Genomic DNA, 127,872 nt, shown 5'->3' with positions numbered 1-127,872 from the left:
CTGCTTACAATGTTCCTCTATTCAGTTGCCTCTACACATTTGATAGAGCAGACCCTGTAGAATGTTGCCACATTAAGCCAGGTCTAGTTTTAGAAGTGTTTCAAAAACCCTAATATTGTTCTAACCAATGAAAATCAGGACTGTCATGCACTCTAAGACAATATATTTTGCTATGACTGTTACCCCGTGACCTTTCCTGCACAGCACATTTTATTTTCATGACTTGAGCACAACTGATGCTTCCTATTCAAGCTGTCACATCCATGTAGAAGGAGGAAGGAGAGCTAGTTATCATGCACCTAGCTGCTTATGCACAGAACCCAGACTGTGACCAGAAGATAGATCCCGAATGTAGGATCCAGCCCTTAAGGCTGGTACATTAGAACATGCTGACTGACAAAGATATTCATCTGTATTAGGTATGCAAACTTCTTCATGGTGTTCTATGGATATGTGCTCGCCCTTTATTTCAGGCAGGTAAAGGTGTAAAGAGCATCTTTTGGCAAGGCAGGGAAGGTGTAGATAGGGACCATCTTATGATAAATCAATAAAGATTATTTCTTATATCACTTACTCCCCACCATATGACAAAAGCATGTCCTTTGCACAGCCGAAATACTGGCAACTTCCATTAAATGAGCTCACTTCTGGCCACATGCTAGTGAACAACTGCCTTTAGCCCACGTGTCTATGGGCACCTGCCCAGCCACATGAGAGGACACGTTCCCATCTTCGCACACATTGAGAGAGCAGACACATTCAGTCGAGTCACGGATGGACTTCTGACCACGTGAGGGAGAAATGATGGGTCCCTCGGGAAAGTAGCAGAGAACGCCAGCTGAGAGCTGCTCTGCCACCTTGGATCTGGCCCTCTGGTTCAAGGTTCTTCACACATACTTCACTGAAAGGACCTTTTCCTAAAATAGGTGGAAAAAACTGAGTTTCTCACTCTGTTGTTGATTGCCTCTGCTGTGTTCCCCATCCAGCTACCCTTCAGAAGAAACATTGTGGGAACAATAGATGAGCATCCACTTTTGCTTTTTCTCATAATTCACAGAGATTCAATTGTTAGGCAATTAAAAATGCCCTGTATTTTAGTTCACCTTTGTTTCCGGTTCTTTTTCCACTAAGTGTCATCATACTTTTCCTCCAAATCTAATAGTAACTTAGTTTAGAAAGTTCCAGCACAGAGTTTATAACAACTTATCTGCAAAACATGAACACCAGAAAGTTGTCCTCAGGTTTTTTTTACTGATATTACTCATCCCAAGATAAGAGCACCAGAAGAAAGGTTTTAAATGCTTTTGGATAATCAAATTATAAAGTAGGAAACACATCTGAGTTTTAAACCAAACTCATCATATATTACTAGTCATCTCTGAAAGGGAAGTCATAAGACAAGAAGCATGGTAAAGATACAAATGTATTTTCAGCAGCATTTCATTGTATTTTATATTGCAAAATTAGCCCCCCAAATTTTATCAGAAACCACTATTGCTTACCTTATCCTAGTAAAGGAAAGCAAAGAACAACATCCAGGGAGAACACTTCTTCCATGGCTTATGGCTTTTAGAAATTACCTGCCAAGTGTGTAATTTTAAAGTGATTGTCTTCCATTAGGGCTACAATAAACAGCATGGTGGAAAATTCAATCTGATTAGCTTTTCTAATGAGCTGCAGGAGGTTGCGGAGGCCAGATCAGAAGAATCTTAAACATTTCATCACTGATTACAAACCTGCCTCTGAATTAATCAGATAATGAAGTGCATGTATTTAATGAACCTAAGGCTGATCAACAAATTATCAGTGATCCTTGTAGATTTTGGCAGGCTAAACTCTTTTTTTCTAAGATTTCCTAAAGGACTCAAGTTACAAAAAGCATGTACATTAGATATAGGTTTTACTGCAATGACCACTAGATTTAAACTTTATAATTTACACAATTATTTAATTTACTTACAACCTGTTAGAATTCCTGCTGGGTCTCCAGGAGGGCTCTTGTTATCACAGATGAAATTTCATTGAGACAGTAATTAAAAAGAAGTAATTAAAAAGATGAGTTAAATCCTGAGAACTCTTAAGTACAATCTCACTGGAAAAAGATGGAGTTCTAACTCTGCAAATGAGAGCACAACAGGTTTTAGACATTGCATGTGTACTGACTCCAAATTTTCCAAAACCAGCTGTCCCTTTAGGTAGGACTACTTAATGCGGCTAGCATTGCAGCTGCACCCAGACTGACATCCTGGTGTCTGCTCTGCATTCTTCTCCCCTCCAACCATTTATTTTCCCTCCAGATTTAATTCATTTGTTACAGTTTAATTATATATTTCCATTTTACAAGAGAAAAACTGGCCATAGTACCCTAAAATAGTTTTACCTAGCTAGGCAAGAGGACCTAACAAGGGAGAAATAAATGCTGTTGGTGTACAATGCTGTGTTTATGGTTCAGCAACCTCAGCACTCCCTGCGAGGATAACACCTTTGCTGCAGCTAATCAGCCTGATACACATTTCCTGTAAGACAGGGAATGAGAGCTAGGTTTGAAACATAAGGAGAAATGGCTTCACTTGCTGCTTCGTCTGAGTTTTGGAATACTCTGCTCTTGGGATTTCATTTTCTGCTTAGTCACCAACTTAATACTCACTGAAAGATCAAAGCCATTACCGTTAAAATCTAATATACTGCTCTTGGCTAGTGCCAGAATCAGGGTATGGACTAGATAGACCTTTGCTCTGATCCAGTATGGCAGGTCTTATGTTCTTATTATGACTTAAAATTTACTTTCCCCAAAGGGATGTGCCTGTAGAAGTCCATCTGTCAAGTGATTCATGAGAAGTGGACATAAAAGAGAACCGAATATGACTAACTGAATACATTAAAAAATTTAAACAAGTATTCCTGGCAAATGAATACTTGAAAGATCTTACATAAAAACCCTGAGTAAGAGCTTGAATTTGTCACCTCACTAGTATCTGTTTTGCATTTCAGATGGTTGCACCTTTGATGAAACATTTTTTTTAACATTATGTATTGCCTTTTCTTTTACAGACATATGTGGCTTTTCCTTTCTATCTCAGTTGTTTTGGATTAAAGAAGAAGACGCAATTACAGCAGTATCAAAGAAAAAGACAGAAGCAATCGCATGGATCAAATTATTCTCTCATTGAAATCCATGGGCCTGTTACTTGCAAGTTCAGTCAGACCAGGATTCATCCTGGTTGCTTGGAAGAGTGGCAAATTTGTTTTAATCCTTGCGCGTAACTCATCTGTGCCCAATATGATTTATTCTGCAATGTTAGGTGTTTGGTATTTGTATGAATAGCTTTTAATAAAGATATCTGTGGAAATCAAAGATACTCTGAATATAAATGCCAAACCTCTTTTGGAAAGTAAGTTTTGTAGGCAATTTTATTTTTATTTCAGTTACCGACTTCAAATGTTTGGAGTCACTGTGAAAGTAAAGCTGATAGCCTGTTTTTTGAAAGTATTTTCTACTACAACATTTGTTACTGAGGAATGAGAATAAGCTCAGTTTATGGCTATAACCATTTCATATATTATTCCCAACCTCAGTGTGTATGCTTTCAAGTAGCAGCATGCATGTGTTGTAAATATGGTATCTTTACAATTCCAATAGGATATAACCAGAATAGATCAGCCAAGGCAACAGATATGTGACTGTACCTAGAGATGGAAAGGCCTAACACTGACACTCTTCCAAGATAATCTCATTTTTCTTTCAACTGCAGGCAAAGCATTGCTTACTGTGGCTTTGAGGGTGACATGTGTCTCTTTAAAATGTCTTTTTCTAAGCACAATTTGGAACATAAACTGTCTCATTGCTTTGGAATTTTCATGACAGGCTTCATTTATAATGTTAGAAAACAGGAAGCTGGAGCATCAGCAGCTTTTTGAAACCCCTAAGAAAACAGGAATTCCACTGGGTGCCATCTTAAGTGAAATGGGAAGATGACAACATCTAAAAATACACAAAGATGAAAATTGCGTGAAGTACTTCACGTCCCGCTCTCTGCTGGTGTTGCTCAGCTCTTCTGGATATCAAGCGCTAAATATATGTAAATAGGAAATAAATTTAATTAATTAATAATTAAAAAAACCCCAAATCAATAAACCTGGGAGTCAAAAAGTAAAAATGAGTTAAGCTGTATTATTCATTGTAGATTGAGAGTTTTGATATTTGTATGCCAAATAGAAACTAACCCAAAATCTTTCTCACTTGAATTCAGACACTTTGGAATTGTGTCTTGCTAGGCTGACCTACCTGTTCTCCTGCATCTGCTTACAGGAAATCTGTAATGGATGTGAAACAACTTAGAGAGCCTCACAATTAATTGGGTGTTACTCAAGGTAAAATACTTAAATAAAGATTTTTGGTTGATGATATCTATTCCCAGAACCTATGAATTTCCCAAGTATTTTTAATGTTGAAACTATGACTAGCATTTATAACTGTTGTATCTGATGCCATTTATTCTCATTCTAGATTACTTGATTAACCCACTTCTAGTTATTTTGGGGTAGTCCGTGCTGGCTGAGGCCACTTTCAGGAAGCCTATTAATAAGCCACCATGACCACACCAGATTCAGGAGGTAAAGTTATACACAAAAATAGGAGAACATGTTTATTTTTTGCAAACCATAGAAATGATTGTGTCTAAATTCAGGCTTAAGAAGGCATTTGGGGTTTGTTTATTTGTTTTTGTTTTTTTCCTCTTTCTTGAGAGGAAAAGCAATGGCAGCTATATGCATTTAAACCTCCGTCTCACTGAGGTTTTCCTTTAATTTCAGTGGCCTAGGTTCAGTCCTTGAACTTCAGTCTTCCCAAGAGTACAATTTAAATAACTATTTTAATACAAAACAAGCAGCAAAATTTCTGCAGATCCCTCTGTATTTCTTCTACACATCCCATCTTGTGAATCACAAGTTCCACCTTTGTCAGGGTATTCAGCAAAGATTGCTGGAAATGTAGGGCTGGATGGATCCTCAAGAGGCCAATGAACAGAGCTCTCTTTAAGCCATGATCAGTGGTGATTCCTGACGCACAAGAGGGGGGTTTCCATATCCCACCTACCCATACAAGCAGACACAGAAACAGAATGGGAGAAATCGGGGAATAAAAATAACAGTTAGCTCAGACCTGGCAAATGACTGCTTGATTTAGTCTAAAAATTTTTACTCTCTGGGATTCCACATCCTCTCTTGACAGACTGTTCCAGTGCTTAACTACCCATATAGTCAGAAATAAAGCTCCACGATTTAACCTAATATCCCTTGCTACAAATTAAGCCAACTACCTCTTGTTCTACTTCAGTGAACCTAAAAAACAATTGACTGACTTCTTAAAATACAAAAAAACCCTCACTGTTTACACATTTGGAGACTTGTAGCTTCCCTCATCTCTTTTCCAAACCTAACAAAGACAGTTCTTTTAACTTGTCCTCCCAGGTCATGTTTTCTAAACCTCTTATCATTTGCTCTCCTTCCCCAGTTTTGCTCTTTTCAAACTGCAGACTCCCAGATGAGGTACAGCAATCTAGCCAAAGTCTCACAAGTGCTAAGCTGAGCAGAGCACTTACCCTCTATTTCCATATGTGCCTTTTTGTACACGTATTCAGTCTGCGATAGATTACAACCCTTTGTGCCATCCAGCTACCTGTCCACTAGATACTTGTGCATTTATCTCATGGAGAACCAAAGTACTGCTGCAAGTCGCCAGGAAGAAAAAGCTTTCTTGATTTTAAAGTTATTTAAATGGCTGAGAGGTAGCAAATCTCCATGTGTCCCAACCCTGTGCAGGCTCCATGTCATTCCAGGTGTGTGCCATGGTAAGTGTAAGAAGGCAGTCCAAAAAGTGTGTTTACTAGAGCATTGTGGTTGGTCAAACAAAGTTCTTGGCAGGCCACATAAGCTCATGGGTCAGCTATTATGCAGTTCTCTTTTATGTCTTGTCTTTTATGTATGAAATTCTTGGAAAACTGTTCAATAACAAAACTTATACTGCTCTTCTCCGTGGTATTCCAATGTCTGAACATCTACAGACTGAAAATCTAGGTGCATACGTTTGTTTATAGATGCTTGAAAATTTGCACATTTGCTATTGAAACTCACCACCAGTAATTCCAGTCCATTTAACAAATCTAGTTAATTTAGATTCCACATAATCTAGTATTTCCACATGGCTCCCAAATTCCTGTGCCTTAAGGTCCTCCAGGGCATGTAGTAAAAATTGCATGGGAAGTCTGTAAATGATGCAGATAGATATTGCATTTATCTGTAAGGGTAAACCTTTAAATGCTAGAACACTAATGGATCAATATCTATTCTTTATATGAAGTGGACAATGCAAGTAGGTTTATAAAGTCGTTTTTCTTTGTAATTTTCTCCATTTTGACAGAACTCTGTAAGAAACAACATTGTAAATAGTGGTTTCTGATAGGAGAAAACCTGATAACCTGAAGGTTTAAGATGTTCAGTAACATGAATAACTTTCAGAATATTTAATGAAATATTTTTAAATGTCCACGTGCTTTTTTTAAGTTGTGATGCCATTTTTTTTTTGCAAGAAAATGAGAGGTTTGCATTTTCAAATAGACAGCAGCTATATTAGGTCAGAACAATGCAACATAAGGCCAACTCCAACAGTCTTGACTCAATTCTTACGCAGTCAAAGCTCCCATTGATCTCGGAATGAATGTAAACTGGGTAATGACTTTGGGACATGGCTTACAGATGGTGCTTCATCCAGAGGCTTCAAACACAAGCACACTTGTTAAGGCTATTATAGAATGAGTCTTTCTGTGTGAATTTCCTTCAGGATGGTTCCAACCATGTCCCTTATAAAATTAGTGGAAATCTTCCTACCGTCTTCAGATAAAGCATTTGGGGGCATTTAATGGAAATTCACAAGCAAAAACCAATGCTACACAAGTGGTTAGCACTTGGGTGAGGCTTCAGATGGAGAAAGAAGAAACACATATGCTCTTTGGACAATGTAAGAACAGTTTATAATAATAATAAATGCATAGAGGGGGCCAAACTCACTGCTGTTATCAGCTCCTCTGACTCCATTGATTTAAATGAATTTCTATCCTTTCACTCCAACCTGACTAAGTCTCCTGGCCAAATTCTTTTGAAAGCTTCTAGAATATCTAGTCACACGACTCAGGACTTGCCAGATTAACTGCTTGTACAAATTTGAGTGACCCAGCTGCCAGCCGTTCACTAATCACTCGGGCCTGCTGGAACGCAGGGACCGCTGGCTGCTTTTCCAGGCATGCAGAACAGTGACGGTTGCAAGGCAAATCCACTTTAGCTGAGCAAAGTGACTCGTATGCCATTTTTGGAATATATAGCTCTATAAATCTCAGTGTGGCCTTTTGAACTGTATATTACTATAGAACTGTGGGAAACCCCTTTTGGGAGAGAAGTGGCACAGTTGATATTTATCACTACAAAGTCTATTGCAACACACTGTCTCTTTCCTTTGAAATAAAAGCTTTTGAATTACAGATGATCAAATATATTCACACCCCAAGCGAAACCAGAATATTTCTGGCTTTTTGCCAGTATCGGCTTGGGTGTGAAATATTTGACATTTTGCATTAATTTTTTACAGTAATAAAAGCAGTTTCTCAGCTGAAATCTCCTTTGCCATCTAGCAAGAGCAACTGGGCTTGCAGCTAGTTTGGACACATACAAGTGAATCTGTAGGTCCCATGGCCGGAGAGGACTGCAGTCCTGGGCATGGTGCTTCACGAGTGCTTAGAGACGCCACCCTGCCCACCACACACACAACTCGACAGATTAGCAACAAGCAATATAACAGCAGGAGATGACAATGTTAGTTCTCTAAAATAACAAAGAAATGAAGTGCCAATCTGTTAATAGATCAGGGAGACAATATGTTTAAAAGACAATAAAAAGCATTCTAAGAGCAAAATAAATAGCCACGCTACCCATGCTGGATACTTGGGATATCTTTTAATAAAGGTAATTACATTAAACTATGCATGCGACCAGTGAAACAAGACTGCTATATTGCCTGTGTGCAATGTGGCTGAGTTAGCACTGACAAGGGCATCTTACCTCAGCATTTCCGAAATCTCTAGCTCTGCAACCTGAATGTTGCATTAACTTATCTTTTTCTTTCCTGTATTGACATTTCTCTCCTTTGGGGAAGGAGGCACAAAATTTTAACAAACTGAGAAAGAGGATGTTAACCTTATAAGAGGGATCAGTCGCTCAGTGAGTTCTGAGCTCATCTCTTGACACCCTCAGTCACTTCAGTATTGCTGCTCACTTGGCTCTTCCTTTCAGTTCAACAGTGCTAAAAAGGGTAAGTATTCCGTAAGTATTCCTCTCTTCCAGGAAACTAGGAGCCACCCCATTAAACCCTGCTCATGCACAGGATGGGCAACAGAGGTGGGCGAACCAGTGAGGACCCTCAGAGCAGAGGCTGGCACATTTCAGACTGTTCAGCTGTCCGGTGCCTACGAGCCCCGGGCTGGGACTAGATCACAGCCTGGGCACTCCCCAGGAGACAGCAGCTTTCTCTTTCTCGGTAGGAGCTGCGAGTGCTGCTTCCAGTGTCTTGGCCAAATTGTCTTAGTGGTAATGGTTAATTTCAAGATCTTCAGATGCTCTTTCTTAACAGGGGAAAATAAACGGTTTTGGCCTCTTTACATAGGAAAAAATTGCATCATGAGACCAGGTCCTTCAAGCTCTCCAAATGATGGGAGCTTTCCTTATAATATAAAGGAGGAATAAAGATCTATCTTCCTGCTACAGTATAGTCCCTTCTAGCATTAGATTCATTTCCAAGTAGAGATCTGTTCCTGGGAACGTCACGTGACAGAAATTATTCTCCTACTTGTGAGTCTTCAGTTCCAAAAGTGAACATTTTTAGGTATGAGGTTTACACTCTCACTCTGTGCTCAGTTGAAGACTGCCACCTTGGGCCTGATTTACAAAGATGTCAAGGCATGATGCAGACAGGAATCCAAGATCCTTACGTTATTTAAGCCTCTAAACCCCTGATTTGAGCAGGAATTTTGTGCTTAAACTGCTTAGAAGTTTTTTAATCCTTTCTGGATAGCTATCCTCTTCTGTGAGCACTTAAACACCATTGTGAACTAGGACTGGTTTCAAGATATTCAGATGCTCTCTTTCTTGAAAGGGGAAAATAACTGGTTTTGGCCTCTTTACACAGGAAAAAATTGCATCATGACACCAAGCCCTCCAAGCTCTCCAAATCATGAGAGCTTCCCTTATGTTCAGGGGACACTGCGAACAGCAGGACTGCAGTCTGCAAAAGTTTTGCCTTTGGAAGCTACCAAACAGCCACCTAATTCTGTTTTACAAATATATTTCTGCCCCTATACCTTAAAAGCGTTTAATTATATGTGAATTGATCTACATAGGCATCTGCTGGCCAGCAGACTTTCCTGCTCATTTATGATGTTAAGGGTTGGGATGCGTGACCCAGTGGGCAGGAAATTAGGCACACAAAAAAAGTTTCCCTCTTTCTGCCTCATGTAGAAGCAGGATAAAGAAAACATGGTGAGGGGGATGGGGAGGGAGCAGGAGAGAGCGAGAGAAAGAACAATTACAGTTGTTCCAGTTCTCCGTCACAGCTTTTACCAGCTGCCACTTCCAACGACCTACGTCTTGCGCAGGCCGAGGATGCGATGGGAGATCTCCGGCCAGCGCGTGAACACCCAAGCACATGCAACGCACAAATGAGAACAAAAGGCCCTATGAAGCCTGTACACACTCCCCACTGCCTGAAATGCTGAAAGCCGCTTTTTAGGAGACAATTTACAGAAAAATAAAAAAGTTTACAAACTGCTTTACGAGACAGTTAAATGGTTCTTGAGGGGGGGTCTTTATAATTGAATTATAAGAATAAAAGAAATCTGAGGAGCAGGCAGAGGCCTTAAGGCCCAACATGCTTGACCTCATTTGGTTTAATTGCACTGCTGGCTCTCTCACTATAACCTTCACTTGGAGAACAGTCTCTGGAAATCATTTAAACTCCTTGCTTCAGTTGCCTTTGTTAGTGATTTAGTCAATAATGTTATTACCTCTTTGGTAAGATAGCTTTGAGTGCCCGAGTCTTTAATTAAAAGCCTCTTAGGTTTGAATCTTTTAGCAATATGAACATATCTATCCAAGATCTTTATCAGAACTTTCTATAAATTTTATAACTTCCTCCTAGTCATCTCAAAGATGCTTCTTTCCACTGCGAATAAAGCCACTTCCCTTTACATTGTCAATCTGTCACGTGCGTGGTGCGGACCTGATGGCAAGCAGAGGTCTGCAGACTTTCTTAAGCAACAGTGCAGTGCCAGTGGGCCGGCAGCCAGGACTGCACACATCATTCGGCAGGGAGATCGAAGAAGTGTCTGCAGTCAGGGCCAAACAGGGCCAACGGAGGTACTGCACACTGTTGAACCAGGGTTTGGTCCTAACAGTGGCACCTCTTCCTTTAATACTATACCCTATGGCTAACAGAAGGCAGATTTTGCCTTCTTGCGTGCCGCTAGTGGTTATAGCAACTCTTGTGCCACAATCCTCAAGTCTTTTCTCTTTCATCATTAAATTTTGAGAAAGCCCTTCTTGGAAGTCTTCAAACTGACTTTGTATATTTGCTCCCCCATTAGCTTCTTTATTTTTAATGTTGAGGCTATTTCTTTTTAAATGGGCTCCTGTTTTTCAAGAAGGGCAACTGCTTTAACCTGGCATTTCTGTTCAGCCAGAGGTCCCCCAAAATCACAAATTCATTTTCAACTCCAAGCAATCTGAAGCGAATGCTTGCAAAGTTGGAAGCAGTCATTACCCCTCTGAACACGACTTTAGTTTTCAGATTACTGGGAGGAGAGCAAGGAACAGTAATGAAATAGGCACCACTAAAGCACTAAAACTTCTGGTAACCTGATTCCATCAGGGCTCAGTCTTGCTACGACAGGGCTGTGCTGCAGAACAGCAGAGGATGGTGGCCTCCCTGGGAGCGTCTTTTGCAAAAACTGCGTCCGAACCTGCCCTGTGCTCTGAATCCTTGTGCAATCCTTGTGCTCCCTAAGCAGATCTGCTCACCCCCAGCTGTAAGGATGGAAAGTTAGGCATAGATATCAGCAGTGTTAAATGGGTCCACCTGGACAGTCTAAAATAAGGCTGCCACAGAAGCTGAAGTCATGGGAGAGCATATTGGGAAACGGCACTTGTTCCACCCGTCCAGCGAGTGCCTGCAGCCTCCGCTGGCGCAGGGCCCACCCGGGCAGTCGCCAGAGGGGCTCACACCAGCTGCAGCGCTCAGCACCGGGCGCTCGGGCTCCTCGCTGCTTCCAGTGAAACTTCCCGTGCAGGTTTGCCAGGGCTGGAGGAAGGCTCCCCGCACCTTCCTCCCAAGAGCGCATTTAGGAATCTGCTTCCTACCATCAAAAGGGCAGCCACATCTCCCATACAGAAGCACCTGAGCATTTCTGCCAGCTGTAACACTGTCCTCTAGCCCCAGGCTAAGTCACAACCTTTCTGCCTCAGTTTCCCCTTCTGCAAAATTAGGGTAATTGTGCTGGACACCTCAGGGGTGGGGGTTCAGGGAGTTTAATGAGCTCTTTGTAAAGTGCTTTGAATATGAATACTGCTATGGATAGTAAGTGCTAACTATCAATTATTAAGTGGGAGTCAGGTTTCAGGAGCTTTATAACAGGGAAAGGTTAAGCAAGTGTAATAGCAGAAGACATGTAATGAAGCCCAGTACTGCCCTGTAGCACTGGCTATGAAAAGCTAATATCCACAGTAAAAATTCCAGCTCTGTGGCCTATGCAGAGTATTTTGCTCTGCTGCTATAATGATGACACTTAGAATTAGACCGACATAACCTAGAGAGCTCTGGGGACTCATCATCTCTGAGATTTCACTTAATTATTGGCAAACTCTGTCATTTAGTATCCCGAGCAGGCTGCGCTATGTATAACCAACACATCTAATTTGATTTCATCTTGAATTGCTCCTATGAGTGGTCTTGAATGGAACCGCATCTGGTATCTTGGCAACGTCTCTTCTTCTCTTGGAGAGAGCTGTCCTTGAATCTATAAAATGGATCTCTTACGGCAGTGAGGGGGGGTGCGTGCGTGCATGTGTTTCGGGGGATAAACCCTTTGAGAGCGCACAAAGGGAGGCTTTGCTTACGTGCACAGTTCGTGTGTTTAGGCTTTTAATAATTTTTTCCAGGTAAATTATATCCATGAATCTTTGTGTAAATGTTTTTTAAACTAGGGCAGTGGATTTAAGAAGCACTCAGGCTACTTCATCTTTAATTAGAGCTTTCAAGAAGGAATTGGTTGCTGGTCTGTATGGACAAAACATTATTGCTTTCCCCTCTTTGTCGTATACAATTAGAGTGGAGGGTGGGGGGATCAAGTGTGCATTTCAAGGAGAAAAAAATAGTCAGCATAAAAATACATCAGAAACTGATTTTTTTGTTTGTGTAACCTGATAAGGTTCAGAATTTTAGCATGGAGGTGCAAGGACCACTCAGCTTCTCACAAACTCAGGATTTCTCTGTCCACTTTGCTCTTCCATCCTGCAGCTGGCTTGTGGGGAAGGAAACTCACCCCAACTCCCCTTGCATGTACAACGTAGAAGTGGGAGACAACTCGCATCTCATTACCTTCTTCGGTGTTTTGGATCCTGTATTTTACATGGTGATAAGACCAGGTAAATTAATAAGAGAGTGATTCCAAAGAAAAGATGTGCCTTCCACTGCTGTTATTCTACATGGGAGAAATGTGCAAATAGAGCATTACATTTATATATGTGACATTATTTCAGGAACTTCTCTAGTTTCTATTGCTCCTTGATAAAATGTCGTTTCCTGAATTAGAGGAACTTCACCTACCAATTAAAACTTGTCCTCCCTTTTCGCTCTAATAGACTTAAATCACTGTAGTTATTCCAGACAGTGCAGTATCCTACTAGTCAATAGGAATTAATCCTGCAAAGCTGAAAGCACAAGGATTCTTTTTTCTATTTGTTTCCAGAGATGGAGGATTTTATCACATGTATAATGTAAACAGCAATGGAGAGTCCACTCCCTTTGCATCATAAATTGCACATACTTCCGAGTCACATTTTAGAAGAAGTATTGCTCTTTCAGCTCTGAAAAACAGAGAGGGACATCAGGGAAGCTCAGGAAGCAAATCAAATTACAACTTGGGTTTATTTTATGATTTATAGTTCAGAAACTATATGACTTTTTTTTCAGTCTTCTCTTGGTCATTTCCAGACTAACAAATGAAAATTTTAGTGAGACTTAAATATAGACTAGAATCATGAACATTATCAACTATTTGATCATTTGATTAACTACTTGCCTATCTGACAAACCAATACTCACAGAACTTTTTTTCCACAGGAGGGGCCAGTCTTTCTCTATTCAAAAAGAAAGCTGTGGTCTCTCTTGCGTGACAGATCTTTTACCAAATCTAGGATGGCACAAGCTGCCTATGTACAACAGATACCATCCGTTTACCTCTTTACCCTTCGTTCTCAATTCTCTTAAGCAGACTGAAATCACAGTAACACATGCATTTGCGAATAGACTGTTTCTGAGTGGTCTGTGTACATTCATTCTAATAAAATGCTCAGTACTTCCTGGATGTACAGGATACGAATCAGTTAATGTGAAGAAGATGACCACATAGCATCATCATTACAAAACCGTATTAGCATTCTGCTGCCTGCGGAGCAGCTGTGGCAGTGTGTTACCCTGCACATTTCAACAGACTGAGCCAAAGAGAGGTAGATGGATGCAATCCTCTGCCCAGGCACACAGGAGCTAATTATCCAAAGGTGTTATCTTTGATTAGTATTTTCTTCTGCAATGATATCACTGACTTACAGGGCTTCTTTCGGACTGTTTCTCCCAATAACAGTCTGCTCTGAAGTAGAGAACAGTAATTCCTGTTTGTTATTTGCACTGTAGGTTTGGTTGTATGGAAGAACTTTGTGTGATCTTCCAAATAAGCTGAGAAAATAAAAATGAAATCAATATCATGATATTTCAGATCATTAATAAGGGAAGTAATGTTTGGAATCAGAATGGAGATGGCAAGGTTGCTGGGAGAGCTCTAAGGAACCTGCGGGAGTGCGGTCCCTGCAGTCAGAGTGCTACGTGGAGTGTGGTGCTTCCAGTTCACGCGTCGATTCTACTACATTTCAGTGAAGTTGGACTAGCTAGTAAAGAAAATGTTCACAAGCATCTATGAAAGCGAGCAAAGGGACTTGTACCTGTTCTAAAGTATAAGTGGATCTGGCTCTAAATTTTTTGAAAATTTTTGTTCAATGGGGGCCTTTCTTCAATTTAAAGAATAAAATACAATTTTTTGGGTGCTTTTAAATTTAAACCAGTGTGGTGACACTGTGCAATGGAACATGTGTTTTTTAAAAAGCCAAGACAGTCCTTTGATTAAAAAGACTGATGACTGCCAGACCAGACAGTCATCTCTCGAGGCCTCTTCCAGATTTAAAGTTCTATGATTTGACATTGGTCTGGAAAAGTCTCTGCTTTTGTATCCATTTAGTTGCATTGTCTTCAGCTTACACAATGCAGTGGAGTCATAGAGAAGCCAAGAATCAAAGGGATTAGTGATCAAGTCTGTGCAGAAATCAGATTTCTTGTTTCCAACCGTATAACCAAGCAGTATGGCCTCCTTAAGGTCTACTGAGTTGTCAGATCTATTGCACAGAAAGACACTTTCTCTACAGACCTTGGCATCTGATCTTTCCTGTCAAATGTAGAATTCACAAACAATTGTTCTTATGAATTTAAAAGTCCTTCAACCTCCTTCCTCCTTCCTGGCTCTCTCATACTTCCATCTCTTCACATATCAGTAGCATCACTCGCACATCTTCCCAGGCCTCATGAGGAAGGTGTCTGTTGCTGCTCTGTTCTCCAGCTCAGTGTTCCCATCACTTATTTCAAAAAGGCTTTTGGAGTCCCAGAAGGAGTGAACACATGGGCAGAGGTGGGGAGAACTGGAGACAGGTTTCACTTGCGAGAAGAGAGAATGGATGGGAAGAGGAGACCCAGGCTGGGCTGGCTTCATGATAAAATGGAGCACGAACTGAAGTTTGTGAAAACCCTCGTGGGAGGATTTAGCTTAAAATTACCAGCAAAGGCCAAGAACATTTCAGACTCCCTTCTCCCCTGCCATTCGCAGGTGTAACCCACCAGGGCGCACGACACACTCAAGGCCATGACATTGCTGAACTTCCTTCCCTGTTTAAATCAAACCTGCAGTGACTCCCTCAGTATTTGGCTTCCTAAAAAAACCGAGGGCTATACAGTCACGTCATCTACTTGTTCCTAGTTCCCAGTAATGTTTGAACTGGATGACCAGTTTCAAGGAAAACTGTTTCAAAGCTATTAAGCTCCCACATGTTTCATGAAAGTGAGTGTCTGCACAGAACATGAAAGCTTTTGGCATAAAAAACTCCTCTGCCTCATAACAAAGAAGATCTGGAAGAGGACGTGTGGTCCCCCATCCTGCTCTGAGTTAGATTGAAATTTATCTACATTTTCCTCAGTGGATGGTTTTTGAGCCTGAGCTTGTTCTTGAAAATCTGTAGCAAGGGGATTCCTCAACATCCCCTGATAAACCAGGAGTTGCCACATGAGACTTTGCCTTCCTCCCCACACAGCTGGCTCATCTTTTGGTATGAAAAGCTTCAGTTTTAGAGAAAGAAAAATAAAGAAACTTAAAAGAAGAGAGGAAAAGGGAAATGTTCCTGAGTAACAACATTGGATATGCTCTCTGTATCCTGAGGTAGCTCAGCTTCAAAACACAGCAGCTGTTTACAGAGGCAGTCACCTTCAAAATTTAAAAGTATATGGAGAAACCAAGCCCAACAGTCCCGTAAGGACAGATCAAAACACAGCAGTGCTGGATGCTGCCAATTTGTTGCTGACAGTACTTTGTATCACAACCATCAGTTGGGAACACGGGATGGAAAACACAGTCCTAATACCTACTTATCTCCAGTAGCCTCCGCTCCTTGTGTCATTTCATTTTTGGTATAAATCTACTTTCCATGCCATATCCTTTTGTGAGAGGCAGGGACCTGGGGCTAAATGTATATATATATCACGGAGACACATCCTTTAGCCTTGAATCTGAGCGAGGAAGGATTACTCCATTTTGAAGTGCCGTGAGATAAGAGCACACAGCCAAATGTCATCTCCATTAACAGCTCGACGAAAAGCGTAACGGTGCGCGCGGCACAAAGGCACTTGGGCCTGCAGCACAGCCACCTCCCTGGCACTTGCAGTGCAGAAGACCAGAGCTCTGAAGAAGCTCAGCCTGCTGCTAATCCGTTCGCTTGCTCGGAGCCCTGGGCTAGCCCCCTGCTCCGTTAGTGAACCCAGTAGAGGGCACTCCTAAACAAGCACCAGGACACGTCCTCTGCCGCTGGGGCAAAGCCACCTCCAGACTGTGCTCTTGCTGTTTGCAATTTAAAGATTGGCCTGCTCATTTTCTATTCATGCAGTGACATTCAACAAGAAAGGAAACCCTGGCAGAAGATGAGCTTTCTGGAGGAAAAAAGCAGAGATATTCACCAGCACGGTTGCTCCCCCAGTGTGTGCTTGGTTTGCCAGAAAATGATAGTTTTCTGTGTCCTCCAGCTCATGGCTGTGGCTCCTACTGCAGTATTCCCACCAGGCTTGCTGCCAGTGCCTGAGAGCTATGGATTGTATGTCAGTATTTATTAAAAAGAAAGAGTATGTGGAGGGGTAAAAAATCTTGTTTTAATGGATAGAGAGAGAGCACATGAGGAATTCACAGTTTTTGCTTGCCTTTGTGTTTCTGGGCAAAATAGTCATTTACAGGTTGGTGTTCACCTCTCACTGCCATCCTGCCAGACCAGCTCATGCTGCCCCTTCACCTGTACCACAGGGCAGAGGAGGTGTACGGATCTACCAGTCCTCCCAGGAAGCCCTGAGCAGGGCTGCTCATGGTCTTCGGATTGCACTGCCCATCGTCGGGGAACGTGTGCATCGTGACTGCAAGCTCCATGGGCCAGGGAGGCCTCCTAAATAATTAAGAAATCCTCAGGGATTTAGTTCTGGCTTTCCCCTTTCAAAGCTCTCCTTTTCTCCACTTTCAGCATCATATGTTATTTCCTCTGCTGTGAATACTGGATCTCCCACCTTTCCAGGAAAGTTATTTCAGGATTTTGCCAAGCACGCCATGGATGGGACAGAGATTGGGACAGAGAGGAAGAGAGATACATCCACACTTTCTTCCCAGCACCTAATATGACTCTGCAGCGTGCCAGCTCACAATAAATCTTCCTGCTGCTTGCTAATACGATAACTGCCTCTCCACATGCAAACATTACAACGAGGATGTAAGAGAGACTTTGTTAAACATTTTGGGAAATAGAGTGCCATTTAGAAGTTAACGCTAAAGAATCCAGGAGGTGCGAGCAGGCAGATGGGTGTGGGAAGGCGGGTGGGGGGCAAGCACTTACTTCTGAACTCAGTTTGAGTAAGATCGAGGCCCGGCCCCATGTGTAGGATTGTGCTGTGGGATGGGGAAGCCGCATGCGATCTACATTCTGCCCTGACGATTTTATGCCTGCAACAAGCACCAAAAACCTTCTCTTCCTCTCACCCACAGGAGAGAAGTGACAGGAATAAAACAAACCCCGAATGGCTCTGGGGAAATAAAGGTACTAAAAAGCAGCTCTACATATGCTCCATTGGCTTCAGATTCCAGTCACAACCACCACTTTCTGTCGATGGGTTTGGTTCTCATTTGAGTGACAGCAATGTCTATCGGATCAGTAGCTCAGATTATGGCCCAGCATCACTGCGCAAAGGCTTGTCCATCTTTGCTGGGTGTTTAAGTTCTCAGGTTTTGAATTCTTGCCTGTGGCTCAAGGAAATAAACCTGATTTAGTGGCTTTTTTAAAATTATTGCTTGTAGGAGACACAGGCAGATTGCAGACAAGGGGCTGGTTCCTGCTCCTGTTGAAGGCACAGAGTTGAGGCACCAGGGTTCATTCCTGACTCCGTTGTAGGTTTCAGGGACAAAGAATGAAGTAAGAGCCAGCTGTAGGGCCAAAAGCGAGCACTGACTTGCTATCAGACCTTCGTGATTACCTCTGAGGGGAGAAACACAGCTTGTAAAAAAACTATAAGAGGATAACTGCACCTTCTCCTTCATGAAAATGAGCAAATTCCAGAGTGTTTCTTCCTCTGCCTGCTATGCGATTTGCTTCACGTGCTGTCTCACACAATAGCCTCCAGGGATTCTTAGGAAAAAAATTTAGCTGCCTCACCTTCTATGCCCAACTCTTGCCTTCCTGCAAGAAAATTATTTGCTGCTTTCCTAACAAACCAGCTTTAGTTGTCACTGTAGTTAAGGTTATGTCAACACTTCTATTATAAACTCCTCTTGTCAGGAATTTACAAGTCGGCTGTAAAAATTCCCTTTGCACTTAATTTTGGCATAGATGGCAGAAACCCCAGGAGCACATTAAAAAAAAACCCACAACATTTATTCATTAGATTTTAACACATTCCAAGAAATGAAAATTTCAATGTTAATGCAGACACATAAGACAACAACCTAAACCAATGGCTCCAGTCAGCGTGTGAATCCTCTGCTGAAATAAGTCACCTTGGAATGCCCTGCACTCCCGTGTTGCAAATTTGGGAACATCACACGGAGGGCCACAACAGAAATAAGAACAAAAGTCTCCTGAAAAAAATCTTATCTATTCATAGTGCAGTAATTAAATTGCAAACTGTCCTGTTTATTGAGGGACACATCCTGTCTCTCATACTGAGAAGCTGAGTTTAATGTATGAAGGTTTCAGAGGAGTTGAGGAAGGATTATTTTCCTCTGTCTAAAATATTTCTCTCACCTTCATGCTCATCTGAGACCCTCCTAATCACCAGCACATTTAGCTTTTCTGGTGCATTATTGCCATTTATTTTCATTTCAGAAACAGAACAGCGATACACAGAGAGGTTAAATGATTTGCCCAAGGTCAGAGAGGACATGCCTCTGAACTGGGAACGGAGTCACATCCATGACTGGGATCCAGCCTACTAGAGTCACCATCCTCTCATGGCTTGCTAAGAGGTAACAGCAATTTATGGACCTTAATCTAGCTCTGAGCATGCAATTTCTTCTCTCTTCCCTGGGCTACCGCTTGGCAAGATTTAATAGTTACTAGCATCACCCTGTCCCTCCACTTCCAGCCTTGCTTTCTGAGGGCTCCTGAAGGATCTGAGGATCCCGAAAAGGGCTGGGTTTGGCTGTGGGGAAGTAGAAGGAGCTCTTGTATGGGCTCACCAAACCTTTGTGTATGGGAAGTTTGCTTACCGGCTGAAATGGAGACAGGCGAGGGTTTGCTGGGGACGCAGAGGTGAGTGCTTTTGCTTTCGTCCAGTCCCATATTGAAACTGAGGGGTACGTGGCACTAAGCTAAACTCTGTGTGTCTTGAGGGAAAAAGGGGGGACAGCTGGGAGAAGGAAAAATAAGATAGAGAAAAGACATAAGTATTGTCAAATCGGTCTCTGGTTCATTCAAATGCTACAGGAAATCAACAACCAAAAGCAAGTAAAAATAATTCAGTCAGAACGAATGCTGCTTCAGTGAGACCACATTTTTAAAAGTACGATTCCAGCTTGGCAAACTCTTCCACATATTTAATGCATGCAAATAACTACACCCATGCATATGACTTACCTCTGCAAAGTTATGCCCGTGTTTGCAGCATTGCAAGCCACATTTTAAACAAAGACTCAGTTCCATAACTTTTACCTTCCTTTACCAGCACTGACAGTAACACTGCTTACTTTAGAGACAGCTTGTGGACAAGGTGGACAAGTAGTAACCCTGAGACAATCCAGGTCCAGTCTTGAACATATGATGGTGTAAGTCTGGAAGGAAAACTGCTGAATTCTGTGTAACAGAATCAGGCCCAAGAAGCGCAAAAGGAATTTACAAAGCAAGATTTTCTGTAATATGGTCCATTGGCTTTTGATAATAAAAAACACATTGTAAATGGCCAAGAAATTAAAAGGCAGCTGTAGCCCATGTGTATTAACTATTTTTTTCAAAGACATTTCCTCTGGATTTTTGTTACCTTCCTTAATACATGTTTCCAGCCAGCAGAGATGTTATGCTCTGTGGGTGAAATATAATATGCATTTTTAAAACATTTATAAATATGTATTCACCCTATGGACTCACATGGCACTGTAGGAGCTGTGTTCTGGTCTGCCTTCAAATGAAGGCAGTCTTTAAAAAATAATTACAAATATACTAAGGTGTATGTTCAACACAATGCACGGGGATTTAGCCACATAAATTTCATTAGCACTAATGAGAGGTGCGCAGCTAAAGCCCTGCATATCAAGACATCATGCATAAAGAAAAGCCTGTCTAATGATGTATTTACTTATTAAACCAGAACAGCTCTGAAGGGCATGCATGTTTATCTATTTTTATTTATTCCTTTTCAAATGAAATGAAATGCACACATGCACACACACACACACATCTATACACTATAGAACTGGAAAATTTTAAATTTGGATATATTTATATATTGAAAAATCCATTTAAATGATTCTTCAGCTATTATTATATTTTGCAACTGGCAAGATTAAAATGTCCCTTGAGGAGGCAAACCAGAAACATGCAAATAATTTGACTATGTGGCATGTCACTTCTGTGCTAGAATAAACAGGTGTGATAATAAAGGCGTTGGTGGTATGTTTTGGTAGAGTTGAGACTGTGACACACAGTACTCAGAGCTGGGAAATTCACAGTTCACCTACCTCATTTTCTCAGCTCTCACTTTCTCTTTCGTCTTTATAAAACTTCTTTCCTTTTCTCAGGAGTGGGGCAAGCAGAGGGCAGAGAGTCTCTGCTAAGGGAAAGCCTTGTTTTTAGTGCACACACGTGGGTCACAAACTGGAGACTTTTTCCATCGCAGTTTTGTTAATGTCTGGACACCAAGAACACATTTTTCTTTTAGTTGTACTAGCTAAAGCAATTGCTTCCTTTCTTCTCCAGATTACAAGCGATTCCTTTGCCGCGCAGCTACCCCACGCGCTCGCTGCCAAGTTCAGGGTCCGAAGACGTTGCTCCGATGTATCATTCGAACACTTCGATGCCATCTACTAGATCATTGTGTTACGGGGCCAAGTTAGGGCCAGCAGGGCAAAGGCAATTTATAACCCACATAGTGACATCAATCGAACCTAGCAACCTCCCTAGCAACACGGCCAGAGCGTGCGATGTGGCCCCAGCGCTCCGATGATATGAAGATAGTGGCATTGTTAGGGTGGGAGGTTGCCACTTTGGCCTAGCAACAAACAGCAGCCTGACCTTGGGAGCTATTGAAAGCCGAGAAGCCAAGCAGAACAGAGGGAGAACCACCAAATGAAAGCCCACGGGCTCCTGCCTGTTCCTTTTATGTAACCTAAACAAATTCTTCAGCGAAAAATATGGCTATACTTCCAGACACGCTGCATGCAAATATATTCAGCATCGCTTTTCCGCATGGCTGGTTAAGGGCTGTACCGCTTGTACGTCGCGGCTGGGAAATCAGAAAATCTGGGCGCAGGGAAAGACGAATACAGAAGTCATTGCAGGCAGTTGCGAGTGGTGACAAACAGGTTGCACGCTGCTGTTAAAGTGCACCGATACGTGGGGCTCACACCCGGAGGCACTGCTCACGGGGAGCAGGGGCTACACGCACCACCGGGGTCTGGGCTCACTCAGGAAATCCTGTTGTAGCCGGCTTATATGCAGCATTTTGTCACCAAAAATAACGAAATGGATCTAAACCACATTCCCCCTCCCTTCCCTTTCTTCCCGTTATGCATCCAGCTGTGCCCCAGTGCACGCCGTGGTGCCAGGCCTCCTCCCCAGGCCGCCGCGGCAGCGCTTCCCTGCCGCACACCCGCCAGGCGCGCGGCATCCCCTGCACACGCTCTGCCGCTGTGAGGAGTTGGACCCGACCTGCTCGATGTTTGCACTTTCCAACCATGAGCCTATATTTTGCTGTTTGCAACCGAATGCCACTTACAGTACCTTGACAGTTCCAGTGCTTCAACGGCCCCTGAGAAAGAAACAAATGGGAAGTACGGAAAACGTGATGGATTTGATCCCGGACAGGTGGCGCTGGATCAGCGTGCTGTGCAGGAGGTTACCTGATGCCGAGCTTCCAGCCTCCGTTCAGTTTTGCTTAACAAAATACGTAATGATATTAGCCCAGAAGTTCCTATGTGCATAATAACCCATTTCAGTTCAAAACTATCCTGTACAGTGACCAGTGGGGACAATTCACCTCCCCCTCCCCGTTTGCTGGCTTTAAGCTACCAGCTGGCCGGGGCAGAGAAGCTCAAATTGCAGCTGCCTTCACCCTGTTTAGCATTCAAGATAAACAGACGACTTTGGTTTGCAGCAACAAAATATTGTATTGGAACTATTATATTTTCAAAAAAGGAATTTCTTCTGTTAAACAAAACATGTCTGTACATATGTGTGGTTTTCTGTGTGTCTGGGTATAGACATATACACACATATGTATTTATATATAATTATGTATATTAGAAAGGGGATTTTTAAGGCTTTTAATACCTTTCATTTTGTGACTTGCGTCCGCTTTATATAACACTTCGTATCACTTTCAGTTTATAACTGCTCTTGAGAGAGCAGCCACAAGCCACAAATAGTCAATTGTATAGTGGCAGCAGACTTCAACAAAGGGCCTGATAGAGCTGAACTGGAAGCGGCAAGTCTATACTGCAGCCGCTCCTGCAGCAACCACAGCCGTAATTTTGGTAACACAGAGTCAGCGGCAATTTACCTAATAAACCCGTAGTGCAAGTTTCATCAGAGTATATGGCATCTGTCCATTAGATCCATTTCTATTTTCAGCTGAGACCATGGCAGATTCAAAGACATTGCATAAATTACATGAAAGTTTGGTCTTTTGCACGTTTCTTAAATTACAAGCTTTATGTGCATTGAAAAACGGTGAGGATTGGGAGAAATCTCTCATGTTTTAGTGCCACTTTATACATTCCATACTTTTTCAAGGTATTTTCAGCTGGATTTTTTGGACTCTTTGAATTTCCTCTAACAGCCCTTGTTGGAGATGTGCGTGCCTGAACGGTAAAGGAGAGGGGCGCAGTGGTAAATGGAGCAGCACGCCTACCTCCCCAGCCATGCAGACCTGCTGGGATTCCCAAAGACAGAGGGAAAACACTGAGAGGTCAGTCCTCCAAATGGCTTCACGGCCACGCTCGCCCGTCCCCTCCGCTGCTGTCCCCGCACCGCTGGCTCCTCAGGGGGCGAATGCACGAGCGGGAAGGATGGGAGGAAAGAGGGAAAATGGACAAATTCTTACAGACTGACTATATGACCTTCTCCATGTATTTCCTGCTAAGTTTCTTGGTAAATAATGATAATCTTCCTCTAGCCCTAGCACTGGCCTTCCTGACCATAGCTTTTCCCCCTGGCATCTAGGGCAGGCGAGCAAGAACAGTCCCACATAAGTAAATGAGCTCTTTCTCCCCCTTCTCCATCTCATTTCCTTCCTTCTTTTCAAATACGCTTCCTGAAGGAGGGAAGAGAGTCATGTGTGGAAGTTACTCCTCCATGGAAGGTTGCCAGACAACAAATGGTCACTCTTGGCCACGTGTCTTTTCCTTGGCACGCTAATCTGTCAATCTGTGGAACATAACGTGTGACGTAAACTAGCAAAAAATAACTGAGAAGCAGCTCATTTCCTCCTCCTTCCTCATCACACGGCACCTCCTCACAAAACCCCTGTCACAGGGCGATGTGTGCTCTCATTAGTCCCCGCCACGGCATTCGGAAGTGCCAGATCCAGCTCTGGCTGTTCTCTGCCCTGTCGCTGCAATTTCAGCCCAGAGCAGAAGAGCGCAGGGTAATGAGTAACCCAGGGGAGATTCAGTGGGACCCAGACACCAGGAAAATGACTGGATGCCGCTGCTTAAAAAATTCAGTGTAGTTCATCATTTTCCTAGTTCTGAAACTGAGTAATTGAGGCAAAGACCAGAATCAGTCACAGCTACTTAGAGCAGGAGATAAAAGACTCTTCCATGAACATTTCAAGAACCAGGCAATACGTCTAGATGACAGATGGTACGACTACACTGCATGGATTTGTGTATGTGTGTAAATTTCGCATTCTTATTAACCACGGATTTTAAAAATAAAATTGGTGTTTAAAAATAAACACACCTTATTCAATGCTTAAAATTCCTGTCCTTTACTCCAGAGATCCTGCGTGACCAGCACTGAGGCTGGGCCACTCTGACCTAGAGAAACGACTCCGATGCTTCGGAGAAGACGCAAACACACTCGCTCTGCTAAAAGCGGGCACAAATCTGAACATCAGTGAGCTGGCCGGGGTGCAGGGGGATTACAGAAAACTTGGGATGTTTGGAGCTAGGTGCTGTCCAACCTGCTAAAGGGATCTGCGATCCAGTTTACTTAAAGTCTGTCTGTATTCTGGCATAAATGGAGGTATCTCTTTGGTGTAAATCACAGTAAACTCCATACACAAATGCTTGGGAAAACGGAAAAGTGCAAACGTGTTCATCTTTCCTCAGGGGGAAAAAGAAGAGTCCCTGTCTTCAGGACCTTCTGCAGCTTTGGGAACTTGAAGGCAGCGGCAGACAAGGATCCCCGTGCCGGGGGCCCAGGCCGAGTCCAGCCCGCGGGGCCAGCTGCACGCCGTGGCCGAGCCACACGGTGTCAGGAGCCCGCTGCTCCGCGGCACAGCGCCGGGCTGGCGGCCCAGTCGGCAAGCTCCTCCGGCGGGCTCGAGGGCTGCCGTGCGCCTCCCTGGGCGACCCTGCCTTCTCCCCCGCCCCTCCGTTTCTTGGTGAAAAGGTGCGAGCAAGAAAATGAAGAATTCTCTCCCTTTTGATAGCTTTTCCCAAGTCCCTGTTTTACTGCTTGCTAACTCCCCAGCCATATATCTGCACGCAGGCTTCCTCTGTTACATCTCACTTTATCTGGTTAATTGTGTTTGTATTCTCCATAGGGGTCTTGGCAGTTACAGCGTACTACAAGGTCCTTGATTCACCTCCCTGTTTTCAGAAACGTGCTTTACAGTTCCCCCATGTAAAATTGAAAACTAGTCATATGTGAGAAAACAGCAGTTTGCTAGAACGCTCAAGATAAAAGGGTAAATAAGACCTTACACGGAACCGTGCCTAGGCTTGCACCCCAAAGCACTGTGTTATACCGTTAACATAAAGGGATTTTTATGCCATGCATTTCATACTTGCTGTACACACTCTTCCAGTGAATGCCCTAATCATCAGACACTAACCTGTGTGCTACATACAAATCCTGCAGGAACCTGCTTGCAGAAGAAACCCTTTTCCTGGGCTTTGAGTGCATCCATGAGCTGGTTTTGTACTTCCGGCAGACAGGCCACAGCTGCGTGTGACTCCAGAGCAGCAGTAAGCGCCCTGCTCACACGGTTCAGCTCCAGCAGGTGTATTAGGGCATACCAGATTGCAGAGAAGCTGCACCTTAACTGCAGTTTCTTAAAAACATTTCTTCAAATCCAGTCTGGTCCATAGTCAACATTTGACTATTGACAGAGCACTGTCCAAAGGCGAGCGAGTGGCTCCCATTTTGCTGTTTCTATCAGACCAAAATGGTGGCCCAAGGAACCTGCTTCATCCCTCTCCTTCACACACAGACATACAGCTACTTACTTGCCTCTACTTGCAGAAGGGAACTCTTTTATGGAGAGGTCATTTTTTCCAAGTGCAAAACTGTTGGAAGCAAAGGATTTGCGTGGCCAAGATCTGCAGTGTACAAACTGATCTGGGAACCTCAGGGCTGGTTCTTTACTTCATTGTTATTTTCCGCTCTTGCTTTGCCTGCAAGCTCTTCTGAATCACTAACAGTTGTGATCACTCTCTGTGCACAGGTGTAAACGGCAACACAAGCCATTTACATGCAAGGGAGAGTCAGTTCCTTCTTCAAGAGAGAAAGTCTGGAGAGAGGAAGACTTTCCCTTGGTGGAGGAGGAGTGGGTTAGAGATCATTTAAGCAAACTTGACACCCACAAATCCATGGGCCCTGATGGGATGCACCCACGAGTGCTGAGGGAGCTGGCGGACATTATTGCTAAGCCACTCTCCATCATCTTTGAAAGGTCATGGAGAACAGGAGAGGTGCCCGAGGACTGGAAGAAAGCCAATGTCACCCCAGTCTTCAAAAAGGGCAAGAAGGAGGACCCAGGGAACTACAGGCCAGTCAGCCTCACCTCCATCCCTGGAAAGGTGATGGAGCAGCTCATCCTGGAAGCCATCTCCACGCATGTGGAGGAAAAGAAGGTGATCAGGAGTAGTCAGCATGGCTTCACCAAGGGGAAATCATGCCTAACCAATCTGATAGCCTTCTATGATGGAATGACTGGCTGGGTAGATGAGGGGAGAGCAGTGGATGTTGTCTACCTAGACTTCAGCAAGGCTTTTGACACTGTCTCCCATAGCATCCTCATAGACAAGCTCAGGAAGTGTGGGTTAGATGAGTGGCCAGTGAGGTGGATTGAGAACTGGCTGAATGGCAGAGCTCAGAGAGTTGTGATCAGTGGCACAGAGTCTAGTTGGAGGCCTGTAGCTAGCGGTGTCCCCCAGGGGTCAGTACTGGGTCCAGTCTTGTTCAACTTCTTCATCAATGACCTGGATGAAGGCACAGAGTGCACACTCAGCAAGTTTGCTGACGATACCAAACTGGGAGGAGTGGCTGATACGCCAGAGGGCTGTGCTGCCATTCAGAGAGACTTGGACAGGCTGGAGAGGTGGGCAGAGAGGAACCTCATGAAGTTCAACAAAGGCAAGAGCAGGGTCCTGCACCTGGGGAGGAATAACCCCAGTCACCAGTACAGGTTGGGGGTTGACCTGCTGGAAAGCAGCTCTGCGGAGAAGGACCTGGGAGTGCTGGTGGACACCAAGTTAAGCATGAGGCAGCAACGTGCCCTTGTGGCCAAGAAGGCCAATGGTATCCTGGGGTGCATCAGGAAGAGTGTTGCCAGCAGGTCGAGGGAGGTGATTCTCCCCCTCTACTCAGCCCTGGTGAGGCCACATCTGGAGTACTGTGTCCAGTTCTGGGCTCCCCAGTACAAGAGGGATGTGGCACTACTGGAGCAAGTCCAGCGAAGGGCCACAAAGATGATTAGGGGACTGGAGCATCTGTCTTATGAGGAAAGGCTGAGAGAGCTGGGCCTGTTTAGCCTGGAGAAGAGAAGGCTGAGAGGAGATCTTATCAACGTGTACAAATATCTGAAGGGAGGGTGTCGAGAGGATGGGGCCAGACTCTTTTCAGTGGTGCCGAGCGACAGGACGCGAGGCAATGGGCACAAACTGAAACACAGACACTTCCATGTGAACATGAGGAAAAACTTTTTCACTGTGAGGGTGACAGAGCACTGGAACAGGTTGCCCAGAGAGGTGGTGGAGTCTCCTTCTCCAGAGATATTCAAAACGCGCCTGGATGCAATCCTGTGCAATGTGCTCTAGGTGACCCTGCTGAGCAGGGGGGTTGGACTGGATGATCTCCAGAGGTCCCTTCCAACCTCAGTGATTCTGTGATTTGCTCTATTTTTTCTTCTTCTACATTGGAAACCATATCTCTCTATTTGGAAAGTGCTGCAAAAGCTCAATCATTTTAGAAAATTTCCATCTTTAAGATACTTTCTAGTATATGTTACATCTGATTTCCCAAATGGTTGCACCACGTTACCCTAGCATACTTCCAGTGACTTCAGTGAGACCTGCTAACCTATATTAGCTGAGAGCACTGCTCTTGTCAGGAAAGGATGAATCAGGGCCACTGAGAGCCAAGCAGCTCTGCATAAAACCAAATGTGCTCAGGAACTCAATTGCTGCATATTTTCATCTTTCATAAAAACAGTTGTTCTGCCCAGGAATCTGTGCAGCAGCACATTGACCGTTCCTTCAACATTATATCACACTTGTGTCATACAGACACTTCCTTTTGGGTTACTTCTTCCACGTGCTGGAAAAAGAACAACTAGAAAACAAGGTAATTGTCTGTTACCATTGTTAAAATATGAAAAAAAACATTTTCTGAGTATCTTGACTGCAAAGATCAGACATGCATTGGAAGGCAGGCCCAGCAGGGACTCCATCCTGTTCGTGATCTTTTCTTGCTTCTGTATCCAAATCTCTGAGCTCTGGATACTGGACAGATGCAATGAAACCTCTCTTTTGAGATTAAGTGACATCTGCACAGCCAGGTCTTGGCTGTCATGCTAAGATTCAATAAAATAAGAAGACACTAGAGCAGAACGAAAAGTATTAACATTGTTAGGGTGATAGCTCATTTGCCAGAGTAACATCAGGAAATACAGTGCACAGACTTGCTTGTCTCACTCCAGTTTCAAGCAAATTCATTGCCATGGATCTCGAGGTAGTATGCTTACATGGATATTAGATATCTGGAATGCAAAGCAGTGCTATTGGCATAGAGGATATTTTCACTTACTGGTTCAGATTTGGGCTTGGTAGTGACTAGAAATCTTCATTCCACAGATTCTGAGTAGCTGTGCGAACCGACATGAAAGCTATCAAGTTTATGTTCACATCAGAAGAAACACAAGCATAGACAATATAGTGTCTTTCTGGCAGTATCAGCAGGGGGAATAAAGATTAAGCAGGTAAAAAGGCTGAAACGCTGTCCCGGTGGCTGCCACTGGCAGGATTCAACTGCCAGAATTGATTTCTCCAGTATCATGATTCCTGCTGCACAGAAACTGTCCTGTCCTGCCTCCTAGGTGCTTGTCCTCTTTGCCAGGGCTGAGGCTCGTCAGTGGAGCAGCACGGGATGCTTACATTGCCCCTGCGCATGTGGCACCTTCTAACTAGAAAATTTCTGTTTTCACCTCTGTCAAAGTAGCAACCTAAGCCAACTATGATAATTCAAGATATTTACCAAATTCTGAGCTTCTTTGCAACAGTTCTTAGCCTGCATTTCATATCGTAATCAAATTATCATATTTTAATGAGGGACTAGAATATTCAGATCTTCTTCTTGTGTCTTCTATACTGTTGCAAATTCAGGGAACATCAGGGAAGCAAGACTACAGCCCTCTGTCTCTTTTAGGGATGGTACACACTTGCTTAATGTGCAGTTTGACCGTGTTTTCTCATAGCCACTTCATCTGTGTGGTCGCTATGTAGACCACACAACTGAAAATTTGATGGCATTGATTTCATCTTTGTGGCACCAGACTGGGGAGGAAAATACTTATGTATTTGGCATTTTAGAGTTAGCATATATCAGGAAATTATAGCACTTCCTTTTTTTCTTAACAGCGCATTTCCCAGAACTATATGGAGAAGAGCTGCTAGATACTAACTGATACTCTCTTTCTAGATCTCTTGTATTTTACAAACAATTATAAGATAATAAAAATAATACAAACAAGAGCTTGTAGATAAAATTCTGGGACATAATCTAACGGAATTTGTTTTCTGTTATAAATGACATATTTGGTTCTGTAAACCCTGACTCCCAGTTCATCTGGTCTACAGTTTATATTGAGATAAATTTTAGTTTCTTACAACAGAAACTGCTTGGAGTTTTGTAAATTTGCAGTCAGTTATTGAGCCAAGGAAGAAAGATTAAGTCTTAATAATCCTAACAATTAACTAGATTCCTCTATTTCTACTAAGACCTTCCTTCCACTGAGCCAAGTCCGTAGCGCACTGAGCGGCACACCTCGGGCACTGTATTGCCCTGTTATCAGGACTGTCTTGTGCTTGCAGAGCTCCTAAAAAGCACAGTGAGACCTCATGTGTTCTGTGGATGAAAATCAAAACTAAATCCAGCTGGCCAGCTTTGCCTACCCAAGCTATATGAGTACAGTCAACTAAAATTGCTTACATGGTGAAAACGGAAGGAAGGGAAACTGAACTCCAGCTGGAAGTAAAATTTTTGGTGACTAGCAACTACATGATGTTATCTTGTCTGAACTGAAAACTGCAGGCTGACTGTTTGCAGGGCTGCACAGTTTTAATGTGGAGAAGAAAAGCAGATAAAAAATGACATTCATTTCAGTTGAGTTTACTTCTATGCATTCATTTATTGTCCAGTATAAGAAAAGGGAAAGAAACAGCAGATTTGGGCAGCCGAATGAATCTTCCCTATAAGTATTTGCAATTTTTTTTCAAGAAAAATATTCTCATTGCCCAGTAATACCTTGCTATCATTTTCAGTATATATGGCATTAAATGTTTGACTAAGTGAATATTGACACTAGGTAGAATGATTTAGCACTTTTATTTTTTCCTCCTGGGAAAGTTTTTTGCAAAACCAGCAGACTCAGGCTGAGTACTAGCATGATGGATCTTTTTAGAAATAAATGTTAAAAGAACCTATGTTCTGTAAGTTCAACCCTTTCACAGGGAAACAAGGACAGCAATGTGTTAGGACGGCTGCATAGCGTAGTGTGGTTTTGTGCCTCACGTTGGCGGAAAAAACAAGTTGACGGCAGCACAATTTGTAAACCAATTACCGTTTCTGGAATTGATAGTCTCACGCTGCTAACCGGGGGTCTAGCGGAATCAGGTGTTTGACTGAGGCAACGACCAAGCAAGGACAGACAGTAAATTAAGTGCTATCCTGAACAGCAATGAAAATATTACATTTCTTCCTCTAAATTAACAACACTGAAGTTTTTTATTTAAACTTCAAAGGCTTACACAGAGGCCAAAGCAGTGTGTCGCTCTGTGGTCAGTTTACATAAAAGAGCAACAATGCGAGATCGAAGAGAAAACAAAAAGCCACAGAATCTGATCTTACATCGAAAGGACCACAAACTCTGCGAGCATTTGCCACTGAGTCATGTGACGGACCGTACCCTGCCTGTAGACTGTGGATTATCATCGAAACTATTTGGACACACACACATGACCCTACAAAAATGCACACTAGCAAAAATATCCTTTTTCTCAAGCCAAAAAGGAAACAAAACTTTTCATAGAAAGAAACCAAAACCTTGCTCTAGTGCTAGTGATTGGATTAGGTAATGACTAATTAGATGAGGTCATCACTTTCTATGTCATATATATGCAGTATTTATGGAGAATTTGCTCATTCTAATTAACAAAGTAGAAATAGTTTCTTGACAAACTTCATTTTCCTGAAACTAAGAGCCTTGAATTTGTTCCACTTTTGATCTTTCTTCGGTGGCTATGTTTGCTTTACATTAAAATAACTTCTAACATTCCCATTAAGGATAATCCCTCCAGCAGCCACAGTATGACATTTCTATATTAATCTTTTAAGCATTTTAGAAAAGCAAGGTTTCATGTTTTAATAATCACAGTGTTTTTCTCCAAGGAGTTGTAAAAATTTATGGGGCCTTTCTATCCTATTTGACTTCTACATCTTTAGAGTTTGGTGCTAATGGCCCATTCAGCCTGCTTACTCTTTGACTCCCTTTTTATTTCTTTTTCATCTTCTTACAAAAGAAAAATTGCTTCCGTGCCTTATGCTGCTGCAGATGCTATCAAGTGGTAAGTAATTTCAACTCAACTAGCTAAAAAAACCCCAAACAGTTTACCCTAATCTCAGAATCACTTGGGGGTCTCCACTGTAGACATGTGAATATAAACCCTTTAATTCTTAATTAAGAACAAAATATAGCCACTTATTTAAAGCAGCAAAACACCACCACCAACATACATACATGCATTTTTAATAGGGTACCTGCCTGTTTAAAAAAATTACCTTTTCTCTTCTTCAATATTTTATCCCATTATTCCTTTTTTAGCAGAAAAATAGAAGCAATAGATGAACTTTACATATGTATTATAGTTTTAAGAAGGCCACAAAAGCGGTCACCAAGTGGAAGCATTCTTGTCCCCTACTAGCTATATTTTGTTAGATGCAAAGCCAGTCAAACCATTCCAACTAATACAAATCCAGCCATGCAATCACAGCAGCAAAACAAGCAAATTCCTTGTTTTATCACCTAGACCTCTGTTATCTCTCCCAGTAACATGTTCTGAGAGCCAACAAATCTTGGCTTTTTTGGGCAAAGTAATTTCCAAAATGGAGAGAAAACAAAACACCTTCTTTAAGTCAAGATTGCCTCTGTTGATTTCCACTGCTGAAATCCCTGCAGAAGAAGAGATAGAGTCTGAATTAGGCAAGTCTCAAAGCATCTGTGGTTACAGAGAACAAAACCAATATACTCTGTTCCAATACGAGTGAAAGACATTTAGTGGAATCTATTTCTTGCGAGATGCTCCACTCGAGAAATGGGGTGACGTGACTTGCACAAACAGCATTAGTATCAGGCAAAGTGCATTCAACTGGACCTCCAGCTGCGGACGATGTGCCTCCGAGAGAGGCGCTGCAGCTTCCTGCCCGGGGCGGCTGGCCGAGGAGAAGCAGCCTGGGTCACAGCTTCTGCCTGGATGTCTCAGAGCAGCAAGCACCTGCCTGTGAACGGGGGCAGCAGAAACAAGTCTGAGGCACCTGCCTGTGTGATGTGAGTCTCCTTCTTCTTTGTGTTTCTCACAATCAGCTCTCTTTGCTTCCGTTTCATGTGGACTGAGTCCCAGACAGCTCCCCAAGCCACAGGCAAGGAATGATACCCAGCTGTACTGCGGTTATGGTTTGAGAATACTGAGGATGGCACATAAACAGACAGAGACAGGGTCTTACTGAAGCTACCAGAAATCAAGTCTCACTTAACTGCCCTGCAGAGAACCAAGAGGCTCAAAAGACAGAGTTTTGCAGCATCCTATATAGCTGCAAAACTATAATAAGCTGCTTCTTGCTACAGTCCACTGAGGCTCTGTAAAGAGATTGGGACAGAGAGAATAAAGAACAGACTGGTTAACAACACTTTGGAGTAAGTTTGATCATTAAGGAGACAGGAGTTTCAGGGGCCGGAAACATTCACCAAGGAAACTGCAGCAGCTAGAGAGGAGTGGGAAAATGTAGTTTCTGTTGCATATTCAGGACTGTAATCAAAGAGATAAGTGCCAAGAAGATCTGCAGCATCTAGAAATTGTCAGGATTGTCTTGCTGTAGCTCCCTCAGTGATCTTATCCTGAGACGAGTGTTTCACAAGAGATGGAATGATAGCTAGAGTGCACATAGAGGAAGAGACAAGGAATATAAGCAAGCCTTTTTTTGCACCAGAAGATTCTACACCCTACTTAAAAAGAGACCCTGTCAATCACCGCCACCAGAGCCAGACCTGCCCCATGCCTCCACCGGCCAGCAGGCAGGTGGGTCTTCACTGCAGCCGCTGTGATTTACTGCAGGCACATAAAGGCTGCGTAACACGAGTGCCTCCTGTATGATTTATAGAGGCGTGGGTTGTTCATCAGAGCAGAGGAGTGGGATGCACAAATGCCTGTGCTCTAACCAGTTTCTGACACGCACTGCTGTGGCTCACGGCATGGCGCTTTGTTTCTCAGCCTCTGGGCAAGTTCTCAGTTCCTGAAGCAAATCCTGAGCGTCCTTAGATGTGCTGTTAAAGGTTCCAAGAGAAGAGGCAGAGCTTGCAGAAGTGGCCAGCTATTCCTCCCCAGCTCTTCTTCCTTCTGTATATCCAACTCTCCTCTCATTCAGCCCCTAAGAGAGAGCGCTGCTGAGTCACTTGATTTGCAAGAAGGTGCAATGATTTTCTTGAGGAGCCATCCTTCGTCTCGTGCCTCTGGGAGCACAAATGCAGCGTATCTTTTGTGCTGGATGAAAAGGGCACAGTTGTTGTTCAGCTGCTTCAAAACCACATACTTCTTTTGGTCCCTCACTACTCCAGAATTTTGCTTTGGCCCTTGTTTGCCTGAGCACTTGGAAGGAAGATTTGAGCCAGTTTCTCTATTTGTACAATTATGAGTGTAATATTTACTGTTCTGTATCCTTCTCTAGTTAATACTTGTAAAGCCACTGAAAAATGTAATGTCCTAAATGCTGCATTTTTGTTGACAATCTAAAGTTATTTCTCAGCCAATGCTGTTGATGACATAGACTGTTTTGCTCTCTACATCAGGTTGGATCTCTAGTGGATTTGGGGGATAAATACAATATTACCTGGCAAAATGTCACAGTTTGCAAATATCACATCAAGCAATGGGGCTATCATCAAAATTTAGAATACGGTGATTTAACTTGAGAGCTCATGTTAGAATCCTGTTTAACACTGTGCAACAGCCAGGAATCTGAGGCAATAGCTTGAAACCTAAAGCAGACACAGTCCAGAAATAAATGAGAGTACTTAAACACATGACTTATCAAGGTTTGGGGGATAGATAATCAATGGATTATTTCTCATCAGCAGATAAACAAAGGTTGAAAATATTCTGTGCTGGTTCAGCCTGGAGTTCTGCTAGGGAAGTCCTTCACCTGTTAACACTAGATGGGCCATACAAGGTGGCCGCTGTGCTGTCTGTGGCTTTCCCCGTGGACGGTATCTGTAGCTCCCTGCCTCTGCACCGTCCTGTCCCGCAGCTGGGGCAGGCCAACAGCTGCTGGGTGACACCCTGACCCGGGGGCAACAGAACAGCACCAACAGCTCCGCCTTTAGCTGGGCTTCTAGGGTGTTGCTGTCTACATGGATCCTTAAACTGAAACAGTGTGAGAACATTGCCAGAGAAACAAAACCAAAAAAAGATCAGAAAAAAAGGGGAAGGAGAAAGGAATCAGTGGAGCTGCATTCCCGTGTATAACCCCCAAACCGGCACTACATCCTAGAAATCCTGGGAAAGTGCCACTCGACCCTCGGTGCGGGTACAGATAACAAAACTGTATCTCCCCAAACATTCATAATCCATCTTCTCTCTGCTCCTGAAAAAAACCCCAATCGCTCGCTCTTTGTCCTGTGAACTATAGTCACCTCGCGTTACACGGTACCAAATGACCAGCCAGGCTTGCCATTGCCATCAGCGTTAATCACCCGGGATGAATATGAACTGACCGGTAGTGTTTATAACCTTGTTTAACAGCATCGCACACTGGGCTGAATTCTCTTCTGTCTTTCACCCGTATAACTTCAGTGGCTTCGCTGTAGTTATTTCTAGTTTACATCAGCACCAAAGAAGTCAGACTCAGACAAAAAGGCACTTTTAGGAAGGAAAAATCCAACAACACTTTTAAAAAATAAAAATGAATGAAAAGTATCAGAACCCAGTGAATTTCTTTTCTTCACAGCTCAGGTGCACACAAATCCACCTTCCATGAAACCAGCATAGTGGATGTTAGCATGCGACTAGCTGGTCTCTGAAGCAGATTCCCTGCCAGCATGAAGCAAAACATGCTCCTCACCCGTATCTTTTCACTAGCATTTGAAAAATCATAGTAAATACAGTCCGCTTTAGTGCCAGACAAGAAAATGTCTCTCTAGTGGTAGAGAAACTTTTATCTCTGATCGCCAGTGCCCTGTTGGCACTAGGATATATTTATTTTTTAGCATTCAGTGACCTTTGATACCAGTAACTGCAAAGGGCTGCTGACCTGCCCATGGGCTCTTCCTTGCCAGTCTTTATCTGTCTCTTATATTGGGCAGTTTGAAAACAGCCTTGCTTGTTTGGGCAAAGATAGTTAGGGCAAGCGGCAGTAATCTATGGGGACCACACCTGGGGGTGTGGGGGTGTGGGGGTGTGTTGTACGTGTGTCTGTGTGTGTGACGCTGATGCTCAGGTCACTGATACTCAGTTTATACATGCCTGTGTACGTGTGTTTGTGATCAAGAGAACTGCATCAATCTATAACTGACAGAGCCGCAAATAACACTCTTTGTCTCTTATACGTAATGATTACTGTATAATATAAGAAAGTGATATTTGCATGTCCCTTGGTTTTAAAGAACAGTCTTCAGCTGGGCTACAGCATGCCCTAATATTCTGGTGTCCACTTTTAATGGAAATGAGCCTCTGTGTTGTCCTTGTATCTCGCAATTATCTCCTCTACCACATCAATGAAAAAGACTGCTGCAACCTGACCAAACCCGGAGCTCTTCCTGGATTTGTTTTTTACACTGGGCAGTTTTCTCCAGCTTTGCATAGCTCAACTGCTCCAAGACAGTTCAGGTTTTTTTCAGATAGGTCTTCACAGCTGGAGAGGCACATTTTACCCTGGGCTAGCTATTCCCATGTCAAGTCCCAGCAACGACAGAGCATAGCTAGTGTTCACCTAGATGTATCCCACTGAGAAAACAGCAAGCTGAGGAGGGAGAAAAAGGTGGCTTTTAGGTGGACCTCAACCAACTACGTTAAGCTAAAATTACCTGCGTCCTTTGCTTAAGTGCCACTGCTTGAGAAGCAATCTCATTATGTGTGGTAAACACGTAAGTTCAAAAGCATTCAGCTAAAACCAATCCTTCTGCTCTCCCCTGGTCACCAACTGGCAACAAAGCTCCATGTTGACACCAGTTTGGCAACCTGTAGAGTTTGCCCTCTATTACATTTTGCTTCTATAAGCACAACTATTATTGGAACTGCTTACTTGACCATATTGTATGCTTTACCTCCATCTGACAATAATTCATTCTTCCAGCTTGCAACATTAATTACACATGCACACTGTACACACTTCTATTCAAAATGCATATACACAAAGAAAGCAAAAAGCTGTTGTGTACAGTTGCATTTGTTTTTCTATTATTTGCTTCTAATATGAAGACAAGAAGAGATTTCTCGGTTACCTATAACTTGAAAGTCAAAGCCATAAATATTCAGAAGTATAGCATTTTAACAAGCACTAGCTGGTTCTTTGAGTTATTGCAGACAATCCAAAATATAACTTAGTATCCCTATGCCACCCAATAAGCAACAGGATCAAAACACCACTTTTATTTTTTTATATATATATATATATATATATACACATTTGTGTGTGTGTGTGTGTGTGTGTGTGTGCACATATATATACTTATATGCAAACACAAAAAAGTAAGACCAAACTATATTTTTTTTCAAAAAGCTTTGTGTATATATATGTACATTTGTATATATATGTGTATATATATATATACATTTAATGATTAATGGTTTCCTATCTGTAATAATAGAAACCCAAGAGTGGAAAAAATCTTGGCACCTCAGAAAATCCCAGCCACTGCCAGTCACATATCATACCTCTCATACCCATGGATCAGCATTAGGCTTTAAAGTAGCTGTAGTTTTCAACTCTCTGCTCTTGTTGGAAAACTAGTATCTCTTATATTTACTGGAGGCATCCTCATAGACTGAATACCTGTCCTAGTCAGAATTCACTTCCTCTGACATGAGTCACTAGATCCTACACAGCATCAGACATGAAGTCCCACCAGGGCCTTGTATCATGGCAGCAGTGCTTTCCTATCGCTACTAGAAGAGCTTCGTCTAGGATCACACTTGCTGCTTCCATTGCTGCATCATGTACAGACGGTTCATAGTAATTTCTTTTTGTGTGTGTGTGTGTGCGCACGCATGTGTGTGTGTGTGTGGTAGCCAGTTTCTGATGTTTGCTTGCAAGAGAAATTTTTGTTCTTCGTCCCTCTGCATAGGATCCTTTGTACTTAATAGAGAGAGCGATACAGCTCCATAGAACGGTTCCTCTCATCCTAAATTAAGAATCTAAAAGAGGTGGGATAGACCCAGGATAAACCTCCACTCTGGAGGTATCTTCCTCCCTTCATTGACTGCAGAATGAGCTCTGATGACCAGCTTAAAGAAGATGCCTAATTTTTGATGGCTACTGGTGAAGCACTTCCCAAATATAGGACTTTGTATTTGTTAGTACGGAATCGCATCCCATTTCCATTGCTCTATGCTTCAACATCCTCCAGCTCACCACCTGTGATACTCTGATCCTTTTAATAATGGTGCCTCTTGACTTTGTGTCATCAGAAAATTTCTTTAGCACGCTCCAGTTTAAAAGACAATAGGTCATTATAGTGAATATTAAACAAGATCATCTTGAATCACTGTCTATATCCCAATAGTAAACTACTGGCATCTCTCCTTCAGACAATTCTTTACTCATCCTACTGTTCTTGTACTAATCTCCATCTTCTCCATCTTAATTAATAACTTCCCATGTGGCATCATATCAAATGCTTGACTGAAATCCATATAGATTATATCTACCATATTTCCTCTTTCGTAGAAAATCAGTCATCTCAGCAGAGAAATAGTTCAGGATAGTGAAGCACTGGCAACATCAGCATTGTGGTTGCATTTTATCTCATTTATCTTCTCTTTCTCCTTCTCTCTCTCCTCTCTCTCCTTTTTTTTTTTTTTAATTACCTTTTCCTTCAAAACACTTCAAGGTCAAGCTAATGTGCTCAGTGGCTATTTGGATAACTTTTTTCCTCATTTTTAAAATAAAAGTATTATGTCTACTATTTTCAAAACATGAAAGAACCACCTCCAACTCAACAACTTTTATTATAAGTCTTTGCTAGCAATCCTGTGATTCCATGTGCTTGTTCCTTTGGAATTCTGGGATGGAAACTCTCTGGTCTCCCTTGCTTGAAAATCTTGAGCCCTTTCAGATTTGCTTTCACCTTTGGCGTGAAAATTTCCATTTTCATACCCTCATTTCAATTAATCATGCCGGTTTTGCTCCCTTCTTCAACTCCATTCTTCCTCTAAAAAGCTAACGTAAAGCTTTCATTTAGATTTTGGGTCAGGATAAAAGTATCTTTAATCTTTTCCCTGTCCACACACTTCACAGTAGCACCAGTTCTTCTCTTGTTCCCTGTTTATTTACATGGCTGAAGAAACATTTCCTTTTTGGCTTAATTTCTTTTTGAGTTCTATTTCAGAGTTATTCTGGATGAATCTCACTTTATTCTTAACACATACAGGTAGCATTTTTGTTCATCAGTTGTTTTCCTTACTTTTTATTGCTCTCCCACAGTCTACTAAAACTATGCCATTGTATACACTATATTAACTAACAGAGTAGACATAGTTAAATACAGGTGTTTTGCAGACAGGTACAGATTGAACATACTAGCAATGAAATTCATAGGCCAACTGAAATCAAAGATTTTATTAGAATAGAAGCAATGTTTTTATCTGATTAGAGCTGCAAAAACCCTTGCATCAGCCCTGCTTATGCCAGAAAGTCTAGCAGAAAACTTCTGCTTGTAGCAAAAAAATGCTGTTATGTTTCTTCCCTTCCAAGGAAATTAAAACTTTCTATCACTAAGAATACAACAGAAGCAGAAGTGTACAGAATGATACTTTGTACAAGCACCAAACCACTAGCCTAATTTTTCTTTTCAAAACGTTACCTTCTGTTTTGCGTTTTTCTTTTTAATTGGGTTTCTAAATCCCATGATTTTGAAGAGAACCCTGAAAATGTGAACCAAGGCAGAGCTGAATGAATCTGTGACTAGCTGCAGCATAAAACTAGCTCTGAATTGGGGGCCTTTGTGGTTGTATTTGATACTAAGGATTCAGATTACATTTCCAGTTTATAATTTTCCTTGATTACATATGAGTTTCTTAAAAGACTGCATTTTGCCTTTCAGCTGCATTAGAATAAACCTGTGGGAAAGTTCATTGTAGAATTTGTGTACTCTCCAGTTTTGAATTAGTAGCAATAGGAATAGATATGAGAAATGGAGGTATCTTTATCCAAAGGTCAAAATGCAATGTTCTTTGTGTCCATCCTCCAACTGCAGATATATTTTGATGATCAAAAGACCACAGAAAGCAGTGGGAGAACTAACTAATCCAGCTATTTATGAAGGGGCTTTACTGAGGAAAGTACCTTTGTACATAGAAGCATTTGCAGTTAAGTGACAAAAGATTTTCAAAACCACTGCTAAGAAACATTTTTATTATTGGGCCTAAGTCCTTTTTTATTTTTGGGGAGCAGGCAGGTTAGCCCTTGCCTTTGCTTTGCTTTCAGACATACACCCTATGTTAGTATTATTTTCCCTGTATGTTTTGCTTAGTTCCTGGAATTACAGTTTTTTCCTTTTTGATTCAACTTTTCTGCCCACTTTTACCCGTCAGTTTACTACTGTAAACAACTATTTTGCCTGCTAGATGGCACTGGACATCCACTAGCATTGGGACTGAAGGCAGGTGGCACTGAAGAGCTGTAAGGGCACACGGACACCCTTTGGTCTTTATACTATTTACTTTCTGCAATGGCATTTTCATTGCTCAGGTGACTTCATTCCTCATCCACAGCACAGGATTGTAACTCTAACTCACGTCCTCTTCCTGCTTTATGATGAGCACAAACTTGTTATTAGCATAGCTACAAAGGACTGGAGGTGCTTTTGAATCCAACATTTGGTGGAAAATGACTTAAACTGAAGCCCTCAAATTCCTCCAGGTTTCAGCTACTGATTTGATTTGATTTTGAACGCCTTTTGGGGGGATAATATTAATTAAACTTTTCTGCCTTAAAGCAGCATTACTGAGATATTTGTGAATAGATACTGAAGGTTAATATATAAGGATGGCATGAAATTTGCTTCTTCTTTGGATTCTGTCCCAAAATCTTTGTGCACTATTAGGATAAAAATCTGTAGCTACCTTGGAACCAGTGTCAACATATTCTTCAACACACTGAGGAGGAAGTTGAAGCCTTCATTTGTGTCTGTAGAGCACTCAACACAGCCCATTACTGTAGTCCTGACTGCCCTTTTCTTCAACATATATGTTAAAAAAAAAAAAAAGCAAAACTGGGAAGCAAAGTTAAGCATCAAGTATCCGGCTGGAACTAGAACTGCCTCTTTTTTCAAGGTTTCCATTAGCCCAAAACATCCTTCAGAACATAAACAAAATGCCAACGTTGCCTTTCCAGTCTGGTCTTTCACCTGAGAACGCTGCTCTCTGGGCCTGAGTGATATTCTGCTTTTCCCATAGACGGGCGCACTTTTCACCCGCAGTGGGCGTGATTTCTCAGAACTCGAGGGTGTACCCTCTGTTTGGATGGCAAGCTCCCTGGCTGTGGTTGCTTGAAGACTTTATAGGTATCGTGGTATCTCCCTTGCATGCCTGTAGATGTTTTTCTGGTAGGTGTGGTCATACTTCTACCTGGCTCATCAGATTCTCCACAGATGTCCATGGTTCTAGTGACAGTGCCAGGTCTAGCTTTCTCATTAATTCGTCTTCAACCTTATAATTATCATGTATATATGAAATTGGACGCAGTGTTACTTCCTACCATATCATTTCTAGGTGCCAGACACCTACTTTCTGTCTTTTTTGTCTCCACTGAGAATGTGTCTGTTTCTCCATATCCTTAGGGATGTTCAGAACTGATTGTCCCCAAATCTAGAGAGGACTCAAATAAAAGTAAAGGTTTTTTGCAGACCAGTCCTGACAAGTCTCGTTGGTGGCTTTTTAGGATATTTCTCCTCTTCTTGCCAACTTCCTTAACTCCCTTCACTGTCAAAAGTATATCATCTGCATAGCAAAGTTGGCAGACGGAACGAAATGCTTGTGCCTCCAGCCATTCCCGTGGAAAGCCTGGCACCTTTGTATACAAGTATGATGAAAGTGGGTTTGAACTAAGATGTTGGTCTGTGAACTGGCAGAGGCACACAGACTCTTCTGCTGACACTGGTTCTGGAGTGGGAAGCTTCAGTGGAAGAAGAGAAGATTGGGGGCAGACAGTGGCATTGCTGCAGTCTTGAAATGCCACAGAGAGACTCAAAGAAGCAGGTATTTCTAAATTCAACTGTTTAAACCTAACTGAAATAACTCCAGGATGCATTTCTTCCCTGTTTAGATAACGTAGCACAACAACTTCTGTGTATTTGCCTACCAATTCCTCTGGCACAGCATGAAGCAAATGGCTACCCACACCTCCCTGGCTATTTGCAAGGCCACTTAGCTTTAAAATACAGCTAGGAACATCACCACCAATCTTAAATTAACTTTCCCGGTGGGGGAAGAGTCTTGAACTGATCCTTATCTACTTCCCCGGGTCTTGTGCTGACAGTCAGGTTTGCTGTTCTCACCACTGCTAAAGTGTTCTGCTCTTTATTGGGTGTGCTGTGAACAAACCACCAGTCCAGACCTTTCTGGCACGACTGTTGTGATCCGTCTTATCTTTATTTGCTATTCAAGCTGCTTTGGTAGGACTGAAGAAACCTTCTCCAGTAAAAACTTTGAACTCTGGATGAGCAACCAGAACATATCTTTATTATCAGACAAGGAGGGCTTAGGCTGTAGCCGGGATACAGCTGAAGTGTATGTAAACTGCAGAGCTCTGCACAGGAAGCGGCTGAGAGCGGCTGGGGCTGAGGCTATTAGGGAATTCGTAGAGATGTGTTAAATGGTAGGCTCAGCTTCACTAATGAATCACCTTGCTCTGACTACAGAGGATTTTGGTTATGGGTGGCTGTGAGGGCACAGAAGAAAAGCAAATGTCATCTCACACTTGCAACCAATACAGAGATTCCTACATGGGCTCGTGGGAGAACTTTTGTGTACAATTACAATAAAATGTTTATATGCATTGCTGCTGTTATTACAGATTAATTAGCTACTGTCTTTAAAACACTGAAAGGGTAAAGTCCTGTGTGGGTATTATTCAGATTTCTGCACAGTTGCACGTTGTGGCAATGGTCAGTAAAATTAAGACTATATCAGTTCACTTAACATTTTACAGAATAACAGCTTGAGCTTGCAAACTTTTCTCACATGCTTAGTGTAAGCATCTGAATAGCCCCACCTTGTTCAGTGTGATTACTGATGTGCTTAAAGTTAAGCATGCATGAAAGTCTTTGCAGGACCAGGGATGCAAAACACAAGTAACTTTTTCCCTTGAAATACTTCCAGTAGGTAAACTAACTAAAAAAAACAAAAACAAAAGCAAAAACAAAAGCAAAAACTTTAGATTTATCTTGAGTCTACGGGTGCAAAGGCCATGTCTTCATCTGCGTCTTGGATGGTGCAAAACGCACTGTCAGTCCTTAACAAACAGACACGAGTGCTAAAAAGCTAATATGCAAATCGCGTTATACAGGAGGGTGCTTTCCTGATCTGCGAATAAAGCTCGCTTGAAATTCCAATACACGCACAAGTTGCAATCCGCATTTTCCCCTAACGCACACTCGGGACCTCGCCGGGGATGGGAGCCGCGCTCTCCCCAGTGCCGCCTGCACGGCCCAGGAGCCGGGGGCAGCGGCGGGCGGCGGGCGGCGGCGGCGGCGGCGGCGGCGGGGCGCGGGGCGGCGGCAGGGGGCGGCCGCCGGGGCAGCGCGGTGGGAGCCGCGCGGCGCCCCGGCCCTCTCCCAGCCCTGCCGCAACATTTATTGCAAAAGCAGGAAATCGCTGATTACTAAACTAGCTGGCAAGGGAGCGGGAGCCGATGCTGTTCCCCCCTGGCACGGCACTTGCCTAGCCGCTGCCTCCCCTGCCTCTCCTTGTTCCGCTCTTTCTTCTTCTTCTTCCCCCTCTTCCTCTCCGCTCTCTCTCGCTCTCTCCTCTCCTTTTTTTTCATTTTGGCTTCTATTCAAATGTGGGTCAGGGGTGAGCGGCTCCCAACGTCACAAGCTTGCAAGATGGCGCTGGGAGGAAGGCTGTGAGATGAGGAACAGGCTGGTATAAACCGAGAGGACAGGAGAGGGAGAGGAGGAGGAGGAGGAGAGGGGAAGGGGAAGAAAAGCCGCTGCTCCAGATGCAATAAGAAGGTAAGGCGGCGCGGGCGCGGGCGCGGCGCGGCGCGGCGCGGGCCGGGCGCTGCCGGGCTCTGCGCGCAGCCCAGCCCTGCTCCCCGCTCTTTATTTGCAACCCTGTTTATTTGCCCATCTGCACGGGTCCACGGGGGAGAGTCCCCAGGGGCGGTAGGGGTGTCCCCTCGTCCCTGCCTCGCAGTCCCCATGCCCGGCACCAGCGGTGTTCCATTTCAAAATATATATATATATAGGAATATTTTTTCTTTTCCCTCTTGTCCCCTTCTCTCCGTGCCGCGCTCCCTCCCCTCGCTCGCCGAGCGCGCTGCCCCGCTGCTTTCGGGGCCGGGGCACGCACACGGTGCAGTCGCGACCCTGCCTGTCTGGGGGTTGCAATGTTGGCTCTTCGGCTGAAGCGGCTGGAAACTTTCCCCCTCCTCCCGTGCCATTTGTGGGTGTGTGTGTGTGTGTGTGTGTGTGCGCGCTGCCCCTTCCCCGGCGGCGGCGGGGATCGGGGCGGGGGCCGCAGCTGCTGCCGCCGGAGCCGGCCGGCGTGGGGCCACCGACGGGCGGGCAGCCCCGCCGCAGCCCGTCCCCATCCCCGCTCGCCCTCCGCAAGTGAACCGTAATTTTTCCCCCCTTTTTTCTTTTTTTTCCCCCGGAGGAGGGAGCGGAGCGGGGTGCCGGGGAGGGGGGGGCGGGGGGGCGTGTTTGTGCGGGGGATCCGGCCGTATTGTGGAGGAGAGGGCAGGGAAGGGGCTCCCGGCACTTCGGTGCCTCCTTCCCCCTCCCCGGTGCCTCCGCGGGGCTGGAAGGCGACGAGGCAGGCCGGCATCCCCCAGCCCTGCCCCACCGGGCACCCCGGCCCCACCGGCACCGCGGTGAACTTTTGCCCCGGCTCCCCCCGTGCCGGCCGCCCCCTCGGCCGCCCGGGCTCGCCGAGCGACGGCCCCGCCGGCCCCGCCGCCCCTCGCCGGCGCTGCGGGTCTCCGGCTTTTGTTACGGCACCGGCTCGGATGCAATGGACGGAGCGCAGGATCGCGCAGCCTCCCGCGGCCGCGGGCCCGCAGGACGCTGCCCGCCGGCTTTGTGCCCCGCAGGAAATGCCTGCTTCCCTCGGACCCGCCGCCGCAGCGCAGGGCTGTGCGCGCAGGCACTTAGTAGCCGCTTAAAAACAAAAAAACCGTACGGCCAGGCTGGCAATATTGTTGCCGAGGCGCGTAACACTGTAATTCAGGGCGCCGGGCGAGCGGCTCGCTCCGCCGCGCCGCCCGGTGCCGTGTGAACGGGGTGGCGGCGAGCCGCGGAGCCGGGCCGGGTCTGCGCCCCCGGTGCCAGCTCGGGGGGGGGGGGGTAGGCTTTGGGGGCATTTGGTTGCATTAAAGCAAAAAAAAAGAGCGGGGGGAGCCCCGCGGGCGCGCCCGGCGGCGCCGGTGCCCGCAGCGCCCGGCGGCCCCTTTGTACGGGCGAGGGCCGGCGCCGGGGCGCTCCCGGCCCCGCCGCCTTATCAGCGGCCGCCAGCTGCGCTGCGGCGGGACCCCGCGGCCGCCCCGGCGCTGCCCCGGGCGCTCCGCAGAGGCGGCCGCGGCCGCGGGGGGCTGGTGACTCCAAACTTCGCGCGGCGACATCCGCAGCCCTGCGAAGCTCAGGCTGCCTGTGCCTGCGGAGGGCTCCTAACTTCGCGTTCAATAGCTGCGAGCGGGAGGGGGGACGCCTCTCCCTCAAATTAATGAATTATATATGAAAGCGAGTGTTTCGGCAGAGGGTTACTAAAATCCCCCCGGATGTTACTTAGTTGTTAGAATGAATCTGAGAGAGGAGCCAGAAACCAGTTAGAAGAGCATCAAAATTACATTTTGCTAATAAACTGTCTTTTGACCAAAAGTGGTTTAAATTTACTGCAGAATGCTGTTTATACTTGAATGGCGCTCATGTTTTTCCACAAATTAAAGGGAGAAACAATATGCAATAGTCACTTTCATTGGAAAATGTCTGAACTATAAGCAGATGTTTGTTATGCTTGATAAATGCAGTGTATAAACAACTAGTATTTCAAGATGACTTATTGCTATTTTTTACGACTCAGAACTATTGTATATTCTACAGCAGCTCTAGAGAGAAAACTGTAAACGTCTCCTTAGGATTTCACAGCAAATCTACATAGAGAAAATGACATATGGAAAGAAAATTGACTTATTTCCACAACTGCAAGTGGCCTCCTTTTTGCGCCTTTTCATTAGCAATCTAATCCTAAAAGCATTAGGAGCAATTATTTGCAGTGGTGCCTGACATTCTAGGTCTAATTATTTAAATCAGTTTAACTTTTGATGGTTGACCCATTAGGTCAAATCTGTGTGCCCTTTGTTATATTTATTAAAAAAAAGAGGGGGGGGGATCTTCAAACTTGCCACCTGCTACTGACATATCACTTCAGCTCTGGAGGAGATCAGCATTAAGAATAAGCAACCTCTTACATTTGTTACTTTCCGTTCTAACGTGGGTAAGGAAACCGTACATAAATGCCTTGTTCCTTTGCGTCTAAAATGCATTGCTTAATCATGGCAGACTTGTGTGGCTGGAGGGGTGTAAGCATGAGAAATAGGAGAATGTGAGGATATAGCAGGTTTTTTCTTATGTCATCCTTTCTAATCTATGTGAAATGCAGATGAGATGCATATCTCAAAAGGGACGATTTTTCGGTGTTTGGGGGAAACGCTTCTCCCAAGGATCTGGGGAGAGCTCTAAATCTTTAAAGCATAAAGAAATAGCTCATGTTAGTATTCACATACGTTGCTGGGCAGAATGACTTATGGATGTGTAGATAGTAATAAGTATCGCAGGATGCTTGAAGCACTTGGTATCACGTGATATGTTGTAGTGTCAGTGCTGAATTGTTTGGCAGAAGCCAATGTGTGACAAGGGGTGGGGGGAGAGAGACAGAGAGGGAGAAAGAGGACGTTAGAGGCCTTATTCCAGGAGGGTACATGTTCAATTTATTTTGATTAGCCATTTAAAACAAGTAGAACACAACCTAATACTAATCTGTGTGTCTGTGTAATGGATTGAAACTCCATAAAACAGCCATTGCTGCCCAAAATTGGTGGTTGCAGTATGAAATTTCAAGTTTTGAATAGTGGATCTTGCAATGAGAGTTCCTATTTTCTAGCATCTTTACAGCTCACAGTAATTAAGATCCATCAAACATAAACTGTATGCTGTGCGTTCCTTTGACCTTGTATAGAAAACAGTATGTGGCTGGGTTTTGAGCTCCAACTACCCTCTTTGATGATAGATGTGGAGAAATAGGATAATGGTTGAAAACTGAGGCACATTTGCCTTAATATCAGGGCTCCTGTTTGTGCTGATTACAGTGTTTAACACTCTCATCCAGTTTGATGAACGCACCATAGCTTGATAGGTAGAAGACATTGGTATGACTAGGTTGTCTTGTTTCCTCTAAAGAAAACCAAACTTCCAGTCCCCTAATTAAATCTGGCTGGTAAATCGTATGAACAAACTGCTGTTTCTGACAGTATCAGTGAAAGAATGTTGCCACAAAGTGGCATTTCAGCAGAGCAGCAAATGTGGTCTTGGAGTGGGATAAAACAGCATCGCATTTGCGACCCATCCGTTATATTGGCTGTACTGTGACAGGCAAAGCTCGACGGGAAGGGGGACCATTTCAGCATCAGTGGACATGCCTACCCTGCTGGGCTTGGAGGAAAATTAACAGGGCTCAGCTGTGGAATTGCTTACAACAACAGAGTCTCGACCTAGCCATAAGCAGGAGAATATCTTTTAAAAAATAAATATGACTTCTCCTGTGGTTTGGTGTGGATTGAATACAAGTGATTATACCACTAAGGCTGCTTAAATTAGTTTTTATCTTGCTGTAGTATCGGGAGCGAGGGCAACGCACTGCAACAGAGATTTCAGCCTGCTGTCCTGTAGCTCACTGGCAATACAACCGTATTGGTTTGTTTGTTTGTTTGTTTTTCAGTCAGCTGTGACAGTATGTTTACTCTTCTCAAAAGCAGCAGAAACGATGTAAAAAATTATTCCTGAGAGTTGCATTTTCTTGCTCAGTTAGCACCTCCAGCTTCCAACAGGATGCCAGTCTGGAGCTGGGCTTTCTCCCCCTGAAGTGTACGTGTCTCAGAAGCTGGCTGTCCAAACTTGTAGGTTACTCACGCTTCTTGTTTGTAATTCCTGGAAAGAAAATTCACCCTCCAGTGCTGGCTCCCGCAAAACAAGGAAGAAATGAAACAGTGAGGTCAATCCTGAATTTTAAGCTGATATAAAAGTGATTGCTACAATAGCTGTAAGAGAGACTACAACACTGCAGTAGTTGTACCTGCTCTAAGTGACAGGTGGGAGAAATTTTTGTTCTTTTTCATCTGTGTTTGGATGAGGGCCCAGTGCTGGCCACAAACTGCAATCCAGGATTAATCCTCACATAGTGTTTTCTTTCTATATATCAGATTTCTCATTTTGTTAATAAGCACAGCCTAGCGTGCACTTCAAGTCAGCTGTTCTGGAGTGGAAGCAACAGGGTTTTGCATTATTGAAATGACGGCTCTCGTGCTTTCCTAGAGCCCGTTTTGTTTGCCCAGGGAAGGGCGGAGGGTGATCCTTGTAATCACACATCCTAAACAAGGATTCTGCTTACTGATTTTACTTAATGGAAAGGGGTGGGGAATCTCATTTATCCAGGATTTTGTATGTATTGTATCACATTTTCTTCTGTGCGCACTGCGAGATTTGAAGGGGCTAAAGAGTGATCTTTTACACTGAAAACCTGAGGCAGGCACTGGGTGGCCCACTGGCCTACGTCGGAAATGGTTGTCAGCGATGGGTTTTCTACAGCGCTGGCTCTCTTGCTAATGTAGGAAGGACAAAATTGTTCAGCTCCCTGCCAGAAAGTGCTGGAAGTTAGCAGCTGAGCTGGGAGAGGAAGGGTCCTGGCCGTCAGCTGACGATGAGAAGAGTTTATAGAAGTGCAGGAAGCTGCTGCTCAGTACTGTTGTCAGGTGCCTGCTTTCCTAACAGAAATGGCCTGAAAATAGGATATACTTCTCGCCTCTGTTGTAAGATGCTCTGGGAGATCTATGTAGGAACTACGTACAACTCACTGCTGCTCTTCCAGCTTTAGGTACTGGATGGAGAAACTTGCCAATGTTGTCCTCACTCAGGCTCCGGCTGGGCGGGAGGAAGCATTTCACCTCAGTACGCCGGCCTGAGGCACTAGCTGTCCGCCAGTCTCTTGGGTAAAGGAAGAGGGGGGAGCTTTCAATAATACATCAGCTTGCCCTATCCCCCCCTTTCTCCCATTGAACCAAACAATATGCAAGATAAAATTGTCTTGAAATCAGGCTTTTGCAATGGGTTTTAAAAGAGATACATGATGGACTGGTGGGGGAAGAGGCCTCATATGGTTAACACCCCTCCTACGTTCCTCATGCCGTGCTGGTCCAGTTCATTCATGGACTTGTTTCAGATGACAGGGGTCCACAGCAGATTCCTTCCCCTGAAACGTGTGTTCGTTTTCCTTATATAAGGAACCATTCAGTGTGCAGATTCAGTTTTCTGGGAGTCACATGAAGACCTTGCCATGTAGGACTCCACTTACTGCATTTCCATCCGCTGTCAAGACGCCACCAGCCAGTTTGACGGTTTGGAAATCTTTTCTCTTGTCCAATAAAGAATAGAACAGAGTAATTTGCATGGCCAATTTTAACTGAGAATTGAAATCAGTCAACAAGAAACCTTATTTTAAGGCTTGCTTGTTTGCATAGGTGGTAGTTACTCTCCAGTGGAAAGACTGGATCTCACTGATTTGTACCTATTAAAACATGTTGATGTGCAACTAAAAATAACTTTAAAGTAAATTTGCCACTGTTCTTGGTTAAGCAGGAGGGCAGGGTTTAGCACATTCAAGTTATGATTTAATATGCAAATCACAAGTAAAAAGTAATTTACTGTTATTGTTTCTGAGAAAAGTATCAAGCATCTTCTTGTATAGCATTAAATACAATTAAATGCTAAACCTGAGTATTGTAAAGTGTTAAATAAAAATAATATTTGGAAAATATGTTCTTATCAAAATACTTTCTGCTGACATCCTAAGGTCCCTTCCAACATAACTGATTGTGTGATTCTTCCTCCGCTCTGTTTCAAATGCAAAGCAAAGGAAATGTTCTTTGTGGAAAGGGAATTGATTGTGTTCTAGTTATGCCGTTCTTTTAAGAGTTTACACTAGCAGATATTAGTCTTTAGCACCTAGTTTTTATTTGGAGCCTAAAAGAGCGAAATAAGCTTTCCTGCCCTCCCTTCCAACCCAAAATCTCAATTGGTTTCTCCAGTCTGAAAAAACTAGTTATTGAACTAAAACTGCAAGAAAACATCCTCTCTGTCCCTGGTGCAAAAGGTTAGTTAACCACCCAGAACCTGATGAAGCAATAAAGTAGTGGCTTTCTCACTTTAGGATCTGACTTTCCTGAAAACTTCACTAGCAAACCTGTACAACTGAAGACTGATATTTTTTAAAAATGAGAACTACTTAAAAAAGAAAGTTTGAAATTATGGCAGTATCTAGTGAGACTTAAACTAGTGTTGTTTTATTTAATGTTGTTTCTCCTACCCCTGGAAGGGGGGGTTGCTTTGTTGTTCTTAGTTTCTGTTCACCCTTATAAAGCATTCTGAATGGCCCCATGTGGAACTTTTTGCATCAAAACTTCTTGAGTCCTTGAAAAAGGCTCTTTGTTCATATTCTAGGTGGTTCAAATGCTCTTTGATAATATGATATTAGTGACAGGATCATGCCCAGTCTTTAAATAAAAATGTGGCAGTCCTTCTAAGCAGGAATAATATCTATCAAAATTGCAGATGGAGGGAATCCACTAAAATATAAGTGTGTATGCATATCTATGAAGTGTACATAGCCAGGACTGAAGTACCAAAATGCTAAATAAAAGGAATTTTGGCATGAGGCTGATAGTTGTCTTGTAATTCTTAAGAGGTCAGCAGATAGATGTTTGGCTAAGAGTGTTTTAAAAGTAATGTAACTTGTGACTTGAAAAATATTTTACCCTAAAAACTTGGTTATAAGTACTTATTGTTATGAGTTGGTGTAGTGGTTGAACGTATGCCTGCATTTAATTCTTCTGGATGAGTTTGTGGTCTTGGGAACTCTGGGTTCAGTTTCTATCACTGATCTAAATTTTCCATGCTATGGTCACAAAGGGAGTTAAACAACTTGTCTTAAGTATTCTTCATCTTTAAGATATGGAGAGTACAATGTCCTTGGTTTGTCTTATATATTTATCTTATAAATGCTCATCATATTTAAATGTTTGCATAATGGGACCCTGACCTTAGCAGGGGCCTGTAAATGCTGCCATCATACATATAATTCTAATAAAACTTCAAAATGGCAAAGTTGCCAAAGGACTAACAGTATAATATTATGCAAAGCGATGGGGGAGGCGGGGGAAGGGAGAATAGAGAAGATTGCTCTCCGGTCCTTCAGAAAGGTTATGTCTCTTAGCTTCTACTGTACTTTATCAAACAAGGTTTTCAAAACTGTAATGAAAATTGAAACATGCCAGCTATAAAAATTATTCACCCTTGCCACAACAATGAAAACATTAATGAGACTATATTCCCCTGCAGTCAACGCTGGGTTTTTTTGGAAGGTCTGTTTTGCACCGCCAGTCTCCTCCTGGGAGGTGCCTCTAAATAATTTGAAAGTAATGATGGGTCTGCCCCCTGTCAAGATGTGCAGAGTAGCTGCTTGCCTTTTTTTCCTCTTTCTTCCTTGGGTTGCATGGTACAGTGCCAGCATACAGCATGACGCAACAATCTTGGAAATTCTTGGAAAAACACTTCCGTTTGCTCTAGGTAAAAATTGTATTGGCAGCAAAACTGACTCTGCTGTTTACAAGCTGGCAGCATTCTTAAGTGAACTCCAAAAAGAGTAGTTTAATGTATGTGGTTGTGCACATCCATCCAAGGTGCAGAGGTGTGCGAGACTGCTGGTCCGGTGCGAAGGGTGAGGCCTCCGCAAAGGGAACGTCTCGAGTGCTTCCCCACGCATGGACCTCTGTCTGGGGTTGCAGGCAGCTGGCTTGTGCCAGGGGTGCTGGGTCTCCCAGTTTCTGGCCGTTACTTTTAAGTGATGGGTGTAATTGCAGTAGTGATGTTACTCAGCTGCTGAGTGAAGGAAAAGTGACCCAAAGGAGGGCGAGAGTGCCGTAAGCCAGTATCTTCAGTCTGACGATCCCTATTTTGGTGGCTAAAACAGAATCGAGTATAAGACTTTGTTTGCCACTGATATGTTGTTGGATTTTGGAAAAATCATTTAATCTGCCTGTACCTCTATATCTCCATCTGTGTAAGGGCATGGTATTTTGAAGATGGGCTGAATTTCCATTAGTAGTTTATGAATGGTTAATGACAGTAGTAGCCACTCTTTGTCTAATATTTCATCCTATTAATGCTGCAAGAGGATTTCAAGCTGAATGCTGTACTAATAATTCAGTGTCCTGTAAAAGGAACCAAATGCAGAGAAAAATATTATGCTTAATAGTGCTGTAGTAGTGGAAATCAATCTGTTATTTAAAAGCTGTGTGGAGGTGTAACTAACAACACAGGACAGTCATGGAAGGAAAATACATTTTAAGAGTCCCACTGGAACAGTCATCATTGGAGTATGGAACTGGAATATTGGCCTTTCTAGAAAAGGGATCCTTTCCACCCAAGGATCTCAAAATGCTTTTATAAGTAGTAAATGGTGGCTTCCAGTTCTCTCTGGCATCTTCACCTCAACCTTGCTAGGTCCAACTTTTTCCAGATGTTTTCATGACTTTCTGCAGGCTACACAATGGTTCTTCCCTGCTAGAACAGAAGTCATGGCCACAGCCCGACAAACCAGCTTCCACTCCCAGTAGATGCAGATGACTGGTTAAGCACCTCAATTTCTCTCTTTCACTTGTAATAAACAAACAAACAAACCAAGTCTCCCTTTCCCTTCCATATTTTGAGAGGTTCACATGAAATGGCACCTGGGCTACACACCAGCTGTGCAGTTTCAGAGACTTATCAGTAGCTCTCTAATAGCCAGACCATCTAATACCATATGCCAAAGGCTTGGGATGTTCCCCACCCATGAACTGGTTGGACAAGAAAGAAGGAAGAGGAGTCCAGGTGAGTCCAAGCAAGTTTCCATGTGTGTCTGCTCTGATATTATTCAGAATATTTGCCTATTTGTGTTCACTTCCTCCATGGCTAAGCACAGACTCGTGCTACCTCTGTGCCTGTCTGAAATGGCTTGAGCTGCAGCCCCACCAAAAAAAGCAAAAAGCAAAAAAGCCTACCCTAAACCTTCTTGGAGCAAAAGCAAAGCACCCCCCCTTTGAGGTGGAGGGGAAGCTGCTTCATTACAATGGCTTTGACCATCAAAAGTGGTGAGTGGGAGGGTGTCTGACAGCGTTAGGGCTGCAGATTGACTGGCTGGGGTCACGTTTTTGTAAGTGAGAAGGTAGCAGCTGTCCTTTGTGGCATGCAGGACGCCGCATTTCAGGGGAAGTTGCAGATTTTTTTTCCATAAGAACTGCTGCCTGCTGTGCCATGCTGTGGTCCCCCCACTGTGCCTTCGGAGCGGGGGCCGGGGCTGGGTGCCCATTGGGAGTGCCGCTGCCAGCACCGGGGAAACAAGTCTGCCTCTGCTAAACTGATACTTTATTGGGGACTAATTGGTCACGTTTGCTGTGTTGATTTTGCTTTCAGTTCCCAGTTTTCTTTTGAATGTTCAGGGAAGAAAGGATGTCAGCATCTGAAGTGAAGTCATTAAAATGCCAGGGATTTCCATAATTCAGTGCCTGTATTATTGTTTTTTGAACAAAATGCTTGAAATTAAGGAAGTGGAGGGGTAATATGAACATGGTGGTTTTGCAGTAAAATAAAAAAATGAACAGTGCAAACTGGTTGTTGGTCAGATCAGAGTATTCAGGGGAAACTGTCTGTAATAGATGTCATTGTAAGGGTAATGCTGCACTTGGCACCAAAAATTAGATTTAATGCCATAAATGGAGATAAAGCACATTGCAGCTGACAATATACTTCCAGACCCTGTCCCTGGCTAAGGAGTTTGCAATGCAAGGCACAAATAGGTGCAATATAGATAACTGACCGGGGGGGTCAGATTCTGCAAATGCTTACTCAGACACTTTGCTTGAACTCAGCGTGACTGCTGGAGCAAGCGCTTGCACAATCCAGCCTGAGGAGTGGGGCTGAGCCTTAGAGCTGCTGGGTAAAACAGAACTGCTTGGGGGGGCTATTTATTTTTCAAGTGCCTGGTGCGGAGAGCTTTAAGTAAAAGCCTGCTTCTGACCCTGACTTCTTGTATGCCAGTTTATTTGCTGATACTTGTAGTCACCTGTAGCCTAGCATTGCAAAACTCCCGTGCATACACTAGTGATCTTCTGTAAGTTTCCTGAGCAAAAAATCAGCTGGATTTAAAAAGCGTGTGCTTCTTCCAAAGCGCTTGGCTGTAACGTTCAACGTGGTGGGCTGAGAACATTTCAGAAAAGGTCAGAGGGCTGCACCCAGTACTAGGGGGCCAATTTCCCAGGCTGATTGGTTGCCTGAACTCTTTAAAGGGAGTGGAGCACCTGCAAATCCCCTTCTGGGGATTCCCTCGAGCTGTGGGAAGCCTCCAGCAGGTGTGTGGAGCTGGCAGGGCCTCGGCTGGCCGGGTGGGGAGAGGTGCGGCCGGCCGGCTGGGGCAAGGGCTCGCGGAGGCTCCCGGGGCAGCAGCTCGCGGCTCCTCTGGCCGCGGCTGGGCAGCGGGGGGAAGGCAGCCTCCGCCAGGTGGGCTTCAGGAAGCCTATCCGTGCTCGGCCTCGGAGGCAGCGGGGCAGCGCTTGGCATGGCGAGGGAGCGGCAGCTGCTGCTCTCGCCTCACGAGGTGGGGCGGCTGCGGGGCAGATGCTGACTAATTGCATCAGGGAAGAGGTGGGAGGTGATAGGGCTGCTGCAGATCCCTGGTTTAAAAACCCTGAGCCTGGCTGAGCGAGTGCCTGATTAATGTATTTTCTTCTCAAATTCATTTGCTTTGAGGTCACAGTTCAGAGGCTCCGGAGAAAGCAGGCATGACACTACGAGTCTCGCTGGATGTGTGTCGCGTGCTCGTTGCCCAGGTGCCCTCCGCGTAAAAGGGTTTGACAAAGTGGAGTCCCAGATGGACTCGGATGCTTCTGTGTCAGAGGCGGCTCTGTGTGAGATGTCGGTGCGGGTAAGGGTTTGAATACTTCATCTTCTTAGAAAGCAATTTGTTGGCTGGCATTAAAAAAGTTAATCCTTCCGATGGGTCATTGGATCTCCTTCATAAGACCTTTCTGGCTTATTTTAAAAACCTAATCTTTAAGGGATACAAAAAACACTTCTACAGTCAATGACTGAATAAAAAAAGTGGACTGTGAGTGGACATCAATTCTCTTGAGGGCACCAGGCTCCTACAGTTCTGTTCATTCCCAGAAGTCTTAGACAGAAATATTCTTTCTCCCTCCTGCTTCTTATCCTAGGTTTTAGCAGAAAGAAATCTCCCTCCTTCCCAATCTAGTTTTTAGAATGTATTTGCTCTTTGAGGACAAGTCAGAACAGCAATCCTGTTTCATGTTAACTGCTATGAAATATGGTGTTAACTTTTTAGCCCTATAGTGGCAGGAAATGGGATTTAAGGTTTTTTCCTGGAGTATAGAAGAGTTAGGAGCAGTGTTTCAATAACAAGATTCCTTACAATCCTCTCTGAGTCTAGTTCTCCAGACTAATCTTCTTTCAATTCACCTCACTTGTCTATTATGCAATTTGGTGTACGATTTTAACCATGATAGTCCTTAAACGCAAGTTGATAATTTAGATCCCTGTGTTGACTTCAACCCTTAGTCCATGGTGTCTGTTTATTTCCGTTTCTGCGTTGGTTGTCGACCTTGTTGGATTTTTTACTTCCTCCAGAGTCCTCAGTTGTGCACATACTTGCTTTTCCCAACCATTTCTACATATTTGCCATATCACTGTAATCTCTTCATTCTCCTGGCTGTGCCCATTCCTATCTGTTTTCTCTGTCTCCATACAAACTTTACGCTGTATTTTTGGCTGTCCTTCATAATGGCCATTTCTTCACTGTAAGTTACTCCAGAACTTATGAGAGTCACTAAAATAGTCCAGGGTTACATTCATGCAAGTATTGGTGTAGCATCTGTTTGTGCATGAAGACTGTCTTTAGAATGAGATCACTGTTTTGAACTTCTCCGTACGTATTGTTGCTGCTATAACGTTTGAAGGCCATTTGACAGAAATCTTTTTTTTGCTGATGTGTATCAAACTGATATCCCAGCAAATAAGAGAGCATCAATGCAGATGCTTTCAGAGACAGGGGAAGTGAGGAACATCTACAATGACTTGCAGGAAAATCTTCTTCTGGCTGTTCTACTGAAGATGTCTTTCTGGAGCAGAAGAGTCGTATGATAAAGTTCTAAGGAACTTTTTAAAAGAGGGGAACTTAGATGTGTTGCCCCTTTGTCTTGCTACATACCAGTGGTTAGATTGAAGCCTCTGGTTGTACAATTCCCACTTGTTTTTGACCTCAAACCTCCAGCCTATGTCAAAGTCCTGCTTCCCAGGACTGCATGCCCTTGTCTGTAATGGGAACTTGTGACTGATGGGGGGGGTGATATTGAATGCCCTTAAATCTGCACATTGAAGGTGCTCATTGCCAAGAACAAGCCCAACAGCTGAGATACAATTTGCAGATCAGAGTAGTCCCTCCTGCAGCTGGGTCACAGAGCCCTAGGGAGAAGCAGTAGATGGTCCCATTCCCTTGCCAACATTCCCTGTCCCATATGGACAGTCTTGAGCCTTCATGTTACAACGATCATTATTTATTACACACACTCCCTCCCTCACTCTCTAATTTGAATATATATAAATAATATCAGACATGAGCCTCCCTGTTTGGAATAACTGCACTCAGTTATGCCTGGTGTTCAGTTAAAACAGGGAAAAAAGGGGTTTGGTACTTTGGGCTAAATGTCAGAAGCAAATTCATCAAGTTTTTGAGTTGCAAAAATGCCACGTCTGAATTTCTTAAATAGCGTTGTCTACAATAGGCCCAGAAACATGACAGCACATGTGGAATGTGCACATGAAGGGGAATACACAGGACACAAATTTTTCTGCAGGTTTTAACAAGGCCAGAATCTTCTGTGCCCTCTCTGGTCTGCCACACAGAACGAAAGGTTTCTAGAGTCATCTGAGAGCTGCCAGCACAAAATGAAAGCCCCAAGAGTTTCTCCAGTCATTGAAGGGGCATCCACAGCCTCTAAATGTGAAAATGCAACCAAGCTGCAGTTGGAAAGTGAGAGTACAGTGGCCTGGCACAGTCCCTGGGGAGACACTGAGCAGTCGAGACTGACACAATATGGGACTCATGAACTTGTGCTTAAATAAGAAGTAATTTGTTTAACCAGTATGTGACTTATGACATGCTAGTAGCTCTTGGGCCCCACATTCAAGAGGGGGGCTGATGCTCCACCACCTTTCCTCTGTCTGTGTGTAAGCCAGCTCACCCTCGAGAGAAGGCCATTTGATGTGGTGCAAATCCTGTTGGAAAATTGCAGTCCTGCTTCATTTCAGACCAGGGCAGGGGGGATACCTGGCTCTAATGAGTAGCACAGATTTTCCTCTACTGCCTCTTGAGAGGGACTGCCCACGTGCGTGTCTGGAGGCAAGGGTCTGCATGGCCTGTGTGAGGTGTTACCGTGTGTCTGCTCCCATCTTTGGCTCCATCACGTAGATAGACACACAGGCCTTGGAAGGGAGTGATGTTACTTTCCCAGCAGCCCTCAGCATGCGACTTGTCTCACGTGGGGCAGAGAGCACTGCAGGAGGGAGTGTGGGGAATCCAGCGGTTCTTGCTCCAGCCCCCCACTATCCAAATCCCAGGCAGGCGGGGCTGCTGCACGGCCATGGTCACGGACAGTTGCACCTCATGTGTGGGAGTTACCTGGCACCTTGTGGATGTAGTTTCCCATTGATTTTTGGTGGAATTGATTTATAGAGGTATTTAATGGAATTGATTCTTTTTACAACTTTTTCCCCTCTTAAAGAGCAACTGTTTTGCTTGAGTGATGGCTACAAGTTTGTGTTTCTGTATTAATATACTCAGGCACCCGCAGTCCCGACTGCGTTCTTTCTATTCACCCTGCAAAGAAAATCTCAATCTCAAACACCATCTTAACTTTTAATATTATATTTGATGCATGAGCTGGAATAAATTAAACGTGCTAGAACTTGCAAGATGAAATCCTAGTGGTGGGTATAACCACAAAGCAGTGTTCTATTAAGCCAAGGACTGTTGGGAATGTCTGTTGTGGTTGTGTCTGGGTTAAGAGTGGCTCCCTTTGGTTTAGTGTAGGTGGATATTTTTATTCTGCCTGGCTTGTGAACAGGGGGATGAAAATTCAGAATTTACCTAAGAGAAGTATAGAACTCTGCAGAATTTTCCTTTACAAGCCCATAGGTAGGAACTGCATTTTTATCCTAAAACCAGTATTTTTATTGTACTTAATGTCTTTCACTGATTGTCGCTCCAAAGTGGCTTGCAAAACAAAATATTTATTCTGCACCTAGAGGAATACTATGAGGAAGTCAAAACAGCATCATTTTCTGTTTTTGTTTTGCACTTTGCAGTTCAGCTCTTTGAGTAAGTTTATCTTGACACAATTTTGCTGTTATGTTTTTGGCCCCCCCCCCCCCCCTTCTCCCTCTCCTTTTAAGAAACACCAAAATAAATTTGGGCAGACTTCTAGCTCTGGGTGATACTCCTGAGTAGATATCATGCCACCCAGGTTTCCAGAGTCTTAAAAATGTGTGCTGTGGGCTTAGCACCCTGCTAACAACTGCCAGTCAGGATACAATGAAATAAATCTCTGAAATAGCCAGCACCCAAATCACACAAGGTATTAGTAACCCAGAAGTACCTCCTTAAAAGGCAGTGAGAAACAGGACATCAGCAATCACAGTTGTACTGTATGATCTCTGTGTGAAATTTAGCTAAGCAATTTGGCAACTGTATGCGGTACTAACTGGAGCTTCAAAGTGGTGGTCTGATGTAGCCCTAAGCAAAGTACATTTTGGTAATCTAGTTATCACCAGAGAAGTGACAGAGATAGTCAGCACTAGCCGAGACCCCATTTGAATAGAAAAGCTCTCAACTTCATGACTGCCTATCAGAACTTCCACCCTTGGCAGCTATCATCTGTAGCCATCTAAAAACTGTTGAGAATCCAGCAGGGTCCCCTGCTGTGCATTTAACTTATACTGTGAGTTCAACAGGACAGCCAAGAATAATATCTTTACTATGCTGAATCTGCAACTGCTGTAGAAGTGGGTTGTACATGTGAACAAAGCTTAGCAGGAAAACTAGATGCTACGTGCATGATGCAGAGCAGATAATAGCAGTTTATCCGGTTGTCTTGTATCTGCAACTCTAAATCCCACATGCCATTAATTTTGGAAAAGGACTCCAAATGTAAGCAAATTGCCCTGACCCAGATTTTTAACTGGTGAAGGGACTTGAATTCATATGCAAGACAATATAGGCCCTTTTGCAAAGCATACTATTTAAGTGTGGCTTGCTTAGAGAGACTTCCAACAACAATCAGCCTTAACCATGTGTCCCAGAAGACAGCTAAGACTTTATTCAGCATCTTAGTGATCCTAAATGGCATTCTTTGAGAGGGAAACCGTATCATTACTTTGTAAATTAAACCTGCAGCAGTTGGATTATACTGTAGTTTTACAGAGGTGTTTTATATACCACAGCCACATTGTAAACTAGATTTTGTTTGCTTGGACATTATACTAGCAATTTGTAGTCTGTCTCTGACAGATGTGTATGTGTCTCTCTCTCACCATCATATGCCCTAAGCAATTATGGGGAGTTAACAAAACCTACAGAGAAGGCAACTGCTCTTATCTGTCTTGCCCCATGCCAAGCCTTTGCTTTCTAGTCTCTGTTGGGAAATAGTAGAAATTCCAGGCATTCTTTGGAAGGGAGAGGGTTAAGTTTAAAGAGGAGGGTATCTTGTCTTTCACCACCACTGGGGTGGAAAGATTTTAACTGTGCCTGCTCCCTAGAGGTGCTTCATTATGGGTGTGATGATATGGCCTTGGCATGTCCTTGTGGGATTGGTTGGACATTAAGGATCTGTACTGCAAAATCCCAGGTTCTTCCTTTTCATATAGACAGATTCTGGCATCATGATTCTCAAGGCATCAGGAAAAGCATTTATATGAGAGTACAAGATTTCGTAGTTGGTACTACCTGCAGTGGTCTACAGTAAAGACTTTCATATAAAGCATTTTTTACTTTAGGGACTGCAAAGCCCTAAAGCTTTCATTAAGTGCTGTAAGAACACAATGTCTTCTCTGAAGATGTCACAGTCTAAACGGACAGGACAGACAGAAGGTGAGAAAGGAAGCAGAGAAACAAAGAGATGCATTATTAAGCCAAGGTGGTGTGACAGATGGGGAGAACTGGAGGAGAACCTAAGTTCCTTGAGTTCTAGTTTAGTGTCTTTGCTACCAGAACAGACTGCTGTTATCATAGTGCTCATTTTTGCATCCTCATTCTTCAAACTAAATTAACTTTTCTTGCCTCAAGGACTGACATAGTCCTTGTATTGTCTTCTGGTGTATTTTAGCTATTCTTAGAACTGGAACAACAAGCACACAAACAAGTTACTGCACACTGACTGATCACTGGTTACTCTTTGTATGGAAGCCTTTAGCTCATGGCAGTGGAAAGTAACCAGATAAGACAACTTTGGGTCCAGGACAAAACCAACCACCCAAGTAAAAGTTGCTTCTGAATTTGCACAGGTACCTGTCAGTCTTTCTAGTTCTGGAGATGCCTACTTTCTGTTTTGGTCTCTGGGTGAGTGCTTCCCACAAGCAGGTATAAGGCTGGGCAATGCTAATGTCACCACATGAAACTGCCCTATCTCCGTTTTGGACATGCATGTGCATCTTACCTGGACCGTGTCTAAGCTGTAGTCAGCTCTCAAATTAAGTCAAAATGGTTTAACAAATTGTTCTTGACTGTGAAGCTCAAAAGGATCAACATTGTCCCCCCAGACTAAGTCCTGTCCTCTGGCCACATACTCTCAGAACACAGAATAGACCCAGTTTTCACATGTCTCCCTTGAGACAAAGTGGCACTAGGATTAAAAAATGCAACTTCTTACTGCCCCATACTCTGCCCTGACTCTGTAGGATGGTTTTATCAGAAAGCTCCTGTGGTTGCCCACTCTAATCTTGCTAGCATTTTAAATTCCTTGCCAGAGTCCTGCCTTACCAAGTGTCCCAAGGTTTACATTTCTGTACTGCTTGGACCCTGAAAGCTACCAGATGGAAACAAATATTCCTGCTCCAGAAGATGGTAAACAGAACCAAACAGTTACTTATTCTTTGTTTGCTGCCTTGGTAAATTTAAAGACTTCCTTCTATTAAATGATACAATAGCAAATTCTTTACAAAAAATAAAATGCCTGTAATCAGATGATGTTTGTTCTGGTGCTAGAGTAACATGCCATTGAATATCTCTTGATTTGGCTTCCACAGTTCAGGGGTGAGGGGAACTGGAATGGTGTTTACTGAGCCAATAAACTTCTCACTAAACATAATTCATGGGCTCTAGCTGGCTAGTAACCAGGACCTCAATGCACTAACAGTTGGTCCAGTACATTTTAAAACAAAGCTTTATTTGAAGTGAAAACTTTAAGAAAAATAAACTTTAGGATTTAGTGGCCTCTAATATTCTCCACCTCCATAGCCTGTGAGAGATCTCATAACTATAGAGAGCATTTTAGAATATTGCTGTTGCAGTCTCTTTGACCAGTGCTAAAAGACTGCTTGCTCCAGAGATTGCCCTAGCATCTTTTTGTTTTGTTTTGAAACTTACAGGAACCCATATATCGCTTTTAAAACAGCACTGTGCAGGGGATTTTTTCCTATTAATGTTTAAAAGGCGTTTCTGCTGACCATTTGAGTGCCGTAGGTAGTCTGCATTTCTTCTACCTGTTATAAGGACAGGGTGAAGAGCTGAAGCAAGAGAAATGCTCTTTAAGACAGCATTTTTGAAATTAATTCTCTGACCTTTCCTATAGTCCTAGCTTTTCTCTGGAGAGGAGAGATCTTCATTAGAACAGGTTTATTTAAAACACTCGCTAGAATATGTAGCAGAATTTTCCTCTCTTCTCTTCCTATGCTTATGCAGGTTCATTCAAGGAGCGCTCCTCCTTGGAGCACTATAAAACTTGAGATTTGGATTGGTTTCAGACCTCTTTCCTTTCCCTGTGTGGAGAAAAGTATTCTTGCGTTCCGTGTTTGTTTAGTTTCTAATGAATAAGATTTAAATACCTAAAGAATCCCTAGCAGTTCTTGGAGGCGTATGTGTGAGTGGTGGTTCTGGTCTCTGGTGCACATGTAACTTGTACTGGAAGCAGAATTGTTCATTTCTAAGGATGGGCAATCAGTTAATTTGGATTTCTGCTAATGGTTTTACCTTGACTGGGAGACCTTGCCACTTTGTGCTTCAGTTTCTTCCTCGGATGGACAGAGAAACAGCCTGCCTGCCTCCTGTCAGATGCTTTGAAGTCTGTAGATGAAAGATACCATATGAATGCAAAGTACTTGCCAGTTAATGTCAGTAAGTCATTTTGCTTGTACCTTGATGGAAAATGCTTTATGGTAGGCTTACAATAAATAGATTTGCATATCCACCAGTAGCTCTTTCCCTTTTACTTAAGTCTTTTGGAGAATTATATTGACTACCTCTCAGAAAGATAGAGGGAGGTTAAACAACAAGCAACAAAAGATTATCAGAGGAAATTTCTTGTCATGAGATACCTTAAAGATAATACTTACTAACATTTTGAAAAGGAAAGAGAATAAAGACTAGGCACCCAGTGACAAAGAGTTCCTGCCAAATACTAGCTCCTTCTCTGTCTTTCAGGGATATTTTCTGATGCAGAGCTGAACCTCAGTTCCATCAATGCATGGAGACATTCTATTATTGTACACTGATTTGATAAGAAAATATAATTAGCGTCTTGGTCCATCCACGCAGACCTCTACTGTCCAAAAACAACATTAGGTTATTAAATCAATTCTCATATTTGTTACAGTAATAAGTTAAAATAGCGTTATTTAGATACCACTTGTCTAAACTTAGATAATTCATTTAACTATATCTGTGTGTGCTTATCCACATTCTTCTGTTGCTTTCAAAAACAAGCAAAAATTCAATAGGTAGGTATAGGATTTGGATTTCCTGGCTTTTATTGTTTGGTGTGGCAAGGTCTTCCCTGTTGGCTATTTGTGTCTTGTCTGTTTGGCTCTGTCTCCTCTGCAGCAGATGGGCAGAAAGGAATTGAGGGCTCCAGTGGATAAATGCAGCAGCAACAGCTGCTTTCAAGAAGGGTATCAATGAAGAAAGTCACAAGCAAGATAGTGTCTGGACAGATATCTACTAGCAGTTTCTGCTGACACATATTGAGAGACCTGGATTTGAGAGTTAAATTGGCATAGAGCCAAAGTCAACAGAGAGAAGACTTTTCAGGTAGAAAGGCAGGTCTAAGTTTCCCCAGACCTCAGTTGTCTTGGGGCATTTTGGAGCCTTCTGGCCCCAGGGAAAGAGGAAGGAGGCCTTCCCAAATGCCCATTTGGGGGCATAAATGCAATCCTGAGCCCTTATTTCATAGATTGATAGAAGTATATGCTACACTATTCTGCAGAAAATGGGTCGACTTACTCTAAAGTGGCAGAGAATTCGTTTTGTAAACTTTTTTTTTTAAAAAAAAGCTCTAGAGGCACAAATCATACAGGACAGTAACTGATTTGGCCTGGTATTGGGAGACCTTTGTGTCTAGAGACAATGCAAAATTCTGCATTTTGCTTTAACTTGGGCTTCAGACCACAATTTCGCTCTGTCCTCTGGTTTTGTAACGCATTTTTGTAACAGCATGAGAACATCCCACTTCTTGCACGAGTGGGGACCTCAAGGGTGCGAGCCGAGCCCTGCTCAGCTTTGTTCCCAAGCTCTGCGGAGGAGCACAGGATTCTTTGAGAATGCAAAGCGCCAAGTTGTGCTGCCGTGTGCTCCCAGCCTGCTGCTGGCAAGAGTGTGCAGGGCCAGATGGAGAGGAAAGGCTATTTAACAGGGCTGTGTGTTATTGGAACTTGCCATCTAACATTCCTCGCTTTCCCCAGTGTGTTCTCCCCCTTCCAGGTTGGAATGCAGTAATTGCCATACCAGAAAGAAGCCATGATCTGTCTGTCTAGTCTGGCATCCTCGCTCCAAGAGAGGCAAATGCCAGATGCTTGAGGGAAAGGTACAAGAACTCCTAAAACAAACAACTAAGGAATAACTTGCCCATAGAGGAAGTTAGTGGTTGGCTTATGCCCTAAGGCGAGAGAGTTTCTAGCCTATACATGAGTCTTCTCTGTAGCTAGGTATCCTCTTTCATATAAAATATCCTTGCAGTTAATCTATTCCTGCAAACTCCCTCCCTCTTTGAATTGGGGACGAAGGAATCCCACAGGGCAGCTGCACCACTGTGCGTGGCGTTTCAGCCGTCTCCAACCTGGAACTTACTGTGGGACTGGGAAAGCAAGGTATGATACTGCTGCCCAGTGTGTTGCTGATATTGCTGTCTGTAGGCCACAATGATTGTGGGCAGCAGCTGTCATTCATCTCTTTTTCTTTCTGCTAGTTTTGATTGTCTCTTGTCAGTGGCCCTCCTCCTCTTGGGCTGAAGGAATAAACTGTTGCCTGTCTGCTCTTTCTGTAATGCTCAGTTTTACGTACCTCTGTCCTCTGTTCTGCCCTTTCTACCTCTACCCATACAGAAGTCTTTCCACATCGTACACAGCTTTGTGCTATGTCTCATCTCTTCTCTACTTGCTAGGCCTTATGAATATATTAGATGTTTCTGGCCTTTCAGTAGCTTTCCTAAAGAGGATCCTGAGAGTCTGTGTTCCAGGACGTATTACCAAATGTCAGGATTTTTCCTGTTCACTAAAGTGTTAGCTGAACTGTTTCCTATTCTTCCCTTCTAAACACAAGAGCAGGTGGGTTGGTTCCACTGGTGAAGAATCAAGCCCATCAGCAAAGGGCCACTGAACCTCTATTGTGAGTCAAGATGAGGACTACTGTCTTCTTCCCTCCCTCCCAGTGTTCTCCACTGGCTAAACCTTTCATCGCAAGTCATGTGTATGAACACTGTGTCCTGCCTGTAGGAATATTGCTGGTAACTGGTGTGAAATAGCCTCCAACAACTTAAAGCAAGGGGGAGAGAGGCCTTGCTAGAAATAAGAAAGACCTCAGCTGAGAGCTCTTCTCTGGTGCTGATGCAGAAGTCAAGATTATGCAGGACCTGCATTCACCTTGGGGTGAGGAAGGGGAGAGTTGCGTTTTTAATTACATATTGCTAATTCTTTCCCAACCAGCCAGCCTGGGATCTCCTGGTTTTCCAAGGTGATGCTTTCATCTATCTCCTGTTTAATCTTGACTTGCTTGAGAAATTGGTTTTCCTTCTTGTGGAAGATTGCGTTGGAGCCAGAGTATTACTTACTATGAATATGTATAATATAAATTCTTCACCCTCTTTTTCCTCCATCTCCCTTTCAAAAAAGAGGTGGCAAGGAAAGTAGCACATATTTCTGTGGGGAAAGATCTTCTGGGTTCAGCCTGTTTAGTAACCACAGTTACCAGAATGCTCTCACTTTAACCAGCTAATCAGACTCCCTTTTGCTGGCTGAATTTTTATAGTTCAGCTATATAAAGTTAAACATAAGAGGCATCATTATATAGATATGATTACTGGGGAAAGAATTGGCCTTCTGGTTCTGATTTGCCACAAACTTTCCCAGCAATCTTGGGTAAACTGAGGCAGAGAGGTTACATCACTTTTTCTAAATGGCAGCTAGAAATTACCATTACTTGCCATTTCTGTTTACAAAAATTATTTTTTGCTGAGCCCTTTTGATGAAAAATGTTGTGTCCATGCAGATACCTGAGTTGTGGCGTTGTATGGCCCTTGATGAAGTTGTCAGAGGTTGGTATTGCTTAGGCAAGCTGGAAACATACCCAATTACTTACAAACAGCACAACAATCTCGCATCTAAAACTCAAGAAATATTTTTTCCTGTAGGTGCTCTGAATTAGTAGGTCATGGAAATGGTTGGGGTCAAATCTAGATCCAGGTCCATATATACACTTTTCCACAGATGAGGTTGTGGTCTAGTGCCTGTCACTTCTCTGCATGAAATCATGCCATGAAAGTTTCTTTTCCCATTTTTTATGCTGTCAGTGTCCTTTTCATCACTTTAGCCTTCTGTGATTTTCATTCTCGAACCACACATATGGTCTGGTAGATTGAAACGAGGCAAATGCAGAGCCAGAGTGTTTTTCGTTTGTTTGTTAATGCAGCTTGGGGTTTGTATGCATGGATATATAAGAAAAAAATGAATTAATAATTTTAGTTGGGTTGTTTTTAAGTGTGGGGACAATGAATGTCAGCAATGGGAGCGGGAACTTCTTATGCCACATTCAGCACTGACATATCATGTAACTTCATTCTTTGTTCAGCCCACTAATCCCTTGCATGGGCACTCTTATTTAGAATAAAAATGCTCTTAACTCAGTAAAATGAGATAAACCAAATTAAAGTTCCTTTTAATACTGAATGAGTGTGTCTGTATGGAGATATAATGTGGTTTAGCTAATTCACTTTAAATTCACAGCTTTAGTTAATCTGAATTAAGTTTCTCAAGTACTGCGTGTAAAGACCTCTTTATTTAGAAAGAACTGCTCTTGTGGAAAGAGCAATGGACTCAGCCCTGTCCTGAGGCCTTCTGGCGTGCATCTAGCTTTTTCAGTGAGAGTTTCTGGGCATTAGCAAATTTTCTACCACATCCTTTTCTTCTCCTCCTCCCAGAATGCCTCTGTGCCACCTCCTGATATTGAGGTTTCTGAGCCATTACTCTGAATACTTGCTCTGTTTTTATTTGCTGTGCTGCTGAGGAAACTATTTCAGTAACTTTCATCATTTCAGAACAGGGAAAGTCAAACTCATTCAAAAAACAGCTATGAACGTACCCTTTTCATTTTGAATGGCTTGTCTAGTGGAGATCCACTGTACAGGCCAGATAAAGAGCAGGAAGCAGAATACGGCACCTCTCTACAATAGCGAAGGTTTATGCAGTAAAACCCAACTCATGTTGTGTTTAGATGGGAAAGCCAAACCGTTAGCACAACTATTTTTCTGGGTCAGAACTTGAGCTCAGAGATTTGCTTTTGGGCATATGTGCTTTTCTGCTTGGAAAAGATCTTGTGGCCATGTTAAGTTTTCCTTATGAAAGGAGAAACTGGTCACATGGGTCAAATATATCCATTTAGGACAAACGCTGCTTAATGAAATGTGTTGGCTTGCCAGATGCACAGAGTGCTGGACCATGTGAACTTTGACTGGCAAGTTTCATCCAGTTCTGTTTACTGCACTGTTTTCTGACTCTTGCCCTAATGGGAAATTGTTCATAGAATCATTTCATTGTCCAGCTGGCTGCTGGTTCTGCCAAAGGATCAGCTGGGGAGGACCAGCTGGCTTGCTCTGAAGTTCTTCAGTTGGAATTTCCAGTAGGTTGATTATGGATGTTGTGAACAATGGGGAAGGAGATAACAGAAAAAATTACTTTCTTTCCTTCCAGCTCTGGGTTGGAGTACAGAGGCAGACAAACACGGGGAAGTGGTTGATGAATTCATGTTCCTTCCACCTGGCAAACTCATGCCTGAAATGCTGAAAGCACTTCAGCTCCAAAAGCCCTGAAAGCATCGTGCACTGTGCGTGTGTACTATAAATAAGCTTTTAAAAACATCATTTAAAAACACCTCTGGCAAAGCACATGCTTAACTGAAACTCGCCTGGTGAAGGTTGACTCAGGGGTGTAGGAAGGAGATGGGGAAAGAGCAAGTGGGAGGAAATAAGTGGAACCTGCTGTCAGAGAAAAGCCACTCGTTTGTAGTTTTCAGGCAATCCAAGCTCCTGGCATGCCAGCTTTGGGAGATCCATAGTGACTTACTGGATATTCGCCCTTAGCATCCATGGGAGGCGTGTGAGAACCGAAAATTCAAGTATTAACAAAGCTGTATGAGCAAATTAACTTAACCTACTAGAAAAGTATCAGATGTCTTTGAATTATGGTTGATTCTCCAATTCTAAGAATCCAAATAGCTCCTGCTGACAGTCTCCAATCAATCAGACAATAACTTCAAGTCCTCTTAATGAATTTTCATACATTCAACCTGCCATTTAGATAGCTGCATCCCTTTATTTTAAAAGTATTTAAAAGTATTGTCCCCTGCACAGAACCAGAGGCTGTTTGAGAAGATGGGGCTCTCCTAGGGTGAATTTTCCTGATAGTATCTGTGTAAGTATATAATTTGCACTGCTGCTGACTCAAAGCTGGGTTGGCTTACTTGCTTGTTTTCTTACAGATGTGTGAAAACATGATGCATCTTATTGAGTGGGAAAAAGAAGTACTCTTTCACACCAGAGTTGCTTTAAATTGGCCACTAAGGGGTTAAATGAATTGTCCAGTTCCGAGGAAGGCTGTTCCAAAAGAAGGCATTGACTGGAATAAGGTTTTGCTGCAGACACAAGCTGATGTGCTTGCAGCGAAGATTGCAGGCTTATCAGTAAAGATAAACATGCAAGGGCTTCCAAAACCGTGTGCCCCTGCCACTTGTTTCGGATCCTTTTTCAGAGACCAAGAGAAAATGCAAAATCTTCTCTAAGATAGATGCTCTTTCGAAGAGGGCAGCCAGCAGACTTTGTAGAAACAGAGGCCATGTATTAATATGTCATTTGGAACAGGTACAGGAGATATTAGTTTACCTGGTTCAAAATAGTACTTGAGTCCTTGCAGTATCATGTGGGGTTGGTTCTTTCCACTCAATCATCAGCCTTTTGCTGAGTGCCCAAATGCTGTAAAACGCTGGGTTTTGTTGTCCTCAGTTACTTGCCCTGGCTAATTTCTGCATATGGCTCTCTACTGCCAAGCAGTCTCCAGGCTTTACTACCCACTTGTTTGCCATTTTCCACAAATACTTTGAATGTTCTTTTATTTTAATCCTAGTGCCGAGAGGAAGGGAATGGAGATAATGTTTCCTTAACAGAATGGAATAAAAATGGATACAGAATGTCTGGACACAGAACAGACCTCTTGAGTCGCCTGCAAAAACAGTCACAATGATAACATTAGGTATAATTATGGTCTATCCTTTTATATAATATATTTGTCTTTATTTCCCTCTCTTCCTGCTTGTATCACCAACAATGCAAAGCAGGAGATGCAGGAATCAAACTAGGATGTTCCTAGCACCTAGCTGCTTGAAGTTAAATTCCAGAAGTTCACATTAAAATGCAGAAATTATTCCAGATGGGTGAGGACTGGCACTTTCTTTCTGTCCAGGAAAGTCTGTGCCATTCTGAAATCTCAGCCTGGGTTCCTCTGTTTTGCCACAGAGTCTGATTGACACCTACATGTGTGTGGCCCTTTCATACAGGGGTGGACTTAAGTTTGAAAATCCGGACATTTTTGGACTGTGACAACAGTTGGTATGGTGTTTCAATCTGTATTTTAGTTTTAAAAAATTATGTAGATTGCTTAAAAGGGAACGTAGCAAATTATTGCAAAAATCAGAGAGGAGGACAGTTTATAAAAACAATTTAAAAGTTTCTCTCAGTGGAGCAATTCTCTGAATTTGGAAAGAGGGACTTGTACAATTAAAAAAAATTCTCTTGAACTTGTAATGCGATAAAGAAAGCTGGTTCTGAGAATGTGAAAATGTGGGCTCCATGTGCTAAAGCTATTTGAAAAGAGGTGTGAGTGAAGGGGCCGAGGCTGGTGTGAACGTCAGACTTCCTGCCTTCTGCACTTTCTGTGTCGCAGCTGTAGCACGTTTGTAGTGTGGCACTTCTTTTAAAAGGGACTCTGAACGAACCCAGCCTTTCAGGAAAAGACTAGCTGAAGCCAGAAATTCTGGCCCATCGCAGGAAGACAAGAGGAAGAGCTTTGTTACTAGCTTGTGTTTGATCTTAGCTGCTTGCTTTTTTTTTTTTTTCTTTTCCTCCCTCTGCTCTCAGTAGCATGCTAATGATACCTGTGGGAGGTGAAAAGTCGGTGAATTCCTGCTAGGGTGCGGACAAGTTCGCAGTTTAGTTCTTGTCCTCTTCTTCCCCTCTGGTAAAAATTTTGGGGGTTGTCCCAAATACATAAAAAGGAACTTTTTCATAGAATAATTTTCTGTCTTACATCTGTTGAGGACTCTGAATCAGAAAGACAGTAAGCAGTTGACTCAGTTTGTTTTGTCTCCTCTCCCCCTTTCTCATGTTTAAAATGATGTATATTTATGGGAAATGACTGGCTTGAAGTGTAGGACAAGTCTGAGCTGCCCAGAAGCCATTCCTTTGCTACAGTGTTCAGTTTTGCTCTATTTATTTTAAAATTAAACCTGAAATGCCAAGTGCACCCTGAATTCCCATCCTGTTTCAGACTGACAGAGCTGCCAGTTTCACATTTCTTAGACGTGCCCCCCTTGGCATTACCCCCCTCTTAGCAGCAGAGAACCCAGCAGGGGCAGGTAAGCTACACCCTGGGTCAGGGTACAGATAGATTATTTCATTCTTTTCCATTCTTGAAGTTTTACTCCATTTGTCCTTTTTCAGTTGGGTATGTCAGACACTCTCTGCTACTACCACAGAAAGACATTCACACTCTGGTTTGGTACAGGAAGGCAGGGGGCCATCGGAGGAGAGAGGAGAGACGGACAGGGTGATGGGGAGAAAGAAGGGTGCCAAATGTGGAGGCAAATATGCCCCAGTTTCTGCTGCTGCCCAGGAAGAGGGACTGCAGGTCTGTGATAAGGAGAGGAAAGAGATCGAAGAGGATGGGTGGGCCCCAGAGAAGGTGATCTGGATGCCAAAATATCTTGCTCTGGCTTTGTGAGGAGCAGCATGCAAGTGCTGCAGAGGGAGGCTAGCTGTGGTTTGTGGTTTTGGGAGCTGACACAAATAGTCTCTGGACTCTTCCGATGGGCCTGCAAAGCAATGTTCTGCCTGGGGAACCAGAGCCGATGCTGCTTGGTCTAATCCTTTCTTGCTTAGCGGGTTCCAGGCTGTGTTCAGAGCAAGCAGTCACAGCTGGCTGTCAGAAAGGCTCCTAACTTAAGAAATAGGGTTTAGCATCCTACATAGTTTATGCTACACCAGAGTTAGATTATGCTGGACATGGCTGTAATTAAACATTTGGGTTTGGGTTTCTGTTTTTAAACTGTTGTTGTAAACCAGCAGTAAATGCTGTGGCAGGCAACCTATTACAATGTTTCTGTGCCCAAGTACCACAGGGGAGGCTAGGCTATTTTTTTTTTCTTCTTTCACTAAGTGAACTGTGTAACTTTTTTGTGGACAGAAAATACAGAACAGTATGTTGACCTTCATTGCTGATCAAACTTCAGTTGCACCCAGATATAACTGATAGCAGGTCTTACCTGGATTTACTTTCTCTCAATGCACGTAGCTGGTCACATGGACGGGAAGGGAAATACTCCAGTAATGTATATTGTATAAATGTCTGGATGGAATAAGAAGAAACAAAGCATGTTAGAGCACAAAATGCACTGCAAATCTTTAAAATTCAAGAGGAGAAAACTATGATAGTTCAAATATTTCATTCTGTATCAAAGGCTGACGCTGAACTTGATAAAAGTCATCCAGATGGAGAGAGATTTCTCTCTGATGCTAAAACACCAGCGTGCCTATTGACCAGCACCGTGTTCCTTGTACCTGGGAAAGTATCGGTTATGCTAATCTCCCAGTCTGCTTCCCTTCCAACTGAGTGTTTTTCTATGGGGATGACCAGAGGAAATCTTAGTGATACTACAAAGAAGCCTGTTTGCTTAAGGGGGCATATGTACATCTTTTAACAATTTGGTTGTGTACCTCTTTTGTGGGAGGATCCCTGATCTTATACAGAGAGGGACAAGTGCTAATTAAGTTAATTCTGGAAACAGGAGGTGGTATGACCTTTTCCAAAGTGATTCCTTTGAGCTAGAGTTCATGGAGAGGTATTTGCTAGATTTGATGACTGAGTTAGCTATAAAAGCATTATTCATAGAGAGGTATAAAATTCCCTGGTGTGGCTGAGGGGAGAAAGTTGACCTCCAGTCTCTCCGGTTTGGGTTCATGATTCCTTGTCTCAAAATTACCAGCATTGTGGCCAGGATTTACATTACTTAGTGTCAAAACACATTCATGTTTTCTATCTTATCTTTCAGCACTGAAGGCAGCAAGTAGATACAGGTTATTAGACCATAGTTTTGGCTATCCCTGCCACACTTGCCATGCACTGTGAGCATTCAGACTTTTATTGGCACGCTAAGAGTGAACTCATTTTTCTGGCTATCAAGATGTCTGTACTGAGCATCTTCCAAATCTCCCCCTGTTTTGCCTAAGGAGCATTAAGGATTCTTAACACCATCTCTTTGCTGTACTTGCTCTGAGCAGCTCAGTGACACAATTACAAGCACCCCCAAATATGTCTGTGGTGGGTTTTTTGTTTTTTCCTTTTCCTCCCCCTGCTTCCAGGGTTGAGCGATAGTGATCCGTTCCAGTTGCCCTAGTGTAGACATAACCAAAGAGGCAGCTAAACAGGCTTTCAGCACCACCCTAGCAGCAACTGCAAGAAGCCAAAGCTATGTTCTGGAGCCACGGCTGAGAACAGCAGGACACAGGGCCACCGGTCTGACTGTGTTAAGGCAATGAAACGGCCCCCTCAAAGCAGGTGAGGAGCTGAAGCCCTTTGGCTTGCCATGGGCCAAGCTCACAAAGCACCTAGGCAGCCTCCCTACTGACAAGGGAGCAGAAAGCGAGTCCTTGGCCTCGTTAGCTTGAATGAGGAAAGAGGGCAGCTGATGAGAGGGGATTTTCTTCAGAGAGAGAAAGATCTTCAGTCCCCATTCTCTGTTGTCTTCTCATATTTCAAGAAAACCCCCAAACCAGCTCTTTCCCATTCCCCACCACCACCCCCAACAAAAAAAAGAACCAGGTGGCAACAAACGCAGGTGCCCCACTGGGGCCCACGGCCACCCAGCTTTCCTGAGGCCATGGTTAGGGCTTGGACCTCTCTTAAGCCTGTTTGTAGCCATGTTTTGTGCTTCTCATGCTCAGGAGATGATAGCTTAGGAAAACAGAAGCAGCCTCTTTACCATACAGAGCTTTCTGCCATATTCATTCAAAGGTCTAGTCCATGTCTGAAGTCTTGCCAGACTAATATATGTCCTATTAACATTGCGAAGCAAACAGCTGCCACGTCCTCATCCACTCCTTGCCACTGCAGAGCAGGAAGTTGTTCAGTGATGTAACTAGGGACGGGTATTTATTTAGATCAGAACAAAGTGAAAATCCCTATTTCCCAGTTGGTTTGACCCCTATTTACAAAGATCTATTAATGCATGTATGTAGAATAAAGATCTACATAAGTGAAAATGTGCCCTGCTAATATTAAAAGGTACACTGTGGAATTTTGCCTAAGGATAAAATGTATTTTTAATTGAAAGCTGCTGTAACTTGATAGAGAATATCCAGAGCAGTCTTGAGGATCTACTTTAAAAAAATAGTTAAACACAGAGCCAACTCCCACCACTCTGTCTCTTGGAGCTACATGCCCTCTTTGATCCATCCATGGTGCTTACGATTCCTAAGAGACACGCGTACTGCCAGTAGTCAGAGCTCATTAATATTTATACGATGCCTTCCATCTGAAGATGTGCACTTCACAATTATTAATTAAAGCAATTTCACAAACCCCTAAAATTTAGCTCCATTTTATAGCTTGCAAAACTGAGACCCAGACAGTTTGTGTCCTTGTGTGAAGACAGAATGAGATTAGGAATGAGGACTTTTTATATTCTGATTGCTGTGAGCATGGACTCATATTATGCCATATTTATTTACCTTTCCTTCTCCAATAACTATTGAAAAAGTAGCACAGGTTTCCTTTGGGAAGAAGGTGTGCTATGTGCCTGTACTGCCTAGAAAATACTGATCAGGTGAGTGAAGGGAACCTTCTCTTTTGCTTTGCTTTTTCTTCGCGCTGCATTTGGCTGCTTTTTAGAAAGCCTCTTTAAAAATACAACCTGGGAAGGACTTGTCAGCACTACAGAAAAGAGCCTGAATGAGTCTTTACTTGAATGTTAAACCCTTCCCTAGCATGCTGTATTTTAGTTCCAGGGTAAGAGTAGACAGAAGGGACTGTGGGTTGTAATCCAGGTCAGACGTGGGCTCTCTCCTCTCGGTCCTTCCTGGTGCATATGGAATGAAGGAGCTCGGCTGAGTGCGAGACTGATAACGGCAGGGAGGGCTTGCCATGCGATTAGACCAGTTCACTGTAAACATCCAAGTTGCACAAGTGGCTCAAACTTTGATCTTTTTTGTTGTGGAAAAGAAATCTGAGACTGTGAAACCTGCCCTTGGTCACAAACAAGGAGGTGGACATTACTCGAACTCCACTGTGGAAATGCAAATACAGATAAATGTGATCAAAATGGAACAAGTACTTCTTTCTTCCCCATCCCATGCTCTCTGGTGCACAGAACTGCTTTTACCAGGGGCTTCTATTCTGACTTGTCTAGCTCTGTTTGTGAATGCGGGCCCCAGTCCCACACCTGAAACGCCCAAATCCAAAAGCTCCCAAATACTGTCTGGGATAAGGTTTAAGCCACAGGTGCAATTAAGCTTTTAAGTGGTAAGCCTATTTGGTTAGGGGCACACCTAGAGCCTACAACAAGCTGAGAGAAAAACGATCAGTCTTTCAAACTGACAGGCGGTTCCCGAAATACTGCTGGAAGGGTTAAGAAGAAGCTACAACATTCGTAATTCTCCTGGTATTTATTGTAACAACTCTCTAAACAAGTTCTCCGTGGATGCATCTGGCTGCCCTACCGAGGTGGGACTTGATTTTAATTACAAATCTCGTAATGGATTGTCAAAATGATGGTGTTGCTAAGGCCCTGGGCACACTTTCTTAGCCCTCTCTTCTTTCCCCCACCCCCTCCTTCCCAAATCTGCCTGAGCAAACACTGAAGCAAAAGGAGAAGTTTCACAAGAGCGTGGGCTATTAGCCTGTAATCTCTTTTCCCATTGGCATTTGGAGCTTTTGGTAGATTGTTTTAGAGAGAAAAATGTCATAGCAGGTTGTCTGGTAGAATGTTGGTGAATATCTTAAAATGCAAATGTTCAAAGACATTCATTGAGCATATGAAAAATACTGGATGGAAGGCTTTAGTTATTGCTTGGCGGTCTGATTTCTCTGCGCTGTCGTAGCTCTGCTCGTACAATCATTAGGACAACATCAGAGACCTTTGCTTTGCATAGCCTTGAGTTCTTGGGCAAGGATTTAAAAGTGGAACATTAAGATATGTTAGCGAACGCATCCTAATTAGTCTCTAACTCTTACCCATGCTCAAAGGCCGTGAGCCTTGTCTCCACTATGCCTCTCAAACATGTTCAACAATATACCTTTTTATCCTAGTCTAGACAAAGTCTTAAGGGTTACGTTGTCTAGTCAACTAATCGCTCCTTTTAGTGGAAAAACTGCTTTCCTTCAGGATTGTTTCTATGCCTGCTTTTTCCTCATTGCTGTCTCTTTTCTCCTCCTTCCCTCTGCATACCTTCCCTGCAGCAACTCCCGTTCCATCTGCTGTAATGTAAGCATTAACTATTTAATTGCTGGTTAGGAAAATCTCATCACTTGGGTTCAGAACAATATTGGAGTGAGAATAAAGGGGTGGGGAGCAGAGGAAGGAGATGGGCGAGTTCCTGGTTCTCTATCACTGGCTGGCCCAAGAGGGCGTTAGTCACCTTTGACGCCGCGAGGGTGTTTAATGTCTCTTCAATCTAATGGGTAGAACTGTTGGATTTGGATGTAACCGAGTCCTAGATCATCTTCTGCTGCTGAACTTGCTATTTGACCTTGAGTGAGTTAGGCCTGGCCTTTCATCCCTTAAGTGGACAGAGTGCAAGTACTGTAGCTAAGTGCTTTGAGATTCTTGAATGCAGAAAAACAAATTCACACAAAGAACTAGTTGCTTCTCCTGTATAATAAAATACTGTGGGTTTTTTAGATTTTTTTCATGTTTCTGCACCAAGTTGCATGGAGTGAGATGAGAAGCTGGAGGAGATCCGCAGTTCTCTAAACAGTGAAAACCCTTTTAGCTCTATGTTCCCAAGCAACCATATGGGGGCTTTTACCCAACTGACTTGCTTCACTGTGTGATGTAAATTCAGCTGGTGTCCCCCTTCACTCCCCCTGGCATCAGCTATTCTGAGCATTCTTGCGTTATCAGCATTTTGGCTCCTCTTTACACTTGCAGTACATACTTGCCACAATCATCTGTGGTCTGTAGTATAAAACTTCTGAAATTTTGGCAGACTCCTGGGGAGCTGTGGGCAATGGAGGGAGAGGAGGTGTGCAAGCAGGCGCTGCAATCCACGGAGCTGATCTCTGCCCTGAGAATTTTTGCTGGCGAGTCACATCAGTCACTTTCTCACTTGCTTTTGCAGGACCCTGAAAATGGACTTGGAGATGGGAATTGGACCTTTTTCTTTGTCATGAAAGAGAAAGGCCTGAAATATTTCGATCATTGGAGAACTAATGAAATTACCATTGCAAAAGACAAGAATATGATATTCTTAGCAATTAACAAGGGAAAGCATTTTAGTCAGACTGAAACTATCTTCTCATTTGTATGGGGATTTTATTGTTAGCAGATGTTTAATTTCCGTAAGCAATTAATATTTTGGAAAGCTTAAAAATTATTTATATATACATAAAAAAGCCTTGCATTTGACTTCAGTCAGGGAGCAAGCACTCACACAGTGCACCCACAAAGACCATAACTGGCATTCTTGATACTTTCAAAGGACAGATGGGTCTGTGTAGGAGAGCACAAAGGAGAGGGCAAGTATATACGTGAGCAGGGAGTGGAAATAAAGGAAAATATACCTTTGAGCTGAGGGACAAAAAATGTCCATGTACTTATAATGCTGTCTGTCTTCACCACGAACAGCCCTCATCTCGTCTCCCCCGTTGCCACGCCAAAAAAACCTAATTCCCCTTAAACATCCTTACGGATCACGTGGCAGCTGGCAAAGGCTGTTAGCCATTCTGCTGAAGACAGCTTAAATTCTTGAAACAAAGCAAACTGGGTTGAAATTTTAGGAATTAAAAATAACGCAGCTGCCTCCCTGACACTCTGAGTCGGACTCTGATTTCAGTTTTGCCTCTGCTAGATCTTAGGTAATGTGACTGCTACAGTGTAACTGAAATCAGAATTGGATCTGCTAATCTTGATATTGGGTCACCTAATGGTAATCTGTCTGTTATCTCTGTTACATTCGCGGGAGCGCGCACACCCACTCCCTTTAGACTGCAGTAATTTATTTGGCCTATTTCATGTCTGATGGTCACTTGAAACTGTACCTCTTGCCTGTCAGCAGCTGTAGTTGTTTTGCTAAGTGAGTATCTAAAGTGAGACTTCCCTGTGCAAATGTGTATTTTAGACACTGTCACCAGAAATCCAGTGGTTCTCCTCTCTCCCTACCCCTCCCATCCCCTTCAGCTGTTTAAATTTCAGGACACATGGCTTAAATGAACGTATGTTTGGAGTTTGCAAAACGGCTTGGATGACAGGAGAAATTGGATCACACAATGAAAGTTCAGAACCCAGCCACCAATTGGTACAACAGGAGTTTGCAACTCCCCTACGCTTATTATTGTCTCGGCATAACATCTAGCAATGTGCATTTCTCACGTCCCCCTCTTAAAAATGGTAACGCAATTGAAATGAGCAGGCGGAGGAATGTCACCACCTCCCTTTGAGTGGCTGGGCTGTCAGCCTTTGCTTTCTGTGGTACCCCCAAGGGCTGTGGGTATCGGGGTGGAGAAGGGCCTGCACACCTTATTGTGCCTTCTTGCTTACGCTGGAGAATCTCCAGCTTATCCTGCCAGTGCAGTGACTGTATGTGGAGGAGGGGGAGAGGTTGTGTTGCAACCTCTGAGAAAATTAGTTGTCTCTATTTTATCTTTTGCAGCTGCAGCACTTTTTTTTTTTCCCCTCATCGCTTCCCCCCCACCATGTGAGTGGTATGTCTGAACCATATCCTTCAAAACCAGTTTTCTAAGCAGATTAGATGGGTAGCAGAGACAGCTATGCAATCAGGCAAAAATGTGCACTCAAGCCTTCATTTTGTGCAGTGGCCAGAGCAGTAAGTGTCTACCACCTGGATTTTTTTCTTCATTCTCTCCTTTTCCTGTTATTCCACAATGCTGTGGTCTCTCACTGTTGTAGACTGAAACTAAATGCTCATCCTGATCCTTAATAATATCAAAAATAGGGAGGGGAAGGAAGCTGGGTTCCATGTTAATAGATTTTAACATGAAACATAGTGTGCTCCATGGCCGGCACACTTCACTATGCAAAGTGACGTTTGCTCCCTGTGAGTGTGTCGAAGGATAATCTGGGGATTACCCTCGAGTCCTCCAGTACCAAGCCTCCCCTGACTAGTCTGGAAAACCAGTGTCTAAGTTTAGTGCCCCTCTGAATTCAGTACTCTCTTGGACTGCAACTGCACATGAGTTTGGTGTCTCGCTGCCCCGTATCTCTCAGTGCTCCAAATCAGTCTTGTTGCATGCTAGGAATCTGACAATAATGGTCTTCACCTGCTTTGAGATATCATGAGAACTCTTAAGCATCAGTATTGGTTTCATGTCTGGTCTCTCACAGGACAACAAGCTGAATGTAGGGTTAAGCTCTTCAGACAAGTTTGGAAACCTTACAACGTGTTCAGTGTGGGTGGAAAGTGGGGATAGGTTAGTGGGCTGAGTGGCAGACCTGAGGAAAAGAGTTGAGTAAGCTTTGGCTCTCCTCCAAGAGAGGAAACAGAGCAAAGTGTCCCAGGGGCCGTTTGTTGCTTCCGCGGGAGGACAGGAAGGAACCCGGAGCAAAGCGATCCAGAAACACTTTTCCCCGAGTCTGGAGAAACACGGGGCTTGAGAGAAAGAGAGAGAACTCAAATGATTAACCTGGAAAAGAGAAGTTGGAGATTAAGGTTTGGGAGAAGAAGAAAGGAGGAGAGAAAATAAACCCTGGCTTCTTCCTTTCCCATATAAGGCATGGAGAAGGAAAGAAAAGAGAAACTAACCTGAAGACATTTGTGTGCTTCATGGGGTAAGAAAGAAACTACCAGAAGCTCAGACAAACTAAGTTATATTTTAAATCCTGAGAGAAAACTGGGTTTTGAAATGTTGGCTCAAAGCACATGATTATCTTCTGCTGCTCCCCCGAAAGTAAAGAATTTCTCTGAGAGGATGTAAAAATTGCAAACAAAATGAGGACTCAATCTTACTGGTGTAAAGGGGGTGAAAAAGTGGGTGGAAAGCTGGTTTGATGTGTCAGCCATAAAAGCAGTGAGATAGGATCATAAAGAATTCAAGTTTTAAAACACAAAGAGATCACGTAGAGATTTTTCACACTGACTTGTAAAGAGTCCTTGGGTGCGCAACATTGCCAAATTTACCCCTGTTGGAGGGGCAACTTACATTTTAAGTTCCCACCAAAGCCATATGCCATCTGTTTGAATTACTCGGAGAAAAGGTTTGTCCCCTTATTCCCCTTCTATTAGACGTGACAGATTAATGTCTTTGAGGGCAGATCACTGTTAGGCTAAATCTTTCTCTGGTTATGATTTCTTATAACTATAAAACAGTCATGAGGTTATGGGGTTTAAAAAGAGAGGTTTACTACAGTTTCCAGCACTGAAACTACAGGCGAAGTGTCTCTTTCTCTTTTTTTTAAAGTAAATCAAAACCATACATGTGTATACATCCTACCTTCTTTCAGATGCATAAACCTAGGGATAAGAACACGTTACAAGACAAGCATCATACAGTCTACAGGAAAACTAGTAAAACAGCTTTCTGTGAATATATACTAATCCTCACACAGAATCCTCTCAACTGAGGAGCTGCTGGTCAAACCTGAGTTGGCCTCACATTTGGGGCAGAGCTCAGAGCCTTCAGCAACTCCACCAGCATGGGTTTCTACCCAGCTAATGTAAAAGCTGTATCTGTGGCTCAAACAGAAGTAACGCTCAGAAATCTGTTGCAAAACCTCTACTTCAGTACTTGTCTGGCTCTCTCTAACCTAGACCTTATACTCTGACCTCAATCCTGCAGTCCTTGGGTCATAACAAGAGCTGTGTAGGAGGAAAAGGGGTGCTGAGACTGCTATAATTCAAGTTCCCTATTGGGGAGATTTCTGTAAGAGTGAGCTTCATTCACTGGTTATTTTTTAAGACATTTTGTAAGAATGCCTGTAGGAAGGTGCTGTTGTGGTCGGTATAAGCCTGGTTTAAGTTTGAGGGGCTTTTTCAGGCAAAAATACAATTTCTTTAAAATAGAAACTTTTTCTAGAAAAGCCTAGTTCTTCATTTCTTTTCCCCTGTAAAATTAATGAATTATCTTTTTTTCACCAGAAATATTATGTTGACTTGTCCAGGTTTCTTGAATGGGAATACCTCTTTGTTTGGCTTTTCTTCAACTAGTCTAAAACATTTCACTCCATGTTGGTTCAAAACACTGTGGTGCATTCTTAGCAGTGCACTGCTGCTCGCTACTGCTCCGAGAGCTGTCGTTTGGCCTGCCCGTTCTCTTCTGCCGGACGTCCTGAGGGCCTTGGACTTCTGACACTGCATTATAGATCTCCCTGAGACCAAACTGTACCATGGGACACCTCTGTGTGCGCTGTGGGAATTGTCTTCCAGCCAGAAAGACTGACCCAGAAGTGAGAACAGGGTTATCAGGCTGCCAAGCTGCAGTGTCTATGAAGCAACACAACATTGTGGGAATAAAAGCAGTTCAATAGTGTACTGACTCAGAACAGAACTTCTTGTGTCAGGTCACCAAACCAAAATGAACCAACTTTGGTTTCAGTAATGTCAAAATATTCCATTTCAAATGAGACAAAATACATTGATGTTCATGAATAGATTTTTTTTTTAAACTTGTGAACTTCTGTCTACAAAGAGTCTTTAATTTCAGTTTTTCTCCCCGATTTGGGATGAGAGCAAATGTTGAAATACTGGAATTTCTTCCTTCCTGGTGAGGAGGCAGCTGATGAGTATGAGCAACCAGTTTCAGGGTTAAGACAGCTGACTCCAAAGACTTGTACATTGGAGCAAAGCACGTGATGGTGGGGCAGATAGGTGATGGAGGGGAGGGGAAGAGAGGAATGTGGAGCAGCAAAGAGGACAAGAACAGAAGAGTCAGGAGAAGAGAACAGAAGTTTCTGCTTAGCTCCCCGAGCTCTAGGAACTGCTACTTTTTTGTACTGTGCCATGCAGTTGGCCATGCCTAGCACAGCACCTCCTCTTTGCTGAGTGTCGGCAGAAATGCGAGGCCGTGCCACCCTGCGCGCTCCCTGCCGAGAGAGCCTGAAGCACTCCTGGGAGAGGGCAAGGGCCGGGCTAGCTGGAGCCTCGCGGTTCACGCCAGTGCAGAACTAGGCAGTGCTGAGCAGTTTCACTTCTGCTCCCCGAGAGCAGTTGAGCCCTCCCGTGCTAATCAAGCAGCGGTGTGAGCACCGGCCTGGAAGACAGGACTTTCGCAGCTCTCGTCCTGGCTCTGAGCAGGGCTGCCTGCAGCCCATGCAAGTTAGATAATCTCTCCGCCACCAAATCCTTCTCTGTAAAATGTAGAAAGACTAGGAATATTCCTCTCTGATGTGACTGGGCCGAAGCATTAGTTACTGTTTGTAATGTGCTGCAGAGAGTTTATTATGCCAATGCTTTTATTATTTAACAAGTTTCTTAACTTTTTTTTTTTTTAATATACCAAATTGATACACTCCATCCATCAGCAATGCCCTCCAGGAATGAGTACCTAATTAGAGAGAAGGACTTGTGAAAAGACAAACCCCGGTTATGCACAGAACAGGTTTCTCCAGTATTTATTGCCTACATTACTGGCCAAGCTTCCTTGTAAGTAATAGTCAAATAATCGGCCTGGGTCCTTTTGTGAATGGTTTGAGTCTGTGTGGTCCTCCTTTGTTAGAGCAGCTCATGGTTTCTGAAAGCTTCTGCACCCCCTGTTCTGAACAGCAGAGCCTGGTGGCACCAGCTGCTTCTGCCTGGAACAAACATTTGCATGTGACACTAAAAAAAAAAAAAAGCCAATTTCAAAATATAGTTACATTTTCTTATCCCCTCATTTTTCAGTCCTTCTCAGAACTCTAGAAATGTTTATAAGACAAATATATTTAACTTCTGCTACAAGCTTCTTTTAAACAAGTAAAGCTTGAAGAGGGAAATCTTTCCTTCAGAAATAAAACGGCAGCCAGTGTTTGGAAATATTTTAACAATAGACCATATGGGAGTCCCAAACTATTAAGCTTTATTATTCAGAAGGCGGAAAATGTGGTTTGATATTCAATTGATATACAGCATAAATGAGAGCCGCAAACTCGGCTCCCTTGAGCTGGGATTCAGATGTTCTCTTGAATATAATAACTAATGCTTTGGCCTAGTTCCATAGAATGCATCCAGCTTGCTGATCGCAAGCCAAGAAACTGTAGGCTTTTTTTTTTTCTTTCCCTCTCTTCTCCAAAGTACTTTCCTCTCCTGCCAGCATGAGCTTTTGGCCTGAATATAAATCTCTTGATATTAGATGCTTATAGAAAATGGGGAGGATGCAAGTAGTGCACAGCAGTAGAGCTGTGTGTGTGTGTGTATGCATGTGTGCATGTGTGTTTGTTTTTCTTCTGCTTTAATGATGATAAGGTTTTCCCTCTGTGATATGCTGTTGGGGGATCACGTTGGTCATTCTAGGTGGGAGCTGCTTTGTTCCTGTTTCACTGTTTGTTTCGTATTGCTGTGGGAGCAGGTGAACTTCTTCAGGCTTACTGTGAAGTGGTGCCAGAGACCACGAGAGTGGAATTTGTTGGACAGAGAGACTGGAAGTGGTTTCAGTTTCTTTTTTTGCCTGATTTGACTTGCGTATATTTATAATTGTCCTTTCCTGTTCCTATAGTCTCTCTCAACTTTCTCTCCAATGGGGAAAAGAACCCATAAAAGTTGATTATAAAATACTAAATACCTTGACTAAAATCACATATGTGCAAAGGGGGACTGAAGGTTACACAGATACTGTGATCAAGTGATTACAGGCTGGATCACCAGCTATTTTTTGACACAGGATCCCTGATTTACTCTGTACGGGATGGACCAGCTTTGTCAGTGTGACACTGGATGTGGGAGGTGTAATATGAATAAGGAGTTGCAGGGAGATGAGAGATGGTCTTGTGGGTCAGGCAGTTGAATGTTGTCCTGAAATCCTCAGCTCTGCATCTGTCTCTGTCAGAAAGTTACTCTGAGATGCTAGTATCATCCTTGGAAGTGGCTATACGATGCCCACGGAAACTTTCTGTCCTACGCCCCTCATCAGAAGCTGACTGCCTGTGGCATAGACCCCTGACATGGAAATCATGCAGGTGGTCAAGGTGGGAAGTGCTGTTTATCCCTGGAGTCATAGGGTAAAGTGACACAACAGCATGAGGCTGGGCCTGCAGAGCAGCACCTTTTCCTTGGGCAGAAAAGGGCAGAAGAGCTGCCTCCTGAGCGCAGGGTGCCGTTACCAGGAAAGATGCCAAATAGCGGTGAGGACCGTCACTTACACTGGATAGTGCTTATCATGAGTTGAGGAACTGGCTGTGATGTTTAATAGCCAGGTATACCAAAGCCAAACCAGGTTATACTCTAACGGCCTGCTTCTGTTTCCTCCTCTTAACACATGCAACATGTGATGGCTTTGAATATATTTCAAGTTGAAGGTGTTCAAGACTTTTTTCTCAGATCTTTGTACTGCAGGAATTCATGAGTGACTATAAGTAATACTCCCCGCCAGTTTTGTGACAGACAACCTCTGTTATGTTGGGTCCAGCTCTCTGAATCTGAAATCCACCAAAAAACTTATTTTATGGATCTGCGATTTCCCCTAAATAGAAATCAAGAGTTAACTTATCTCACATTTTGCTTCATAAGTGTGATGAGCCCAAGGAAAAGTCTTTCACTTTACGTTTAAGTCCAGAAATTCCTGTAGTACAGAGCACTATAGAGAATACAAGTTGTGTACTCTAAAGTTCAAGTTAAGTTTTGGCTTCTGTCTTTCCTCCATTTCCCTTTTCAGTTTTTCATGATAGCTGAAACTTTCCGTGTTTTTGTCTCTACCCCACACAATTTTTTTCTTTGGGGAAAACTGGAGCAAAATCAATTTTAGTGCAATTTTTCAAGTGTCTTTGACTTGCACCTACATCTGTTTGGTGTGGGGGAGTGGAATTTTATCATAAAACATTTGATTTATTTAATGTATTCAATAAGCGTCCAAGATGTGCCAGGTACTTTCTCAGTCCTTTTTGGATGAGAAATCTTGCAAGCTAAGAACTTAATAAACAAAGAAGCTGCAGAACTCAAAACTTCCCCGCTGTTAAGGTCTTCAAATATCTAAGGAATAAACCAAGTCTGAACAAAACGGATCCAGAGACCTGTCAAGTACAAAATGTCACATTCAGTACTGACAAGGACTTACATCACAGGAACAACTATATTTTTTAACATATTTTTTGACCCTGTTATCTGTCCAAGTTACAACAAACTGAGTTATGTCCACACAGCAGCTTTACTTTCACTGCAACTGTGAGTCTATTTTTATTGATACACCCATAGATATGATTGTATGATACTGTACTAAATAAGGGCTTATCTAAACAGGGTCACTGATTTGGACCAAGGTAAGTTACAAATTTGAGTGGAAGAGCTATTCCCATTTAACTTCAGTATCCTAACAAAGAGGTGATTGGGAATAGTTAATAAGGAATAGCTGCTCTGGAATAACCCCTTTTTAAGACAAACCCTTACTCTTTCTATAATTGCATTCTAGGAAGCTATTCTGTACTGAATCAGCATGGGATAGAGTGCCTAGAAGACGTTCAGACCAAGCACAGCTAGCGGTGAGTGGGGCAATACACACTGGGATGCCCTGTTGCAAGTATTGTGAGTGAGCAGAACAGCAAAACTGGTTGCCTGTGCATTTCTCTAGAATGCAACAGAAAGTTTTAAATCAAACTTGTTGTACAAAGGCCTCTCAGCAGCGATGAAGTCTTGCTGCCTGTTACTGTCTGAGCATTAACCCTGTGTTATGGACAGAGAGCATGTGTTAACTTGCAACTGATTACAATTTGATTAAATGTTGGGGTGTGGAAAGGACGAGTATGCTTTTTTATGTGTATATCTACTGTATCATGTGTAGAACAATCAATTTACCAAATCCGCCTGATTACCCAGCAGCGGGAAAAGACAATTGGTTGGCTGTGTTTTATTGTTTCTAAGGTGGAGAAAAAGTTATTTTATTTATTTATTTTTTATAAATTGCATAATCTTGTTTGAGAAAAGCCTACACTAACAAACTAAATAAAAGAAAGGAAAAGCCAATAGTTTATAACTCCAAAGAAATTTTTCTTGTAGTGTGAAATTTTGTGCTTGACCTTGTTGAGAGACAGTGTTCTTGTATTTTAATGTAATATAGTTTATTTGATATAGTTGCTGTTAATTCGTAGTTCTTCTCCTGACTTTTGGAATTCTTCCCTTCTCTTAAAAGGGAAGGTGACAGGCTGGAGTGGAGAAGCTCCAACTGCAGCCCTTTGGATGTTAATCCACCCTGACTTTCTTAAGCCTCCTACTTAAATCATTATCTTAATGAATCACCATTGCTGCTGTCTTCAGTGCTACATAGGAACATGCAAATTTTAAACAGCCTGGGGGAAAGACCTTTTTGTCTGTAAAGTGCTCTGATACTTGCATTTAGATGCTGCCACGATAGGTACCTTGGATACTAGTTCTGCCTAACCCCATGGATAGATCATGGGGTATAGTGTATCACCGGTACGCCTGCTAGGCGGCTCCCGGGCTGGCCTCTGAGGGGAGATGGATGTGATTCTGCTACTGACTGTAAGAAGCAACTTTAGCTCAAGTGGTTGAAGCCAGATTGCTGTGCAGGCTTGTGATTTATCTAACTGCCTGTTGGCTATGCTTTTGTTTAGCTGCAAAATGGCAAAGAGTTAAGGGAGTGCGGCTGGGGGGGAGGGGGGGTCTCTCTTCAGCTCTGCAGCTGCTGTTGTGACTTTGGGGCAAGTTTCTTCACCTCTCCACTTGACTTTTTTCCAAGCACAAAGAAATATGACATGCAAATGTTAATTTACCAATAAAATTTCTTCCAAATAGGTAAAGCAGGGAAGGAAATTTAGTACAGCAGGAAAATTATCAGCTTGCTGGAAAGTCTTATGAGCATTTGTTTGAAGAAAAAAATGCATGTAGTGAAATCACTGTGAAGTATCTCCAAGACTTCCAGCATTGTGTTGTTCAGATTTTTAGCTGAAGAGTCAGCTTGGCTAGGTACTGAGCTTTGCCCAGTTCCATCTTCCCTGGATGACCACTTGAGAAAAGTTTACTTGTCAATGGTGGATGTGGAGAGAGAGCAACATATAGCTGTTTCAGATGGCAAATTTTTGCAGTTATGTTCTATATATATGAAAATATTTGATTCCTTTATCCAGTTAAACCAAGAGTTGAGAAAGTGGTTTTACAGAAATGTCCCAGATGATAAGAAGTACTCTTCTCCAACTGCAATGTATATTCACCCATTGCCCCCTTTCCATGGCTTAGAGGAAGAGTCCATTCCCTTACTGTGGGTAACTTGTTCTCACCAGTAATGGTTCTGTGTTCGGAATGGCAGGATAAACATTGAAGATATTAGGTGAATGGAAATCCTGTACTGTCAGCTGGGAGAGGATCAAATTAGCAGAAGTGAGCTAAAGTGCATTTTCTGCAGTAACACTATCAATAGTTCAAGTCATGTCCATGCTGGGCTGCTGGGAGAGTTACGCCCACAAGAGGCCAGAACATCTCGCAGAGGGCATCCTCGTTCTTCTCAGCCAAATCTTGTCTGAAACCAGTTGAGCTGGAACTAGATGTTTTTAACTAAGAGGAAATGCATTCTCTTGGCTCACGCTAAAGCTAAGTAACATGTCCTCAATTAGTTACCAAAGGAAGGAGATGTGAGCAAGCAGAACAGGCTGACTTTTTGCAGCTCAGGGCCTGCACAGGAGTCCAGTGTGAGGTAGGAGAAGCTAACTGCTTCCTTATCCATTTGTGCTCACCCTCCTGGAGAGCAGCAAATAACCAGTCCTGTGACTCTATTTTCTTCCTGTCTGGTGTAGTTCTGAACAGACTGCCGCTTTCTTGTTTGAGGCACTTGTTGCAAACTGCTTTACAGTAATAATTTTTCTGCTCATTGTGAATGTTTTCTGTATTCAGCCTCCTAGCTGGTTCTGCTCCCTCGTTGGGTGGCAGCATTTTATAAACAAGGGGGTTCATTAATTGGGAAGCCATCTAGTGGAGTCAGCACTTTAAGAGTGGGGATTTCAGAAGAAATGCCAAAAGTGATTTGTGTGTGTGTGTGAGAGAGAGAGAGAGAGATTTCAAAAGAGAAAAAATTGAGGTGACTAACATTTGAAGCAAATGTGTGCAAAATTTAAGTGCAACTTTCTCTCATTCCATTCTCAGAAAGTAACGGTAATGGGTGTGACCAGATCTTTGGCTGACTTTCTGAATTGCCTCTATGCCAGAACCCTAGTAAGGGATTTGGTGGAATTTCTCATCCCATTGAGTAAAAATGATGTCCTGTCCCATGTTACTTTACTTTGAACAGAAGGAGAGGGACTCTTCCCCGCCCCCCCCCCCCACCATGCTTAAAGCACCCACTTGTAGTTGACTTATTTTTGCAGGCACCCTATGCAAAATATTCAGAAAATGAGATATCCAGAAGGAAAGTTTAGCTTCCAGTTTGTTGAACTGCCTTACATTATTCACCCAGCTTTTGCATGCTACCTTATGCTTGTAGGCAGTAGTAGAGTTGTGCCCAAGTACAAAGGTTATTTCAATAGTTTGTTCATTCAGATTGAGAGGTTTGTAACTATGGAAGTAAAATGTGTCTGTGCTATTACTTTGTTAAACTGTCTTGAGCTACTTTTGTTAACTGCACGTTCATAGGATTCTGTGTTTGCTCAAATCACCTGCTCAGTTTTCTGGTCAGGTATCTTGAGATGCAGTGTTCCAGCTCATAACTTTATGCTTTGTGTTACCTTTCTCATGTTGCGTTATGATGCCTCCCAGAAATTCTGAAATTGGGGTCAGACAAACTGCTCTGATGTTTCTCCTAGCTTTCACTAATTTGCAGTGTTTGAGCTGCTACTACGAAGCATGGAGAAATTGCAGCTGAGCATTGTGACTGACAGTCCTGTTAAGAAAAAGTGATGCACAAGGTATTACACAGGTAGATGGATTTAGATCTGCAAGGATATATGTATATCTCTAATTTTAATGGCTTTTGGAGCTGTGGTAGTTGAGCTAAGAGCAGGGAGATAAGCCAAGCAATTATATGGAGCCGGTATATTTGGTGGAGCACACCTCTTGGGATTAGTGATGACTGATGAGGCAAGGTAGTGAATTGTGCATCATGGTGCCAAGCCTGACTGATCCTTGCAGGAGAGTCACCCATATTAATATGCAGAGACCTGGGAAATTTCTTAAGGCCGGGATATTTGCTGCAATGAGCTTTAGAAAGTTTGCGTGGTTGGTCAATAGAGATTTTAAAGCAGCAACGCTTTCCCCTGCCTGTCGGGGGGATCCATGTACCCTCTGCTTCCCTGCCTTGGGGGAGTTCTCACTGGATGCACGGGTGAAAGAAAGTAGCCGTGAGCTTTGAGTAGCTGCGGGCTCAAAGACTTGGGAAGCCTTTGGAGGGGGAAATGGCAGGGATCTGAGAGGTGCAAGTTTCAAAAAAGGCAAGTAATAATGGGAGAAAAGGCCCTGATGCCTTGCATGACTTTTGGGGGAGCAAAGGATTCCGGCAGATGGGTAGGAGAGGGAAGAGGAGGGACCCCAGTTATCTCCCCTGACCAGGGAGAGGGTGTTTCTGCCTTTGGCCGCTTGTGCTTTGACAGCACCACGCTCTGCTCCGGCGCCGAGGCTGGGGTAGCTGTGGCAGCGAGCACACTGCAGGCCAGGAAATGGGTGTGTGGCTTTTGTTGTTTTGTTGGTTTTTTTAAATAGACATTTGACAATAAAGGAGGGGTTTTCTGCTACAAGTATACCTTCACGAAACAATCAGCCAAGTTGCACCAAGTATGAACTTAAATTAACAAAACCAGCAAGTAATGCTTTGGTTTTTTTTTTGTTGTTGTTGTCTGTTTATAAACAAAGCAAGATTTGTTGTAGGGCCTTACATAAGGCCAACTAATAGTGGCAAAATCAGGTGAGGACTCGGGCACAAAAGTCTTTCTTTGGGACTAAATGAAGAAAATACATATGTTTCTATTTAAACAGCAAAGAATTAAATAAATGTAGGATCAAGAGACCCGAGGAAGGGCAAAATGGAGGAGTGTTTTCAAGGGGATGTGTTCCTAAGGCTGGTTCTTCCTCTATATGATACAGAGTTGCATATAGTGGGGTAATGCTCTAACTGGGTTAACTGAAATATTGCTCCTATAGAACGTGTTTTATGTTTTGACCTATGACAGAACATGCTCTGTTGAAGCTGGTTTTGTGCTGTCTGTGCTGTCCTCTCCCAGGGGCATGAGGCCCATCCGAGCCGCTGGGAGAGCTCCAGGTACCCGCCTGGGCACAGGCTTTGTCTTCTGTTGGGATGAATCCAGTAATTCCACAGGTAGATGGTATGTGTGGGGTGCGTGGCACTTCTTAAAGTCAACCTCTAGATAATTCTTTCTTTGAATTAGTCAAAGAAGGTTTCATGTGAGCTGAGGGAAATTACTAAGTATCTCAACCTTAGCCTCCATGCAGATAATGAGAAAAGTTCTTTCCTCACGATTTTAGAATGCCAGAACAATATTTTCCAAATTACTTCCTCCCACTGTAAGCCCCAAGTATTTAAAAAAAAAAAAAAAAGCAAGCCACAAACAAACTGCTTTTTTTTTTTTTCTTTGACTGCCTTTAATTGGGTAAAAGGTTGAGAGAATTGTGGCAGCAGCTGTTGAGAGATGAAAATTTTCCACTTGCCATCTCAGCAGACTGCTAAGAGCACTATCTGAAATGTGTCCCCAAAAATTCTTACAGAGAGACTACGGTCCGACTGGGAGAAGATGCTGCACTCCCTGGGTGACCAACAAACTCTCTGGATGTTTACCCAAGTTGGTAAACCAAACGGAAAACATCAGTGTGCTGCTATGTAAATTTATGGTGTGCCAATATCTTAAACACTGTGCAATTCTGATTACCAGCTCTCAAGGACAGAGCAGGCCCGGGGAAGGTCCAGAGAAGGCCATCAAAGATAGTCTCAAGTCAGGCAGCAGGATTTCCCTCTTGACCATAGAGAAGAGATGACTGAGCGCAAGAATTGCAGATGTTTTACCATCAGGAATGGGGAGGGAAAGGGGAACAGGGAATGATTCTTCCTAATGCTTGTTTTGTGTTAACTTAGTAGATTTAAAACAGGCAGAAAGGGGGCATTCTGTCAAGCAATAGTTACCTTGTGAAACTCATTGCCAAAGGGTATTATGCATAGCAAAAGCCTAAATGGATTGAAAAATTGATGAAGGATAGATAAGTCCATATTAAAAGTGGTGGTCTGGATACAATCTCTGGATCAAAAAATCTTTAACAATTGGGGAAGGTATAAGATGGGAAAAGATTGCTTGTACTCTACCCTATTTCATTGCATTTTTTTGGCACTGTTCTGGCTACTGAAGACCAGACAGTGAGCTAGACCTTTGCTCTATTATAATATGGCTATTTTTGTAGTTCAAAAGTAGAAGGGGAACTAGGTACACTGCAGTGCAGGGAGCTGGCTTTGCCTTGCAGCTTATAAGTAATGTAAAGCACACTGAAATGAATAGAATTAGGAGCCAAATGCTTCCTAATACCTTAAAAACTCTTATGTTATGAAATTCCTCTGTAGTCTCCTTACTTTGTTAAAATTCTGACTTAACAAAAAGCTGAGTGTGTTAATGAAGCTATGAGTCACTAGAGTGTTTCTAGTTATTTTTCTCACTTTCTATGTTTGCTGCTATAGACAGTTGGATTGCCTGATAACGTACCTAATGTGCTGGCTTAGGCATTTTAACTCATGTAGTAGTGATATCTTGGGCTGGAAGTCGAGGATGGCTGCCCTCAGCGGAAGGGGCTGTGGAGTGTGACGGGGAGGGAAGGAGGCTGAGGAGGAGGCAAGTGCTGCCTGTAAAGATTCTAAAATCTCTTGTATGTGCACAAAAACTGGAGAGTCTAATACAGAGCAGGGCTTATAGCTGCAACTGCAGTGGCAACAGTCCATTGGTATTTGGAAGGGGAAAAAAAATCAGTTTTACATTTTGCTAGGCGATTGTACTGTAATACAGCAGTGCCTCCTGGCAGGGAAAGCAATGTAATGTAAAGCAATACAGCGTGGAAGAGCAGTTGGAGAGCTGTCAGAAGCTGAGCAGCTTGGACTGCTTCCACGTGAACCTGAAAGCAAGCAAACTTGCTGCAGCGTGGCATTCTTCTGCCCCAAGGAAGAGTACCGACTGCAGCGCAGGCAGGAATAACGTGCTTTGCAAACAGTGCAGAGCCTTTGTGTGCAGGGGAGCTGCAAGGTGCTTTTTAAAGCAAGATAGTTTTTTTTCTTCTCTTGGGCCTTGCCTCCTCTGGGGAGTTCAGCGATTTCTTTGCCAGCTCACAGAGTCCGTCTGAGCTCCCCTGCCAGGCAGCCCTGCCTCCCAGGGGCAAATGAGTGGCGTACCTGCCTGCTGTCACTGCCTGGCACACCTGAGCGTGCAACGGTACACGGCTGCCAAAGTGGTAGCAAAAGGCTGGGGTGCTCTAAAGCCCAGGCTGCAGGAAGCCTCTGTGTCTGATCGGATTGGGCAAACAAGGAAGTAATGACTTTTTTTTTTTTTTTTTTAACAGTTTGTATTTCCAGAGGGCTTTGGTGCATGGCATTGGCTTTTATTCCAGTTTTTAGTTGTTGGATATACTTAGCAATCTCACTTGTGGTTTTTAACCCTCCCCTCTTTCCCTGCCCCCAGCATTTTCCTTCCCTTCAAATCCTCTGTCTCTCTCTATGTATTGCTACTATAAATTGCTTGGCATGATGGGTCCTGCATCTCACTCAGAGCCTCTGGATGCTATTAACAAGTAATTGCTGGGAAAGCTTATTTAAACATCAAAAACTCACATTATTTTTTAAATTGCCCTTTGAGGTGGCTGAAATGCTACTGAAAGATTACTTTCCTTTAATATTGGACAAGGAACTTTATTAGGTAAGGGAAACAGTGCTCTAACTACAGTATTTCTCAGGTACTCTGTCACCTTCCTTTCAAAGAAGGGACATGTAGCTCTGTTCCCTCTGCTTGTTTCTCACCCCGCACCAGCAAAATAATGTACAGAAAGTGTATAATGAGGAGGTTTTATTGGCTTTACCCCTTCAACATGTCTGGATTTTTTTTTTTTAATTTTGTAAGAACTTGGCCATTCATTCTCCATGCCTGTTATCCAGCCACCACTTGAAATCCAACAATACTGGTAAATCAGCTGGGAAATTACCATTTTCTCAATGGCAAGCTGCACATACGAGCGTGGTCCAGCAGATGCAGGACCAGGGTACTGTGTGCAATGTTCTGCTCTTTTCCTGTTGTAATCCCAGCAGTCTGATTACTGGGTGATAACATGGCAGTCCTGGGGGAGCTTCAACATGAACCTCCACCATTCAGAAACCAGGCAAGTTCCGATGCACCTCTTGTGGTTAAGGTCACTGTTAGATTGCCTAAAATGTAATAGGTCTCGCTCAAAATCTAACTGAGGTGTATTGTGTCAATGGCTGTATGATGAGTTAGTCTACTAGTAGCCATCAGATAATCAGGTGAAATCTGCAGTTATTTCACATACTGAAAACTGTTAGGCAAAGACCTCCTCAGAGGATCAGTGTCCCCTGACTTCAAGAACAAATGGTTCAGCTTGCACCGGCGTTTACGCAGCTGCAGGGACACAGTAAATGTATTGACTTTCTATTCCTTTCTACTTTTTCAGATAAGTGTACACACATTACTACAAAAAAGCAGCATGTGAGCTCAGAGCTGAGCCTCATCACTTAATGAAGTGTTTGCTTTAAAGAAATGATGTGGACCTTCCATGGAGCCTATAGAAGCAGTAGATGGGCTGCCCAGGTCTAAGCCTGAGCAGGCAGAAGGAAAGACTTAATTGCAGGTTTCCTAAGCTTTACAGGTGTAGCAGCCTGATCTGCACTAGGAATGAAGATGTGATTTTTATAAATGGAAGAGCTACCTCAGGGAGGAACAAACAAATAATGAACTTAGTACAGAATGGTTTGAGAAGTGCTGTGGATTGTGAAGACAAACATAAGAATTTGAAAGTAGTATGGAGGGTTTTATGAATACCTGCTACTTCTGCTGTTTCGCGTAACAGTGTGTCTGATCAGGTGAAGGTCTGTCTCCTATTTTTCTGCCATCTTCCTGATAGCAAATTATGTTTCATCTTTTTACACATGGCACATGTATTAGGATTTTGGGGAAAAAAAGATTCCTCTTTAACCTAAATTGCTAAAGGAAATGTGGGCAGGCACAGTCACAGCCTCTCAATGACGAGGCCAATGAAAGGGGTATAGCACAACGTACATTGCTGGAAATTGATACCCACTTCTTGCTTTCATGGCACACAAGTGTTTTTTTTCCCCATTGTTGTTTATTTCAACTTGTTTTAATAACCTGTATTTTAGAAACTTATGGGATATTGAGCTAAAGTGAAATACTGTGCTCTAGATCACGAATTTTCTTAATGACAGTGGGATTTTTGCCATTTTCCCCTGTAAAACTCGTTCAGTTATATAACACATGCATTTGGTTTAAGGGGATGCTGTCTAGAATTTTATGCCCCAAGACAAGCATGTCATGAAATAGTGGTAGGTTGGTGAAGAACCTCTATTGGATTAAACACTTACAAGTACTGACAAGAGTGGGAGTTGAGCATTTGGATGGAGGCCTGTACAGAGGCTCTTGGACAGCTCTGTTCTCAGCTACTCCTACTTGAAATGAGTTATTTTATTCTGCTCTCACCAAGAAATTCAAACTTCCTGAGTTTTAACAAGAAAAAGAGAGTGCTGCTGTGTCTCCCCAAGGGAACACACGAGTCTGCCTGGGTATATGTAGAGCTCCCTCATAAGAGGGCCTGGTTTTCCCAAAGCCTGAAATTTTTGTTTGTAGAAAAAATGAAGTGAGTGCTTGCGCTCCTGAACTAAATGTGGGGATTTCTGTAATGATTTCTTAAATAACTATTTCTAAATTAGAAGCAACTTTAAGTATGAAGGATCTTCATCCTGTATATTGTACCATTATGAAATATAGCTGGGTCCCCATTTATCTGTTGGGGAGACAGGCATGCTCTCGTGCTTTGGTTTCAAGTCGCTGGAGGAAGATGTGACAGGCTATATTCTAAGGTCCCGTGACAGACATGTAAAGTTAAGTGCGCTTAACCAGGGTGGCTGCTACCTGGCGAGAGAGTCACTAACACTGAGGTCACCAAAGAAAAAAGAGAAAGTAACGATGTTAAATCTTGGTTATGGGAAGCTGCTCAACATTTAAACTCCTGTTGTCTGAGAACATGGGGTGGCATTTGTAACAGATGCTTGCCTGGTAATCAAAGACCCACTGTAATAAATACTTGGTTAAAGAGTAAGTGTTCACCTGGTGGTTAGGGCTAATATTTATGGCTATGAACTTGAGATCTCTTGGAAATGGGAAATGGCGGCAATAAGAACTGTATGTGTTTCTAGGGGTAGGTGGATTTGAGGTCCTGACTATTTTTTTTTTTTAAAGCCTTAAGTATCATGCTTTGGCCTTATTCTGGGCTTCATCTGAACAGAGATGGCCAGTGAGATGAACAGATGACAAGTATGTAGACTAGGTGAGAAATTCTCTTCTGACCTGTGCTGGATTGATGAGTTGGGTTCGTTGCACCCACTGTATCACCCAGTGCTTGAGGGGTTATTAAGCAGAGGTGGACTGAAAAAGTTCAACCTACGCCACCTCAGAAGAACTTTTAGTTTGGCACTGCCAAACTGGCAGCTGCTGGCTGCTCATGATGCCTGGAGCCATTTACTGTAGGGATGAGCAGACATACTTGGTGTGTGCTTAAGCTTGGAAATTTGAATTAATTCACCAGTGGAATAACTTACTTAGGGATGTGACTAAATTAGACTTTTCATCACGATTGATGCATGCACTCTCACTTGTGCACTCTCTCTCCTAAAAGCTGTTGCCTGAATGCAAGAATCACTTGCTGGAAAATGAAGGTTTGCGCTGTGACAGAGGGATAAGACTGGAGGATCCGAAAGGGTCCAGTGGTCCTCAACAGCTATGAGTCCATAAATGCTGACCAGCAGCTCCTTGCCCCCACAGGTGCCCAGTCTCCCTGTTAAGTTCTGCAAGATGCCTTTCATGAGATGTGTGGCATGGGGCAGTCTTCTTCATGTTGAAGAATACCCTTGTGCTGTGATGCAGACCAGATGCCCAGCCAAGCAGATCCTGTTTGTATTAACTGTGCCAGTCATGAAAATATAACCCAGAAATTCCCCTTAATGTATTCGCTGCCCTAAAAACTTTCTCTTTGTCTCTTTCAGCTGCTTGGGCCAGCAGCTAGTATCCTCCGAGGCTTAGCGAAGAACGAGGTTGAAATTGCCAATGGGTGCCTCTTCTTGTACTGACTCCAAGGCTCACTCGCCTTTGTCCTTCCTTCATCCTGCCCTAGCCATGGCTGTCTGGTGCCCTGTCAACATTTTCTGCTTGGGAATGGCTGAGTGAAGTTTGCTGTTAGCTGTGCATCTTTTTTTTTTAATTTAAAGGAGATTTCCGAGTGTCCATTTGGCATAAATCAGTGGAGAATTAGCTAGCAGTGGGCAGCAGGGTAAAGAATACTTGGAGCCCTCCATTTATTTTCCCTTGGCAGTACCTCAGAGTTGCTCTTGGAGGAGGTCTTTTGCTTGTCCCTGCATTGCTTCAGCCCCTCGAGCACAAATGCTCTGAAGCTGCCGTTTCAGGGTTGCTGTCTGTCTCCGGAAAGTCATGTGGCAAGGGGCTCTGCACGGTATGGAGAGCAGCTCCCCCCATGCAAGGAGTTACAGGATACTGCTGGGGGTGAGCTACAGCTGGTATGCGCTGGTACTAATATAATCCCCCAGAACTGTATCCATGAGACACAAGTGTGACATGTGAGGTATTTAAGGAGACACACCTGTTCTAGACACAGGCCCCGGTATTGCATGCCTTGGAAATGGAAGTTTTTGGTGGAGCAGGAAAGACTCTCAGTCCATCCACAGGAGGGTTTTTCTTTTTTCTGTCTCCCCAATTTCACATTATTTTATAATTCCCTTTCCTTGCTATGCAATCCCATGGCCTGTTAGGCTGTTTCAGAGGCCAGGCCAGTGCTTGCATTTGAACTTTTTTTACCTTAGTGTGTGATTCCAGAGTGATTAGCATGAGAGAACAGCTTCTGGACTGAGTGATGGTTTGGGTGTAACTGCTCCCAAGAAAGGGCAGAGAATTTGGAGAATGTCATCTATGTGTGGGGTTGGGCTTTTTAATCCTTTAGATAATTTAGATTTTACTTTGTGTTTACCTGTCTTTTTACTGAAAGACCCCTGCCTTGCAATTTGGAGCAGTACATCAAGTAAAAGTGATATCGTCTCACCAAATTTTGTACAAAAATATTTCATCCCTTTTGGTTTGAAAACTTTGGGTGTCTTTCCCTCTCTTCTCCCCTTCTGTTCCCCCACCTTCATCCCAAAAGTTATTGTGAAATAGCTACTTCCCACACAGAAGAAAAATCAAGCAAACACAAAATAAATCTGATGGTTGTGTAGTAAAAAGAAATTAACTTGCTTAGATTTTAATCTCTCTTTGTCAAGTTAATTTGGCATTGCTTGTAAAAAGTGTTTGTTTTTTTGCCTTTGAAAAGGCAAAAAAGATGGAGGAAAAACATATTTTGTGGGGTTTGTCACAGGACTTGATTGCATCTGTCTTTTTTGTCTTTCAATTAGAATGGAAATTTTCTCTCAAACTTTTTCTTTATGTGCCTTAATTTGATGTAAATGGGGAACTGCCTAGTTTGCCTTGGTCCTGTTCTGCATGCTACTTCTTTCCATGGATGTCTGCTGTTGAAGGGGTTTTAAGTCTTGTTAACATGGAAGAGCTTCCAGGATCAGGGCCAAGATTTCTCCTATATCTGATAGATGGTTGTGTGAAAATAGTAGCAACTGGAGGGTCTTCCCCTCCCATCTTTATTTTAAATAGAATTTGTCAATAAAAATCCAATATACCAGTTGTTTCTAGAACTAATAATGTCTGGTAGGGATAAGGAAGACAGGGTAAGAGGCATCTTTTACTTTAGGACTTGGTTAGTTAGGTATTGGGGTGGGGGGGTATTCCCTTCTATAAAAGCTCTGAATTCTGAGTGGGGTGGACGGGAATAATCAGACCCTGAGGGAAAACAAATTCTGCTTCTTAGGAATAGAATTTTGTTGGCAGGGGAGAAGATCCAGGGAATGGAGACTCCATGGCTCCAGCCTCACCTAGCCTGTGGGGTAACTGTGCTGCGAGCAGGTCACTCGACCCTTATGGCAAGGGAACACAGATCTGGAACATTGCTAATCCTCATCTGAAAGGTGGCTGTAGTGTGGCTCTGCCTGTATGGCTGCAGACCTGCTGACCAAAACCCATGGTCCTCTTTAGTCCCTCTGTGCCGGACTTTTACAGTTTGACCAGGTTTTGTGGAAGAGAGGAAAGAATACTAATAGCAGTGGAGGCTCAAAGGGGGGTGTTTGGTTTGTGTTGGTTCCCCCTTTCCCCAATGTGTATCACCAAATTTGACAGAAGAATAAGCCCAAGGAGGAGATATAAGCCCCAAATCTTGTTTCCTTCCTTGAGGAAAGACACTGGTTTCAGTCCAGTACAGAGACACTTTTGTATGGACATATGTGAAAATATTTTTGATTACGATACTAAGAAGTAGAACATCTCAGTGTAAGGGAAGCATCATCCTCATCTAGGTGTGCTGTTGCCCAGATTTGGACTACCTCTGTATCCCTGCACATCCCTGCGTTACGCTGCACAGACACAGCCTACAGCAGACAGGGCCTCTCTAGCCTTGCTAGCAAAGGGTGGGCTCTCTCCCACCCCTGGATTCTCCCAGAGCTAATCAACTTCCAAACAAAAAGCAAAAACATTTATTCTGTTTTTTGGGAGGGTTTTTTTTGGGGGGGGGTATTTGTTTACTTTGGTGGTGGTGGGGGTTCTTGTTCCTTAACTGCACCCTGCAAAATGCCCCTGCTGAGTTGTTTCCAAATACTGGCATCTCTAGGGAAAGGGTTATAAATTGCTAATTTAAAGCCTGCAACAGGATAATTAACTAACCAGTTTGATGTAAATGGCTTAATGGGGTTTTACTAGCCCCTTTGAACTTAAAGTAGCACTAAAAAGTAAACTGTAAATACCTTCAAGGAAAGTACTGGCATGCTTGAATGTGGTGCTGCTTGGTTGTAGGGAGCAAGCCTGTCTGACTTGCCAGGAATCTAGTGGCCTGCGTGACAGCAAACATGTCAAGGGGGCGAGGGGACCAAGCCATCACCCCTTTAGGGAGGCTCTGCAGCTACCTAGACCTTCAGGAAGTGCACAAATTCTGATATATCAGGCTTTCAAACCTGCCCTGCCTGCTTTGGAAAATTTAAATCAGAACCTCAGTTTAAATGCAACGGTAATGAATTTCATCAGGATTTAAGAAAAAAAAAAACAAACCCTGAGGGGGAGGCAGCCACTAGAGTCCACTCTAATTTTCCTCAAGTTGTATTTGCATTAAGGTCTTTTGGCAAGTCCAGGCAGAAACACTTACAAGACTTTTTTTCAGAAGACCTTGTTACCCACTGAATCTGCTGAGACAACGCACTGCAGCCCTGCAGCAGATTCCGGTTTCCGCTGCATCTTGGGGACTTTGGGGAGAACCTCTCAACTTTCTTTCCTGAGCTATTACAAAATTCCAAGGGAGGAAGCCAACTAATATTAAACATCTAGAAATGAAGATCATTACAAAATGGAAGCATGTCTCATAGTTAGGCATTGATCTCACTTCTGCGAAGTGGGGTGTCAGAGAGAATTTCGGGCCCGAAGGTAGGCAGAAGTATCCCGCTGTCCCTGCCTCAAAGGGAGAGCAGAGGCTCCTCCTTGTCCCCAGCGCTGCTCTGCTCCATCTCCTCGTTCTGCACACGCCGCGCGCTGCCAACAAGGCCTGCACAGGGGGCAATTCTTCTCTTCATTGTTTCTCTATTTCACCATCATCCTCCTCCTATTGCCGGCAGCCTTCCTGGATAGTGGAGGATGTTTTGGAGTTTGAAGCACAATGCTTAATTACTTCTGTGACCTCTGACACATGGGATTTGGCTTTACAACCAGCTTTGCTGATGGTTGTTCCTGGTCTTTGGCTGTGCTTTCCTGCCTGCTCTCTTGTGCTGGCGCTGAAGACCATGAGGCTTAAGGCTGAACCAGCCCAGGGCTGATCCAGGAACAGGACAAGACTTTCCCTTCTCAGTGGCAGCCCTGCCTTAGACGGGCTAAAACAGATCACGATGCCCCATTCCTCTATATGAAATAATGCATCTTTTTCACTAGCAATGTTAAAGCTAGCTTTAAAAAAAGAAACAGAAAAGCACTGAGGTCTGTTGTGGAGGGCAATGATACAGAAGTGCTATATCTTATTTTAAAAAATGTGTCTGACATAGGATTCGGTCCTGTACTCTAATTGCTCATGTGTCTGTGGCCTATTATATGCAAGGATTAAAATGCTTTAGTATGTCCTTTAAGAGGAGAGGTAATAACATGGCACTCCTTTGCCCCTGCTTGTTGACTGAAGAAGTTGGCAGCAGGGCACGACCTGCTTGCTGTGTGTGGGTGGCAGCAGCGCGGGTTTAATTTGGGGTTGATTGTGTTGGCAGGGATCTGAGAGCAGGGCTTGCCCAGCTGCCTGTGCTAGGCTGTGGATGCTAATTCCTCGCTTTTACAAGCACTAACCTAGATCACATGTTTAAAAAAATTAAAAATGCATGCGCTATTAGAGAGAGAGAGATGCACGCGAGCAGAACTCTGCAACCATGCAGTGAAACGCCAGAGCACCGTAGCATGCCAGCTTTGATATCTTGGCATCTGACTGGGAAATGCTGCAAATACTCAATCTTAATCCTTCATTCCCACACGCTGACTTGTATCCAAGGGGAACTTTTGTGAATGTTGTTGTTATTCCCATGTAATTTCAGCTATTTCTTTACTCCTCAGCCTCCCCCCTCATGTGGCCGATTGAGTGCAGTGTCTTCCAGGCCTTTTATGCCAGATCTTTTGGATTCTGCTCCTCTCATGGGGAGGCAAAAGGGTGTTTAGTGTGCATGCGCAGCGGGAGGAACAAACCCGGTGGCTGCAGGGGAGGTCTTTCTATGAGGCTTTTCTCTCTAAATTATTCCCCCTCAAAACTCTCCTCCAAATTTTTAGATTCTTCTGCCACTCCTTTGATAATATGACCCATTAAAAAACAAATAAACAAACAAACCTTTTCAAATTTCCCAGGAAAATAAAAATTAAGTTAAAGAAAAAAGTGGACTGTAATAATCAACCTTTCTTTCAAATTAGAGATGGTCAGAGTTGGGGCTTCTTTCTGAAGTTCTGCTGTGCTTTATGCTAAGCCCATCCCTTTTAATAACCATGTTTTTGTCTCTTATAATGGAAGGTTTATATGAATAATAAGTATACATGAAAAAAAAGCCAGCATGAGTAAGAATTTCCACTGTGCTTTGGGTACATGTATCCTACTGAAAGACCCAGACGTGTCAATCACCCTTGGGCAGCATATTTGTTAGGCCTGTCTTGAGCTTTGTGCATCTCCCAGTGACCTAGTCTCTTCTGAGGGGAAAGAAGTAACATTTTCAAGATGACAAGGCAGAACTTATTTTCTCAGCAATTTCACTGTTTGTTATGAACAACTGTTTTAAAAAAACCCACGATCATCCCCCATCCCATACACCTTTTGTTTTGAAACCTACCAAACTTGACATCCTTATTTTATTCGTTGATTCAAGAGCAACAGGGGAAAATGTGAGCAATAAACCCTGGCTCAGCACACTCTGGCTGCTGCTAGAGAAAGAGCAAATTACATGTAACAGTGCTTTCTTGACCTTTCCTCTGTTTTTTAGAAACATGAACAATTTCATCAGCATTTTTTTCTGGCTATGGCAAATAATAGAAAGCTGGGTGAAAATTAGAACACACTGAAGACAAATTTTAGGGTGGTCTCCTTTGGGTTTTTGCCTCCTAGTTAGAGAGGACTTGGAAAATCCAAGTCCTCTTGCAACATGTCAAAACCAACTTCTTCAAAGGACGCAGTGGCTGTGCCAAAACATCTTGCCTGTTTGTAAGCAAACGCATACTACCGGGAATATCTCTGCTTGAGCCAGCATTCTCACATGCAGGTGCACTGCATTAAATCAAGCTGATGAATTACTATATTTTTTAAATTGTTCTCTAGGCAGGTCCCTGCTATTTCCCCCCCGCACAAGATGAAAAGCATTTTTACATTACATATCTTCTTATAAGACTTGAATTGCCTGGAGTGTCTGTGTGTGCAGTGACAGGTCCTGGGAGGGTCTGGGGATTCGGGATTATTGTCAGGCATCTTACACTGAGGTAGCAGAGAAGAGAGCGTGTGAAAGCCATGTTAGCATCCTGGTAGCCTGTCTGCAAAAGAACACAGCCTCTTCTAGAGGACAGACATGTTCAATGAGGGAAGATAAGAAGGATGCCACCTATGCTTGTCATATTCATGTTCTTTACAGTGGGTGACTGTTGTTTGTTTTGGGATTTGGGGAATTTTTTGCTACTGTTAAAAAACAAAACAAAAAACCCTATTTGAATAAGGCCTCTGCCAAGAAAATATCTGTAGAAGGGGACAGACTGACCCTAGATGGACTGACCTGATGGAAAGCCAGCCTGTGTCAGACCACCGGCGGGGGTGTCCCCCTTCTCGAGCTGCCAGGCCCCAGGCGGGGGTGCTTGGGTGCAGCAGCAGCACCCAGGCACCTGCACCGCGGCCTAACGACGCTGCTGTTTGTTTTAGGCCTCCTCCGCCCCGGAGCTCTGCGTGGCTGCGTAACGCGCAGCCCAGGGCCAGGGCCTGAACGCAACTAGATGCAGGTGTTTGGGAATACGCTATGCCAGGAGAGAGGTTTTAGTCCAAATATATCCTCACTAAATGTACTTTTTGCATCCTCTGGGAGTCTCTTGACGCTATTATGTCAGTGGGCTCTGCTGGAGGTGGTAAGGCTATAGGAATTCTTTTTTTTTCCTCTTCTTCCAATCTGAGGTGTAGTATCAGTGTTGTGGCTGCTAGAGGTAGTTTGTACACGTATCACTCCTTGGGCCAGATCCTGATCCTATTTATGTAGCTGTAAAACTGCTGAGTTGTTTCATCTGTGTAACGGAGGTTTCAGTCCCTCTGGCTGTTTTGGGTTTTCTGTTTTGGTTTTTGTTTTTCCTTTAACCACTTTCTGTGCTGACAAGGGAGAGCTTTACGGGAAGTGATCCAGAAACCTTTAAAAAAAAATATATATATATATATATATATATTTTTTTTTTTAAACTCTTGCTCAAGCTTTTAAATATGCCTCTGAATTCTCATCAGAGCGCCTATGAAACCTGCTTGCCAAGCCTAAATCTTGCAGGAGGTGCGGCTGCTCTCAGAGCTGTCTCTGGCATGGAGACCTGGTACACCTGTGTCTCTCACTAGTTTCAGTACTGTCACAACTTCACCCCTCCTGCCTGTTTCTCTGGTACCTCCTGTTTTTCCCAAGGTTATCTTCTATAAATAGAATCTGCTCCAGCTTTTCACTCCCCCACACCCATCTTAGGAGAATAATTACCAAAGGAGATGGTTTTAATAGTGCCAAAAGAAGGAGGACGATCCATTCTGCTCTGCTCTTTGAGGCTTGTTTCTGACAGGAAATATATGCACAAATTGCCTAGCAATTTCCGTACGTGACAACTGTAGAGCAAGTAGCTTTTGAAGTACTTAAGCTTGAGTATTTAATCATTTGATAAACTATAGGTTATCCAAAGAATAAAATTCTTCTACTTGTCTTGGAGCCCACAGAATTCCATGCAAACTGAGTATAAAATCTAGTATTTTCCTAAGCTGTTGTTACGCTGGTGGAGATAATTGTGGAGATATCGTTCACCCGTCCAGAAACGAAAACCTTGTTCAACCCAGGCTGACAGAGATGCTTTGGATGATGCAGGTATCTGGTAGCATATGATACAGCAGCCAGAAGATGCAACCATTTCAAGCATTCATAAACCAGAAAATTTTCTTTAAAAAATAAATAAATGAAAGCATGTAAGGATTTGAGGTGGTACTGTGCTTTAAACTGTGCCTGCAGCAGCTCAGAGCTTTATGAAGTATAAATCCAGAGAAATGAAGGAGAAGCAGTCTCTGTAGGCTACATGATGCAACTGGTGAGCAGTTGCTCAGCTATCAGGGTGCTCTGCATGGGATAAGTGCCAGCAGTACAAATGCTGTGTAAAGGAATCATTAGTGACACATATGTATGTGCTGGCAAATTAGACTGTATTTGATGGAAGGATAAGAATCTCCTACAGCTTTTTTTCATCATCCTCATCATGATCACCTGATGATAAAACACTCATTTCTCTAGTGCAAATAAAAGTGTAGCACATTTCCCAGATAATCTCTTAAAATAAAAACAGATTGGTGCGTAAGCATAAACCAGGTTGGAACAACCAGTCTCATGCTACAATGGAAGTAGCCAGAGCATAGAATGAAATGGGAACGGCGGTACTTTTTCAGGTTTTACAGCCACATCTTTGCTCTGCTTTGACAATTATTTATTACCACGTATATTGTGCTTTGTAAACTTATACAGTGCTTTATGAAGTAAGACATGTTTCCTATTTTGAAGATCTTATGATCTTGTGAACTGATAAGGGATACAGATTATCCCTCGGATGTTCATAAATAGTATTAGCAAGGAGAGTATTATTAGTGCCGGGTCCTTTCAAGCCTGTGGCTCTTCCTTTTTCTTAACAACAGTTTCCTAGTCAAGTGCTGAAATAAGGATTTTGACACCTTTATCTGCCAAGCTTGAGCAGTGTGGGCATTTTTTTGTTTTGCTTGTAGTGAAAGCAAAACCCAAGCAGAGATCTAGTGCAGTGACTGTTGCTCTGCATGGGATTAATCCACTGCCTTTGCTTTGCCTCTGCCTCTGAGACAACAAATGTGGAGTTTGGATGATGGCAGCAGAGAGCAAGCTTGTGAGGTTTGTGTGTGTGTGTGTGTGCGTGCGCGTGTTTTAAATAAACAAACAATGGAACAGCAACTCAACAAATTGTGAGTGGTGCTAATTTGTTATAGTGCTGTCTTGCCTTCTGGCAGTGTTGATTTAGGAGAAGCTGAGCAAACTGGAACGGATGCGGGAAGCACTGGTTCTTTTGCTGTGGGGTGTGTATATGGTTCAGTGTAAAATGCTTCTAGGGGTCCTGTTCTGAGGAGCTTCCAGATTACAGGGTAACACACAGGCATAAACTGCTAATCCCCTTTTCAAAACCAAACTTTGGGCAAAACTACCTTCTCCCTTGCCTTGCCCCTCCCCTTCCACTTTTTTAAAACAGAGACTTGGTTTAAGTCTTGATTCATGACAAGAGCCTGTAATTTGTGTCTTTTGAGAACTGCCCAAAAATTCTTGACCTTGACAAGAATAGTGTGTAGGGAAGGAAAGGAGGAAGATTCTTTGCTTTGGATTGTAGTAAAGTTTGCAACATCCCATGACCTTCCTGGGCTGCCTTTCATAATGTGCCTGGGTTTGTAACCCCCTAAGCTCAGATACCTTCTGACAGAGAAGGCTGGCCAAATGCCCATGAGATATCTGCAGCCCTGGACCACTGTTGTGCGGTGCTGCAGAATAATGATGGCAGGATGGGAGCCTTGCTGAGAAGAGGTGGGTTTTGGAAGCATACTAAGAGTGATCCCCTTACAGTCTGTGAGATGAGTTTATAAAAGCTTGAAGCCTCAAGTGAAGGAGACAGAGGAATAAAACAGTTGAAATTAGAATTTGAGGCACTGGTAGTATTTGAGGGGAAGCAGTCAAGGAAAGCAGTCAAGGAAGCAGTCAAGGAAACATGAAGAATTCTGCAAATGGATAAAATTACATAAAGCACCAACATTCATGTGTCTTGCCATAAGCCCTGCTATCCCCTTAGGACATCCTCAGCTTGGACAGATTTGGATGCAATGCAGATAGTTTGCAGGACTTGTTACAGTTTGCAGGAGTCTGTTACAGCTTCTGCCCTTACAAGTGATAATGGCTTTCTGGCACCTTCTTGTTAGCCAGGCTCAGAGTTGCAGAAACACTTTTGTAGTGGTTACAAAGGACCAACTGTATGAGGGTTTGGGGTCCGATTCTGAGGGACGTTTGACAGGCAGTACAGCACAAGGTCTTGATACTGTCAGGACCAATTCTTAAACAGTGGTTTACCTGAAAGACTTCACAGGAGCATAGTGCACAGGAAGGATCTCAGGCCAGGTTAGCACTTAGAGGCAAAGACTTCTCTAGGAAGTACAAGGTTGAGTACATGGCCAGTTCTTGGCAAAAAAGAAAAAAATGGTGGTTAAAATGCTAACAGTGCTGTATTTAAGGAATTATTTATTTGTGTTAAGGGAATCACTGCTGCTGCACCTGCAGGTAGGGGTGAGGTAACAGAATGAGATTTGATCTTGGGGAAAAAAAGGAGACAGCGAAGTTTGTTTCTGTGCTCAGTGGTATCTGATATATGGTGACAGTGATGACATTTTGGTGCAAGGCTGTTACTGTCCTTGTCTTTCCCACACCCCTCAGCATGGAGCTTACTGTAAATTGCTGCAACAAGTTCATGATATTAACAGCATTCTGTATGCGGAGGCTCCTGTGCAGACTGCTTCTCTCTGCTGTTACCAGAAAAGCTTTCTCAGTTCACACAAGAAATAAAAATAAGCAGGCCAATGGGGAGAATCTTTTTCAAATCCTCTCCCATTTCTTCCAGTGCTCCAAGGCCTTGTTTGCTCTAACAAACCCTGTAACTAAGGGGTCTGAATCACAATAGCTAGTGGATTTAACACTCCCAGCTGTCTGCTTCATCCCTGTCCTGGAGATCCCCCTGCAGTTGCAGGGACAGCTGAAAGGTCTGTGCATTTGCTCCAGTGTTGCTGCAGTTCACACCCAGCTATCAGCTTGTTCTGGTAGTGAGTCAGAGCCCTAATGCTGTGCTGCAGCTGGGAGGTTGCTGCAAGACAGTCATGGCTGGAAAAGAGTCAGGACTTTCCTTTTTCTCTACCGTGCTGTGTGCTCTTGCCCCCAAAGCAATGCCCAGCATGAAGCTGCCATCTTGTGCATCCCCTACCATACTGAAAGGCAGGTCCCAAGCTTTTCAGACCAGAAGCATCTTCCCACTTCCTGTAATTCCTAGGTTTGTTAATTCTGCCTAACACTCGCTAGGATTAGCTGGAAGGTAGCAATAATCCTTTGGTCAAATCTGAAATTCTTGCATTGTAAAGGGAGAATTCTATACATCAAGGCTCAAAGGTGGCTGGAAAACAGAAGAATTTTGCATACCAAAGGGAACCAAACTGGTGGATGGTAGATTGTATCCTTCCTCCAGTGTGGGCTGGGCTGCTCCACTGAACGATGTGGGTGTTTTAATGCAATAAGGAGTCATTAGATGAGCATGGGGCATTGGGGCTGCCTGTATCACTTGTAATGCAGTATCAAAGTGCAGCTGGAGCTGAGCTTGCTCAGCTGTCACAGGGCTGAAGAAGGTCCAACATCTATTGCCCCTCACTAGCTTCTGAGGCTTGCTTTGTTTTGTGCCATCCTGTGGTTTTGAGATCAGCTGTGCTCTGCAGATATGCAGAAATTTTTACTGCCTGGCTCTCTCTGACAAGATCCTGATGTCCATGCCTCTCCTTTTCTCCTCCCACCTAAGGGCTTTGGGTAGTCCTAATCTCCTTCACACTGACAGTGAAACTAAATGTATGCTATACAAGAGCTCTGCTTAGGAATTGGCAGGAAGCTTCATTTCTGACTGCAGCGTGAAGTTCCAGCATTAGGAAACACCTTTGTTTTAAACAATTCTCTGTTAATCTCTGCCCTAGAGGGGAAATACAACTACAGAGAAGAGCTTCTTGCTTCACGGTAGCAAGAAGTTAATTGCTGTAATCTGGGTGTATATCTGCATTAGGGCTACTGTCTCAAAACCAGTCCAAGAAATACCTTCGTGCAGCATTCAGCACCCCTTTCTTAAGCTGAGTACTGCCGAGTGTTTGGCAGCATTCTGATGCCGGCAGATGCAGCCAGGACTGCGTTGCTTGCCTGCGCTCCAGCCTGTGTTGGTTCACTTGGAGAGGGGGGAGCTCCAACTCTCTGAGGCTCAGGCCCTTTAGGCTTAAAGCAGCACACTGTTTAAATGTGGACTGGCCTGCTCATGCCGGCAGTGGTCCGTTCAAACTAGTTCAGCAAACGCTTTTGGCTCAGCATAGCCTAGGTCAGTAAGCAGACGCTTGCATTTCATTTCTTTATTGTATTGACAAGATTTAAAAATCTTCAGCCTACAGCAGTCAAAACAGGCCAATCTGAATCAAAAGACCTATTAGTTCAGCATGAAAGGGATTTAGTCACAGAACTGTGGGGGTAAGGATGCAGGTGGGAATGATGGGAACCCTCTATTTTGGGCCTGAGCCCAGCAGATGTCTGGGAAGAATGAAGAACTATCTCCTTACGTTCAGTGTCCTTTACACGAAGATGCTTTCTATTTGCCAGGCCGGTGTACTCCTATGCTTTCACTCTCATCCAAGTAGATTCATTATTGCAAGTCTTTTTTGTTGGCCTTTTATCTTTTAAGGTTGAAATTATCAATATTCCTCTAACTTTTTAAATGTTTATAAGATCTGTATCTCCAGCAGCACAGCTGGAAACACGCAACTGTCAGTGTGACAAGAGCTACGCAAAAGCACCACTTTGCCATGAGTGTCTAAAAACCTATTTTAAATCTCCCTGCAAGGCTGCAGGATTCCTTTCCTGTTTTGTTTTTTTTTGTTTTTTTTCTTCTTTCTCTCCACTGGGGCAGCAACACCACTTGTAGAGAGGGACCCGTTCTTAGCATCTACCCTGAGACTATCCTCCTTGATCATGCTGCCTCAGTTGCTTACAGGAACTCCTGCGGAAGGAGGATATGTGCTGCAGAGGACACCTTCAGTTTGATGAGCTGTGTGTATCTGTGGGATGTGCCTTTCCTTGGCATGGAAAAGATGTTGTTGCTTTTTCCTTTGGGCAGGGAAGGGTGGAATTACACATCTTAAGGCACAGAAACGTTCAGTATTGTGACTCTTGTACCAGCTGTAGTTCACCATGAATCAACTTATCTCCAGGCTCTAAGAACAGGGAGACTTAGGTATTGTCAGTGAAACATCATTAGAAATAGGAGAAGGGTACACAGTATTTTCTTTTACCTCAACAGATGTAACAAAAGCCAAAGAACCCTGCCTTGCTCAATGCCATGACATCCCTAGAAAAGCAGGATTCCAAAGGCTTGGGAAGTGGGACAAGGAAACGGAGACAACACAGAGGATCAGTGGCAGCTTTTAAGTGTTTCTTCCATTGCCTGTACTGTGGGGGGAGCAAGACCATGAAGCTCTGGCACCAGACTTTTCTGATTGTAGCAGCATTTCTAAATGGTGGTATTTAGTTGTCTGAACTCCTGGGCAGAAGGAAGCTGGTGCAGAAGTCCTGGGATCTGCTGTTCTTGTATCTAAATGGCCTGGTCCCCCTGAAGCTCAGGGCCTTTGGAGTCCTGAATGGAGATGGCCAGCAAGAGCGATCAAGAAACTTTCAGAGGCCTTCCCCTCTGTTTCCACTGCAGTTCAGCAGTCCTGGGGAGATGGGTGGAGGGGAGGTTGTTCTAGTAGTTACGTTTTTAAGGCAGGTGGCCGTTTTAAAATGTACGTTTCAATTTTGATTGCAGTTTTTTAATTGCATTTAACAGCGTCCCTGCTGGTTCTCCATTCTGCATCCGTGCAGCCACGTTCTATTGATGGCCTGTTGTGATTTCAATGGAACATCATGGGATGTACCTGGCACGTCGGGCAGCACTGGATGGAGGTGCCTTTAGCCCAATGTACCTGGCATGGTAAGCGGCAACCAAGTGGTTAATCTGCATTCTACTGCTCGTAGTCTCAGCTTGTATAGCAAGGTGTTCCTGCTTTGCTGCAGCCTTGCACTGACAAGAAATCACTTTGCTCTCCTGATGTTAGTGCTTTCATGCACATAGAGCCCCTGTCCTCTTCACCTATGGAGATTCCCCTTCCCTGTGCAATCTGCCATGGAGCAGGGAAGGGACCAGCCATGTCAGACTTTGTTATTCTAGGACAGGAGAAAGAAGGGACTGGGGACAACATGTGACTCTCTTTCTTTTCTCCTTCTTGGGCCAGGAGCTGGTAGCAGTTGAGCATGTGTTGCCCACGTACTTAATGTCCAAACGTTGCCGCACAAAGGTACCAAACAGGTGCTTGTGTCCATAAGCAAAGCTATACTGTTTCTGCGGGAGTCCTGCAAGAGTTGCTTCAGGGAGCAGGGAGGGCAGTTCTGCCTGGCACTAATTGGAATGTAACAAACTAAATAAGGGCCACTTGTAAGTTTGCTGATGTGATATCCTCCGTGAAACGATCCTCCATTCTCCTTCACACCTGCAACATCAGCTGCACATCCTGTTCTGCCCTGCATGCCGCTTTCTCTCCCTTCCCCTACTCTGCACTCGCTAACTTGACATGTTGGTCTTACCTGTTTTGAAGTATGAGATATTCCGGTGCGAAAAACAAGGGTGCTGCATCCTGTTTTCTGCTTGAGCCCCCCCTGCACAGCTTTTGCTGCTCCACTGCCAATGATGAAAAAGTGCATGTTCTTGCCTCTGCTTTCAAGTTCTGCTGTCTGCCTGCTTACAGGAGCTGGGGATAGGGAACCATTTGGGCTAACACAATTTGTGCATTCCTAGGCCTGCCTCTGCTGCTCTTGAGTGTGAAATACGTTTACAAGGCATGGGCTAATGACCTGCCAACTGCAGCTCCTGGGGGGAAGGTTAGTGGCCATGAAAGCCCAGCTCACTGATACCTCAGGAGAATGATGGAAGTAGGTTCTGCGGGGATGTGGGGAGAGGAAGGTCAGATAAGCCAGTGAGCAATAGGAAAGCTCTCTTCCCATTGGGGTCTTCAAGTGCTCTATAAAAGTTAGATCATCTGAAACTGAAAGGTGAAGAAGTGATCTGTTTGTTTCACACAGATCCAGTAGCAGCTGGATGTGCATTTTTTTATGTCAAAAGTTGGAGAAACACTGTAAATTGGTGGAAGAGAGCAACATAGGAGACAATTGTTTTTGTTTTGCCTTGATCTTCTCTATGCTCACTACTGCAGTGTCTGCTCAGTGCAGCAGAACTGCTTGGGAAGGTGGAGAAATAAGTAAAAAGGCCACTGTCTTTCGTAGGTATATTATAACATGCACAGTAGGCTAATGCTTTAATGGCATCTAATTTGATACATCACATCTAATCTGTTTGTTGGTTTTTATCTGCAGTACCGTTAGTTCACTATTCAGGTGCTCGCTGTCTAGCCTTCTCATCCATCCACAAATCCTCTACGTGAAATGAGTGATTCCTTAGATCTGTTTTTGATTGATTCTTTGCTTCACTGGTGTTGCTTCTTAAAAGGTAAACAATGTTCATATGCTGCAATCTATAACTCACAGGTGAAATCAAATAGCATCTCCTGCTAGAGGTTGCTAAGATAACACATTTAGCATTCATTCTGCAATTAATTTTAGGAAGAGATTTAGCAGTATTACAGAGAATCAAATCTGTAGTGAATATATAGATTTTATATTTTTTAAGGGGGTGAAGGGACTCCTATTCTCCTGTACTTTGGCAATCTAATTTTCAGTGACTTTCAGAGTCTGTGGAAATGGAGAGCAAATTAAGCTTTTCCTGCTTTGTAGAGAGAGCAGCAAAGCTCCTGGAGCAGTTGGTGTGTTCTGCATAATCTTCATGCCCGTTGGATCACAGCGTGGCCCAGGTTGGCTCTGAACCACTGATTAGTAACTCACAGTTACCCAGTTCCTTGGGCAATATTGCTTATGAAGACACTATCAACTCTTAGCTTGCATAGCTTTGATGTGCAGCATCCGCTTGCAGCATTACTGTACTCTGTGATTTGTGCCCTGTATTTTTCGCATCTTTGCATGTGCTGTATCTGTGCCTTGGACATGGTGGAGGTAGTGGAGAGCCTTTGTCTTGCTTCTTTCCTCACTTGCACAAGAATCCTTGAACAGGTTCATTGCTCTGAAAACTAAATGCCCTGAATGACTAGGAAGCAACCTGAATCTGAAAAGGGACCACCTCTAGGGCTATTTGCCAAAGCCTTCTCTGGTCCTGTTTTGCAGCTGAGAAAATGTAACAGAGTGAAATTTTGCTCATCAAATTCAGTAATAAAAGATTGTGGCCCCAGTGAGACATTTACATTTTCCTGAGGTTTTGTTTTTGTTTTTCTTAACAGAAATGTATCTGACCCTCTTCTGAGCCAGGGCTCCTCTGAACTGGGAATATGTTTTTCCATCTTCTTCCAGAAAGTAGAAAAGGACAGCTTCTTAAAAATGATACTGAAATACAAGAAATATAAAGCACTGTGATTTTTCAGGAATGGGGGGTGGTGGTTGTTGTTGTTCTTGCTGTCCAAGCGTTCAGGGTTTGTTAAGAGCCTGTCCCTGCAGAACCAATACAAAGCAAGGCCTTTGTAAGGAAGGCTGTACCTGCCATTTGTTTGAGAAGCTGCTAACTTTTATACTGTACCTAATCTCATAGTTATCTTTGGGCCCATGCTTTCGACTAGGAGTGAGATCTTGGGAATGCTACAGGTTGAGGAATAATGTCTGCTTCTCTTTTGCAAATAAGGTTTCCAACACTCCCCTCTTTCCCCATCCCTGAGATGGATCACTGCTAAAGAAGGGTGTAGAATCGGTCAGCTCTGGATAAACATCTGGAATGGATTTATTTGTGTTCAGGACTGCACACGATACACAAGCCAGGTTGATGCTATAAAGTTTTTGCCAGCAGAGGTACATCAGTCAAAGGTGTTTTCTGACCCACATGGCTGTCCTGGTAAAAGCCCCCAATGGGGATTTCCTGGCAAACTTTTAAATGTGACACTTTAAATTTGGCTAAAGGTTTTGCTGCCTTCTTCCATTACATTTATTTGGTTGGAGTTGCTAAATCCATGTTAGACTTCACTCTGAGAAATCTTCAAATTATTAGACAGTGTTGTAGGGCTTAAACCTGACCACTGCTTTCAAAATCTACTGAGGGTAGTAACCTACCCCATGCTTTTGTCCTTGTGAACATGAATATTTTTGTAAAATTTGACGTGTGGGATAAATAGAGGCAATTTAAACAACTTGTACCATGTTAATTTTTCAGTTGGAGAAATACGAAGGTTTAATAATAGCATTATCTTCCTCATGAAGGTCAGTAAATAGCAGAACTATAATTCTACCCCTGCTCCCAGGGCTTTTCCCTGCAGGCTCATTACCTTATTTTGATATCATTTAACGCAGAAAGAAAAACCAGAAGTAAAAATCTAAGAATATTTCCCATTAGTAGCTGCAGCAATCCTGCACTTCTTACAAAGGCTTAGACAAATATGTATGCAGAGTTTTCTAGACCTCCGCTTCAAGTGCCACATGAAAGGGGAATGAGTTTGCTCTCAGTTCAGTAACACACGTTTGTTTGTTAGTCTACATAGGCAAAAAATATTATTGTCTGCTGTTTCCCTTCTTGCATTTCTCCTTTATGGAATGATTAAAAATCATATTGAGGGATTTTGTTTCATAGATTCATGCAGAAGGAACATTATATCTGTAGTGAAAACAGTGTAGTAGCAGGCTGACTCTGGCTATTCTTGAGCAGTAAGCATTTATATATATAGACACTCTGTTATGTTGCAAGCCATGTTTTTGTCCTTCCCTATCAATATATCTTTGTGACCCAGAAGTAAGTCCTTTTACTGGCCTGGTTAGATAAAAGTGGGTATTTGGTGCCTCTGTGCTATGCTGTTGCTTCTTCCTCTTAATCAGCAGTTTTGGAAGCAAGCCACTAAAACCAGACACATTGCCTGCGTGCTGCAACTCTGATGTAACTAATTACAGCAAAACTTGTTTTTAAAGTGCTCAGCACTGTTCAGTGGTGGTAATCCCTGTCTCTATCACGTTTTTGTGATGCTGCAGGGTGAGTTTCTATGACAGAAACACTGCACACGGAGAAAAAATAAGTGGCTAACACCATGGCAAGCTTGTATTTCATTCTTTGATTGCCACCCTTTCCAAGAGCCAGCTACACCTGGGAACAAAGCGAATGTGTGTGAAGGCGTATTGGTGAATTCACCATCTCCTCTGGTTCCTACCCAGTGCTGAAACAATACAAAACAGAAAAGCAGAGCAGTCAGTTTAGCTGGGGTCACGGTCAAAAGCTCCTGAGCTGGGTGGATACTGGATTAGGTGCTGGTGCACTGAACAGGGGCCACAGAATTCTGCCAGATGCCCAACCAAGCACCAGGCCCAGCAGCTAGCCGGCTGGGGAAATGCGTCCTGCAGAAGCATGGAGGGACCTGCTTGGCAGAGCTGGTGGTAACAGCATAAGTACCAGGCTAGTCAGCCAGCAGAATTGGAGGAAAAGTTGCGTTAGTTTGTTTTTGGTAGTTTTTTTTATAAAGCAAAACCTTTTTGTTGTGCAGAAATGAACAACATAAATTTATCAGCTTTTTCACAAGTGAAGTCCTCCTATTTATGACAGTTGGTGAGAGTCAGGTTTGGGGGAGTACTGTTTAGCCTTAATATTGAAAATATCGCTCAGTGTTTCTTTTTCTTGAGTACACATACTTGACCCAGAAGGAAGATAATGCAGTCTAATGCTTCATCATTTGAAATCTGATGGGACAGCATGTGGTAATGGGACTCACAAGCAATAAAAACATTAACTGTTAATTAGCCTGCTGATTTTAGAAGAAAATTTAATCTCTTCATTTCTATGGAAGTACAGCCTGCTCCTCTTTCAATAGGAAAAATCTGTTTGAATAGTAAGATGGAAAAGGAAGAGAGAAGGGGAAGGCTAAAGGTGGTTGTTGTATGCTTGGTATTTAATTCCTATATTTGAACCTCAGAAACCATTTTAAGGCAACTATAAGTAGATAACTTAAACAGATAACTGCCTATTACAAATAGTAATTGCCACTTTCAAACAAAAACCTCAACAACAGAAGTCAAAAAACTGATCTTGGATTTCTAATGCAGCCCCAACTTTAAATTCAAATTCTTATGAATTGTAGTTATCTACCAAACTTAAAATTGCAATTGGTTCTGATTGATAGTCCTCAAACTAGGTGTTTCAAAAGGTCCATACTACTGGGAAAGCCAGTATAAATATCTAACTAGCTCAGCATCCCGAATTTCAGCCAGTTCAGGGTTGATTCTAGTCCTTAATGTCAATGGATTGCGATGTGGACTTTGCCAGGGGGCTGGTTTTTAAAGCTGGCATTTCATACTCTTAAGGAGATTTTCCATTCACACCTCAGTGTGATTAATTCCATCTTCAATGGATTTAGTTGTTACATGTCATTTTCTTAACTCCAGAGCAGTTGGGTGTTGTAAGAGTTCAACATGCAAGAGCCAAGAAACAAACTACAAGTTAAAGCAGGGAAGCTGCTGCTTATGTTAATTGTTTTACATGCTCAGATATGCAGATGGCAGTAAAATAGGTGCTTCCCCCCTCCCCCCTTTCTTCTTTCTCCTCATCCTCCCTTCAGATTTGTTTCAGGGAAGAGAAACAGCCTTCCCCTGTACCTAAGTATTGTTTTCTGCTGACATCTTTTGAATGGTAATTCCAGCCAACCATGATTCCTTTTGTTAAAAAAAAAAAAAAAAAAAAGCCATTTACAAATCTGATTTTTAAAGACCTGAAATTTTAGCATGAGAAATGCTTCTCTCTGTATTCCAAGCAGGATTACAACTTGCAGAGCTGGAATGTGCCCAGAGCTCCTCAGTCAGTGTCAAACCTAACACTAGACCGCACTGTATTAAAACAGTCTATTAAATGTAAACTTGTTTGAGTGGAAACAGCAGGTTCATACTTCTCATTCTCCTGTCCTGTAGGTGGTAAAGTGAAGGTGAAAGGAAGAGAAGGTGGAGATGGAACTGCCAAATCATGCCAAACAACTGCTACTGCAGCTGAACCAGCAACGAGCCAAAGGTTTCCTCTGTGATGTGATCATTGTGGTAGAAAATGCCCTGTTTCGTGCCCATAAGAACATCCTGGCAGCCAGCAGCATGTATTTCAAATCCCTCGTCCTGCATGACAACCTGATTAATTTAGATACGGACATGGTGAACCCCACCGTGTTCCGACAGATCTTGGACTTTATTTATACTGGTAAGCTCTTAACGACTGACCAGCCCGGTGAACAGAACTTTAATGCTCTCCTCACCGCAGCAAGCTACCTCCAACTGCACGACCTGGCAGCTCTCTGCAGAAAGAAGCTGAAGCGGAATGGCAAGTCCTTTGCTGGCAAGGCCGGTGGCCTTGGTGTCGGGAGATCTGCCAGGAGTCAGAGACTTTCCACTGCTTCGGTCATCCAAGCTCGCTATTCAGGGTCAACCGAAGGGTTGAAGGGCTCGCACTCAAAGGAGCTGTCAAAGGGAAAGCTCTCCGATGATGAGGTCTTCATCAGCAGCTCCAACCAAGAGAACTGTCACTCCTTAAGCAGGGGAGCCAGTAAGAACGGCGGTGGGGGCAGCAGTGCAAATGGGAGCACCGGCGACCAGGAGCTAGGCCTCGACCTGTCCAAAAAAAGCCCGTCGCTCCCTGTTGCAGCCTCCCATGATGACACGCAGCACAGCGAAAGCCAGCATGGCTCTCCCCAATCTGCCTCAGCCCCCGCAGCCAACAGTGCCTCATCGTTTGACGAGTCTGGAGTCGGAGCCCCTCACAGCATGGCGGATAGCAGTGACCCCATGGAGATGGATCTGAGCGAAGAGTGCCACCACTCACTGACGGAGAGCAACCAGCGCAAGGGCCTCCGACACTCGTCCCGCAAGAAGGAGTGGATCAAGAAAGACAACGCCTTTGACCGAAAGGAAGGGAGTAAAGACAGAGACGAGGCCGAAGGACTGCCCAACGGTATTCTGCTGGGGCCCTTGTCCAAGTCGGTCGAGCGGAGTCTGGCTGGGGCCTACGGCGCAGAACTACCGTACCCATGTAAGGAGGAGGTGGAAAATGGTAAGGAGAACAGTGATGACAGCGGCCAGAGTGAGAGCGAGAGTGGCGGGCATACTAGTGCCAACTATGTCTACCGGCAGGAGGGGTTTGAGCCTGTGGCCTACGGTGACAACCTGTATGTCTGTATCCCCTGTGGCAAAGGCTTCCCCAGCTCCGAGCAGCTCAATGCCCATGTGGAGACGCACACCGAGGAAGACCTTTACATCAAGGAGGAAGGCACATACGGCGGCAAGGATGAAGCCGAGGATTTGTCCAACCCCAACCAGTCCTATGCTGCAGAGTCCCGGCCCTTCAAGTGTTCAGTGTGTGAGAAGAGCTACAAGGATCCAGCCACGCTGCGGCAGCACGAGAAGACTCACTGGCTGACGCGGCCCTTCCCTTGCAACATCTGCGGCAAGATGTTCACGCAGCGGGGCACCATGACACGGCATATGCGCAGCCACTTAGGGCTTAAGCCCTTTGCTTGCGAGGAATGCGGGATGCGCTTTACCCGGCAGTACCGACTGACAGAGCATATGCGTGTCCACTCAGGAGAAAAACCTTACGAATGTCAACTGTGTGGTGGGAAATTCACCCAGCAGCGCAATCTGATCAGCCACCTGCGAATGCATACCTCTCCCACATAAGCCAAAGACTCCAGAATGAGCTTCGAGCCCATCCGCAGTGATTTACCTTTCTGTAGACTTGCTGCTTAAAAAAAAGAAAAAAACAAACAAAAAAGGGGGCAACTCCCCATACTCTGTTCAGTCATGGGAGGCCTAAACAAATGTAGCTTTAACATTTAAAAAAAAAAAGTTCCTTTTTTTCCTTTTTTTAAAAAAAAGAAAGGTCCACAGCCAAGCTGATGCATTTTGCCCAACTCTCCCTCCAAATCTTAGTGATATGGCAAGAAATGCCACTTCTTTTTGTGCATATTTGAAGCAGGAAGGGGGACTATGTGCAACTTTTGATTTCTGTTGACTACCCCCTCCCTACCTCTTTTTTTTGCGTTACTATCACGCTACTAATGTCCTCTCTTAAAACCAGACTCGACAGAGGTATTTCTTGCCACTGAAAAGAATATGAAGTCCATCTCCTTTTCAGTGGCCCAAGTAGCTATGAAACAACATAGCATTGCATTGACAAGTGCAGAAGCTGTGTCTGTGGACCATCCCACAGGGTTGGCAGCCCCTTCTGATGCTGTGGGAAAGCCATGGCAATGGTGGAACCTATCACCCTGCCCCACGGGTGGGCAATGCGGTGGTGGTGCGAGCAGTCTCCCTAGGCATGCACCGACTAGAGTGTTTCACTTAAAGAAATGGCAATGCTTCCCTCACCATCCCTCCCTCTTTTGGTTTTGGTCTTTATCCATGGCACACACAATCACATGCCACCTTTTCCCACAAAACACACAAACCTCTTCTGCCTTACCCATGACTGAACAGGGACTGGATGCCCTGGGAATTTCTTTCAGTGAGCAGGGGGTCGTCTTTACTTTTCTAGTAGTTTCGTATGAATATTCTTTGCTTAGAGGTACTTGTTTTATTAAAGGAAAAAACATTGTAACGTTTATGTGAATGTTTGAACTGGAAGGTCTGAGGTTAATTCGTGGGTGGGTGGGTGGGAAGGGGGTTTGATGTAGGCTGGACTTGCTACAAGTTCCTTAGGTACTTTTTTATTATTTTTTATTTTATTTTTTGTGTGTGTGTATGTTTTTAGCTTTCCTCCCTCACTAAAGAGCGAGTCTGTGTGGACAGACTTGTTACCTTTGCTACCTCTTGAATTCATGAGAACAATAAGATGGTTAGTGAAAGATTAGGCATTTTTTTTCTCTTATTGTAAGTAATTAAATGTATAAAAGTAGAAGCTAAATTAAAGTTAAGGGATTTTTACCACCCTGTCCTTCCATCAAAAGTCAGCTAGAAAAATGTTAAAGCAAAGCTCAGCCAAAGACAAAGCAAAAAATACATGGAGCCAGAGGCTGCGCCGGCTGCTTGGACTGGCTCACTCAGCAGTCTCTTGGGTTTCTGTAGTCACTTTTAGATAAAAAAAGAAAACTTCTCTGAGCTTTTTGGGCCCTTTCCAGCTTTGTTTATTGAATCTGGATACTATGGGGAGGGGAAAATGTCTCCCTCATCTTCCACTCCCCCAGCACATCTGGGTCAGTCTGTAAACACCTGGCAGGACAGAGGGTGAGGGCATAGCAGCCTATAATTTACTAGAATCCAGAGTGCAATAAGGTGGGGGAGAGGAGGAAAAAGCAAACCAAAAAGTGTTTCATATCCTCCCTTTTAGACAATTTAACACACGCACACAAAAAGTAAGAAAAATGAAAAGAAAAAGAAACAAAATGTTCTTGCAACATCTGCATAAGACATCACAGCCAACAGCTGCTATTGGTTTAGGAGAGAAGACAGAGAACTTAGCCCACCGATTCTTGGCCCCCTTGACTTTGTTGGCGTGACCTTGTGGAAAGCTATGGCTTATTTCAAGCCTCCCGTGACTGTGGTGGTAAAAATTCACAGCCAGTAGAATCATCCCTTCTGAATTGAATAAGGTTTACACTTGTGTTTTTTCGTTTGCTTTTTTTTTTTTCCGCTCAAAACCAGTATAGTCTCTATGCGTAGGGTTTACCAAACCTCACATTTTGTCTTTTTTTAAAAAAAAACAAAACCAATTTTTTTAAGTTTCGACCAAAAAAGAAAAAAGAAAAAAAAAGAAAGAAGTGAGCATGTTTGACTAAAACAAAGAAATATAAGCTTCATTTTCTATTGTTTTTTGTTTTTGTTTTTTTTGTTTTTGTTTTTGTTAAGGTAGACTAGTCCATAAGAAGTTTTTGGGTCAATTGAATGAACTGAGGAAACTGGAATCCAGGCTCCAAGCAATAGACAAACCAAACGGCGCTGAGCCTTGGCCTGGTGTCACGTTACAGGGAACACGCTCGCCCTCGCCCCGCCGCCGCGCTCCAGCGTGCTTCTGCTAGTGCCATTGTCTGTCTGCTCCCGGACTCGCCGTGAGTTGTGGAGCACGAGAGGGGAGCATGGACTTTTTTTTTTTTAATTATTTTCTAATTGTGCTGAGATGCGCTGTTTTCTTTTGGGGGGGGCTAGGTGGGATTTTAGTGTCTTTAGCACTTCCACATTTTGAATATATATTGAATTTTTCTCCCCTCGATTCTTTGCCAAAACCCCCTGAGAATGTCCCCCAAATAGTCTTTGGGGGGAGGACAGCGAAGGCCTTGCCATCTACCTTTTTCCCAGAGCGAGTCTCAGCAGGGCCCAGGGACAGCCGTGCAAGATTAGTTCCTAGGCACTTTCACCCTGCCTCCTGCTTTTACCTTCCCTCCAGCAAGCCTCAAGCTGAGCCGAATCCCCTGCTGGCTTAGGCTGCAGCCAGAGCAGAGCTCCCCTTGCTGCTGGCTGGCGAAGGACCCATCAAGTCCAGATTTTCAAAATGATTTTTAGCTCTCTTCTAGAGAAACGCAGAGCTGGTGACGAGCTCTGCCCCGCGGCCGGGGTGCTGGGTGCCGGCTTTCCCGGCGGGCTCGCGGTGCCGCGGCGAGCGGCTCCCTGCCGCGCTGCAGTCGGCCGGCGGGCGTCTCGGCAGGGGCCACCCTTGGGAAACTAGCTCAAGCTGTGACTGACTGAGCCAAGACGTGGAGCAGCCCAGGGTGCAAAGCAGCACAGTGAGCTGTTTAGTGGGCAAATCGCTTGCTCCCCCTTGTTTAATTCAATTTTGACAAGCATTCGTGTGGGTGATGTATCCTCTCCTTCCCACCCCCAGGCCCCCTCTTCATTTGTTTCTTATGCCTTGAAAATCATTTTGAAGTTTCAGGACCCAATGCTATTTTTTAATTTTTTTTTTTTTAGGAACGTCTTTTTTTTATTTTATCCCCACTCCCCCAGCACTTAAACAATACGACATAAAGTCTGTGTACAGCAAAAGTATTGTACAAAAGGAAATTTTGTTCTTTTTTCAAGTAGCTGTGTAAAGTTGTGTTCCATAGATTGAGTATAAACAACATTTTCCAAATTGTGACAGTAATAATGAACAATAATACTCAAAACTTCAGGGACTGTTTAAGGCCTGCTTGGGGCCTAAACACTCAACTGCATTTGTACGACATAGTATTGTATCAAACATTTTTCTGTATTTTAATGAGAAAGCAAAACACTAGTTTCATATTTAAGATTTTAAGAGTTTTAGGGTGGGGGGGAGGGAGTTGCATTTTTGTTTTTTTTATTTTATTTTAATTTTTTTTGAAATACACAAAGAGCCTCAAGAGGAATAAAACAATTTTAAAACAAACAAAAAGAAAAAAAACAAAAAGAGGCCAGGCAGCTTAAGTATATGCTTTAGTCACTTAGTTCCAGAATGTTTTCGGAATAACAGGAAAAAAAAAAGATAAAATAGCAAAAGTTGTATAAAAAAATAAAGAAGCTCATACCCAAATTCACAAAACTATTTTTTAAACCAAAGCACATTTGAATGAGTATGGAACCTCACTTGGCTCAGAAAAGTACTAATATATTTATCTCATTGTTTACATAAACTTTTACAGTCTCAGACCTCAACAGATCTAGGGGCCAGTCAAAATTAATCTTTGCTTTTTCCATTGGTTTGTCTGCTGAAGGCTACCGCAGCTCTCGCCCCCGGCGGAGCCGTGCCGGCCGCGCTCCCGCCCTGCTGGGCAGGCAGGGCCGGGTGGCAGAGCGCGGGGCAGCGAGGCAGGAGGAACCGAGGGGTTTGTCTCAGCCCCCGAGAGATGGTGCTGGGCGGCAGCGCGGCCCTGCTGGCAGCGTCCCCGGCCGGGCGGTCGGCTGCCCCGAGCAGGCAGCGCTCGGATAGGCCTCAGACATTAAACGAAGTGCGGGGCCTGCCACCGCCACGGCCGGGCCCTGGGCCTGCACCCGGGGAGCAGGTGCCGGCGCGGGGGACGATCCCTATCTGTCCTCAGGCGGCCTCCCTCTTCCTCAGGCAAGTGTGAGGGGGTAACGAGGGAGGCAAGAAGCTCGGGAGATCAGAGAAGGTGGGAGCTGCTGTACCCAGCACATCTCCTTAACGTTAGCCATGGGAGCTGGGCTGAGCTGTTTTCTGATCCTCTGTTGCAAAACCACCAAAAAAGAAATTCCTGGCAAAAACCAAAAGCCTAGCTCTGTGCATCTGGGGGAGTTAGCAGGAGCCACAAAGGTCACAGAAGACACCAAAGAGCTATTGACATGCAGCTTCTGCGAGGCTTTGTGGCTGCTGAGGAAGAGCACGCGCGCCTCGGCGCTGCCCCTCTGCGCCGGGCCGAGCCGGGGCGCCAGCCGAGCGCCAGAGCTCCCGTGCAGAACCACGAGGTGTCTTGGGTAGCTTTAAAGGTCTGGCGCGAGGGCGATAGCACAGATGTGTAACTTCCTCCTTACGTTCTGAACTGCGCTGGGGCCTGAGCCATACTGTTTGGACTGTTTGAGCCACTTTTTAATTAAACAGCTGGATTGATTCACTCCAGACCTCAGTGTCAGGCGCAAAAGAGTCCAACCAAAACCCTTAAGGCTTTCTAGGTAGAAACCTAAGCTTGATTTGCATGTTAGAACAGTCTAAAGATTACCAATGAAGATAGTTTGCTAAAATACCGCTGAAGCCAAAAAAGGATTTAAAAAACTTATAAACAAGAAGCTCCCCATAATTAGTTTTGACCCCTTGTAGCTTTTACCTTCTACACCAAAGCCACCTCAGACATCTGAGGGGGGGCTGATGGAAAACGAAATATTAATTTTGCCTGGTCTTAATATCTAACAAAGATGGTGCAAACACTATTTGACAGTGTTGTTTTTGTATCAATATGTATGTGCAGTAATGAATGTATTTATTTCTCAGATTCTGTATGCACAGTTTTGCAATGTAATTCAGAAAGTTGCAAACACAAAGATGTGTCCGCAGGGTCTTCTCTACAGGATTTCAAAAAAATGAAAAAAATATATTAAAAAAAAAAGAATCTCAGAGACTCTCAGCATAGCCATAAACCATAACCTGTGAAGACAATACAAAGACTGGACTTTTGTAGCTTTGCATAGAAGAGGAATTTATGTTTTGCTGTATTTAAATGTTTCCAGTTACAGTGTCATTCTTTTAAGATTCCTGTTTTGTTGGGTTTTTTTCTCTCTCTCGTGTGTGTGGAAAGCATTGTTTTCAAGCAGTGCAGGTTCAAAGTCTGGGTTAGCAGTATTTTACCGTGTCGCTTCAGTTATGAAAAGCAGGAGTATGGGTCTTGACCAGGGAAACATCCAGGGCACTCAGTGAAACAAAATGCTGTCTGAGGTGACTGCTGGCAAAATCTGGGGAATGTAAAAGTCATCAGAGGAATGGCTGTGTGCTGCTGATTGGGACTTGTGACTGAGACGAGCCTAGTGTCCCGCCTGAACGACCTGCTCTTTCATTAAACTCCCTCCCCACTCTTACTGTTCACCATGGAAGCAATAAGGATCTCAAAAGCGGGGAGCTGGTGCCCCAGGTAGCTAGTGGAAGCTTCATGCCAAACCCAACAGCTTCTGGGCCATCTTGTGATGGGCCCTACAAATTATACTGAAGCATCAGATCCCCTGTCATATAAGGTGATTAAAGTCCCTGGGAAAAGCTGTATTCACAGAGCATCTCATTCCAATACTGGTAGAGTTACCAGTTGTGTGACCTGCTATAGCCTCAAAAATTAGCATGGAGAACGGATGTTTGTTGATTTCTGGATATATGCCAAACTCAGAAACCTTTCCAATCAGCTGTGCTGGAGTTAAGGGAAAAAGCAAACCAAAAATAAACAAACAGACAAAACCTCCCTAAGTTTTTAATGGGTTTGAGAAGATCTAGATTGTAAACATCTAGCTCTCCCCAGATAGCAGAAATGTTCATGACTGAGGTGGTGTGTTTGAATAAACACTTGTTTAAGCAAGAGTTTAAATTCTAAATGAGCACTGAACTGTGATCCTGAAATAATCAAATGGACATATAGCATTTTTCTTATTTTTTGTTTCAACTTGTTGATTTGCTCAATAAAATCTCCCCTTTTTTTGTAAAGCCCTTTCTTTTCAAAAGCTTACTCTTGCACTCCAAAACTTGCCATATTCTTGAAACAGAAAAGTTAGGAGTTGCTTTCAATAGCTAACAGTAGCTTGTTGCAGTGTTTTAAGTCCCATGGTACTTTATTGCCCTATTTTAGAGTAAGAGGCAAGCAGGCAAGAAGTAGCTGATTCTCAGCCCCTTTCCACTCCTTGAATTTTGCATGTTTCAGGGTAGGGAAAGAAAGCAATTTCACCTCCTCCCTTTGATCATTTCCCATGATAGTCACTAAATTTACTGCCTTTCTCATAAAAGGAAAAGATTTGGGATCCCTTGCGAGGCCGTGCAAGCTCTGCTTTAGGGCTCCTGGCTGGACCTCCTAGTCAGGAAGGCCTCTTCCTGTTAGCCTCAGTTCCTCTCTGGGCTGCAACAGAATTGCTCTTTATTCTGCTTTCCTTGTTCTAACTAACTGAACTTAAAAATACTGAATCATAAAGTGAGAGATAGAAATGCATTTTTTGTTCACTTGATGCCACTTCATTATTGTCTCTGCCCCTGTCACCATCCTCTTCTTCCCTTCCTTCCCCCTGTTCTTTTCCTAAGCATTTGAAACCCTGTGCTGAACACACAGGGATCAATGGATCGATGTTTTTTGAACACAGCAGACTCTGTAGGATGCAGCAGGGAAGGTTTAAAACAGAATACTCCATGCTACAAAATTTGTTGGCGGTTAGGGGACACACTTCATAGTGCTTACTTTCCCGAAAGAGTGGGGTGTTTTTTAAACTTTGCCACCATTCACAAGTCATCAATTGAAGCACCCAGGACAACTGTTGCTCTGACTTCCATAGGAGTTTGGACTGGCTGAGGAAAAGTTGCTTGTGATGAGAGGACCTTGTTCTAGCTGGCTGGATATTTTTCCCTTTTTTATTTTAATATTTTAAATACAACTGTAAAAGAGATGTTGCATCTCTCTCTCTTTTTGTTTTTTTAAGCCTTAACTATCAGTCAGTCTAGGAGCCCTGGATGTTTCCTGGGAGGGGGAGAGGAGGGCAAGGGAAAGGCCAGCATTCCTGCTGCAATGTTCTGTTCATTTCCTTCAAGAGCTTGAATTCAGGTCAGAGCCACACAGAGTTGTGGCTTCAACTCAAGTGTCATATAAAAAGATACAGAAATTATAATATGATCTCAGCATTCAGAAATTTGCAGTCTTAATGTACAGTGATGAGAAACTGTTATTTTATGATCTTTTCATTAAAAGCTTGATTGAAAAATTATATCTTTTGCTCTAGAATTCACCTTGTTCCTACAGCTGCCTGTGTCCGTGTGTGCTCCTCCCCACACAAGCCATTATTCTCACCCATGGACCTGAACCTGCTACTTCACGAAGCAGAACCACCCCCCACACACACACACGTAGCCTACAAGCCGCACACTGCTTTCCATGTTATGCACCCGCATGCTTCAGCTGCTTGCTAGAATATAAGAAAGGCGGCGTTGCCTGGCCTGGACCAGCGTGCAGCCACTGTGCCGGCCACGGATAACGGAGGCATCAGAGTCTGACCTTTCTCCCTGCGCCTTGGGCAAGTTTAGGCTGTTTCTGAAAGCTACTCCAATGGATTTCTGCTCGCATCCTAACCGCAGTTTGAAGACTGTGTTTGTCAGAGACAGTAGATGGCAGATGGACCAACTGATCCACAGATCCTCTCAGTCTGCTTGAGCTCTAAGTCCAATTCCCTACGCACATCTTTGAGGAGCAGAGAAGCAACTGAAGTAGAAAAGAGTTTCCTAAATGAAATTATGATTCTCCATTCACGTGGCAGTTGTGTAGGTAAAAGGGGAAACATTTCCAGAGGAAGACGGGTGTAAGTAGTGACAAAAACACTCACTTCAGATTTCAATCTCTCAGATGTTCAGAACCAGACATTTTTCTTGGGCAGGTTAAGTGTGATCCTAGCAAAATAAACTGCAGTTTCCTTGGTCTGGGTTCTTAATAATATCTTCTGGTTCCCAGGCCACCTTTCTGGATCTAAGAATCCTTCATCTAAATATAATACACATTTAGCAGAGCCAAATTAAGTACCTTCACTATATTGCAAAAGCCAAGCCTAGTATTTTGCAATGATTCCCTTTGTCACACTACTCAGCACAATGGCTCTGCTGGTTCTCCCAGAGCCTGTTGGAATGCCTTAATATGCAGCAGAGTAACCCTGGCTTTGAATTTATATACATATATATATATATATATTTTTTTTTAAACACAATGCTGACTATATTTTAAAGTGACTGACTGAAGGAGCTTCAAGTTTAGTCAGTTTTCTGACAGGTTGCAAAGTCAGCAGCACTGGTAAGAAAATCATTTTTATTTGTCCTTGGAGATGTGTTTTACCCAGCAAGGTTAAAGAGAAGGACAAAAATGAACAGAAAAACAGATGAAGAGCTACAGAAAACCGGCAGCTGGTTTTCAACAGTTCAGCTGTGGTAATGAGTCTGTACTCCTCTCCCAGCTACCAATGTCTTTTTTTTTTTCTTCTTCTTCTTCTTCTGGAAGTTTTTGCTTACTGGCACCCATTCCTCTGTGGCATGAGCGGTTTCCAGCATAGTTAATAGATTGCATGTTCTGTTTTACTTTCTTTGCCGTGGTCAGCTCCTTTTCATCTCATAAGATCCTGTGACAACTATACAAAACTCTTCATATAACTCACAACTGAAATGCAGCTGCCTCTGTGGTGGGACACTGAAATATGCACAACTGAACTACCCAGCTCGAGATGTAAAGGATACCAGATACGTCTGAAATACCTTGGAATTTGTACTTTCTTTCCTCTGCTTTCACTGTCCCCATTTCTTCATAGGACTTTTCTCCCAAACCCACACATACTTTCTCTCCACTGCCCTACTGCCTCTTGAAGAGCAAACAGATATCAGATCAAGATCAGGTTTGCTTTTTGCTTTTTTGGAGGAAATACACTTTCATCAAAAGTAATGCCAAATTTTCAACAGCTCTAAGAATGCTGAAGCTATTACCAACTATTAATTTTGCACACCTATCTGGGTTTTGTTTGTCTGAATGTACCAGAAAAATCGCCCAGGTTTAAACAAACTGATTTTGTGTGCACTTGTGCAAAGCCTGATGTGTATCAAGTTTAGTGTGACCTGGCTTAAATCAGTAATAGCTAAAACTCATTGTTCTTTGTCTATAAAGTACTTTTTAAAGTGCTATGGGGACAAAAATCTAAGCATGTCATTTTTCTCATTTTCCTCTCTTCTGAAGGAGGAATTCTTCTCAAAATATACTACATACACTCTCTCAGAGCCTTCTCAGAGAACAATGTGTGAGAAATATCTAAGAAAAGCCTTTTTCCTGCTGGGGTAGGAGTCACAGGCTGAGCTCCTCGAGCAGCACGAGCTACCTCCCCGCAGCCCCCAGGCAGCAGCGCCCGGAGAAGCCCAGCTGACGGGGCTCCAGGCTGACTGCTGGCTGACTGCTGGCACAAGAGCTGTGCGGTCCCTTCCTCCTTCCATATGGTGTATATACAGTCTCAAGCTCCCAACGTGCCTAAAACACAAATAACGCAATGCTTGCATCCTGTTGGGAGCTTAGCCCCTAACTGCAAAAGTAATGCTGCTTTCATCCATCTCTGCACCTACATATTACTGTTTGCCTGGAGTCACAGTTTGCTCCTGGTAACACTACTGTGTTACCCAAAGCCTGGGCCAGAAATACTCCAGAGTTTGCTATTTGGGGCAAAATGGCTTCCCTCTGCACTCCTTTGGGAGCAGCTCTTGCCTCGATTCTGCGGTTGCCTCCCTCCTATAGGTCACCACACCACATCTTCTTTCTTTCCCTTCATGGGCTCTGTAGCACTGATCTGTTTTGTTGGTTTTTTTCCTCTGCAGCTGTGCTGTGTCTTAGTGATGAGCACTATTGGAAACTGCTGCAGAGCAAGGTCTGAATCCATATGTTTCAGCTCGGTAGGTTGAGCCAGTTCTAAGAAAGCACGATCTCCCTGCAATTACAGTGCATCCACGGCCCCAGCACTACACAGTGAAAAACATTCATCATACTGTCTTCTGCTGTTCCAGGTGCTAAGAAGAGAGGCCAATGTTGCTGGTATGTATCAGCCTAGGAGGTGATTGATGGTCCTGCCTATTTCCTTTGCTTTCTGCCTTCTCAACATTTTGCCCCTTCCCTTTAGTTTCTTGCTTAGTTACAAGGAAGAGCCTTGGGAGAAGAGAGATGTTGCTGGACTCTTTCAGCAAAACATAGTGAAATTTTTCAGAATTGGGCTCTGGTCAGCAATGGCCTAATTAATTCTCCCTCTTTGTTCGCATTCACCATCTCCTT

At 43.5% G+C, this 127,872-nt stretch overlaps 1 protein-coding gene across 8 annotated transcripts; it reads left to right on the top strand.

The window, feature by feature from the left end:
* Positions 1 to 43,396: 43,396 nt before the first annotated feature.
* On the top strand, positions 43,397 to 118,055 carry HIC2 (HIC ZBTB transcriptional repressor 2). 8 transcript variants are annotated; one of them, XM_067307126.1, is made up of 6 exons: positions 43,397 to 43,750; positions 84,902 to 84,971; positions 109,191 to 109,334; positions 109,636 to 109,698; positions 110,771 to 110,903; positions 115,388 to 118,055. In XM_067307126.1, the coding sequence occupies exon 6, from the start codon at positions 115,424 to 115,426 to the stop codon at positions 117,134 to 117,136; it is 1,713 nt and encodes a 570-aa protein (XP_067163227.1). In that variant the 5' UTR covers positions 43,397 to 43,750; positions 84,902 to 84,971; positions 109,191 to 109,334; positions 109,636 to 109,698; positions 110,771 to 110,903; positions 115,388 to 115,423; the 3' UTR covers positions 117,137 to 118,055. The 8 variants fall into 8 exon arrangements, with proteins under 8 accessions (XP_067163227.1, XP_067163228.1, XP_067163230.1 ...); XM_067307127.1 differs by lacking the exon at positions 109,636 to 109,698; XM_067307129.1 differs by lacking the exon at positions 110,771 to 110,903.
* The last annotated feature ends 9,817 nt before the right edge of the window (positions 118,056 to 127,872 follow it).

Source organism: Apteryx mantelli, chromosome 17, assembly GCF_036417845.1.
Source record: "Apteryx mantelli isolate bAptMan1 chromosome 17, bAptMan1.hap1, whole genome shotgun sequence".
Classification (NCBI taxonomy): domain Eukaryota; kingdom Metazoa; phylum Chordata; class Aves; order Apterygiformes; family Apterygidae; genus Apteryx; species Apteryx mantelli.
Note: the sequence above shows the minus strand (reverse complement) of the source record. Positions and strands in the feature narration are given on the sequence as shown.

Excerpts from the sequence above, each read along its gene's own strand:
- HIC2 (XM_067307131.1), top strand. The coding sequence starts at position 115,424 with ATGGAACTGCCAAATCATGCCAAACAACTGCTACTGCAGCTGAACCAG.